The following is a 144,179-nucleotide window of genomic DNA, read 5'->3' on the forward strand; positions in this document are numbered from 1 at the left end:
TTAACTCAACCCTAAATAACTATTCCTGTTACTCAGGAACCCAAACTCTCATTCTACCAGATTTCAAAGCACACACACACTTATTATTTCTAGCCAATATAGTATTCTACATATTTTAGAGACTGTTATAAAATCTTTACTGAAGCCGTGTGTGTCAGTTTGAAAACATGCTTTTTATTTGCATCTTAAACTAAAAGACACGTTTTTATATCCATTTTGGTAGGTGAGAACTGTATTGCAACATTCCTGGGAATGCAAAAATGAAAAGATAGCTGCATTCTGGTCTTCATGTAAATCCAGAAAGTGTGAATAGATTCGGTTCACTTAAAATACAGCAGAAAATCCTCAAGCTATACTGCTGCCTAAGATGGCTAAGCACCGCGAGGGTGGAGTTTTGCTACACTGAGAGTGCCAGACAAATCTAGCTGGCTATGTTTGGAAGCAGGATCTTAGACTAGACCGAACTCTCATCAAATGCAGCGTTCCTCCTTATATTGAGAAGTGGGTGGAGATGGGTTACTAATATTAAACCCACAGTGTAGGTCAGACTGTGTTACACTGGTATGTCTTGGTTTTTTTGCTACATGGACACACATCGGGAAGCCACGCTCAGTTCCACAGATGGGATTGGGTTCGCTGCCACTGGAAGGAATTTCCTCTGGGCAGAGCTTTTCTCGGGACACTGGGGCCAGCAGAAGCAGGGGAAATCTTCACCCATTTCCCATCCTGCTGCACCCCTAGTTCCAGCCCCATGTGCTTTCTCCACCATTCTGCCACAGGAAAAGCTCTTCTGAATCAAGAACACCCTGCAGATGGAAGGATGCCTCCTGTCCGTGGGAGCAGCATTCTGGATCCAAGCTATTGTAGGTGCATGCAGGTGCTATTCTTATTTTATGCCTGTGCAATCTTTTTCTCCCAAAATTTGAGGTGTAACAGAGCAGTCCTTAGTACAAAAAGGTATTTAAAGCAGGCACCCGACTTCAGAGGGAACCGAAGCATTATAAGGTGCCCTTGCATACATATTCAGTCATTTCAGACTTACTTGCATGCCATGTGTTGGCAGAATGACAGGAAAATTCAAGAAGAGTGTCTGTAAAGCGCCCATAATCCTTCCCCCACCCTGTTTATTTGTTTCTTTTAAGCAGGCTTCCTAATGGCTGGGGATATGAATATTTCCTTTCCTTTCCTTTTCTTTTTCCCCCTTTTTGTTTTCCTTCTCGCCTATTACCACTGACACCAGCTGCTCTAAAACCGCTATAAAAATACTCCCAGTACAGATCTTGACCGTAGATCACTGCACCTAGACCCAGCTGCAGATGGATAGAGCAGCTGGTCCAAAGAGGTGCTGTTTCTGCTTCCGCGCGCGCGCGCGAAGACACACACACACGCACGCACGCACGCACGCACGCGAGCGCGCGCGCGCAACGCGGTCTGTGGTGCATGAAGCAACACAGTTGCTCCCCAGTCTCAGTTCTTGCTCGGGCGCAGATTTAGGAAGTCATAAGCCACTGCCAGAAGGGGGAGAAGAGAAAGACAAGTGCCGAGGCGGGGATGGGGAGGGGGGCGAGAGAAAAAGAGAGAGAGAATCAGCTCGTTGGTGCTGTTTCAACAAACACACCTGAATATTCCTTCGCTATGCAGAACTATTGTTTAGACTTCAAAGGTGCAACTAACGGTTCTGCAGAAGAATAAAGCTGACCGACAAGAGAGAGCCAATATTGGTAACTGCCAAGTCGTCCTATGAAACAGGAAAATGTATTATCCTCCAACTCTCTCTCACACACACACACGCACACAATTATCTTGGTTTGGTACCTCTTTCAAGGTCTTCCAGTTCAGAGTTTTATTTCCTTCAACTAATTTTCTCTACAGACAAGAGGGGGATGTTTGTCTTGTTCAGTTCGGGTTTTTTAAATGGGCTCCGATTTAAAAATCCAGACGCCCAACGCATGAGGTATTCAGGCGCCCAGATTCCCAGAAACTGCTCTGGAGACGCACTTGAGCGCTGGCAGCAGGAATTGGCCGGGCTTGGTGGTATCGGAGGCAGAAACCATCAAGCAGAGCAGAGTTGTGAGAAAAGACCCGGGGCTGCCCTTAGGCATCTTGGCACTTGAGGAAAAGTGGGTCCTTGGAGGTCCCAGGACCAGCAGCTTGTCTTCACACAGCTTTCCCAAACCCGGCATTAGCCAAACACCAAGAGCGCCTCCTTGATTTTTTACTGTTTTCTCCTTATGATAAGTTGGGACAGGTTGCAATACTTGTAAGAATTTATCTGTATTTTGCTTATATCTCATCCTTCCTCCAAAGAGTTTAGAGCAGCAGAAATGTTCTCCTGCAAGATTTTTTTTAACCCCCACAACAAGCTTGTGAAGTAGGTTAATGTGAGGGAGGGGAGAAACACCACAAGGTAAAATTTGCCTTCAATTTTCCAGAAAGGCACTATTTTGTAGTATTATGTCTAAGGACAACATCATAAAATCGTAAGTAAAGCCATGCTGGATCCGTCCAGTGGTCCATTCAGTCCAGAACTCCATTCACACAATGGTGGACCAGCTGGCCGCAGGATCCCTCAAGCAGAATGGGTGCAAGAGCAGGCAAGTGGTCTCTGGGAAAGGAAGAAGCACACAGCCAGCAGGCCTATAGTCATCCATAGCTTCCCACTCCATGAATTTGTCCAGTCCCCTCTAGAAGCCATCCAAACTGGTGGCCATCCTTGCCTGCTTCCTTTGGCAGTGAGTTCCATAGGTTAACTATGGACCGTGTGCACAGTTCTTTATCTGTTCTGCATCTCTCACCAATCAGCTTTATGGGGTTCTAGTATTATGGGAGAAGAAGGAAAATGCCTCCCTGTCTACTGTCCCCTCACCATGAATAAATGTAAACACCTGTCATGCTTCTCTTTATGTACTTTTTAAAATGTGTTTTAAAAAGGTTTTCTAGCATTGTTCAAAGTATGTTAGCTTGCAATCTTATGACAGAGTCGTTTCTCACATCCATTTCAGCCTGTGAACATTGGGTGTCTGATGTAAAGCACCTTTAAAGAGCTCATTCTTGTGGGGAAAAAACTGCCTATTCATTATAGTCAGATTTTTATTTTTTTTTTATTTGATTTGATTTATAAGCTGCCTGATTAGCCATAGGCTCTCTGGGCAGCCTACATATAATCAATCCCATAAAGCAACACAATAAAAACAACAAATTCAATAAAACCAGTAACAACAGCAAAGTCAATAAAGCCAACCAAAGAATAAAAATTAATGATGGTGATTTTTATTTTTTTATTTTTCGATTTATATCCTGCCTTTTTCCTACAAAGGGCTCAAGGCAGTTTACATCATTCTCCTCCTCCATCTTATCCCCACAACAACAACCCTGAGAGGTAGGTTGGGCTGAGAGTCTGTGACCCAGTTGGCTCCATGGCTGAGCGGGGACTAGAACCCAGATCCTCTGAGTCCTAGTCCCATGCTCTTAACTACTACACCACACTGGCTCTCTTATTAAATAAATAAAATAAATAAATAAGATAAATATATAAATTGAATAAATTGAGAGGTTAGATTTTTGTCTCTAATGTCTATGGAAGGAGGGATTGCATGGCTCAAGACACTTCATTCACTCCTGCCTTCAGATAAGAAAGCAGATATTTGATAGGGAAATGCATGCTGGAAAGATGGAGCAAGAATTCATATTTTACTTTTCTTTCTTTTCATTTTTACAAAGAAAAGAATTACATGTTTTACATGCAGCATGATCACACTGCTTAATTAGCCACCTTGAGAAGTGTTTGGCTTGGGAGTAGAAATTTGAAAAGTTAAAAATCAGTTTTGTTTTGTTTTTTTAATGAAAGATAGTGCATCATATCCAAAGGTGGCTTTTTTCTGGCAAACCTTTTACATATGCAGCATGGCACATACATTTATTGCTCATTTCCTCTACATCTCCCTCCCATAGTCCTCTGTATCATCTTCCATACTTCTAGCAAGAAAAAGGTGGAAGACATGAAGGAAAGGCATGGAAAGGTTGAAAGATGAGATTATCTGGTTCACCTGTAAATTGAGCAGGGCAATTGCCCAATAAAAGCCACACTTTGAAAGCACCATAAATTGACACAGATTGCCCAAAGAATCAACATACCTAGGTAAACGTCAAGGTAAAGGTTTCCCCTTGACATCCAGTCACGCCTGACTCCAGGGGGCGGTGCTCATCTCCGTTTCCTGGCCGAGGGAGCCAGCGCTTGTCTGCAGACAGTCTCCGTGGTCCTGTGGCCGGCATGACTAAACACCGAAGTGGTACCTTTTTATCTCCTTGCATCTGCAAGGTTGGCAGGAACTGGGAAGGAGCAACGGGAACTCACCCAGTTGTGCAGATTCAAACCTGCAACCTTTCGATCTACCAGCATAGCAGCACAGCGGTTTAAACCACTGCACCACCTGCAGTCCCATGCTGTTGCAACATACCTAGGGAGACCCTATATTCATATTTAGAGGCTCTTCTTTGGATGTTCCCACCAAAAAAGTGAGCCAGGTGAGTGAAGTCCGATTCAGGAGAAGGCCTCTTCAGTCACAACACCTCAATTGTGAAATTCCCTCCCCAGCGAGGTTCTCCCAATACCTACTCTGCAGTTTCTTTGGCACCAGGTAAAAACCTTCTTATTCTCCCAGACATTTCAGAGCTTCAGTTATTTTGCTTTTAAATATGCTATTGTATTTTTAGCTCTGTACACAGCCTCTGATAATGTGCAACCTTATAATGCATTTCCTTTTGTGTAAACTGTGAGTTGGATGTGCTTGCATTTAGTGAAGATATAAAGAGAAATCTGGTGGGGGGATAAGGAAGGATGTGTTTAAAAGAAGTAAGCCTTGGATTCTCGATCCAATTGGGAAACAAAGATAAGGAAATCTGAGATCTCCAAGCAGCGGGGGAAGGAAGTACACCACCCATTGCAGCATGCTGCTATGGTTTTCAGCATCCTGATTTCCAGACCAGGCCTTGGACATCGCACACCATCTAGGTTTCTTATAGGAGCACCCCTCCTTTCTAAAACTCATAAGTGACAAGAATGGCTCATTTCCCAGACAGTGACATGAGATGTGTGTGCTACCTGTGGAAAGGAAGGTTGGAGCCCTTTGGGTCAACTATATCCCTCAGTGAGCATTAGTAGTACAATAAACATTGTCCTGCATGGGTGGACGGGTGGGTAGGGGGAGCCAGAAAGAGGCAGGGAGAGAAAGAAGTGGCAGGGAAGGTGTTAGGTGATCTAATAGGTCTTCCCTATCTGTCAGCTCCCTGATCCAGTTAATGCCACTAGCAAGGATTGGCCAAGGGGAGAATAAGCTTGCAGCAAGCGGAGTTGAGGAAAATGACAAGGGTTAGCTTGTAGGGTTCCGCTGTAGGCATTTGAGATGTGCTACCAGCTTTGTAGGGGAAAGCTCCTAGCCTCTCCTAGTCCTTTCTTAACTATCTTGTTCTTCTTAAGCTATTTGCACTCCAGTTCCTGAAATAAGAAAAGCCTGACACTAATAATTAAATATTTGTTTGATAAAGAACCCTCCTGCACAAGTCCCCAGAAGGGATATAATTATAGCTCATTGTCTGTAGCCTCTCTTCTCTTCTCTTCTCTTCTCTTCTCTTCTCTTCTCTTCTCTTCTCTCAGTTCTTTCCATTTCCTACATACACTGGGATATTTCTTTATAGAAGAGCAAGAATGAAGTCCAATAGTTCAAGCTTTTGCTTTGTTTATCTACACGGTCCTTGAGCTTTAGGGAGAAGCTGCATATGACGTTGGAGTTTCCATAATTGGGGCTTTTTTATTTTTACAAAGGTGCACTTATTTGAGCTGTGGCTACAGTACTGGAGAAGGTTCTAATCTTTCACCCCCATTTCACAGCTGTGACCCAAATTTCTCCTGCTGTTAGCCAAAAGGAGGAAACCTATGACAAACCTTTACATTTCTCCTGTGAACCACTCAGAGAAAGAAGTACAGCTATTGGTTAGTATAGAAATTTTTAAAAAAATGGGGGGAATGGGGGTTGATTTGCATCAGGTGCAGGAAGCCCCCCACCTTGCTAAAAATCCCCTTCCCACAGCTGCATTGTGTCATTTCTTCTCCAGCCCTAAGGAGGGCTCTGAAACGCAGCCTTTGTCTTCATTCAGAATGGAGAAAGCCTCTGCCAAAGGCTCTGAAAGGTGGCCTGCAGCAGTGCTAAGACGGCCGCTGCAGTGTGCTTTGCCAAGGATGGAGGAGAGGTTTACCAAGGCCAGACAGCATGATAGCTCCATATATGCTCCGAGGCAGCATGCTGCTCCATGCCCGTAGCTGGGGAGGATGAGCAGGATGGCAGGAATGCGTCCAGTCTTGCTGATGGGCTTCCCATAGAAAACACAGTAGTCAGGCAGGGAACAGAATGCTGGACTAGATCGCCTGACCCAGCAAGACTCTTGTGTTTAAGCTTCATCTTCCTGTTGGCTCTAAAAGATGCCTTTTGGCACCATGCAGGAGCACCTGCTCAGGAAGGCAAACTATTAACTAACTGATGTCAAAGAAAGAAAGCTTTCCCATCGTTTTGGGGAAGCAGATGTTTTCAGCAGCTAATGAGAGGGAGGTTGACAATGTATGACCTGGCCCTTTTCCTACCTTTTACCCTTTTCATGTCCTTCTACCAAGTAGGCAATGATCTTTACCACCTGGTAACCATAGCTGCTCATTCTTGCGCTGCAACTTGGAAGACAAAGCAGCTGCCCTCAGCGAACAGCCTGCTGAGGACGGCAGCGTCAGAAAGTGGGACAGCTGAGAAAGGCAGTTCCCACAATGCAACGGTGCGGTTGTCACCTACAGGCATGTGAAAAGTTTTACAGCTAGGAAAGGGCTTGGAAATACAATGACATGGTGTTAGCAGTCTCAAAGAAGGTGACAAAGAAGAATTTATTTTCTCCATTGAGGAGAAAAAGAATGACATCAAAATGTGTACATTTATATTACAGCCCAAGCCTTGAACTTACTGTCTGTTCAAATAGGCAGCAGCTTCTTAACACTAGGTTGCATTCATGGTTAGTCCTACTTAGTGTAGGCTCCTTAAAATGAGTGGGACTTAAAAGAGACTAGTATTGGAAATAAACCAGTAAGAGTGACTTGAAAGTGGAACTGTCTGTTTCAGGGTGTGGTAGGCTGTTTCCAATATGGGAGCACACACAGCAGAAAATCTAGAAGGAATGAGACAATTTGGGCAGACTTGTATTTGCTATTAGATACCATCAAGTTGTCTCCAAGTTATGGTGACCCTATGAATGCAAGCTCTCCCAAATATGTGTGACATCCCTGCTTACTTGTAGCTGTTCTAAATTCAAGGCTGTGGCTTCCTTTATGGAATCAGTCCATCCCTTATTTGGTCTTCCTTTTCCTTTTCCGCCTTTGACTTTCCCTGGCATGATTGTCTTCTCCAATGAGTCTTGCTTTTTCATGATGTGTTCAAAATACGACAGCCTCAGTTCTGGCTTGATTTGATCCAGGAACCACTTGTTGGTTTTTCTGTCCATCCAGGGTATTTGCAAAGCTGCCCTCCAGCACCGTGTTTCTAATGCATCAATTTTCTGCCTGTCAGCTTTCTTCAGTGTCCAGCTTTCACACCCACACATTGTGATCAGGAATACAATACTGTGGATGATCTTGGCCTTGGTCTCTTGTGAAGCATTCATTTCCTTGTATTTTTGTGCCAAGATATGCTTCTTTAACATATAGTGCAACTCAGCCTTCCTTTCGGTTCTGTCGATTCTTTGTGAACAGGTTATATCCTCCAAGTTTTGAATTCCAGTCATGAGAGCCATCCCTGCAAGTTTCAGTTATACCCATCAGGTCATATTCATTCTCCTTTATTAAGAGTTCAAGTTCATGCTGTTTGTTTCCCATAGTCTGGGCATTAGTACACAGACATTGAAGACCACGTGCTTAGCTTTCTTCCTATATTTTTGGAATTCTATTATTGGAAACTATTAAAGCTGCTCTCTCTGTAGTGGTGTATAAGCCCTTGTCTGTTGTTATAGCCAGGTGTACTTTCTCCTTCCCTTAGGATTCAGTTTAAAGCCCTCCTGATAAACTTCTTCATGCTGTGACCACAATCTTTCCAGTCCTTGTAAGGTGCAACCCATCTCTTGCTAGCAGTCCATCTTCCAGGAAGTGTAGCCCATGGCCCCAGAATCCAGATCTCTCACACTGGCACCATCTTCATAGCCAAGCTTTCACCTGGAGCATCCCCCCTCCCATCTATTCCTCCTCCAAGAACTGGAATGATTGGAGAGAAAACTATCTGGGCCCCAATGCTCTTGACTTCCCTTCCTAAAGCTTCAAAGTCTGTTGTAGTTTCTTCAGAGTTCCACTTGGCAGTGTCATTTGTTCACACGTGTGTGAGAAGGAAGGGATACGTGCCAGTGGGCCTTATGTGCCTTGGCAATCTTTCAGTTATATCACTAATCTGTCCTCCAGGGAGAGAGCATACCTGATGAATCCATAGGTCTTCCTGCCATGAATGGGTTTCCATCACATGCAACAAGCAGTCTCTGACAACCGACACTCTTCTCTTACTGTTCCTGCAAGCCTTGGTATCATTGTCACAGCTTGGTTGTCCTTTAATCTCTTGCTCAGTGTTGCACGAGTGACTTGAAGTTCTTCCATGACAGGCTGCCTTCCAGTCTCGTCCTTGAGTAACTGAAAGCAGCTCAAAACAGCTCACCACTGCTTCCACTGGTGCAGAGTGTCTTCTAGGTCTTCTGAACCTGTCACCCTTTTCCAGGGAGTTTCCTCCTCATTCCCCTTCCCTCAGGATCCTCCTCTTATCCTCATCTTGCTGTTGCACTTCTAGCTTCTGTACTATGCTTAGCTGTTGCAGCTCCATCGCTCCGTCTAAAAACTCTTCATTTGCTTTTATTACCTTGAGAGAGGACACTCACTGCTCCAGGGCTCCTACCTTTTCTTCTAACAAGGCTACTAGCTTGCACTTGCGGCATGTGTGGGCCGTGCCGACTTGAGGCAAGAAAACATGGTACAAACATGGCAGGTCCCCACCACTGGGCAGTCCTCAGTCCATTCTTTCTGCTGCCTCTGGATTCTATCATGCTGGGATTGTTGTAACAAGCAGTGCTTCCTCCTGAGGGTTAACAACACACTCCCACCAGCAAATGGAAGTGTGTTGCAAAGAAGAAGATGGGTGGAGGGGGGAAATAAAGGGGGGAGAAAAAATTAGGGTCCTCTGCTGCCAAACTCCACAGCCAAAGTCCTGTTAGCTCTCTCTGTTCTCTCACTCTGCTCATGTGCTCCCTGGGAGCTTGGTCGCTTGTATCCCAGAGTCCCTAGACCAGCTGGAGCAGCTTCCTCTGATCTGCTCAGCTAGGAGTCCGTTGTCCTTACTGACAGTTGTCCTCCAGCATCTAAGGCAGATCTCCCCGATTTTGCATGTTCGGGGGATAGATAGAAGCCCATGCAGCTGTTCAACCTGCTCTCTGGATAGAACAGGAACATGCCTGCAAGCCCTGCTCCAAGTCTCCACACCCCCTCAGTCAACCTCTTTCCTGCACTGAGCATGGAGCTCTGAAGGGGCTCTTACTAGCAGCTGGGCCAACATGAGTAGCTGTCTCCATGCTAAAGTTGCCCTGTGGAGGTTTCTACTTGAATTCGCATAGACACAAGTGGAAGCCCCTTCCAGACCTCCTGCTACAGTGTGGGAGAGTTGAAGCCTGGGGTGAAGGGAAGAGACTGAGCACGGCAAAATGCCCTTCTCAAGGGGAGGCGGGCTGCCCATCCCTGTTCTCTGGTGGGTGCTCTCTCCTAGCAGCAGGCCCCTGTATGATTCCTTTCCTACCTTCATGGGTTCCTGCAATAAAATTCTCTCTCTCTCTTTGCTTGCTTCCTTCCTTCCTTCCTTCCTTCCTTCCTTCCTTCCTTCCTTCCTTCTTGGAGAACAATTCAACTGAAGGTGTCCTATGTAACTTCTAGCTGTTCCATAAATCCTGCCTCTCACGGCCCTCCGAGCCTCTTTCAGGGTTCTCCTGCATGAGATGCTTATTGTGCACTCCTCGCTCCTCACTCGCAGTTGTTCACAGTTGCTTCAGTCTGGGCAGTGTTGTATCCCTGTGCTACCATGTCTGAATTTGAAGAGCACTTTTGCAGGTGGGTGGAGTTTGGAGCAGGGGGCATGCAGCATTGTTTTTCCATCTAGAAAAAGAACACGAGAACCCACTTGTGTATGTGCCTTATTCCACTTCTCCACAGCACCATGTAGAAGTTATGTTGTGGAGAGAAAGGGAGGAAAGGAAAGGCTTTTGGGTTGCAGGTTGTCCTCAAGTCTGCAGTGAAACTGCAAATAGATTCTCCAGCTCACAGGCTCCTTGCGAAAAACTCTCCATCAGAAGTTCAAATTCCATTTCATCGAAGCTCTTGGGCTGCATTCCAGGGGTAGGCAGAGCAAAGGACCAAAGCGGTGAGGCCAAATTACTTTCTCTCATTCTCTCTCTCTCTCTCTCTCTCTCTCTCTCTCTCTCTCTCTCTCTCTCTATATATATATATATATATATATATATATGAATTAGCATGCTTTAGAAGCTTTTACTGCTTGATACGAAGCACTGGGAGAGCCATTTCATGCTTTTAAGATGAGGGAAAATGACATAAAAAGCTGAGAAAACACCAAATAACCAGTAGTGAAAAGGGGCATGTGGCCCTCGGGAAAGCCCTGGGGGCTGGACTGGGGCCACACTCCTGCCCTATCAAAAATTGAAACACACACACAAATTGAAATGGTTGGCTTCTTAGAGGAATTCCAGATAGTTGGGCTTGTTATTAAATTGGCACAGAGAGTCAAGTCACCATATGTAAACACCTCCCCCCACCCCGCACGCTCAAGAAAATGTATTCCTGTCTTGTGTTGCTTATTTACTGGCAAATAAGCCCAGACTACCTGCCAGGGGGACATGGCTCATCTATTGTACTTCACAGTCAGGAGTCGAGTCACAGCACTGAGTGTCAAAAACACTGAAAAGCTGAAAATGAGAAGCATAAAAGGTGATTTCACAAAAGTAGGCAGCCAGCTCACAGCAATCAGTGACTTCAGCATTTCCTTTAACCTGAGATGAAGCACTGAGTCTTCCATCATTACCACTTTTAATGTGGGCTCAAGGGCTGTCTACCTGTCCATCCATCCTTCCTTCCATCCTGCTGTCTGGAGGCACAAACTGCAGCAAGGACAACTTGCCCCACCACTGGATCACTTCTTACAGGAAAAGTTTTCGCCAGGCTGATCTTAAAGGTATAGCCAGTAAAATAAACTATCATCAACTTGCATACTTCAGAAATCCTTGCATCCTTTTCCCATAAGAAAAAAGCAGGGCCTCAAACACAAAACAGACAAAAGAGAGGCCAAGGTGCAAGTCTCACTTCATCGGCAAGAAGGCATTTCCCAAAGCAGAACACCTGACTTGAGTGTGGCCTCTGCTCCTTACAACCAGGAGGCTGGAATGCTTGGATGGAGAACCTTCCAAGCATTGGCTGGACTTTGAGCCAGTCGCAAACAATTTTGCCGTGTTTACATGGGCTTAGTTTAGTGTAAGCAAGGATCCTTGGGACCCCTATGTGCATTATGCACAAGTACCCATCCCAGCTATGCTCCATCACCCTGTGCTGAACAATAAATATTTCGGGCACATTAGAATATTAGTTCTGTACAAACTAGCCTAGATTCTCTTCCGGTCAATTTGAGCAGGGTGCATACAGAGAAGGAAACACATAGCCCTGTGAGGTTGGTGAGGCTGAGAGAGCCTGGCCCAAGGGGGGGCAGGGAGCTTCGTGGTTGTCTGGGGATCGGAAACCTGGATGCCCCCCATCTGACCGCTGCTTCCTATTTGTATGAATTTTCTTATAAAGAAATCCTTATTGCCCTGAATTTGGGGGGGCAGGGGGATGAAAGCATGGTTTATACAGTTTTCACATAAATAAGAGGACACTGAAAAAGACGAATAGAGGAAGAGTTTTGCTGGAACAGATCAAGGTGCATCTAGAGTAGCATTCTGTTCAGAGTCTGGCCAGCCCACTGCCCACAGGAGACCCACCAGCAGGTGCCCCCCTCCAGCCCATGTTCTGCAGCAGCTGGGGCACATAGGCATGCTGTCTCTAATACTGGAGGCGGTGTGCAGCCATCAGGACTAGCAACCTTATCCTCCATTCATTTGTCTAATCCCCTTCTAAAACCATCCCAGTTGGTGGCCATCACTACATTTTGTGGAAGCAAATTTCACAGTTTTACCATGGGCTGTTCCCTATTCCCCAGTCACTCGTTGCTGACTGCTTATCACAATTATTAAGGAATGCCATGTGACTTTGAAAATTGAAATTGTCAATTTCAATTGATATGCACAAAGCCCAAGATGCCTGGATTAAGGAAAGAAAAACCATGACTAAGGTGTTCTGCAGAACCCCTATTACTGTCTTGTAAGACATCCTGACTACAACAAAAGTGAGCATCTGTGTGTCTCAAAATGTGGGTGTGATGTTCACCATGAATACTTAAGGCACCTCAACACCATCCAGAAAGTCAGCATTTGGTAGCGATTATATATATGCATACCTAGGGATTCCCCTGAAGTACGTTGAAAATAGAAACCAACTTTATTGGTGGGGGGTGCTTTCAATTGACCCCAACGTTCATTGTCTGAGGGAACGTTGTTGACCAGTAGGAGACCTGTTTCCCTTCACACTTGCACCAAGCAGCCTTGAAAAATTACTGGCAGCAGCCAGGAAAATGAATGTGTACTTGTACAGAATTCAAGCTGAATTTTCCTGCAAGCAGTAATTTTCTTCCACTTACCACCCTGTATCTAATGCATCACCATTGTGCACTTGTTGGTTTCAGTTCTTAAAAGCAAAATCCTATATATATCTGAGGGAAAGAGGTAGGGAAAATGAAAAGGATGACAAGCTACATGGATCTCACTCGTAGTCATATATGCTTGCTTCAATATCCAGTGGAACACATGGAAGAAAGTGCAGCAACTCCATCTTCTGGCAAACACACACAATTGCACAAAGTGTGTAGGTTGCATCACTTAAATATCAATGTTTCTCTGTCAAGATCCAAATTACAGACAATGGGCTGGCCCAGTGATCCTTTATGGGGCAAGGGCCCTTAAACGCCAAAAGCTTCCTCCCCAGGAAGTTTTCCCCATTCGTTTCAATGGGCAGGAAGCTCAGAAAGAAAAACTAAGCAGAGAGGTTGTAGAATTTTGAGTTAAATTAAATACTTTGGCAGGTCTTGCTTATTTGCTTGTTTATATTTCTCTATCAGCCAACAGCAATTATTTAAAAACTGATCACTAGAGAAACCCACTGCAGGTGAAGGCAGAGGATGTGTTTTGTAGAGGGTCCACCACTTCCTGTTTATTCTGTTTTATATTCATGCTGGGCTCTCAGAAAGAAGGGGAAGCTTTTCCCCTCCCCGTTTTTCTCACCAGCTTTCTTTCATCGTGCTTGCTTGCCCCCCTCCCCTAAAATCAGATTTGTATTGTTTTCCTCTGAATCTGAGGTCGCAGAACAGTTTTGGAGGATCCTGGCCTGATCTACCCAGTCCCCCTTTTTCTTCCCTCTTACTGCCTCGAGAGTGGGACCTTGGAGAGGACCCTGAGAGCAGACCTCCCTTTCTGCAAGGAGATGGGGCTGCCACCAAGGGGAGACGTGGCTGGGTCTTCGCCCAGGGCCCACCGCTCAGAGCGCTCTGGGATTGCTCTCCCCCCGCCCCCAAACACACACCCTGCAACCTGCTTGTGCACTTGGTCCTGTTCTGGACAAGCAGAAGAAGCAGTTGATGCTGCTGCCTCTTGTGTTCCCCGTTGCTTGGACACGCGTGCCAAGCAGCGAGTGGTAGCAATTGGAGGAGGAGGAGGAGGGAGAGCAGCTGCAGCAGTGGCGGAGAGGGGGCAGAGGCACTAAGGAGCGGGCCCATTGAGAGGTTCTTGCTCCAGGGACCCCCAGAACCTGGAGCCAGCCTTGAAGGGGCGATCTGGAGTATCCTATGGGCCTCCCAGGGGCCATAGAATGGCTCCAGGCTGTTTGCAAGAAGAAAAATGTAGGATATAAATGTAGGATGAAGATGGTTTAAAAAAAAATCATCCATGCTGGCTATCATTCTGTGCTTTATTGGAGCTATCCAGGGTACACTATGCTGGTTACCTCTGTGGGAGATGGAGCTCAGAACCATGGTCAGCTCCTAAAAGTTCAAGATAAAAGCTGCAATGGATAGAGAGCCCCACTGACATAGGCACCACCAACCTCCCCTGCAGCATGATTTTCTGTTGCAGATATGATGCATTTCTTATTCCATGAAACAATGTGGTGATGCCATCATAATGCAGAATTTTCCACATACATGATATTTCTATATGTGTATTTAGTTAGATTGCTGGATTATGATCTGGGAGACCCAAGTTTTAGTCTCCAATTGTCCACAAAGCTCACTGGGTGACTTTGGGCTAGTCACATGATTCTTGGTCTAACCTACCTCACAGGATTGTTGTGAGAGTCAGGCTGAAAGGAGGAGGCTTCTGTAAGCCACCTTGAGTTCCTTAAAGAAAAACAAAAGCAAACAAACCCCCCCCCCCAGTAGAATATAAACATATAAATGAATAAATCCCATGCTTCCTGGCCAGGCATGATGAGCTTAGAAAGCTTAGAAAGATTCTTAGCCATTTTTATTCATTGTGACTTTATGGATGTCAATAATGCAGTATATTACTAGTCCGTTTTATTTGGAAGACCTGCAGTGATTAATTGTAGCCAACATGAGATGTAATTAGGGATGGGTGAGGAATTTGCTTGATTCAAATTTCAGTACAAATCTATCAAATTCACACCTCCTGAACTTATAAATGAATTAGCATGCAGCTAGATGTTCTAATCTACAGTTTGGGATGTAGTTCAGAAAAACAAAACAAAAATTTATTTTTTGCAAAAATGCATGTATCTGAAAATGTGTGCACATGAAAAATGTTTGGAAAATGTTAAGAGTTTGAAAGAAGCACATGAAAATGTGCACAAATTTTCATGCAGACTAAAAGTGCAGTCCAATGAGGAAAAGAGGCAGCATGAACAGAGCAATGGAAACGTGAGAATCTAAGTTAAATTGACTGTGACAGATCCACCCATCCCTGTGTGAGATTATTTTTTTTCAGGATGGTGGTAATGGATAAGTTCTATATGTCTAGTTAACTACGAGGTAATGAAATGAAATCCTCTTACTCCATTTGCATTGACTTACTTTTAAAAATTTGCATGTCTAATTTCCTTTAAGTATCACATCAAAGATTTTTTTGGGGAAAAATTGGCACAGCATTTAGGTTGCAATTTTATGCACACTTACCTTGAAGCATGACCCATCAAAAAAAGATTTCCCTCTGTTCCAGAGCATAGCTCGAGGTGTTTTTCTATATTACCATTAGCAGTATTACATCAGGAAAGGTTGTTTTAAAGTCCCTATTAATCCTACATGGATCAAATGAAGGATGCAGAACACACCTGACCCCAGTCCCTGACTTCTCCATGTAAGGCAAAGAAAGAGACCCTGTATCAGAGATTCCCAGCCTGGGGTATGCATTCCCCTGGGGCTATGGATCAGGACATTTAGGATCATGGGGGGCGGAATTGAATACTGGCAGGGAAAGCACAGACATCAACAGTGCAACAAGTCAACAGTTGCGAAATTAATTGAATATTATGATGAGTAGTGGAGCAAGATTCTTTGTTATTTAACCTTGAGAAAAGTCCCATTCACTCTCTTTGTTATGTTGGCGATCAGTGGGGAGTGCCTTAAGCAATAAGCTGCAAGCGCCCCTCTACAGTGAAGGGGCTTCTTTTCCTACACCTTTATAAAAAATAAATGCGGTAGTAAGATGAATGCAGTTCCAGATTGAAGACTGTATCTTACATCAGTGGAAGCTGATTTCAAAAAGCTATGTGCCTGAGAACAAGCTCAAGGATCACACTAAACATTTGTCATGGGTAAAATATTTGTTTCCAGTTTTTATAAATATTATTTAAAATATATTTAGGTTTCTCAATTATTGTTAAATTAAAGCAGCAAATATAACATATATTAATGTAATGTGGCTTTTAATGTATTTACTTGAATTCATTGTATCTTTTGAGTTTTGAATGTAAATATATATGCAGTGTCTGTTCACCTTATTATTCCTTTGCCTTTTATTCCCATTATTGGGCCATTCTTTACGGTTACAAGATATAAATTCGAACTAGCAGCAATTCTGTGAAATGTTTTGCTAATACGAAGGGTACAATTTGTAGAAACGGGCTGCCAGAGGGGACACAAGTGAAAAAGGTTGGGAGCCACTGCTCTGCACGGAACCCTGGAGATCTACTGCCGGTCGGTGCTGGCAATACGATGGAGCAGGTCCTGCTTCTGGGTTCCGACACAAGCGTCCTATTGCCACAAAAGCACAGGACCTGAGCATGCACAAAAAGTCTTCACATCCCTACCCTGAGAAGCAAGAAAGCGCCTAGAAGAGCATAAGAAGCATTTCTGAGCCTCCCTTGCAAGGTAAGCATGCCCCACTATGGTTCACACATCTGTACAGTTGTAGATTGTGCTTTAGATGATTTCATGACAAATTCCAGCGCACAGAGCCCCTGCACATTTTCTGTATCAAAACCACCTGGACAGATGTTCCTTCAACTGCTGCCATTACATCATGACAACCAAAATTGCATCCTGTAAATCTCTCTAATACCCATCACGAAGGTAAGGAATTATGTCTGAATGCACATCACACTGAAGTGCAAGATACAGAAGGGAGAAACTTTCCCTGTAGATTTGCAGTTGTGTGGCTCACAGCCACATTACTCCCATTAAGTCCAAGGGCAGGGGGTGGGGGTTAGAGAGTGATATCTGGGTTTCACAATGATTTCATTGATATGACTGGTTCTTTTAATAATTCCTGCTGAAAACAATTGCGCATGTGCTTTTGCATCCATGAGTGTTAGAATCGGCCTGATTACCTGGGAAAAGCATATGAATGAGGACAATCATTCTTCCCAGTATCAGGTTTGAGCAACAGATTATTCGTCTCCCTGTTTTATTCCCGCAGGAATGTGTCTGTAGATATACACACCACTTTTTGCAGGCCCTACAAGAAATGGCCGCCGGGTATTTGCTTGGCATCTATACAGGACTGCCACCATTTTACAGCTGCTTCATATTATGGCATGCGTCCCTAAATATATCTTTGAGTCTTGCCCAGCATGTTGTGTAATGCTCTGTAATAACCTCTGGTGACATGCATATAATAATCCCTTCTGCTGTATGGTTTTGGAGCTGTCCTGCAAGCAGCTACCAAGTAGATGGACATGAATCTCTCAGGAAGACACAAAATCTCCAGGGGAATATCCACAGGCGGATGCTAGCAGGACCCACACGAGAGAGTGTGGGACCAGTGAGACTTGGGTTAAAATTGCACACCTCACCCTGTGGTGCTGCATGAGGCACTATCTCCAGCTTAGCTTAGTTTGCAGGATACCTGGGGTGCAGGGTGGAGGAGCGATCCTGTGTATGCTACACTGTGCTCTGGGAAGGAAGGAAGGAAGGAAGGAAGGAAGGAAGGAAGGACGGACAGTGTGCAAATCTATTTAAGAAAATACTAAAAGTCAGGAGTTGCAAATCACCCTATTGTAGTCCCCATCTTACAGTACAGTACAGTCTGTACTGTACTGATTCAAATGCCAAAAGTAAATAGAAGACGTATCTGTAACCTTGTGTAATTACTAGCACAGTGAGCAAGTTCACATCAAATCATGGACTGCTCTGCTTGGGAATGTGAACTCCCTGTCCACCGCATGCCCTCCAGTTCCCTCAACTGGTTGTTCCCATTTCCATTTGGAGAGCAAACACAAGCACTAATTTGTGGCTTCAGCAATGGCTTGCTCAAACCACACGGTCAGGCAGGAATGGAGCATGTGAGCCTGAGGGTGGCTCTCATATCTCAGTATTGCATAATCCATCTTCTAAATCTACCACAAAATTTTTTGGAAAGAAACAGTCCTGCAACCCTGAGCATGTCCCAGACAGAATAAGGAATGTTCTAAGGGAGTTCTAAGACATTATACTTTCTAAAAACAAAGAGGATTGTACTCTGATGATACGTTTTGCCTCTTTTTCTTTTTCTGGTCTTGAAATCTGTTTCCGCATCATTCTATTTGTACCATTCAGTTTGATGTTCACTGACTATTCTTATCCATTTTGATGAGTCGTCGCTAACTAGGAAGAAAATCTTGCTGCTGGTTGTTGCTTTATTGCTTATACTGTGTTTATCCTCCTGTTGTATTTACTTTGCATTTCTATGCTGTTTTATGGTTTTAGTTATTATTATCTATTTTTATCTGTATTATTGCTTATGATTGTGCGGTGAGCTGCCCAAAAAGCCTTGTGGCTATGGGGCAGGATACAAATGCAATAAATAAATATTCCTAGGCAATGTTGCTTTCAGTAATCAAAGATGAGTTTCTTAGAGTAAAATATGTCAATCTGGCTAATTCACGCTGCAAGTTAATTCGCAGGTTGCTGGGTTTGCTTTCGGAAGACAAGTTGGAATATGGTTGGAACTTGGAATGGATGCAAATGTCCATCTACCTGAGGGAGACAGAGGCTGGGTTTATTTTAATCCTAATCCTCCAAGTCAAAAGACTCTCGGAGTACACTTCTGCTTTTAAGAAACCCAACGGACTGTGTATGTACTTGAGTACATCACTGAAGAGTTACGACGAGGACGGATGTATCAGGTGACACCCGCTCTTGCATCAGTGGCAACTTCTGCAGTGCCAGCTTCCACCATGGAGTCCCAGTGAATGAGGGGTGGATGCCAGTCTGACTGGAGGACATGATGAGCCAGCAGGAGAACCACAGGAGGCATGCTGCTTTGCTGCTGTTGAAGGGTCTCCTTTACAGGGATAGAGGTTGCAACCAGCATTGTGCGTGCTGAGGGATCTCAGTGCTCCTCTCCATGCTATCTTTGGGAGCGATTGCCACAGGATTCAGCCTGCACCGCAAGGTTAGCATCACAAGACCTGGGCCATATGGAGGAGGGCTCCATGCTGGAGCACCTTTCCACTCAAGTTTCCTCTTCTTGGAAACTGGGGACAAAGCTTCCATGTTGCCCAGGACTTCAAGCCTTACTTCTGTGGCCTATGATGCTGCTGCATGGTGATGGCTCAAACCCGGCACTGGAAGAGTGGAAAGGACAAGCAGACGCGGCTCGCATGGACAGACCACACCAAAAAGTGGGATAGGGAGATCATGTGAAGTGGTCTGTTCACATGGGCATTTCCAAAGCTAGTCTACTCTTCATACCATCAGTGCAAGGATGGAGAAGAGTATATGAGCTCATATTCCTCCCAGAACATATAACACATATACTGAGGGCCATGTTGAAGGAAACAACAGGATTTCAAATAGCTATTTATTTCAAAAACCTTGCCTGTTCCATCATACTGATCCTCTCTCCCTTCCTCGCCTCCATTTTCTGCTGAAAATGCAATTTATGTATTGTAAGCTGCCTATGAAGGCCTCGGCAGTTATGGGAATCCTATAAATATGTGAATAAAGAAATAAAGAAACAAAGAAAAAGAAGGCAAGACAAGGCAAAAAGTTGTGCAGGCATATGATTTTTATATGTATTTTTGTAAGTAATGTACCTTGGGGGTCATAAAAAATGAGTTTATGGGCTCTCCAGTCCAGAAAAATATCTTCTCTTTCTCACATGCTTTGTAGACAATGGAAGTTTAGTGGTAGCTCAAATGCTGATAAACATGCTGCATTCAACAGATATCTGCCTCCCGTGAGGATAGACCCGCCCATTGCTTTTCCACTGCATTATTTTAGTGAGGAAAGCCTTAGTAATAGCATTTGAACTAACAGGTGCTTGTCATTGACATGACACTGACAAAGAGGTTCAAATAATTAAATGTAACCTTCTTCCTGTAGATAATGAAGGGAGGAGCCGTGGGGAGGCATTCCTACAAAATTGCAGCCACTCCAAAAAAGCTCAACATAATAATAACAGCTATCAGATATTTGAGCAATGATGTACAAAGCTCACAGGAGGAATTCCAGCATGGTGTTTTCTCCATCCCAAGCAATGCGTTTCCATGGAAAATCCACTGGTCGAATCAAAAGAAGTAAACTTTCAGCAGCGTTCTAATCACTCCCTCCTTTATTCCTTAATATAATCTAATTCCCAAATGTCGTCTCAACAGGTTTTTAGTTGTGCAGCCTAATGGATGTGTTAGCCTTCGTGGATGTGGCATTTTCTTCTGAGGCATAATATCGCACTGCGTCATCTAAACGAGAGTCTTTGAACCATGGAACCATCATTCATCAGCACATGTCGCCGGAATTAGTGTGGAAGTCTTTTTTCGTGCGGCCTGATGAGATTACAGAACATGGTTTGGAAGTAAAGGGTGAAACTCTGAATCAGGCAAGAGATTCTGAGTGAAAGTTTAAGAGTTACAGATATGAGGAACTTTCACGCCGCTAGTTTAAAGAGGTGCAGTTATAGTTGACGCACCCCTGGTCTGGAATGAACATCATGGAGATTTACCAAATGTATGGTAGATGTCAGTATGACAGCCTGAATCTTCACAGCACTGTTTCATTAGAAGTGAAAACATTCCCCCGCATCCTGATTTGGTATCCAGTAGGAATGTTTGTGGCAGTGACGTGCACGTAGGTAACCTTAGACTGGGGACTTGCTGGCCTTCCTGAGGGAGTCCTGCTTACATAGCAATGGGCAGTGCTTCCCTTACTCCAATGTGGGGCCTTTGACATCTGCCCCAAAGTGCTGCCCAGACCATGCTGTGGGGAGTCAAGTCTCCCCTGGAGGTATCTTAGAGGACGTATTTGAAGCAGTGACTGTGATGGTTCCCTCTTGTGAAATGATAACCTGGCAAATGGCTTGACAAAAGACAAATCTTGATTTTAATTAGACAGTTGTAGAATTGCTAAACGTCGGTTCTAGGAACACATTCGCTGAGAGTGGGAGGGCAAAAAAAAAAAAAATCCTTGTACAATATACTTATTCACGAGCCTCTGACATCTGGGTGTATAGGTTCACATCGGGTCACAGATGGGCCGAATGAATGGAAAGCACTGAGGCTTCGTTTCTCCTCTCCTGTACCTTTAGGATAGTGCCAGTACTCAAAAGGGAATTGTCCCTCTAACTCACCCACATTTCCCACTCAAAGGCAGCCTTCCCCAACCTAGTGGCCTTCAGAAGCAGTTGGACTGCAACTCCCAGAATTCCCATCCAGCAGGGCCATTGACTGGGAATTCTGAGTGTTGTAGTCCTGACGTGTTTGGAAGGCACACTGTTGGGGAAGGCTGCAGGAATACCTTTAACTCATTAGCAATGTGCCTTGAGAGTTCATGGCCACAAGCTAAAATAACTTCAAATCATTTTTTGAAGTGTAAAAGCTGCCTCCCAAGTGCAGCTTTGAATTGTTCTTTGATTCCAAGAGTCACATTTGAAATTCAAAGCTTTATAGAAAAGTAGAGACAAAAATGCAGTTTCCAGTTCAATGGATAATGCCCATTTGTGTCCCAGACCTAATGAGATTCACACTGCACTGGTGTGCAAGAATGCTTGTGCAATCTAGCCAGCATTTGCTAGGGCAATGGGGGAAGTGGCAGTTGAGCAAACCCAATAGGATTCAGTAAAGCCAACTGCAGAAACATCTTAAAAACACCTCACAGGTTTCTTTATTCCAAATATTCAGAAATCCCATCAAGTTTCAAAGCCAAGACACAAATTCATTTATAAAAGAAACCTCTCCCAACGTTTTAAATGTTAACGTATTTAAATACAATTAAGATAACCGTCACAGGACAAATTATGCCATACCATTGAACTTTTAACAAGGTATCGACAAGGTGCTTGGATGGGTTTGTGCAACCACATCTCTGCTTGATCCTTGCCCCTCTTGACTAATCGAAGCCAATAGGGAGGGAACAGCTGGCTGGGCCAGGGAGGTGATCGATGCTTCTCCACAAGAAGGCGTGGTCCCTGGCCATCAGAAACAGTGGTGAGACCACTCCTGAGGAAGCCCTCCCTGGATTCAGAAGAACTCGACATCCCCTTCCTGGGCAACGTTCTTGAGCAGGCACTGGCCAACTTGGATGAGGTTGATGATCCGGATCCATTTCAGTTGGGTTCAGAAGTTCCACTCCTACTTGAATGGAGGGTTCCAGAAAGTGATGCTTGGGGGATATTGCTTTGGATCTTCCAGTATGGGGTTCCTCAGGGGTCAGCCTTGTCCCCCATATTATTTAACACCTACATGAAACCTCTGAGTGGGGATATCCGGAGTTGTGCAGTGTGTTGTCATCAACAAGCTGATGGCACACAGTTCTATCTCTCCTTTTCATCCTCAGCAGATGAGCCGGTGGATGTGCTGCATTGGTGCCAGGCTGCAACAACGGGCTGGGTGAGGGCTAACCCTGAAGTTTAATCAGGGCAAGAATGAGATACTATCAATAGGTGGCTCTTCTGAGTGGGTGAAAGGAATCCAACCTGTTCTAGATGAGGCTGCACTCCCCTTGAAGGAGCAGGTTTGCAGTTGGGGTGTCCCTTGAGGCCAAATGGCTTCAGTGGCTCAGAGTGCCTTCTGCCAGCTTTGGCTGGTGGCTCAGCTAAATCCCCATCTGGACAGAGATAGCCTGTTATCAGCAATCTATGCTCTGGTAATCTCTAAGGTAGACTACTGCAATGCATTCTATGTGGGGCTGCCCTTGAAAATTGTTCAGAAGCTGCAGCCTGTGCAAAATTAATAACAGATTAATAGCAGAGATCAGATGGTCTGATCATATGGCACCAACTCTGGCCCAATTCAAGGTGCTGTTTTTGACCAATGAAGCTCTGCACAGTTTGGGACCTGATGACACCCAGGCACTGTGTCCAAATTCTGGGGCCCTTCTCCAGTTGCCACCTCCAAGGCTTGTATGGTGGCAATAAGAAAGATCTTTTCAGTGGTGGTCCCCCAGTGATGGAACAAGCTCCCCACTGAGGCCTGCCTGGCTTTACTAACTTTCTGGTGCCAGGTAAAGAATGTCCTGTACTGCAGCCTGCTGCTTGTTCGACAGTGTTTAACAGGGTTTTCTTAATGTACTACTTTGTTTTTCTATTTCTAATTGGCTTTAAATATTGCATTGCTGACTTTTATATTGTTTAATATGCATTTAATGGTATATTTTATATTTTTGGAAGTATGCTGTTGTGAACCACCCAGAGAGCTTTGGCTATTGGACAGTATAGAAATTAATTCATTACTTGATTAATTAAAAGAGAAATTACAGGGCAGAGCAACCCCATGGCCCCTACATGGTGTCTGGACAGTCACAGGATTGCACAGATTCCCAGCTGCAAGGTCAGAAAATTGCTCCTCCATCTCTTCCTCCCTCTTCAAAGTGCCACGATTAAAGAGCAATATTGTCCATGTGGCTGTTTGGCAGAGCAGAAGGAGCTCAGAGGGGATTCTCACCTCTGCCCTCCTCCCTGGGCATAAGATGCTCCGGACTGTCCACTTTCCATAGGACTGCAACCTAAAACCATCACGTCGGTTTTTGTGACCGTGGAGAAGCTGCTGCTACAGCAGCTCTTTTTGCGCTCACTGTGGGATGGGAGGGGAGAGGAATCGAGGCACGGATCCCCAGCCCCGAGATCAGAGCGCTGTGAATCTCAATGACGGCTGACTAGACATGGCTCCATTTTCAAGTTTTGATAGTTTCATTGTCACAAGGGTTGTTTGTTTGTTTGTTTTTGGCTGCAGAGTGTCTTGTTTTGAGTGGTTCTATGCCATCTCGATGGCTTTCTGGCACATCAGGCAATAGATAAATATTCATGCTAAAGAATAAGTAGGACTCTGGGGGGAGTTTTTCCCCTCCTCTCCAGGGACTGAACTTGGGATCTTCTGCATGCGAAGCAGCTGCTCTGGCACATGCCTCTCATGCAACTGAACTCTTGCTGCTCGGTTCTGCAAAGTCCAGCCATTTCCAGGTGCTCATCTAACACCAAGCAATATGGGGGAGGAACAAGCGCTGACGACCCTTGTCCAGCCTGCCTCCCTCGGACATCTTGGACTGAAGCTCCCAACGTTCCCATGGAGCATCGTGCTGGGATATGGGAGTTGTAGTCCAACACATCCAGAGGGCACCAGTTTGGGGAGGCTGCTGTAAGCTTCCGCTCCTGGAAAAATGATTCCTTGTGGTCTTGCTGTGGCATGAAGGGGACCCGATCCCTGGTCCCTAGCCACGAAAAGTACAGGATCTGCCTATGGAAAGAAGTCAGCTAGAGAAATTATTTGAGCCTTAGGACGGGGAGATCACATCTGAATGCATTAGAAGGGGCTGCAGGGACCCACCGTTTCAATAAGTCCAAACGTCTAGGCAAGGAGGGGGGGTGAGAGGAGCGATGCAGGGGCTGAGAGAGAGAAGATAGATAATGTTCTCATGAACGACACTTTCCGTGTTTGTCGTGCAGCTGGATAGCACCTGCCTAACATTTGCACCGGATAGCTTTTATTCGTTTCATGGGATAGTCATCAAAACATGGTTGAGAGATGGAGAAAATTCCAAGTATGTGTCATCACTTTCCTGGCTGGTGCAGCTGTTTCCTAAGGCACACAATGATGTTGTGTCATTAAGGAAATACACTGTCACTGTGCCGGACAAATAACACATTTGGTTTTATTGAGCAACTCCACAATAATGAAGGGGAAATAATAGGCCTAAATATACTGTTGATTCAGTGGCAATGAGTTCTAAGTTCAGTGTTTCAAAAGAGAAGGGAAAAAGTAATAATCCCAGATCACTTTCCTACTGTTAGTATCTACTGTACAATCTGTTTGTTAAAGCTCTTCTCGAATATTTGCTGATATAGCTGATGGTTATTCCAAGATCTGCAGCTGACTCCTGCAAGAGAATTCCACAAAGGTGCCAGTGTTTCTCTTAATACATTCAGAGGATGTAGGGAAGAAGCCAGCTTGGTTGTTGGAAATTTAATAAATACATTTAGGCTGAGATCCTAAACTTCCCAGTTAGTGAGGAAATTGTAAGACTCCCTGGTGATTAGCACTGTGGTCTTACATGTGTGTACTCAGAAACACATCCCGTTGATTTCAGTGGGGCTTATTGCCAGGTAAATGAGCACAGGATTGCTGACTAAGGGCGCAATCTTATGCATATATAAACAGAAACAAATCTTATTATTCCCAAAATTTCCCAGCCTGCAAAGCTGGCTGGAGAACATCTGGAGTCATAGGACTTTTTCTGCCTAAACATAGATAGGATTGTGTCTCAAGGCTGCAATTCTGCTTACATATACTTGGGAGTAAGCCGCAATCTAAACAGTAGAACTTCTGAATAAACTTTCACAAGCCAAATATAGGAGAAAAAGCAATAATTGAAGGCTTTGCTAAGACAAGATTAGTATCCTATGTGAATCCTTGCATAGAAGCTGAAAAAAAATACGCAGAAAATGCACCTGAGGTAATATGCCATTATACTCCAATAAATATATATGAATTTTTAAAAATCAATTTACCACTAGCAGTTATATACAAAACCAGATTCATGTCATTCAACTGGGAAATACATAAAAGAGAACAGGAAAACAATTCTCTCATAAATCCAGAAACATAAAAACAGAACTTTATGCTAATATTTTAATGATGATCTCCTAGGCATATATTTCTGATTAAAACCATGATGTAAAGATTAGTACAACGAACTGAGAGAGCAACCAAAAGCAAGAAAAAGCCTAGGGCATTGTTAGCAAGATGACTATTTAAGTTTTTTTTTCTTTTTTGGAAATAAAAATCTAATTGGCCCATTCTGCATAAGCAAAGGTGCATAGAGTCCCTGACATCAGCTGTGTAAACACACACCAGCCATTTGCTCCAATGGAATCAAATACTAAGGGGAGCCCCCTTTTTTAGGGAATTTCCCTGGCAAATTACTATCTTTCCTATTCCTTTGGAGGAGTGTTGGGACTTTCCTTTAGAAAAAAATCATCAAGTTGTATCCAACCCCCACAAGGGCTGCGATTGATCAAAAACAGGGACTGCAGGATGCCTTGTCCTTCAGGATAACTGAGGAAGACACAGCGTCCTACCAGAACCATTTTGGCCTCCATTTTTAATTCATTGGCTGGGCTTCATTCTTTGCCAGTCCATGAGAAACTGAGGCATGACGAGGGATTCTGGTACTCCTCATCGATCCTTGACAGTCTCCTCCTTTGTCAGCCCCGTGTCCCACCCTAAGTGTCTAAAAATCCAGAGGATTAGTGCAGTCTCGGTTCCTTTCTTGCATCATCACAGTGGAATAAAGAATACCCTGCAGACAGCAAAGGGAAGACTGTCTGAAATGTTATTAAATCCCCTGTGCGTTGGAGGCAAAGGCCAGGGTGAGCAGGTGGGCAGAGCAAGGGGAGAGGCAGGTAAGTTGCAGGACTTGATTGCCCTCCCTCAGCTTGTTTGCAGCTTCTCCATCACTGTGTGCCTTTGAAGATATCCAAGCAGGTCATCTCAGGTTATCATAGGACAGTCAAAAGTGCTTCAAGGAATTATTTCTAGAGGCTGCAATTGGTACCGTGCTATCCCCATCCTCGGAGAACATCCCTGGAAGTCTGTTCAAACATTTGCAGGTGCCATGTGGCTAATCAGGACCCCCACCCCCTCAGAACACTTTTATTTGAAGATTTATATTTATCTACTTCCAAACACACAGCTTTCCATTCTATAGAAGAGGCATATTTGCCATGTGAATATCCTGCTTTATTCCACTGTGATGATGCACTTGTCTGTCCTAAAACTAATCCCTGCAAAAAGGGGCACCATAACTTCTGCGGGAAATGGAACATATAAAGGAGAGAGTGTACTTGTCAAAGATCATAATGGACCTTTGTGGCAAATCTGGGAAGCAAAGCCAGATGTCCATAGTCTTGGATTTCCTGTACATCAACAAACACATTGAGGTTTAAAAATAAGGCGATGGAGAATGGAAGAATGCCATCTCTGGTTCCTTCGGGGGACAACAATGTAGGCTTTAATATACTGCCTGATGCTTATGGACAGAAGAGCTGTCCCTGATGTAAGCCTACCTATCTACATGGCATCATTATGTTAGAGTATAGGAAGGAGTGGACAGGGAATGACACTAAATATTAAATCATTTAGATTTATTTCAGGTTACAGAAGAATTTGGTACTTTACAATCATAAGAGTGTCATCATTCCCGATTAAGCATGTGTGAACATGCATGCACGTGTGTGTGTGTGCATATCTGTGTGATAGAGAGCAGAGGGAGGGAGGTAAAAATTGGTTGCTAGTGCCTGGTATGCGAGTCGCACTCTCATCCTCTGCCCTGTGTCCTTGTCCAAGGAAAATAGAAGGACAAACATCCTAGAAAACACCGAAAATGGGGATCGTCGGCATCATCTTCATGGTGACTGTGAGCCCAGGATGGTCGAAGGATATGGATATGGGCTTTCCAATCTGATTTTACCAACAGGCAATGTCACAAAAGGTCTTAGCACTGGATATATTACAGCTTATGGCTCTAATGTTCATATTTGATCCAATTTTCTTTTTTTATCTATTGTTCCAAACTATGCTTTTACCTAGACAAAAGAAACAAAAGCAATTCACTACAAATGATTTACTGTTTCTAATGCTACACTAATGTTAATTTCATCATTTTTAAAAGGTATACAAGGCTTTTTGTAAATATGCTGCTTTTATACATCAGTATGAATATGCTGCTATATTTGTGCATTTATATATGGTCTGGTTGGGTTGCTGTTAATGTTGTGATAACTCCTTGGAATAAAATGCTAAAGATGGGATTTTAAAAAATAGCTTCAACAATATATATAAAAAAAATCAGTTTCAAACTGTCTGAGTTTGTTTCTCCAACAGATGTGTTAGATGCCTTTTGTTCCCTCTCTGTTAATTTTGCTATTCACAATCAAAACTGAAGAGTGCCATAAAAATTAAAACGCAGCTGACGCTCTCGCCTTTGGAGTGAAATTGGCAGGGTCCTGTCCTGCTCGTTCCTTTGTAAGGAAAACTTTAGGTCCAGGTGGTTCATAAAGCCAGCAGAGCAGTGAGCGTGATCGGAGTGGATAAGATTTGCATAAGTATTGTTGCCCCTGGCTACTGGTCCTCAAGAGTGTTCATTGTTCTCTTGTATAATTATCTAGCTCACAGACAGCTCCAAGGAACCAGAAGAGAATAGAACACACACCTGGAAAACTGTGGCTTGCCAATATACCCATATGGATGCCATTTTCACTTTGATCTTGTCCTGAGCATAAGCAGGAAACACCATTTACATTCAGATGAGAGTTTCTGAAAGCATCACAGGATGTCGTGATTTTAAGAGACTCTCCCCACCCACATCTTTCTTGAAATGACAGAACAAATGAAGATTGACTCCTTCCCCCAGACAGGTGAAGTGTTTGATGTGCTGACGTTTCCAGCCCTCCGAGAGAACTGGGGTGCCATATATCTGATTCCTCGGAAGACAGCAAGGTTTTGTGTATGAACTCTTTCACTCTGGTGTGAGCAAGTCTGAATTACCTCTGTTGTATGATACAGTGTCTCTTACAACGTGGTATCATAAGGCACAACTTAATTTTATTTTATCTTGATCCTTTCCATGGCATTCTTCAGTTAAAAATTCCCAGGTTGATATACAGTGGAATGATCTCAAAAGATAATATATAAAAACAGAACAAGTTTTTCTTTAAAAAATAGAAAGCTGTAACATGCACCATGTTACTCCTGTATGTTATCTTGGCTTTTTTCCTAGCCTTTCAGCAATTGTCTTTGCTTCCTGTGAAATATAACTATGGAAGTTATATCATGGTTGTTAATGCAGGATTGCTTCTACAAAGGAAGAATTCTTCCTGAGTGCTGAACCTGAATATAGATTATTTATTCATCCATGTATTTACTCTATTTCTCATGCACAAGTCTTTTCCTCAAATAGTGTGCACACAACCAATGGTTTCAATCCAGATTTAGTCATACTTAGAGGACACCCACCGATATCAATTCAGCTTAGTTTCAGATAATTTATTGATGGTCCAACTCTAAGTATGATGAAGTCAGGATCCTTCTCAATAATATCAATAAAACAATAAAAACAGCAGTAATAATGCATGCAAAACCAATTACATCTAAGCCAATTAGATCAAACATTTCAGCACTGTTTTTCAAATACTACAAAGCACAAGTATTTGTCCTCAATTCCTCACCATCTTGCTACTGAAGACAAAGAATGTCTGAGCCAATTTTCCCCAGCTTCTAACAGCAGTTTCCTACATAGCATTTCTGTTACTCATACCATAAAATACTGTGAAGCAAAGAATTGGATAAAACAGCCAATGCAAGCCCTTCAGCATGAGAAAATCCCTGTATATGGGTGCCATTCATAGACCTTGTGCAGCTTCTAAAGCAGGCCTGGAAGATCCATATGTAAAGCTCACATCTGACATGACAACATCCTCTTCAGTAATTTTTTAACTACTTTCATACCTGCAACTATGTTTAATATGTTGACTACCAAAGGAAACCAAACCAATTACCATCACAGAAACAGAAAACAGCACATCATCTCCAAAAATGTCTCAGAATTGAGAGCAGTATTTTTCAAATTCAGAAGTTAGGAGTGAGCTCATGACACCTCATTCTTTAGGGTTACTAATGAGAGTTAAAAAGGAACAGCAAGGAGTTCCAAACAGATCTGTCCAAACTGGGAGAATGAGCATTAAAATGGGAAATGGGGCCCAATACAAGTGCAAGTGCATCAAAGTTCCAATGCTTAATACAACTGTTAAGTTTAAAATTAGCCCCAACCCCAAAATGGTGTACAGTGAAGGGGTCTGAACCTGCAGTAAGGGTGTGCTGGAATACTTCATGAACATGGTGGCTGATCCAGTGCACAGGGCTATGCAATTGTTTAATTCGTTGGGGATCGTTAGGAAAGGCAGAGAAAATAAGACTACCCATTGGTATAAGCCCCTTATACAAATCTATGCTGTGACCACCATTTATATTTCTTGTTCACAATGGAAAATATGCAGAAAAAAGCTAATGAAATTATCAAGAGGCCAGAGCAATTCCTGGTGAGGAAAAATTACAGTGTTTGCTGCTTTTTATCATAATGAAAGAAGTGAATTGAGGCTTGAGGTGTTTGCTGTGTATAAAGTTATACAAAAGTATGATGAAAGTAGATAAGGAGAACAATTCTCTCCTAATAGTAGAGTCTGATGTCATTAAATGAAGCTGAATAGTGGGAGGTTTTAGGATAGCTAAAAGGAAATAAATTTTTCACACAGAGGGTAGTTAAATTGTGGAATTTGCCAGTTCATGTAATAGCCACCAACTTGGACAGGATAAAGGGGGATTAGAGGAATCCACCGGCTACTGGTCACGGGAGCTGTCTATCATCTCCATCCACAGAGGCAGGATGCATCTGCCTTCCGTCCATTGGGGATCCCCCTCGCTTGGACTTCCCACTGGGGCAGCTGATGGGCCACAGTGCAAACTGAACGCTGGATTAGATAGTGTCGGGATCGGGGCCCAAGTGGCCCTGCACGTGCCCGCAGGACATGGAATACCTTTGCAGGCACTTGCAGGGAGCAGCTGAGGGGCAACTAGGCAGTGCAGGAGGAGGCCCTGCAGTCCAGCCTCAAAGGCCCCTCTGCACTGCTGCCCTCCAACAGCAACCCAGAGGATCTCTGACTCCGGTGCGCTCTGGCTCCCTGCATCTCCTCTCCCGGTCCCTGCCCTGGCTCCCTGGCTCCAGGCCATTCCTGCTCCCACCCTTGTTTCCAGCCCACCTGCCTTCCCAGCTGCCGACATCCTTCCTCTTCAACCCAGCCTGCTCCCTGCCTGTCCTCCTGCTGCTTGGCCTCTGGACTGCTTTCTTGGATGGTGATCCAAGCATTTGAAGCACCGTGTGTTACTGGGCTATAGGCCTGTCTGAACCTTATCATCTCCCTGGTTTTGACCCTGGACTGCTGAACAAGCACGCCTCTTGCTTCTGGGCCCCTGAACCTGCTGCAGGACCCCACCTTGCCCCTGCACAGGGTCCCGGTGTTCCCGTCTGGATAGCCTGCCTCCCACAGCCCAGACCTTACAGGGAGGCTCAGCACACAGGCATCAGTGGAGACTCCGCATTGCACGTGTGCAGCATTATTCATCACAGAAGACAAAGCCAGGCCCTGGCCTCCACCAGAGGAATTCCACACTTCTATCTGAGCCCTGCGGAGCATGAATCAAGCCCAGTTAATTTTTTTATTTACATTCCTTTCCCTTGGGTTGTTATACCCCGTGTAGCTTTCACTCTGAAGTCTGTCAGTGTAGCAGTTTACATTTCAGACAAAAGCAAAATCAGAAATACAAGAATAAGCTGAGGATTTTGCCAGAAATACCTTGGAGAGCAAGTGCTTGCCAGAAACATGTTAATGCTGACGGCATGATCATCCACTCCCTGTATGCTAATAAACCACCAGCTCAGTCTGTGGAAATGTTCAGGAAGAGATACGTGCCAGTGATAATTCTTACCCAGAGACATCCGAGAGTTAGTTATTATCAGACTCAACTTGGAATACAAGGCCATCATCAAAGCACTCAGCCTGGTGCTTAAACTCAAAGCATCATTGCACATTTAATGTGATTAATTGTTCTAAAAAGGATAAAGATCAGCCAAAGCTGTAAGAACAAAGGACTGATAGAACACTTATCAATATTCCAAGTTACACACATGACAGCTTCTTTTTAGAGTGCTTCCAGGTTGCAAGATGGGCATTCGCCCACAGATAGGACGCACTGGGCCAAGAGCGTACTCATTGCAACTGGTATTGATGCATGCTCTGGAGAGCTTGTGCACGTGGTCCATCTGGAGCTCCGCCGTCATTCTTGAGCCCAGGTGGAGAAAAATACTGCATGGATGCCTGAAGCAGATGAACAATGAAGAAGCTGAAGTATTAAAGAGGGGCAAGGTGAAACCAGGGTCCAGCAGAGCGTGAGCCACTGGGGTCCCACCAAGACACACACGCACGCACACACGCACTGTGATAAAAAGGCAATTCTAGAAACATCCCTGTTCTTAGCCAGATGTATTGTATCTGTGATGTTTATCATTTCAACTCTAGGTCCACTTGGTGACTGAGCCTTGTTTGAACTGTTCAACACACCCAGTGGATTCTTCTTTTCTATTTTTTTCTCTGCGGTGGCGCCCAATCTATGGAATGTGCTCCCCAGAGAGGTCCGCCTGGCGCCGTCGTTATTTGCTTTTCGGCGCCAGGTGAAGACCTTTTTATTTAAACGTCATTTTAATTGTTAACAATATTTACTTATTTATCTGACCAGGGCGACTTCTTTTCTTTTCTTTTATAACTTTTCTGTTATAACTTCTTTTATATCGTTTATATTTTTTATTTATTTTATATTATTAATTTTAATTTTATATTGTTATTTTTATATTGTATTTTATTGTGTTGTAAGCCGCCCCGAGGCTTCGGCAAGGGGCGGCATAGAAATGTTCTAATAATAATAATATTTTGGGAGAATAACAAAGGCCATTTTTTCACGTAGGCTCTGCATACATATCCCCGCTGCTCCTCTCAGAGAGCAAGTGGTGGTGCCCCTTGGGTTGAGGGACATCCCAGCACTTGGTTTCAGAGAAGCAAATGGTAGGGGCAGGTGGGGGTCGCAGTGGCAGGGGAAACTGAGGCAGAGAAGGAAGTCTCTACCCCACATCAAGTATCTGTCTTCATTTTCATTGTGAAAAACAAGTCACTGTTTCTGCCAATTTGAGGCAACTGCATAAGATGGAGCTGTGCTTACGGGCATGGATTATTCAGGAAAGCTAGACAGGAACGTGAGTGGTCCAGATGAACCAATAACCATTCCACAGATTTCCTTCTTCCCTCTATGTCTGGCCTCAGTGGCTTGAAGCTCTTGGCCCAACTACCTCCTGCGCCCTGGGAATTCTAAATATGCATGGTTTCTACCCTTTCCCTACCTCTTTATGGCAGCCACCTAGAAGCACCCGTATCACTTCATCTGCATCACCCTTCCTATTCTTGAAGATGGCGTTGGCAGCAACACATTCACCTTTTTCCAGTCATGTGCACTGCCTTTTTGAGGACCGTGCCATGCACGGCATCGGAAAGTTGTGATCAGACAACTTTGTGTTCTTCCATATCCTTTTCCCCCACAAAATAGAAAAGCTGCTACAGATCCAAGTGCACATTTTTCCTGATCAGTGCTGCCCCTGCATCGCTGCTAAAAAAAAAAGCTTCACTTGGTGCAGGAGAAGGTAGGCATATAATAAAGATAATCTTCTTCAGAATTTGGGTTGCACATAGGGGACTTCCACATGAGCAGGGGATGTCTGTTCCCTGCAAAGTTTGGGCAGCTTTGCATCAGAAAACAGAGAGGCTTGCATGGTTACTGAGTGCCTGGGTACGAGCTGGCTAGAGGATTGAACAGATGTCACTCTTGTATCTAAGAAAATGCTGGATTGGAGAGACTATATCAGAAAGAGAGAGAGAGAATTAGTGAAGCTCTCATATGCCTGGAAATAGCAGTGTGCAAGCAGACCCTGGGACAGCCCCCAGACAGGGCCAGAAGTATGTCCTTGTCACTGGCCGGAGGGCTTGGTCTGCCTGGCCTGGCCTCCTCCTCCCCGTGCATCACAGGCAGCCCTGCTGGCAGCAGCCCTGCTTGAGCCGGCCAGCAGAGCGGCAGGCATCCCAGGCGGGCATGCCGGGCTCTGCTGAGCCCACAAAGCGTGGGGCGGCTGTTTCATCCCAGCATTTGCTCGAGAAGGCACCAAGCACGTGTCAGGTGGAACGGCAAAGCACTGCACGTCACGTGGCACCCCCTGCAGTATCGGTGTCTATCCGTGCAGTGAGGCCTATGGGCATCTTGTTTGTTTGTTTGTTTGTTTATCTATCTGAAAGATTGGTGTGGCCCCCAGTTGTGCCACAGCACCTCTGGGCGGTTCACAGCGCAGAGTGGGAGGAGTACAGAGGTGAAAGTTGCTTGCATAGCTCTCCTGCTGCTCCCACACAGCCAGATGACCAGTTCTGGCTATCCAACTGTGCTGCATCAGGGCGGCAGGAAGGAGCGGAGGGGCTGCCAGGATCCTTCGCCTCTCAGCCCTGCTGGCCTCCTCCCTCCCCACCCCTGCACCTGTCCTCCAAGGTCACTCTTACGACCTTGAAGAAGCAGGTGGATTAGTTCTTTCCCCGCCGGCTGTGAGGTGAGGATGGGGCATCCACTCCGTTTGCCAGCCTAAGAGCTGGGAATCTGAACCAACTCATGGTCCTCTGAGTTCTGCCTGGATGCTCTCTACCAAACTCACAAAAATACAAGAATTTCAAGACATACATATGATGTGTGTGTGTGTGGAGGGTGGGGCAGAGTACAGGGATCCCTGAACTACATAGTGAACAAATAAGTGAAGAAATGCATGCTAAGACTACTCATGAGTAGGGACCTTGCAAATGTGCAAACGCAGGACACGAGGCAAGAAAGGTGACTGCGCAGTAACCATTCATGTTTGAACAGCCCCTTGTCAAAGGACTCTAAAAGGCTGGTGAGAAAATACTTAGCTAGCATATTAGAGCATACTAATGTGTTAACTTTATAGGCATGTTGACTCTTTTTTCAGCAGGGTTTATTCTTCTTATATATGCTTATTCATTTTATCTTTAATAATGCTTTCCACCAATTTAACCAGACACATGTTAAGCTTTCCAGCCCCTAATGTCCTGGATCCTTCCTGGATTCCTTAAAAAATGGAGTTAATATTGGTGTTATGTCCTCATTGATCTTAAGGCTCTAAAACACAGTTTTGTTTGAAGATGAGCAATTTCATATTTGAGTTCATTAAAATTTCTAGGACAGATATGATCAGGGCTTGATGATTTGTAAGTTTGCAGTTTGTAAAAAAAATAAAATAAAAATTGGAAGGTCATCTGTTGTAGTAGCAAAAGATTTGCCACAGTTCTTCTGACCTTTTTCATGAAAACATCAGTTCAAACCAGCTGAGGCTTTCACTGTGACAATCTGAACAGCAATGCACGAACAAATAAAAATATGCTAGGCTAAAAGTACATATTACAAAACTGTCTGTTGGAAGGCATACACTTTAAAAAAAATCTTATCAGGGATAGTTGCTTTTAGTTACACCTGATGGTCAAATATGTTAACTTAGAAGTGTCAACAAAATCAGTTTTTCCGAATTAGATTTGGCTGTGCAGGTGTCACTTTTACATTCCCATCTCCAAAATAGATTCCATGTGAATATTTATTCCAGCTTGCCGTTCCAACAAGCATTTCCTTATCTCTTCCAGCTTAAGAAGAAAATCCTTGTGATGCTTGAACTCTGGGTGTGACAATTCCACCCCTCTCCGCTGTGTTTTGCCCTGCAGACCTTTTCATAAAGTGAAGCAATAACAGAAAAGCATACCAAAATCTTGCATGGTCTAAGCATGTTTTGTTGTCTACTGTTTTGTTGGCAAAGATCTAGGGTGAAATCCTATGCAAGTTTAGACCGAAAAAGTCTTAGAGCTGATTGGAGAATGTTGAGAGTTGTATGATTATTTTTTCTATCTCAGCAGGCAGAGGGGTGCACCCTTAGTGAGCATTGATTGTGTTTGTTACACTAAAATTATATTTAGTTAATCAGCATTGGAGTGGATGTTAAATGTATTGACATGTGATGCATACTAAATATTTGAGTAAGGAAGCTGTTCGGCATGCTTGATGTGTGCAAAGACTGCACCCTGCTGGTTTTTAACAAAATAAGTGAAAATACAGGATAATTAAAAACTCCCTTGCTTATAAAAGATATAGATGGTGACAGTTGCATAATTAAAGTAGCATTCAGCTGAACCCTCAATCATTCAGCTTTCAGAATGAAAAATGTGCTTCCAACATTTTGTGAAACTTAGAAGAAAATCTTTGCCAGGAAATTTCTCCATGATGCAACCTCCGCCTCAACAGAGTCTGCAGGCTGGCCATGTCCCTCTGGATGATGTGTGCCACCGTTGTCCTCCATATAAGGAAAGATGGGTGGTTATGTGTATTACTTTACAGAAGATAATTTTCTCTTTGAAGGCGTGAACTATGTGAAGAATTGGCTTGTCCAAGTCCAGTTTAAAGATAAAGAACCATCAGAAAGAAGAGATGGGACTTGAGTAACCTGTCACAACATCTGGACAGCAGAATGGAGCAAAGCACACAAGTCACCTGGTCACAGTCTCCCATCTATTGCTGAAATTTTTTATTTATGCTATAGTGATTATTACAAATACTGCATATCTACCTACCTACCTACCTACATCATATGTAAATGTTATTCAAATCTATGTCTTTTTAAAAATTTATTTGGTGATGCAGAAGTGGCTACCCTAAAGGATCAACACTGACGTAGCCGGCATCTCCTTCCATGTGGAGGAACTCTACATGCAAGCATCAGTCCATGGAAGAAGACTTTTCTCATGGCTTCCAAATACATGGGCAGCAAGAAGGGTTTCCATCGTGGCTCAGGGGCACGCGAGAGGGGAGGGGGAGGCTTGTGTGGCTTTAAGTGTGTTTGTCTGTGTGGCGGTGGGGAGTGCCATGGGAACCATCTCATGGCCTAGTGTGACTAGGCATAATATTCCACATAAGGACCAAGTGGTACCTGCACTCATAACTGTTGTCTCTTTTTGAGGTGATATTATTTTTTACCAATATCCGAAAGAGAGTTTAAAGTATCAAAAATATATTTTCATTTTACATAATCATGAGAATTCTTAACAAATGGTTGCAGCTAGCACGAGCCACATTTCCTCCCTCCAGCAATCAGCAGCCTCAGGTTCTTTCCTTGCAAAATGCTCTTTATTGCTTCCAACCATAAATCATCCAGACAGATCTCTGAGCATACACAAAGCAGTTTGTCAAACCCAACCTAGCAGTTACTTCCCAAAACTCTCCTTACAAGTTCACTGTGGAGCAAGCAAGCCTCTGTTCCAGGTGCTTCTCACCCAGTCGGGGTTTTTGTCTCTGCGGATGCCTGGCCATGGGCCGGCTCTGAGGGGATCCCCTAGTCTCAGCAGCCCCTCTTGCCAGCTGTATCTCCACGCTGTTCCCAGGGTCTGTCTGGACCTCCTCCTCTCCTCTTCAGCCAATCTCGCCCACCTCCACCTCCTCCCTTTGCCTCTCAGGACCTTGAACAACTAACACTCTGCTGCCAAATCCCATCAAAATATTCAGTTTCTTCTTCTGAATCCGAATCAGCAAAAGTGGCATGATTAGTTTCCTGTGGGAATGCCTGCCTGAGCCAGCTCTCACGCTCTCAACAACAGCCAGTAAAGTTAATTTAGCTTGCATATAGTTTTGCTACACCAAGTCCACACCAATTGTAGGTTGTGACTGAAGTCTACAAGGGACTCCACAAGTCTGTCATTTTTGCTGCCTCCCTGGGGTTGCTAAACTGGGCAAATCTCGAGGTGCTGGCAGTGAGAGATTGTGGCTGGTGGTACGACAAACCCCTAATGTGGTAGCCCAAATGCTGGGCCATGGAAATCCTAGCAGGACTACCCGGGACTCCTGCTTCTGCTATTACAGCTAATGCAACAAGATTAAAAATTAGGGTCATGGTAAGGCTGGATCGCATCTGAGACCATCTAGTCCAAACCTTCGTACGATGTTAAGATGTGACTGAAATTCGCACGCCATCTGGCATTAGCTTGCTTCTTTTTGATTATGGCAACCACAACCAGAGAACAAAGGCTGAAATACATGTCCCAGCAAAGGGGGTGTTGACAACTGATGGGGCCTGGCTCCATGGAAGAATATAGCTGGAGTGCAAGCAAAAACTCTCCTCATCCAGCAGGAGGGGTGTGGGGGTAAGAATCCTAGAATGGAAGAGCCGGGAGACCACCAGGCCCAACCCCCTGCTCAGTGCAAGTTAAAGCATCACTCTCAGTTGGCTGTCCAGTACTATAATCCACAGACACGTCACCCAATTTAATTTGGGAGGAAATTGTCTCCCGATACCAAATGCACCAGTTCTTCCGACAATGAGAAGGAAGGAAAACTCCTCCAGTGAACCCTCTTTATACCTGTGCACCTACCTTCCTAAGTTCTGCAACAAAACGAAGTGGAGTGAAATCCGGAACAGAATGCCGCAGTATATCTTTACTCCCAACAGGAGCATTTCCGGCCCAGGCACCAGCAAGCTGTCTGTGCCTCCTCCTCCTCCCTCCTCTGAGATGAGCTGTTAAGGTGGGTGTGGGCAGCCAGGGGACTGCATGCCAGCAGTGGGCAATACCACTGGCCCAGGGCAGCAGGGACACCCCCACTATTGGCATGTGGTTGGGGCCCAGCATGTTTGCTTACATGCCTGCACACATTCTATTCAGCTCATTACACAAATACACACACCCACTCACATATATTCACTCACTGTATGCACACACTTAGCCTGCAGAGAAAGGCCACTAGCTGGCCATGCAAGGAGGGATTGCTTTCTTCTGCCCTGGCCAGATCACTGCCTTTCCATGCCTTTCAGGTTCTCCCTACTCAGCATTAACAAAGGCAGTGCTCAACAAGGACTTTCCCTTTCTGTGTGCTTAGGAAGGCAGGGAAACAGGGGAAAAGCCAGGCAAAGAGGGAGGAACTCACATGTCTGCTTAGCTTTTGATAAGACAGGATGGCAAAACAGATGGAGAACTCCTGTTGGCCACATCTGGCCTGTAGGCCGGATGTTCCCCACACCCATGTTGGGGATCAAGTAAGCCAGTTCCCCTTCCTTGGGCTTCAGATTTTCTTCTCCAAGTGGCAGCCAAAACCCAGCAATTCTTGGTGTCCGCTGAACGTACTTGATCCGCATTGACTTTTTGTCCCCTTTGGGAGTCAACATGCTGTTGTCTTCAACATGCTAATCTCTCTTTTCTCTCATTATGTCAATTTCTAGCGGCCTGGGAGCACAAAACTCTTCGTGGTCATGTCGAAAGATGAACATCCATACATTGTGTCATTCAGCCTTTCATTGTGTCAAAAGCACAGCTGGGTTGCTTCGGATGTTTCATTCTCATCTGGCGTTTTCTAGGTTGTGCCTGTCTTTTGCTGCCGCCAGTAGTTACAGTATATCAGGATCTGCCTTTCATAACATCCACTGAATGCCTCAGCCACATGTCTGATTCTCAGGGATACTGATGGTGTGATCGCTGCGTAGGCCACGTTGGATGTGCCATTCTTGTGCAGACGTGCCATAGAATGGTTGCACCCTCGTTACTCCACACCCAACGAGCTAGACTGGGCCAAAGATCTCATTGGAATGAGCTCAGCCCTGCTGATTGAGCTCGGACTTTGCTCCGAGGGACAGGTTTGACTTTAGAACCATCACCTACTGATGACCTCTGGATGAATTATGGGAACATAGGCTGAAGGTTGTTAACATCATATGAACTGCCCTTAGCGTGCTATTACTCTTTCATCAGTATGGATAACTTTTAAATGGGGGAAAGAGGGGTGAAATGTAGGAATCCACCTCTTTGTAGGTTCTTCCATTGCTTGGTTTCATCCTGAAGTGGTGATGGTGCAGGGGGCAGAATCTTGCTGCATTCCTTGCTGGAAGCTGGGCTGAAGGATTAAATGTTCCAGGTAACAGACGGAAGTCTATGGAACTAAAATTAGTTATGTTTGTCACTTGCTGTTGGCCAGTATGCAAAGTCTGCATGTGCTTTTTCTTCCAATAGGAAGGGAATTATGGGCTAGAACACTCCCTGCTTATCCTGGCAGGTAGTGAGGGACAACTTTGTGTTGGCTTCTCCCCATCACAGAAAGTTCTGCAAACTGGCCCTTAGGAACAGCTAGCATGCTAACAGAAGCAAAAAAGAAAAGCCAAACAGGAGACAGATTCATTTAAAATATCTATTGAAATTACAAATAAACCTCTTCAATATGCTTCAAAGTACAAAACAACATTCAAAGGCATTCAACAGCTCTTTTGTACATCACAGTGTTAGTGGCACAAAATGTAGTTACATTTCAAATACAGAAACAAAATTTGTTGTTATTTTTAGACTAGCCAAATACATAATTTATACATACACATGACTCTTCCGTGCTTCTCTATGCAAGGGTAAGAATACTCCCATAATAAAATGAGTGAGAAAGGTTCAGTTATATGGCGCACACCTGTACCTAGTATTCCTGGCCTCTTTTGATGAATTACATACATAACAAAGCAAGGACCACCATGGGGCTTTAAATGCAAATGGCAGGCTTTTACTTTATGGGAGCGTATTAGCAAGCAAGCATAATTGTAGGAAAACATCAGCTATCTCTGTTGTTGTCCATCTTCAGTAAAAGTAAAGACCCAGCCTGGGAGAGACTTCTTCATAAAACTAAGCCATGTCATGTTCTTACACACACTGACCAAGACCTCCTATCAAGATTGGTCAGTCTGTAGTTTTAAGAGGTATTAATAGATACTCAATAAGTAGAGAGACACTTTCATTCCATGGCTTGGCTTTATCCTGTATACCTTCACTTTCTTCTCTGCTTAACATAGAAAATGTCTTTTTTTTCCTTTTTGAATTGGTACCAGTATAATTTGCAGAAATTTTCCATTCACATCTACACACACACACTTTACAACTTACCAATGGACAGAAGCTTATTGGCATATTGATTAAAGCAACCCCCCCAAAGGATCTTGGCATGATAACAAGGCTTGAAAACCATAACTATTAGCATGCGTGCATACTCATACCCATAGGCAACTGGACAAGAAAAACATGGGAACTAGAAACCGCAACAAACCATGCAATGGACAATATGTGAACAGATTCTGGAAATGAACATGTGTGAGGGGCTTATTTCTAGAGCCTTTGTGATGCTCTAGAAATAAGATCATAACATTCAGAACTTGAATCCACACTAAAATTCAGCAGGAAAGAATTTGGTACGTATCTTTAAAATAATTTGGTTTTTTCCCCCTCTGCCAAACCTTTAAAATCACATACAAGTTTATTTTTGTTTTTTGGTTCAATTTCAACATGTCTTGCTTTGCTTCCATGACCTGAAATATTGTGATTGTTGTGCACTGAAAGGGTTCGAGAAAAGAACTGAAACGCTGCCCTAGCTGCTTTCCATAGAAACTTGACAGATCACTCACCGCATGCTTGCAAAGTGGGTTTTCTTTACAGGTGGGTCAAACTAAGACGCAGTCAAAAGGACTTGCTCAGCCCCACATGGACACAGCTCAATTAAAAAATACACTAACGGTGCAACCCGATACAGGTTTAGACAGAGAAAATGTCCAGAAATGCAAGTTATTTAACTTTCCATTAAAAAGGGATTTAAGACAATGCACCTAAGTAACAGTAGGGAAATGTAGTAGAAGTGATATTAGGTGATACTCAGTTTTCATTCAAAAGCACTCAGAATTATATTAAAATGAAAATTCTGTATTCCTATAGAGGGGCTTTGAATTTAACATTTAAATATGTCTCTATTACATTGCTCCCTGATAGAGTAACCATCAGTTAATTTCTAGCACATGGCAACTATCTAACTCAAGGAAAGACCCACACTTAAAATGCAGGGTAATATGTCTGATAGGAGTGATGTGTAGCTGATTGCAAGCTGTGAAACTTTTTCTTGATTACAAGTGTTATTTAAGGAATCAGAAGTGCTGTGACAGGAAGAGTACCGCTTCCAAAGGCAGGATCATCACAGCAATATGAGGGTTATACTAGGTGCATTTCTTTGGGCAAGATTTAACTCGAGAGAGTTGTAGTAATTAGATTGGCAGAATGTCCCTGGAGGTTGTGTGCACATACGCACTCGCCCATAAACTGGTAAGAGTACATGCCGCATTAAAATATGTAGTGTTGTTATTATTTGCTTGATAGTAGAAATGGTGGTGGCAGTGGAGATCAAAATCAGAACTTCTGTGCATGAGGAGGTTTAAGTCTTTCTTCCTCCAGTGCAAACCAGACAATGATCACCTTTGTCCCCATAAACCAGGATTAGAAAAAATGGCACTGGAAAGAAAGGAACAGAAATGAGTGCGCTGCTACCAGATCTCACTGATGCTTGTTGACTCAGTTAATCTAAGGGCTGAGAAGGAGGGAATCCAGCAAAGTGAATCTGCTACCATTGTTGGTTATAATAGAAGGGGTGGAAACATGGCATAGGATTAAATACATAATATACATTCTATGGCAGGCTACTGAACCCAACGATTAGGAGGAGACATACCCTGATATCATGTGTGGCTTCTAACACTAGGGAACAACACAATGTCTGAGGTGCATTGTGGCAATAGCTTAATATGTATTTTATTGGATATTAAGATAAAACCAGAAGTACAAAAATGGATAAAGTTAAGTTCTCTTTCCCCCTGCAGTACAGACCATGGTCAAGTGGATTAATTTTCTGGCTTCTGGGGATGCCAGAGATCAGGTATGCTTTAGAGGCATGCAAATTCCCCCAATTCAAAGTACTATATATTTCATCCTGAAATGGCTATTTATCTGGACTTGAACCTTTACAACATGCATCTTAATTGCCCCCCCACCCCACTTTTCTCTTGTTCTTCAGATTTCACATGGTTATACATTTTTAGATGCTATCTCTTCCTAGTTTGGAAATCTACATTGTTTATAGCTTTCACTCCAAGTATCAGAAACTAATGATGTTGAGTATCAATAGTGCATTGATGTCTACGTTATACTCCCTTGGGAGAATTACAGCACTTCAATTTACACGAGAGCCAGGGCAATAATAAAGCATACAAACATAGAAGATGGACAGAATGTAGCTTTAAAACTAGTTCTGTTACCACAGTTATCATACAGTATCAAATAATGTTTTTAAGGTGGACTAAACATGCGTAACTCTTAACAGGCTGTACATATTACCACTGCAGATCTATTAATTGGAACAACACAACCATACAGCAGAACCCTTTTGAATTAATTTTTTTGCATACTTTATAGGATGGAGTAATTTGGGGGCATTATTCTCCCAGTATGGATACAGCTCAGTACACTGGGTTCAATATGGACAAGGTTCCATGAACCCCTTCCCTCTTCCCAGCAGTTCTTTGGTGTATGATAGCCATTGCAAAAGAGAGGAGACCCTTTGCACCCCATACACTCCTCCAATTCCCTCTGTGAGTCCCTGAGGACGGAGTACTGGGGGAAAACAGCATATAGCAAAGATCTTCTAATTTGTATCATGGCCAGTGTGTACACCAAGGGATAGTTAGAGAGGATGATGAAAGAAAACAAGTTCCTCTGGGTAAGATGTCTACTCCGTATTATTCGCAGAGCAGTATCTACAAGTATGTGGGAAATGATCAGCACCGTGGCTTCTTTATATTAGTACCTGGTGGCAGAACTGATGAGTCATGTGCCTTGAACCTTTACAACATTCAGAAAAGCATCTATTTGCACATTTGGTTTAAACAGAATTTTCTCTAAATGTACATACAAAGATACTTGGTTAGAGGTAGCCCTATTTATGTAGCAGATAGCTAATGAACAAGTAAAACAAAATCTAGCCTGAAAAAAAAAAAACTAATTTCAAAGAGTAATGAATACCAACTTTTTAAAAAGAGCCTTGGTTTGGTAGCAGGTTTTGTCATATAGCTCAACCTCATTTCAAAAAAGCTTGCAAGTTTAAAAACAAATACACAGCCACACAAAGAACTCACACAGTTCCCCAACAGGTTAGTAGGCAGAAATGATATCTATTGTCTTTGAAAAGTCAGAAGGCATCAGATGGCCTACTTGTACTCTACTAGACCGCTACTATTTCATGTGTGAGATTGGTGCAAGGACACTGAGATGCTTCCCTATCCAGTTGTATAGGATGCTGTTGTTCCGCCAGCGGAAGGGAAAATGTGGGTGGAATGGATTTCCCCTTCCCCACTGCACTCCTACATGTGTCCCCACAATCTGCTCCAGAGAGTTGGGCAACTTTCCAGGAGCTCTGGGGGGCACACAAGAAGCTGCAAGGGGGAGGAGGGGTTGGAAAAGTCCTCCTGTGCAAGTAGGAGTCCTGCTGCATGAGCTTAGCTGTCGCTGCTGCATCCAGCCCATGGCAAATATTGACTAGTTTTTGATTCGTTTTAATAAACGGGTCTCTAGAGTCACATTTAAATGGACCGATTTCAAGTGGTGTTTCTTAAAAACAGAATCAGCGGTAAGACACCTCCTTTTTGATGCAAACAGATATGTGGAGACTCCTGTTTTGATGGTGCGATATCTCAGTTCCGAGTCTGTGGGTGAACAAGGAATAACTTGTGTTATGCTCCACTCCATCTTTGATGTTCAACCTGCTTCATGCCAGACCGTGAACACACCAGAATGCCTTGTTCTCCGTAATCCAGTCTGTGGGCAGGAAACTGTGGCAGCTGCAATTTCTCGAGTCGTGGCACCTCAGTCTTGCTTGAAGCTGGGGTCAGGGCAAGTAAGGCTGTAGCAATCTTAAGTGCAAAAAGGGGAAGAAACGTCCTGCAACGCTGAGCAGTCCACCTTTGCTTGGTCTAGGTCGGTAGTGGGTCATCGTCTCCTTTATTACACTTGCACTTGCAGCAAAGAACAAAAGGGGTGGCAAGGAGAAGAAAAGGAGATGCCACTAACAGTAACAGGCCAAATCCCGCAAAGATCCCAACAACCTGGATAAGAAGAAGGAAAAAGAAAGGAAAGGGCGAGTGTGTGAGCGGTTTTCCAATTACCCTTCAAGGAGAACTGGGAAAAAATAAAAGTGCGTGTAGCTCCAGGAACTTTTTAGTTCATTGCTTACAAATTTCCCTTTGAGCCATTCATTCAGAAATTTCAAAAAGGGCTATTTTCAAAGCTGTCGGTAAAGCAATTCTGTTGTTGTCACTATCTGTCTTTATGCCACTCATTACTTCATGAAGAGACCAGAACGCCGCTTGGGGGTCAGGCCCCCAGTGGGCTGCGTACAGCAAACAAACATTGCTTCAGAAAGCCAGCTCAGGCATCGTGTGCAAGAGAGCGCAAGAGGACAAGCGACAGCCATAAAGGCTCTGCTGTGTTTCCTTACCCCGGGAAATACTTTGGCGACTGGATCGATGCTCCACCTCTGTCTGTCTCCTCTTCCCAGACAGCCAAAGATGCTATACCCCAATGCTTCTTTTTAAGGATCCCTGACCTGAGAGGAATTTTTGTGGGCGGGGAATTCTTTTCACACTGGTACCCCAGTCCTAAGGGGCTGTTGTGGAACAGTAATGTCCTTGTGATGCGTCAAGAAGGCCAGGCGACTGTGTTGCTGACCACAGTGAATCACTGGATGGTTTCTGCTGCCCTACATGCTGAGCTTCAATGCAGAGCTCCTCCGGCAGTTCATAGAATCTTGGCCCAGAAGTTGTCTGCCTACAAGTCCCCCTTGACATTGGGAATGGGCTGATTTCCTTCCATTACTGGGTTGAGATGGGGTGACCTTTAATGGCACTGTCTGTGCAGGAAGTTCTATCCTAGAGATGCCAGGCCACACCACACTATTCTGATTCCACTTATATCTGTGGAAATAAGTGATGCCACATTGTACAGAACCAGACTGTTTGTTTCATCTTTACCCTGCATTCATCTGTAACATTTATTTATCACTCTTAGGAGAAGTACTGCTAGAGGTAGTTTCCTGTGTTAGTCTTACCTAGAACAGATGCACTGGAATAAATGAGATGTTAAGTTAAACTAGCATTTGATTCAGCCCCTGGTCTGGTCAACACATCTAGTGTGGATATTACTGTGATACTGCTGTTCCAAACAATAATTGATCATTTATTTGCTACAAATATAGGAACAGCCCTTCTGACTCAAGCTGGGTGGGATGGGGGCTCCCCTCCATACATGGTGCTGTGCATGGCACTTGGTTTAGAAACTCAAGTGACATTCTTAATTATCTGGATTTCAATTCAAGATGGCCTTTGGCTAAGTAACAGAGTTGCGCAATGTGCAATAAGAGATGAGGTCAGAGGGAGAAGGGTAATAGCAGCATGATTATGTGGAAATGAGCTTATGTGGCCCCTGATGTTTAATATGCAACACGAGGAGTACCAGGCTGAGCTAAGGCAGGGGATTTGCCAAGCTATTATTGGCTATGAATTTTTATAACCATTAAGATTTTGGTTTAATGGAAGGTTAACATCTTCAAGCCGCTGAGGCTGTTAGGAGCTGCACAGACAGATGATGCTGAAGCGCTGATGCAATGGGCTGCCTAAGGCGCAGCAGGGCAGATGGAGGCGGCTTCGTAAAGTGCCATTCATCAATCTCAGCATAATATGATTGCAAAGTTAAAGTGGGTTTTCACTTTCTTTGTTCAGTAAAGAAGGTAGAATCCAATGTTTACTTTATAATCACCACATACTGCTACTTTTTGTTGTTGGTTACTAACCTCTTTACTTGTTCTTAATGATCACCTGTTCTGTCAGCAGGTGGCACTGCAGAACAAGATTCATTCTGAAGGGGACAGTGTACGTTACCCGATTATGTAATCACACACTTGATGGCCTTTATTCTAAGTTTTTCAAAGCCCACAATTTCTTGGCTACTCTAATTTTTTATTATGGTGTTTGGTGTCTGCTTCACTGCGTTGCCCTGCAAAATATGCCTACTTCCCTCTTTATGATTTCTTATCGTGCATCATCTGGGAAGTGTAATTTTAGCATGGCATATAAAGCAATACCTTGACTTTACCATAATTAAAGCTCTCTGCTAACCTCTGAAAGGAAGAGGGCCAGCAGTTCATGTGACATGGCCAGATGACCATTATTTAATGCAGGATGAGCCATGGCACATGCTGGGTATGTGCAGCTGCCACCTTGAATGCGCACAGAGGTGACAGGGCATTCTGCAGTGTTGTGTGAACCTGGCCACTATGGGCTATTTGAGGGTTCAACTATCTTCCCACAAGCCTATGCAAGGACTGCTTAACCTCTGAATAACCCACAAGGGGTGGGTTTGCACAACCCAGTGCAACCCACAATTAGTGACTACATATTGAACAACTCGGCTCATTATAATTATACATGTATCATAGATCAGGTATCATAAGCTATACTTACAAGCAAGTCAGGCATAGCATCATATTTTATTCCATGTCTTTTTACTTTTTCTCCTGATTCATTTTGATCTGCATGAAGATCATAACCAGAAAGACAGCAAAGACACCAAGAAGCAAATTGGCACCTACCTGTGTTCTGTGCCAAATAACTGATGCCCTAGAATGACCTAGCTTGTTTCGGCATGGCCCTTTGTCGTAATGTATAAGGAGAAAGTCGTCCTGTAAAGTATCAATAAGGGAAAGAGGAGAAATATCTTTTTAGTGATGATGGAAGCTAACCTTTTCCAAACAATACCAGTGTTTCAAAAGGATGCATGCAACTTCATAAACATGTACAGCCCAACCCTTTATATGTTTACACAGAAGTAAGCTTAACTCCTATGAAAGGGTGCAGCAGACTGAAATCCTAAGGTTCTGCCACAACTGAGAGGGATGGGGCATTTTCATTTGCTTTAAAAACATGGGATACCACAAAGAATGCCCGTTGCCCATTGTTTCCCATTTGCTTCTACCTGCAGAGTATAACAATGTCATGGGACACAGCTGCTACCATTTGCAAAGGGCAGTGATGTCACTCAATTGTCTCCTTCGCTGCAGTGGGCAGACTGTAGCCAATGGGCAGTGGCAGGTGTGTGAGTCATGGATTACTCACTTGCCATGAAGTCAGTTAACAGTAATTCTCTTTGCAGAAAGGGATTTAGTATTTAGGTACTGAAAATACCATATGTAGTTAAAGGGGTAGGCTAAAATGGCCCAAAAGGCAGGGGGCAACCCAACTTTGTGGCAACTACAAGCAAGAGGCTACTACATGGGTGACTCCCTCTGTGTTAACCTGCCAGCTCAGCAGGCCTTGGGGTATGCCTGCTGCCCTGGAAATGGCAGCTGAACATGTGCTGCCTCACCGAGGTGGCCCAATGCTCGTTGTGCTCCTGTGAGCGGCAGTGCACCGCCAAAGGGAAGATGAAGAAGCCCCCTGCCGGGCTGGTGCCCTTGCTGCCCGTGCCGTTCCCAACATAACTAGTCATCTTCTTGCAAGAATTCGCTTGGGCAGAATCCATGTAAGGACTCTTCTGCCCCAGTATATAATCAGCAAATCACACCAGGCTCTTTAGACCACCCTTGACATATTTAATTCTTCAGAATTGTGATTCGTTTTTAAAGGGCAATGATGCCACATACATACATATATAAATTCTACATGTAAACTTTTGCAACTTTCCTGCAATGGTATGAAGTACCAATATTGCAATGAACTATTAGCATGTGTACAACAGTCTGCTTTATATCTATGTAAGCATCTACCAACTGTTAACTTTTGAGTATCCATTGTTAAGATTGTTTTTAACATCCTTTAAATATATTATTATTATTATTATTATTATTATTATTATTATTATTATTATTACATTTCTATGCCGCCCCTTGCCGAAGCCTCGGGGCGGCTTACAACACAATAAGATACATTGAAATACAATAGAGCATAATAAATTACCAATAAATACAGAAATACAAAAAATACACTGAGATACAATAATATAAAATTAAAATTAACAGTATAAAATAAGTAAATAAAGAATATAGGAGGAGGAAAGAGAAGGAAGAGGAAGTTGCCCTGGCCAGATCATATATTTTAACAATTAAAATGATGTTTAAATAAAAAGGTCTTTACCTGGCGCCGAAAAACCAGTAACGACGGTGCCAGGCGGACCTCTTTGGGGAGTGAATTCCATAGGTTGGGTGCCACCGCAGAGAAAGCCCTCCTCCGAGTACTTACTCTCCTAATTTCTTTCATGGAGGGTTCCAGGAGAAGGGACTCTCCCGCAGATCTCAAAGGGCGGTCGGGCATATACGGACGTAAGCGCTCATTCAGGTAGCCAGGACCCAAGCCGTTTAGGGCTTTATAGGTCATAACCAACACCTTGAATTGGGCCCGGGCTTCAATGGGAAGCCAGTGAAGCTGACGGAGGACTGGAGTCATGTGAGCATAACGCCCCATCCCCGTCAGCAACCTGGCAGCTCTATTTTGCACCAATTGAAGTGTTCGGACCGTCTTCAGGGGAAGCCCCACATAAAGCGCGTTACAGAAGTCTAGGCGGGAAGTCACCAGCGCGTGTGTCAGCGTCGCCAGGCAGTCGTACTCCAGGTAGGGGCGCAGCTGATTAAATGACCTCGTTTAAATTAGTGGGTCATTTGCTATTTGTGACATGGATAACCTCAGTGAATGATACTTTCTCAGCCTTAAAATGAACTATGTAAAGTATACTTACATCAAGTGATTCCAAACAATACCAGCAAAAGGCATGTTTACAGTTTTTACACATCATCTGGGCACAGCCTTCATCTCGTTCAATATAAACTTTGCATTTTGGGCAGCGCTTGATGGGAGCATCATCTTCTTCCATTTTATAAACAGAGCTGGAAGAGACATGTCAGTAGAAGTAAGGGAGAAATATTTCTTGCTTTTTACAGGCTGCATTTTTTCAGCTTTCTGCTGCTGAGGTCGTTTCTGTAGCTAGATGAATTTGTGACACTACCAAACACAAAGACAGATTTTCATTTTCCACAAAAACAACACACCGTTTAATGAAATGGCTGCCACTAAACTAAAAAGTTTGTCAGTTTGCCTACCAATCTTAGATCAGTATTGCATATATCCAGATGGGGGAAATGTAAACACAATCATGGAATCCTTCCAAAGCCAGTTGTCCTGGTGGTCTGCTCTTTCCGGTAATGCCCAGTCATGTTAGTTTTTTGTAGGCATATATGAAGAGTCTGTACTGGGTTGCCTTTCCAAGTGATCACTGAACCTTTTGGAAACTGTCACACAGGTGTGGAACAGAGCTGAAGTACTGAGTCTCTTCCTGCACCATGACCCTCCACAATTACCAATGACCCATGCGCCTAAAGGTAATCACACTGACAAGAAAACATTTCAGTTCTCTCTCAGGCTTGAGAAACATCAAGTGCAGGGCTGGGCAGATGTCAGACTTGTGGAATGCATTTGACTTTTTTTTTTTTTACTGGAAGACTTTGGTTTAAAAACCAGCCCACATGAAACCTACATGTGAATATACACAAATTTACATAAAAGTTGCCAGACAACAGTGATCCTAACATAACACTTTAAAAATGGCCTGCAGAACGGAATAACGACCTGGTCAAAAGCCATGAATTGAGTTTTGCAGATGATGATCCACAAGGTTGAAAAATAAGTAATTAGAACAAAGCCTGTCTTGGCAGATTTTTTTCCTTTGCAGTTTCCTTTGCTCCTATCATAGTCCTGAGAGCCAGAAGCCCCCTGTTGATCTATTGCAAGCTGCAGAGATCCTGATCTACCTTCTGTCCATCCACTCCTAATGGATAAAGCTGCTTTCAAAAGTAAGGCAATCTGTCTGCACAGGGTTGACTTCTTCTGCTCCTCTGTGATGACAGGAAGGGAAATGGCTTTAAATAACATTTGACTAGTAAGACAGCCAAGGCAATTACAGCAAAAATCAGTCTTTTTTTGTGCTGAGGGAAGCAGTTGCGAGTGACACATTCAGAACTGTGCCAGCATCATTTCTTGATTAACAGCGCTTTACCTTGTCTCCCCGGGAAGGAAGCTGACTGGCATATTTTCCTGACAGCCTTGTCCTGGATGCCAATTGGATTTGCATGCTGAACAAAACTCTATGTCGCAAGCTTTGCACTGTACCAGCTGGGGATTCTGAGGTCCCGATTCCTGCAGCTGGCAAACGGCTTGGCAGGAGGAGGATGGGCACCAAGTTCGACAAGGATCCAGAAGTACTTCTGCATGGGAAACAAGACACAGTTGGGAAGGGCCGCGGCTCACCGCTTACTCTGTGCATGAAACAGGTCCTAGTCTCAATCCCCGGCATCTGCACTCCTGTCTGAAACCCTGAAGAGGAGCTTCGAGCCAGTGCAGTGTGTGAAACCCGCCAGCACGGCATTTATTTATTTAAAATATTTATACCCTGCCCCATACGCAAAAGCGTATGAGTGAGCAGAGCCCTCCTGCTCAAGTTCCCCAGCTACTGGTCTATACAACCATACTGCCTTTGATACTGGAAGCAACATAGAGCCATCAGGACCAGTAGCCATCAATAACCTTCTTCTCCATCAACTTTTTCAGTGCCCTTTCAGAGTCACCCTGATTAGTGCCAGTGATTCCATAGTTTAGCTCTGTATTACGTGAAGAGGTACTTCCTTTTTATTGTCCTGAATCTACCACCGATCAGCTTCATGCAATAATTCTGGTAATATGGGAGAGGAAGAAAAAAATGTGTCTATTTTCTCTACACCACGCAAAATTCTGAGTACATTCCCTTACTAACCTGTTTTATAAGCTAAACACTGCCAGATGTCTGGACCTTTCTGCACAGGGCAGTCGCTACAGCCCCTCGATCATTTCAGATTTCCTTTTCAGAATTTTTGCAGCTGTACAATATCCTTTTTAGGGGCAGTGACCTCTACACCAGATTCCAAATGTAGTCACATAATAGATATGTATAATGGGAGCATGATTTTGGCATTTTATTTTTAATCCCTTTCCTAATTATACCTAGCCACCTGGAGTCCCAGTCACTGGGAACAGGCAGGATGTAAATAAATAAGATGAACAGGAGGAGGAGGAGGGAGAGGAAGAGGAGAAGAAGGAATTTGCCTTTTTACAGTAGTCATACATTAGGCTGGCATTTTCACTGAATTGTTCAGCACAATCCCAAATCCTGTTTCTTGATCACTCACTGCTAACTCATATCCCTTCAGCACATATGTGAAGTCGAGACATTTTGCCCCAACTTTACATTTGCTTCCACTGAACCACATTCACCATTTTGATGCCCATTCTTCCAATTTTGGAAAGTAAGCTTTTGAGCTCTTCACAATTCTTAAATATATTGGCATCATCCACCAAATATTTAACACAGTAGAACTTCTTTTTGCAGAAATATGTATAGGACTGTTCTACAAGAATGTGCATCATATGCATGTACCACATACGTTATCTTATTGTATCTCATCTAATGCCACACTTCTGAATGTTCATAATACAACACAGAAAGCGGTAGGAAAGGAGCATTTTAATTCTTACATGCATTGCCATTTGTAGAATTCTTTCATCTGCACAAATGTGAACAATTAATGACACAACTAACATATCCTGTGGCCTGTGAAGCAGGAAGGATTTATATCAAAGGAACCTAATTTATTTAGGCTCTGCATTGCTAAATGTCATGCTTCAGTTAGCAGGTGTTGTTAGTTTTTGGGCCACTGAAATGTCTTCTTTACAAAATTAGGGAAGTATTTTGAGTGTGTACATTCCCATCCAGATAATCCTAATGTAGTCATACCTGATAGTAAATCCAATGGCTTGTACCCATATATTGGGCTGCTTTTTTAATTTTCATTCCTTTCTACTAAATGGCCAAACAGGTCCATGATCAATTTTGTGGCCTTGCGGAACTTCTAACTAACTTTAACATTCTAGAATATAAAACACCATTTTGATTCACAATAAATATATATTTCGGAAAATGGGTCAATTTAAAGGGTCATTCCTAGAGAACTACTCTTTTGTTTCAGATTTGTCCTTTTCAGAAGTGTCCTCCATGTGTAAACAAATGAATGCAGAAATGTGAGGAGGCTTCCACTTCTGGTCCTGCTCCCACAACTTCAGTGTTTTGAGCAGGGAATTCTGAACACAGAAGTCTCTCTGAAGGCTCTTCTGCACAACTGAAACATTCTGAAAAGAACTAGTTCTGCTAAAACCCAACACAGTGTTTGGTGCGGTGGAACCAGAGATGTTGAAGTGTGCTTAGCTTTGTGCTTGACTGTGGCCCTTGTTTGCAAGAGGAGTTTATTTATTATTTATTTGGAACATTTATATGCTGCCCCATTTGCAAAAAGCCTCGGGGCGGCTTCCAAAACAAATAAACAATTATACAATTACCTTAAAAATCTGGAAACATCTCAGCACAATATAAAATCAATAAATACAATTAACAATTAAAATAATCTTTAAATAAAAAGGTATTGGCCTGGCGTCGAAAAAAAAATAACGACAGCACCAGGCGGACCTCTCTGGGGAGCGCATTCCATAAGTGTTTAAGTAACATATGGAGGAAATAATGTCTTCTCTTCCTCTTCCTATAATGGGATTTTGTGATCATTCTGTATTTTTAAATCCAAAAGTTTCTGAAAAAGTAGTGCAACAGAACTCTGCACAGACATGGGACACAAGACAGAAAGACAGCTCTTCTTCAAACATGTTCGCCTGTTCATGCAGGGTATGAATAGTGTGTGATCCCACAGATTATCTTGTCCATTAAATAGAAATAAAACTGAAGACAGGGAATAAAATTATTCCCACAGAGTTTGGGGCCAGCTATGGGTTTTGGAGTTATGATTGCTTCCACATACTGTACCTCTTTCAAACTGTAGTTTCTTATACTTCTGCATAATTTCTGATGCAACCATACACTCAATCTGTTGTAAAAAAAGAGACAAAACATGAGCAAATCAGTAAGAGGCAATGGGTTGGGTACAGCAGTCACAGGATCTCAACACCAAAAAGTGTCTGTAGTAAAAACTGGGCAAGGCTTGTATGTAAGAAGAATTTGTTTTGGGTAACGTACTTCATTCTCTTGTAGATGACCTCGCTTTGGACAGGAAGCATCAGGGCAGCTAATTGCTGTTTCTAAACCTTCCTTGATCAAAAGTTCCACATACTGCTTCAGGCACTGTAAGAAAGTCAAGCATAAAGGCTGAAAATATCACACATAGACTAACATACACATAAAGTTATTAACAAACTTTTCAGATGCTATTACACCCATCTGACAGAGTCAATCCTGAGGAGGTTCATGTACAAAAGCAATGGAATTTCTGATTTTTACTATATTAATTTATATTACATTTATATCCTTCCCTTTTCATCTTGTATGGAACCCAAGGTGACTTCAGTGATAGTCCTCTTCTCCATGTCATCCTTGCAACAATATGCCTATGGAGTAGGTTGGGCAGAGAGTTTGCGACTGGCCCAACGTCACCCAGGGAGCTTCATGACTGAGTGGGAACCCAGATCTCCCAGGTCCCCACTTCAATAGTCTTTCTTTATTAGATTTATATTCCACCTTTATTTTTGAAAGAATTCAAGTGGCTTACATAATTCTCCTCCTCCTGCTCTCACTCTTCTCACTGCAGCAACGACCCTGTGAGGCTGGCTGCACTGAGAGTCTGTGACTTGCACGAAGTCACCCAGTCGGCTCCATGGCTGAGCGGGGACGCGAACCCAGATTGCCTGCGTCCCAGATCCACGCGGTTAAACAGTACATGACACTGGCTTTGCACCATTTCTGCATACTTTCATACTACACCATCATGACTCCTTAACCTATTTTCATGCTGCAAGTGCCTTATCCAATATCACATGGATCTCAAAAAGAGACCACCTGTGTGAGTGTGGTCTACTCAAAAATGGCTCAAAGTCTGAACTGCCCATCGTCCATTTCAGACATCAGGGCTGAACCACAGTCTGGATGTCAAGATTTCTGCTGGGGACTTGTACATACTCCCTTTGCACATGCCAGTTTCCATCTGTGCTTGGCAGTTCAGTCTGCAGTGAACTGCGGTCTGTAAGTCAGGCAATCTCATGATGCTTTTCCTGAATCAGGCACCACGGTGAACTATGGATGCTTCCTGACAGGGCTTTTATTGCACCATCACCGTGCCTTGTTCCTGGCATTGTACAGCGAATCCAATGACCATATTTTTAACTTGCAACCTGCTCCAGTTTTCCCACCACTATCTTTTTCTTACTGCAGAAAATCTGTTAATGAGAAGAAGGCAGCTCCACAATGCCTTCTAACAAACAGCACTGGACACGCTAAAGCAGGAAGCAGCCTAATTTTCACTATGAATAGAAAGTGCAGGAAGGAATCAGAATACAATGAGGTTGCATGAAAGTATAAGCCTATAGTATATTTCTGATGGCTAAACTAGGGTTTGGCAGGAATGACTGTATCAGGCCCAGGAGTATTGAGCTACTAAATAGAGTAAAGAATGGCACATGGGCCCCCAAAAGCTACAAGTGGTGTAACTTCATCTCTTGCCATGGATGCTGTGTGTGATGCGTGTGTAAGGATGCACTCTTCCCCTTCTCAGGGGCAGACCACCAGGTATGTCGTATCACAAAAATGGTTTGCCATGTTGCATCGCAGCGGCTGATGTTCATTAAACCCATCCCACCTTGGGACCATTTGTGCTATTTTTGCCTTCTTCACTTTTATTCCAAGCACCTAGTAGGCTGGGCCTATTAACAGCAGGTAGAAGAACAAAACACCGCAGTAGCTGTCTTTCATAAGACTTTCCCCCCGCTTTTTCTGATGTGAACTGCAGACTCCCATTGCCCTTGCCGAGATGCTCTTAGCAACTGTTAAGCTGTTCCCAACTGCGTGGAAACAATACCAGAGCATTTCCACCCACAGTGCTTTGCAATGGAACACAAATCAACCTGAAAAGGCATGGCAGCGGTATACCCAAGTTGCCTTCATCAGCTGATAATCCCAGTTTCCTTCATATATATTTCTAAACTGAGAACTCAGGCAGGCTGGATAGTCATGGTTATATAAAAGAAAGGAGAGGGGTCAAATAAATACATCTGCTCTCTGACTATGTATAAATATGGCTAAATATACACAGCCATTCATGCATATATGCATGCGTGGCGACCATGGTGCTCGGGCTAGTAGCCTCCTTTAAAAGGAAGGACGGATGGACGAAATGAGCCTGTTGAATGCACCAAAACTGCCATTAATCAACCACCACTCTCTTAGGGTTGGTATCTGCATAGTTTCATACGTTATCTATTTTATTCTAACGCTCCTCCAAGCAGCTCACACTGCTGTACATGGTACTACCTTCCTTGCCATGTTATCCCCTGTTAAGCAGAGAGAGAGAGAGTTGGTTGCCAAAGTCACCAGCTGAGCTTCAGGGATTTGAACCTGGTCTCCTCAGTGACAACACATGGGGAGGGAACTCTGTCCTTTGAATCCAGGTCCTATCAATTTGCCTTCCTTCAAAAGGCCCTCCAGGGCTTCTTTGCTCTTACTTTGCACCAGCTTTCCCCCTCTCCTTTTGCTCCTTTTCAAACGCTCCTTGCAGCAACCACAGCAGGTTTCATGCCCACAATTGGCCCAGGCCTTCCTTTCCCATTCTTCCTTGAAGAAGAATTCAGTGCAAGTAAAAGCTTGTCACCCCGTATGCCCCAACACAGTTGGCCCAATAAAGGGGATTACTAAAAACCAAAGGAGAAATACACATAAACACTGCACAGATCATAGATACTTTTAGATATGGCCTTTCATTATTTGCTCCATTCGTTATTGTTAAACTTTGTGTTAAAGAATCCTGCCCAAAGTTTATACATATTTTCTCCTTAACTTTGGGTATTAGTAATTTTTATTAAGGATTGTTTTTGCCTCCTTGTTGGCTAACTATAAAGGTCATAACCTGGACTGCTTTGGAGACTTTCAGCACCACGGAGCAAAGCTGAGGTAATGTTAAGGTTAGATACTCGACAAGGCCTAAACCCCCAAAGGAACTAATGCTGAACACCCCCGGACCCTGATCTTTGCTAGATGCTCAATTATTCCGACCTTTGATGTTTGAATCCTTTGATTCAGAACCTGAAGGATTCCCACAGGATCATGATCAAAACATAAGCCTATCCTAAGAGACCTGGCTCAAGGTGTTTCCACTTGGTGAAATGGAGCCAGGTGCAACAAGAACCTGAGCCTTTCTGGGTATGGCATTTTGCCTCCAGAGAATGCTTCCTCCCTGGCCATCCCACAGGAAACAACCTTTTATGCCTGCCTTCTAGCATGATTTGCTGCTGATGATTTTTATTCTATCTTACTTTGGTTTAAGTATTATTTTTATTGAAAACTGCCTTGTAAAACACAGTGATTAAGAGGAAGACTGCAATTTAAATTAACTTTTAATAAACTGCATATTATTAAAAATGAATAATACAAATGTGACTTCTGAGGACTCACACAGAATACCTGAAGAGTTGAATTTATTATTTCTATGGCAACAAAAGTTCTGCTGTTTGGCAAGGATTTCTTAAATCATCCACTCTGGCAATGTGGTGCCTACAGGCTAGACTGTACTCTTGGATACCTTTCCTGGCAAGCTATCAGGGTGCTCCATGCCACCTACATTACTTTTTATTCAATTTTTAATAACAAAATTTATTGCTGGCAGCTTGGATAACTGTGTAGGCTTCTAGCTGCTTCTGCCTTCTGTCCCATGAATTTTAAGGTTCACATGTAAGACCAAGATTTTCACAAGATGTGAAAGGCCGATGCAGGCAAATGGTTCCAGAGAGTCAGTGTGGCATAGTGGTTAAGAATGTGCATCTGGGACTCAGGCAACCTGGGTTCAAGCCATGGACCAACTGGGTGACTCTGGGCCAGTCACAGACTTTCAGCCCAACCTACCTCACAGGGTTGTTATCATGGGGATAAGACTGAGAACAGGGGAAGAATGATGTAAGCTTAAGAAAAAAGGTGGGATATTGTCGTGAAAGGGTTGTATAAACATTCATCTCTCCACAGAGCAATAAAACTAAAGTCCTTTAATGTTAATTGTCCACAAGATTTACGATACTATAGATAAGTTCCCTAATAGCGGTCCCTGCAGAGCAGATATCAGTCCTATAATGGCTTCTCTTTCTGAGCCCACGTGGGATCATTCTCCCAAGTCACGCCTTTCCTCTCTCTTACACTGGCTGCTTTGTATTTGTTCAAATCTGCGTAAAATACGTCTGTTTTCAGCTTTTGAGAAATCTATGACACCTATCGTGTCTTCTGTTTCTGGCTCGGGGAGATCAGCGTCAGGAGGGGAGGAGGCAGTTTGCTCTGCCTCTTTCTCATGACTCTCTGTCTCTGATAAAGGTCCAGGCGTTTGCTCAATGAGCTGGGGCTCAGGGGAAGATGCAATAGCTGGTTCAGCTGCTCCTGCATTGGGTTGTGGGGGCGACGCTTGGGTGCAGGGTGCCAAGTGCAAGGTCTCCTCGTGAGTCACTGTTTCTGTTGGGGCTTCATGCACGACAAATATAAATCTAATGAATAAATTAAATAAAAATGTATAGCTCACCCACTTGGTGATGGTGCCCACTACACTTTCTCAAATGGTCAAACTGGCCCCCAAATGCTGCCTACCCCTGATCTAAAGGAGCACCATTTACTCTCATCACCTGGACTTCCCAATGCTGAAAGCCAACCAGAGAGTTGGAATGGCATCTATTGTGGTGCTCTGTAATTAGTCTCCCCCCACATTTGAAAATATTGAATATAAATTCAAATGAAACCATACGTTTTAACATTTCTAGACTTCACAGACTATTTAAGAAATGGGTGCATTTTACCATTACGAAAAATGAATTAAAGGCCAAAAGACTTCGTCGCACCCTGATTAGGAATTTTGTCATGGATAGCTGGAATTTTATTTCCCTTGACATCTTCAAGCAAAAGGAGTAGAGGATACCCCCTGAGATATTAATATGGCCACAGGTATCATTCATACAACCATTTCCTCAGAGCTACCTCCACCATCACAAGGCATTTAAGTCACCAGTTAGCTGTCCAGTAGGAAATTAGGAAAGCCATTTTACAAAACAATAACGATTGCACTATCATAAAAAGCCGGAGAGTGCCATGCATGTATATCAACATGTAATATTAAAAGGCATGCATCAAAGCTAGCAATAAATGGTAAAGCAAATTTATTGTCCATTAGAAAGACCCTTCTTTGCACTTGAGTTTTCATAATGACAATCATAAATTGCTATTTTGTTCATCTTTAAAACATTCTGAAATGAAGCTTTTAGGCATCACTCATATGTTTAATCTTGAAAATAAAATATCTTAGAGACTCATCTTTGTTGGTGGTGGTTTTCCCCTTAGTCCACCCACCTTCTCCCTGCATTTATCCCAGGATTCCCTGTGACTTCACTTCTTACTCCTGATACACTTTGAGTGCCAAGTGTTTTTTATCACAGCAGATTCTGGAAAAAAAATCTCCCACCCCATGACCTGCAATTTCAGATCACTACCTTTTGTGAGAACTAAGAAGCAGACCAAATGTGTGTCCTTTAAGTTTTTTCCTGCCACTCCTAGAGCAGTTTTCCTCCTTCTCCACCCTCCACTAAAGCAGAGTTTTCTGAGCAATGAGAGTAAAAGTGTCTCTGCAACCCAGACATGATTCCCTTTTCAAACATTTTGTTGCCCTTCCCTCTTAAAAAGAAGTTTCTTTCACAGCTCCTTGCAGCCAGAGACAAGTGACATCCCTCTAGTAAGAGCCATGTCTATTCACAAGTGGGAAAATGAAAGCCCAGCACCAGAGGAGTAGGAGATCGACAGCACTGAGGAGGGATGGAGGTAGGCGGAACAGGGGAGATTCTTAGGAAGGGTTATGTTTGTTGCCACTTTTGCCAGACTTCTCCATAGCTCTTTCAAACAAATGGTGCTAAAATCACCTGCCAGGTTTTGACATCCCAACTAGCCACCCTGAAAAAACCAGCAACAAGCCATGGTTCTTTGGGATGGCTTGTGCATGGTTAACAAACCATGCTGACGCCACCCCACTAGGCTTGGAAAACACTGAAGACCATTGTGAAACAAGCAGGGCTCACAACACTGCAAGTTGTGCAAACCTGTCCATGGCTTCGTTCACATACAATTAGAAGCTAGCAAGGAGGAACTTCCTTGTGGGGGTTTCTGAGGCAGTAATGACCACAGTTTTGAATATTCAGGGTTGTGGGTGCATGGTGCCCTAGTTTCTTGTTATGTGCAAACTGTCAAGGGTGTGTTGTTGGTGCAGTTCAGAATCCACCACTATCCCTCAAACAGCACATGGGTTCTGGATGGCTTGTCAATCACCCCAAGAACCCATCTTTGCTAGGTTTGCACACAAGAGAGCCGATGTGATGTGGTGGTTAGAGTGTAAGACTGGAGATCTGAGAGATCCAAGTTCTAGTCCCCATTCAGCCATGAAGCTCACTGGATGACTCTGAATTCTTGGCCAATCACTCATTCTTAGCCCAACTTGCCTTCCAGGGTTGTTGTTAACAAGGAAAAAATGGAGTGCAGGAGGAGTTATTCCTTGCAATGTAACAGCAGCAGCAAGAAGACACTATGGGGCACTCTCAAAGTGCCCCAAACATCTGAAATGGAGCCAAAGCAGGATGAGAAACCCCATGGAGCACTCTCTCTCTCTCTCTTGCTCTCTCTCTCTCGTGGAGGTTGACTGTAGGCTGAGGATCTTTGCCCTTCCATATTCAAAGTGTTTCGCTTGAAGATGGGGAAGGGTCAGGTGAATGTGGGTGCCATTATTTGGAGAACAGTGTAATGGCAGAGACAGGTACTCCTGTCTTCTAGAGGTGTGCTAGTAGCTTCCCTTCCTGCATTCTGCAAGGGCTGTTCTGAGATGGGGAAGAATGCTGCGACAGGGGCAGAGTAAGCCCAGGTAAATCAGTCAAGGAGTGGAAGGCCTCTTTGAGTACTTGCAAAGCTGATCTACTGAATGATAAGTTTCAAGAATTAAAAAAGGTTCAGAATCAGACTCACTAGTTCTGTGTAGCTTTTTCTATAAGCAGGCCTGCACCCCCCTCCCCCCAATACCAGTCCAACATTTTATGCATTTCTTCCACACCAGAAGAGAACAGCTTGGCAATTTTGGAAAGCTCTAATATTGTCCCTGCACCCACAGCAGACAAAGGTAGTCTTCAAAATGGTCCGTTTCAGCAGTCTCATTGCTTACTAATCCTACTTGGCTGACTAGAAGTAATTTCCTGCAAAATGTTGCTGCATTCTTAATCAGGGCCATGACTTACATGTGGCTTCAGAGGGAGCTATGAGAGATGCTTCCTTAAAATAGCACTAGAGTAGGCATATGTCTAAGAGCCGGTGTGGTGTAGTGGTTAAGACTACAGGGCTGCAATCCAGGAGATCCGGGTTCTTGTCCCCACTCAGCCATGGAGCTCACTGGAAGACTTTGGGCCAGCCAGAACTCTCAGTCCAGCCTACCTTACAGGGTTTTTACTGTGAGGATAAGACTGAGAGGAGATGAATTATGTGGGCACCCTGAGCTCCTTGAAAGGAAAAAAAGGCAGGATAGAAATTCAACAAACAAGCAAGCAAGCAAGCAGCAGGCCCTCTCACAAAGCACCAAGGGGGAAGGGTCGTGGCTGCACATTAAAATGTTGCACATAGCTAGAACAAGAGCACATGCATGCAGCTTGGCTGGCTCTTCCTATACAACAAACACACACAATGGAAGGAAATAGCTTGTTCTACATAGGCCGAAATTTGAATGAGTAAAAAATCTGAGTAAGGATAATTAATGAGGCTGTGGAAGGGGGAAGTTCTCACAGAGAACTCTGGCAAGATCTGCAGATACTATTATTTATTCAATTTATATCCTACCCCCCACACCCAAAAAATAGCACTCAAGAAAGCAGCAATGAAATATAGTTTAACAGCAAAAATTGAATTCAAAAGTAACATAAACCAAACTAAAACACAATTGAAAGCACAGCAATGCAAGAAATAAAAAGCACCCAACCAATGAAAACCTCATTCAACAACAGACCATTTTGCATGTTGAAGGCCTTGAATAAAAATAACTTTGTGAGGGGCGTAGGGGTAGGCCATAGAGAAGGCCCTATATTGTGCTTCCCCAGGTATTCTTGTCTCCTGCATGGCTGCAGGACTATGTATCCATGTGTCATATAAATAGTAATATAAATATTCCTAATTTGGAAGACTAGATTTTGAGCTAAAGCCAGTTATTTCTAGTTTCGCTTGAGAGAAAGGCTTGTTGGATTCTAGAATCTGTGGGCTGCATCCTAAGAATTGTGAGGAGAGCTGTTTATGGAATGTGCCTTTCCACCTCCTCCTTCCTGCTTCGGTCTCCCGTGCTCCCTGCAAAGCTCCTCCCGAGTGTTTGGGCCCCTTTGGAACACCATTTCTTTCCAGAGTTCGGGGCTACACGGCACGGCTGCCAGCACCCAAGGCTTATTGCCTCTGTCATCAAAACTTGCCTTTAGTTAGAACACATTGTACAAAAAGAGATTATTATAGGGCAGCCTTCCCTGGCTTGGTCAAGCTTTTCAGAGGTCTGGCTACAACTCCCAAAGGCTTCCAGCCAGCCTCTTCCAGGGAGAGAGCGGGATAAGTGGCAGGAGCATTCCTGGGAGTTGCAGCCCAACACATCTGGAGGGCATCAGCTGAGAAGGATGACCTAAGATGTCCAGGAACATTTGGCCTGGCATAACCTTTAGGTGACGGCATAAATGTTTGCAAAACTGAAATATGGGATCTGGGCCAATCCTCTCATTGTGAATGCGGTAGGACGCTTTAAGGCATGTACAACATTAAACAAAAATTCTCTTGGGCTTGATTTTACTTTAATTTTTTCCTCTATACTATTCATAAGCAGATTTATTGCTGTTCCCGTTGTCTAGAACTAGGAGGCCATACCGGTCTTCTCTGTATTCATGAGAACAACAAAGAAGAAAACATGCCCCTTCTCTATAATGCTAACATTTGGAATCAACTTCAAACTACATTGGAGGAGGTGAAGAATATACCGATTTAGTGAATAAAAACCACATTAGCACCAGATGGTTGGAAAAGCTGCCTGGTTGCCTAGGCAACACAGGGATGCTTTCTTGTCTTCCCAAGCAGCACTGCAGAATTCACCGAAGACAAGAAAGTGTCCCCATATTACCTTGGCAAATGGCACAGATCATCATGGCTGCACACAGCTGCAGAACAACAAAGCTGAAGGTAAAATGGTTTTGTTTTGTTTTTGCTGGGGAAAAATTCTCCCCAAAATTCACTCCTCAATTTTCTGGTTGCCATGACTTAGGTTCATAAATAACATAACATAAATAAAGGCATGGCTTCTTGGCTTGAAGCCAGTTACTTTCTACTGCCTCGAACAAGTTTTCCCTGTGTGAATTCTTGCTGGAGCAACTGCTGTTTTTTAATTGGATGGATGCAGCTTGACTCCCACACGTTTCCCGCCCTTGTTGCTTTCATTATGCTTATGAACTTAACCAGATGGCTTTTTTCCTCATGTCATGTTGCTTACTCCGAGCAGCGGTTTAGGAGATTGTTCTGTTCTTCTCTTCAAGTGTTGCTGTTGTAGCATGAAGACCTCCCTACTCCATGTTAGTTCTGTCTCCCTCTTTCTTCCAGATTTTTTTTTTTTTACAAAGAAAGGCACATTGCTCAATGAAGCCTCTGCCAAAAATAAAGGATGCTGTTCATAATAACTTCATCTGAATACCCCTTAGATGCCTGCTCATTTACAATTTTGGAACATACTCATATTACTATTAGCACCTGTGTAGACGTCTTAGCCTTATTTAAAGAGCGCAAGGTGGGATATAAGGAGATATCCCATGTTAGCATCCCTGGGAAGCCAAAAATTAGCAACTGGTACAGGTCACACAAGAAGCTGATCTCTGGACAGGCAAATGGACTTGTGTGTGTGTGTGCATGCACGTGTGCGCATGTTGTTTTTGCTGTTGTTTGTTATATTTTTATCCCATCCTTTCTCTGAGAAGCTCAGGGTAGAAAATGCATTTTTTCTTCACTTTATTTTCGTAAAAACCCAAGAAACATTAGGCTAAGGGACAGACTGAATCAAAGGTCATATACTGAGTTTTATGGATAAGTTGGGAGGGGATACACTCAGATTTCCCCACACCTATTAACCACTAGACAACTTTCTTTCTCTAAAACCCAAATACTTTAGAATAAATATTTTACTGTGTTGCTTTTTAGGTTCTCGTTTGAGGCAGTGGCACCATAGAATCTCTCACATACATACATATATATCAATTGATTTCTACTCAAGAGTTGAATCCAATAAGTTATGGTGGCTTGTTTAAGCCATGCCTTATACTGGGCACCACCTACTTAATTATTAATCTGGTTGTGGCTTCTTGTGTTGTTTGAACGCAGATGACATGCCTCATTAGTGGGAGAAACAACCCTTAAATAGCCCAGGGTCTATTCTGTCTAAGTTTGTTCTCTCTCGAATACGCAATCCTGCATATACGCAATTCAGACACCATAAGAAGGTGTGCCCTAGGTTGGCTGTTAGGCAAATGGTGCCCAACAGCATGCAGAGTGACTTAAATAAGCCACTTTAACTAAAGTAGTGTCTGGAGATGGCACAAGGGATATAGGAGTTGTAAGAAACTTGTAGTAGCCCCAGGACTACACCAGAGCTCTGCAACACGCATTATGCATTCATAACACCTATCACATGAAACACCACATGCAATCCAGCCCGTACATCAAAACACAATTCCTGTTGGCTTTCTCAGGAATTCATGCAGGTGGGCTGCATCATGGTACAAACACTCTTTGAAATGTACTAACCAGAGTACAGAAGATGCACTGGCATTGTGTTATTGTTGTCATCTGCTCCACTGGATACTCTCCAAGACAGAGCTTACATGACACAAGAGGATCAAGCACCAAGTCCCAAGTAGGTCTGTATCTTGCTGTAGTCATTGCAGAATAATCTGAAAGGAGAAAAGAAGTGTGTCAGTAAAAACATCTTAGCAGAAACCTTGTGAATTTAAATAAAATTCAATTAAAATGATGGCTCAATTCCAAGTTACACACAGCTCCTAGAGGGAACCCAATTTTCTTAACTTTGGGAAGTGTATGTGGTGAAATAGAGAATTTACACTGACAATTCACATGTTCCACTTTCATAATCAGCAAAAAGGAAACCTTATTTATTTAGTTAGGAAAACTAAATTATTAGACAGAACTGTGTGCACAAGATGACTTTGTATCTGCATGTAATTCATATCCACTGGCCAAACAGCATAGGCCAGCCTCATTGGCACGTGCCACTCTGCTATGCAGTGGAGCCTTTTTGCGCCTTGAAGTTCTTTTACTTCTACTTGAAGTTCTATTAGACCGGGGAGCAGAAACTAGAGCTTAAGAGAAGCATGCAGGAGTGCTGGCTTGACTCTTATCCTATAGTGGAGCCCACTTGTATTGTGAGGAGTGTCAGGAATACCCAGTACTTGGTCAATCCATGGCTTTCTTTTTCTAAGGCTTAAATGCAGAGACTCCACATGTACCTTAATACTAACTATAGCAAACAACATGCATTCACACCTAACAACCAATGATGCACCTGAACCGTAATTGTTATAACTGGCTTCCTATTTCATATTTTAATTCAACAAGTTGGCTTTTCTTATAGTACAAAAGGAAAAGTTTTACTATCAGTTGAAGACAGAAATCCTTCACAGGTCACAAAGTCCTTCACAGGTCACTTTATAGTTTGGCTTTCTGCTTGCCAAAGAAAGAAGAGAAATCTTTCAACTCTTGGCCACAAAACAGCATCAAGTAAGGATTGTTTTATATTATAAGTGGCATGGACTGGCTGGCAAGAACTGAGAGAAAGAATGAAAAGATCAAACAATCCTATTTGCAGAGAGTGTTCTGGATCATTTCTTCTGAGAATCCAAAAGCATGAACTTTGTTCCAAGGAAAAAAGGAAATAAAAAGTCACTGAACAGGATATTAGCTCCAAATCACAAGTCATAATAGAGATGCAGCAGCCCAGGAACAAACTGTTTTCTGTGTGCGACGTTCTAAGGCTGTATAAGAGGCTGAGCCAGGGAGAGAGAGAGTGTGCGTGTGAGCAAGCGAGAAGACTGGAAAAGGATAATTTTATGCAAATATCAAAACACGGAGTCGCTTGATTTGAAGGTTTCCCACACCTTCACTGCTAGTTGAACAGACATTTTATCCAAATGCATAAAAGAAATAAGAACGATGATCATTATAGATACTTTCTGAGATGGCCCTCTCTTGCTGGGAAAGTCTCAGAATACCATTTACTTGGTCAATAAAATTGCATTGTCCTAACAATGGTGAAAAGGTCAAAATCATCAAACCCTCCTTTGCTTCCCCTCCTTGTTTGTCATGAAGCATCAATGCAAAATGACATCTGCACAGGTTCCATGCCAGCCACGCTAGTAGTGCTGCGTCCAGATATTGTCTCAGTGCAAGAGGAAGGGCAGAGCTTGTTCTTCTGGCACCAGTGTGGGGACTTACTGCGTGAGCCTGTGAACCATTTAGATCAGAGACCAGCATATTAACTGTAGGATTAAGTGATACGTATCCTGCCCTTGGCAAAAGTGCTCCTGTTTGGGGAACCAATCAGGCTGGAATAAGAAATAAACAATGTATAGCTGATAGCAGGGTGGGGCTTCTTGTTTGTTGGTATAAAGGACAATTTTCACTTTTTTCTCAGTCTCCTGAAACCTCTCTCATACTAAAAGAAATGGGTGCCAAAAAAGCTTGAGTAGACCATCTCCCTTTCTCCCGTGCTCCATCCTCCTCTTCTCCCAAACCGACATCCAAACATTCAGTTTTAAACATTTAAAAAGGTTCTACAAGTGCCGGGAGAAGCACAATTCCTTGTCCACCATGTTGAGGGCAGGGGGTGGTGCCAGTTGAGTGACACCTAACTTACCGTTGTCAGGCAATGTTTGTCCCAACATCCTAATCTGGTGAAAGTAGGTAGCTTGTGTGATTAACAAGCCAGCCAGAAAGCCTAGAGCAGGCTATGGTTAGAATAAATTATTAATCACTCTTTAAAGTGGGTCAATGTCTGGGCAAGAGTGACTAACAACAGCCATGCAATACAACCCAACTTCACTATTAATATTGCTTGTTAGGAAGCGAGCCTGAAGGTGGTTCAAGTTTCCAGTCAAAAATCCCCACACACCAATGGAGGTTCCTCCATAGGGACAAACAGAATTTGCCTTCCCCGAAAAATTAAGGTGGAAAAGGCATTTAAAGATGTAATTGCATTGAATTACTCAGTGCAATATTTCTGTGGTACCCAGGCTAAGTCAGTGACTCATTGATCCTGGTTTTCATCTCACTGTCCAGGCCCACAGTTTCACTCTCATATCTGAGTCTCTAGTTTCAAGTTGGCTTTTCACTCAGGTCTCTCTGATCCTGCCGGAGCAAGGGAGAGAGGCCTGAGGGCCAGAGACTCACGTGGTGAGGCTCCCTAGCTCCAGTCTTCTCAGAACAGCAAGGGATAAAGTACTAGTTTCACTATTCCCAGGAAATTAGCAAGACTTTCTGCTGAGCCTGCCGACAGTTGTAGGACAACTGTCAGCCAATAGCATGAATCCCTCAGTCTTGAGTAGGGCCAGCCCATCAAATGCCTCCAAGAGCCACTGCTCCACTTGGTTGACTTTTCTCCATCAGGACAGGGCCACAGAGAAGCAATATTCAGAAGAAAGAGAGCATTGCTAAAGAGCAAATTCCTTCCTCAGTTTCCAAAAGGTTTGCTTCTTCTAACAGACCCACTTTGGCTAAAAAAGACTGCCCTGGCTTAGTTTGCTTTTATTTTTAATTTTTTACCACCTTGTCCACTCCCTTCCCTCAAGGAATAATGCCCAAATTTGGATCCCTTTAAAGAATGAGCATAGTTAAAAGTTCAATTTTTTGTATTTCTGCTAGGGTCGCCTCCTCTTCAGAAGTGGCATGGTCTCCAGGAATCAATGTTCCTCATTAGGAGAACATTGAAAGCAATCCTGCAGATTGTAGCAGTTTTGTATTGCATAAAGTATTTGCAGCAAGAGAAATAAATATACATTTTCAGGAAGATCTGCAACTAAGTATAAACCAATGGCTTATGCCTGAACTTTTAAATGGCATCCCCCACATTCACCAAGTTTGAAGGAATAAACTTTGCCTTTCAGCTCAACATTCATTTCTGAGCACCACAAAACACAGTTTATCTATGCATTAGAAAACCACTCACTGGACAGCGGGTACATTAGAAATATGCCTCATCTATTACTATTCAAGTCACTGCTCTGGTTTTTGTCACTTAATGTTCTGAGGGTGGCTTATTGTGCTACTTTCCTTTTCAGCTACACAGAAGTGGAGGAACAGAGCCTTCTCCATTTGCCAAGTGTGCATGCCTATTAAAAGGAGAAAGTGGCCATTTCTGCACATGTGCACACTCACAACTAAACTGCAGCCAGTGCATTTTCGACTTGGATATCTCAAGTACAAAATGCAACACAATGAGCACAGAAAGGAAAGGAAGTCTGTTGTCTGTGCATGAGAAAAAAAGCCCAAGCTTTCAATTGGTGCAAAGCAGAAAACAAAGAGGCCTGTTTACTTGTCAGTAGCCAAGTGGGAGTAGAACACTTAATATTTTGAAATCCAGGGTTGTGTTATTTCCTGTTTAGAAGTGCTACAGGCTAGACGGTTTTGCATTGCCCTGGAATCATTCAAGGCCTGAATTTCTGTGTGGGTGGTGCTGGTGGGGAGGCGCCATTCCAGCAATTATTGTTAGAGATGACCCACAGGAAGCAAAAGAGAGGTATCAGCAGAAAGAAGTTTTAAAGGCCAAGCATCCAGGAAAGAAGGCATCAGAATATGATTTGTATTGTCGGTTTGTTTCATTTAAGAACCTATCATTCTGTATGTTCTTTGTCCCGCAAGAATTCTTCTTCCTCTTCCTCACTGCTGAAGTCTCATCCTTTACCTCTGTCTTCTCTATCTGCGCTCTTCGTATCATGGGACGATGTACTGCAACATCATTAGGACGCTTTGCAGGCAGATACAGTGGCTGCCATGGCTTAGGTACAAATATCTCACAGAACATCTGGGCAGCCTAGGATCAGGCTGCTGAAAACTAAATATGACATAGGACCCTGTTCAGAAGCTGTTCTCCCTCAAAAGAGAGGTTCAATATGGGCATGGAGCTCTGCAGGGAAGAAGCAGCAGTGGGCGTTTCAAGGAAAACAGGATGGCAGAGAGTTGTGATTCCCTGGCACTCTTCCCTTTCCCCACTGCTAATCTGCTCCCGGGTCCACTCGGCTGCTTTGCACGCACGAAGAAGTCTGGGGACTACCTACCATGCTATGTGGTTGTGCAGAAATGCTCTGCTTGGCCTTGACTGCCAAAGCAGAGCTGAGATCCCTCAGAAGGTCCATGAGTGGTGAATAGCTATTGCAGAGACACGATCAATCATTCAACAACATTAGTCCTCAAACACTTGCTGCTTCCTCATAAGTGAATGATAGAAGCCTGTGTACGTATTTATGTGAGAGGCTGGATAAGGAAATATCATTAAATAGATTCTGGTATGTTTGTGTATGGAATTATGACTAAGTATTAATATGAACTGCAGCATTAAAGCTCCATGTGGAAGAATTGTAAATAGGAAAGCAGGAAGTATAATATGAATACAACCCACAATTCCAATAGTCATGCATTAGTCCCAGAATTTTTGCCTGGAACACAAAAGTTGCAATTCTATACCTAAATAGAAGCAAGTCCAACTCAACAAAGTGTGACTTCCTGTCAAGTAAACAAGTATAAGACTAGTCCATAAACTCGCAAAGCCAAATGCATATGCATGATTCCAGTAGCGATAGCGCTATGGTGAAGCAACAGTTAAAGAGGAAAGCAACCTTGAGCTATAGCCAGTAAGCTCAATGATGGCTGTGCTGCTTTGTAAATAAGCATTCACGATCGCAATTCATAAAGTCTACTCAGAATAGCTATAAAATTTGATGGAGCCTATTATAGTAACAGAATGGCAGTCATAGAAAAAAATATCCCCCGCTGCAACAATAGCATCCTTTTGTCTAGAAGAAAAAAGGCCCAAACACAGGCAAAACCCCTATAGTGTCACCACTGAGAAAAATAAACAAACTGTTTGGACCATGTCAGGCTCACCACCAGTTGACGGCAATTTCTTGAAAAAGTGGCACAAGCCATATTAGTGAAATATCAGAGAGAGGCTGACTTGTTATTCATTGCAATACGTATGCTGTTCTTCTATTTACTTTTATTATAGCAGGAACTGCTTTTAATGGTGTATTTAAATGTGATAGTTAATACATATAAGCAACCAGCTTAGAGACCCCTTGAACAAAATGCCACAGCTGGAACATGGGTATTGTTAACATGACTGTTTCAAACAGAAGCTCAAAATTAACTTCTGAGTTTATTCCTTCCATTTTTAGACTGCTTCTCTCAGGCATGTTCCAAAGTGGCTTAGCAATGCTAGGGAGCTAAGTAAACTAAGAAAGGGAATGCCAAATTTAGAAATCAACTTTCTGTTTCACTTGCAGCTCAACAAATTAAGGCTGCAGTCTACATCTACCTACCTGGGAGTAACCCTCACGAAATTCCTTATCAGCTAAGGGAGCTGAGTCCCAGGTACACCCCAGCTGTACCTAGACTGAGAGATATACTGCTTTCCGGTGTCAGAAGGCAACATGGCTGCTAATTACACAGCAGTCTTCCTGAACCAGTCATGTGTGGGGGCATTAGTGCATTAACAGGTGACACATGGATCAATGTACAAAAGCAGGATATGAGGATCTGTCCCTGGACTGAATCTTCAATATTAACCATTTGCCTCATGATGTAGTCCCAAATTTGAACAGGGCCTGCTGCACCTGCAAACTGCACTGCCGAAAAAGAATCCATTGATCCTTTTTGGGCAATGTAACACACAGGTGCAAAATTCCCAGTCTGGGCTGAGAATGCAGCTGCAGGAAAAGGATTAAAGACCCCCTCCCAACCTGATGATGGGTTCCCACTCCATTTTAGATTCCTTTTCTGGAAACTGTTTGGAAAAATCTACATTCATGGTCAGAACTCCACAGGAAAAGCAACATACAGTTTGGCTTTGAGACCTACTGATTTCCCTGCAGTCATCATTCAAGTAATCTTGCTTAGGGTTGCAGATTAATTTCCAGTTTATGTCTCAGTTATAAGATGAGCTAAGAAGTGCCTTTTTTCAAGTAACTGCAGGGATTCCGCAATGAGTACAAAGTGAGGATAAGCAACTTCCCTCCAGCATGGTCTCTGAGAGGAGAGGATTAAAACTAATGATTGCCAGTGCTAGAGATGAGAGGCATTCTACAAATACATGCCTGGAAGTGATGAAATCAGAAGTGGCGAAAATAGAAATAGAATAGAAAGCAGACAAGAGGCCCAGAAATCCTATCCACCATCTTGCTGCACATCATGGAATCCTGCATGGCTTCCATTCAATAGGCATATACATCCCAGGGGCCTGTGTACCCTCTGGCATCTGCGACTGGATGCACCAAAGAGTAGACAACACATGCCATATTGTGCTGACCATGCTCAGTGAAGGACCATGCTCACTGAAAGAGTACGAGTTGTCCTGCCAAGTAGCTATTTTGGGAGGAATTTTCCTTTTGGGCAATTTAACCTTTGCTAGCCTACCTATGTCAATGTTAATAATATTCAGGTCTCGGTGAAGGACTAACAGTGACTTCCTAAGTAAATCCTAGGATTCATTTACAAAGCATCTGCTTGTGTGTTTCAGAACTTCACATTCCAAGCAGCATCGTGGTTTTGGTAGAACATCAAACAAAATCCTCCTCCAACCATGTCCTGACATGACATCCAACATGTCCCCACTGCAGCAGAGGTTGTTATCCATGGATAATATCAGAGAAAATAATTGCTTTATTACTATTACTTCATTAGGGTTCCATCACCTGAAGAGAGGTAACCAAATAGACACAAACCTTGGTTACTTGCAGCACGATCCAAGGCAGGTATACTTAGAAGTTAACGCCATTAATTTCAGTTGGACTTACTGCTGAGCAAATGTGTATGGGATGGGAAACTTAAGAATGTGGGGATTCCCTCCCTCTGAAAGTGCTGAGTACCTACAGCTTCTAGGAATTCCAAATCTAAGTTAAAAAACATTACAAATCTCTGATGCTCATTTCTCTTCTGGGCCTTTGTTGCTGCTATCTTAAATTCAGAATTTGTTTTCATGGTAAAGGGCTTATTTGAACCAGTCATAGAGACTTGTTTAATCTGAGGTTAAGCCAAAAAAATCAGCATAACCATTAGAACTAGAAAGGAAAAACTAGAACAAGCATCTTTCCCCACCCATCACAAGCACCCGCCTCTTCACATCTCTGAAACCATGTCGCTAGTTCGTAGGGTAAAATATACAGGAAAAAATGTTACCTGAGCAGCAGGACTATGGGGCCTTTCCTCACAGACACCTCTGTGATTGATAAGCATGGTTTTTAGACTGCTCGCATTGCCTTTTGCCTCGGCTGCTATGCATCAAGCAGGTTATACCAACGCATGCACACGGCTCAAGTATTTGGAAGACCAGTGACACCCAAAAGACCTATCCATGCTGACATCTAGATGTGGTACTAGCAAGGTGCATCCTTGGCACATAGTATTGGCATAATTATGCATCGCCAAACTTTGTCTTGCCGCCGCTCCCATGCAGAGGTGCAGCTAAGCCGTCAGTCTGCCCTGACCAACTCCCACAAGCACACATGCCATGTGCAAAAAGCGTCCTGTGAACTGAACTTGGAACTGACAGGCCCAGGAGGTGTAGCAGAAGTTGGAGAAGTACTTTCATAAAGTGAGGCCATGGGCACTGACCAGAAGCCCAATTTTGTGACTCTGACAATTCGGAGTACAGTCTTGCAGCCTTACCAAAGTTCACCAAGCTCTTGGCAAATCTAACATGCACTCATTCATCCATGGAAATGGCTGGGGTTTTCTTTATACTTTACCTCAGTAAGTCATGTGTACTTTCACAGCAAGCAGTGACCAGTGCTGCCGGCATGCTGGAGCAATGGGAAGCTGTCCCTTACTCAGGCAACCAGGTACAAGTTGGAATGCTCCTTTCAGAAATGGAACAGGTCAGCAAGCTCACAGAAAAGGATGCAAGTGACCAGCCCCATTTGGGCTCCCTTCTGAGGTTGTTTAGCAAGCAGAAGGTTCCTCTTGTGCTCGTGGTGGTTCCAACTGCTGCAACATCATCAGCAAAAGTACGTGAGCAGCACTATATATTGCCCAATAGCTACATTCTTGCAGCAGTGTGACCCTTTCGCCAGTGTGAATAAAACCAATAAAACCATTCATCCATATTTCTGGGTCTACCACATCTCTGAATTAGCCCTTGTTGTGAAATACTCTCTCTCCAAGTTTTTACTGGGATAAGTTTAAGATGTTTGCCTTTTTCCAATATGCAGTATGATAGGATTTTCCAAGATGCAGTCTTTCCTTCAATCACCAGGTTATTATTTCAATTTAAAAGCAAATAAAATCAACATTCTCCAACTAAATAATCACTGGAAAGAGAATTATTATTATGCAACTGTGGTTAAAACAAAACAAAAAGGGATTATTTTAAAACTACCAAGAGGTTTGTTGGATATTTTAGATGGTAGCAATCTTTCATCATCCAGTTTGTGCTGTCCAAGATCAAACCGGTCCAAAACCCACAGGGCCTGGCCCTCTATTCAAGGTTCTGGGAAGATCATATATGAAGATCCATCCACAGTAGGCCAGCTGAGTCATGTGGTAAAGCAAAATCAGCTCTTGGGACATGCACTCCTATTTAAAGCATTTCTACCATGCCAACAGTGAATCTTTTTCTGGGGCACACTCTTTCATTATGGCTTTTCCTATTTACTTTAACGACCACTGTTTCCTTAAGGATAGTTGTACAGCCCAGAATTACCATCTCAAACATAAAAATAGGACCAGGGTTTCAAGAGGGCACTAAGTTAGATTTTCTTTTTTTTTAATTGTACAACCTACATTATGACTAAATGCTTAAGTTAGCATTTCCCAAATTCTTTCAAACATTTCCAGTAACAAATTAAATCTGAACACTTAAACTTACTCCCAGGGTTTAATCTTTATTTCACGTGCTACTAGGAATGTTTGTCTGGAGGATTTGTATTTGAATCTCCTGTTGGATAGTTTCAAATCAACAAAGGAACATTTGTAATAACCAAATTTTGGTCCTTAGGTATTGCAAAAATATCTGAGAACTCATAGCTTTTGGGAGGAATAGCATGAAATCGAACTAGAAAACGTGTTAAGGTGTACATTTACTCCCATTTCATGAATCTTTAATCTGTTATGCTGTCTGGGATGGCTGATATCTGTTCTGAATCTTTTAAAAAAAGAAAGAAAGTGGTCCTGCAGAGACAATAAAGGATTCTTATTAGTTTAGGGAAAAATAAGCATATCCCTATCAAAGATTTACCCAATTTTCTTCCTGTTCTTCCTGTACAAGGAATGTTAAAAATGGGTATTCAATGCTATTTGTTCACAGTGATGCAGTTGGCAAATCATATCAACCCACAGCCTGTTTCAATAGTGGGTTGTTGTGAACAAAGAGGAAGTGGGTATGCATTCTAGTACTCACTTCCTGGTTGCTGCTGCTGCAGCTGGACAGAGCCATAGGGGGCTGTTTGGGAAGGGACAGCTCGGAATCGGAACCTACTAGCAGATATCTGGAAAGAATATATTCTTAGGTGAAGACTGGCATTTCTTCTGGAGCAAAGACAACAAAAGAAGGCACTGTTAGACGGTGGCCCAGACCTCCTTACAGGGACAATTTCAGAAGGTGGTGCTGAGCTGTTCCTGCTTGAAGCTGTGGCTGCTGGCCTGGCCCGTTCCTCAGCAATGCATCTTACTCACCATGCTCTTTAATCTGTACATGAAACTGCTGGGAGAGACTGTCCAAAATTTCAGGGTTTGGTGCTCCTATGATGCTAACGATACCCAGTTCTTTCTCTCCACTGAAATCCAAGGAAGCTGTTCTAGTTCTAAAGTGGTGCCTAATGTTAGTAATGAACTAGATGAAGACAAAAAAACTGAAACTTGGAATTAAAGGGATAGAATTAAAAGTGCTGGTTCAAACATACAAAGCCCACGTGGCTACACACACGGCTGTGAGAAACAGCATTTTTTCTTCTACAAGCCTCCTGGAGAGACCCTGATGTTGATCCCACCAGTCTGAGAGGTGCATCCAGTGGCAATGCAAAAGAGGGCCACCCTGGAGCCCACTCCCTGGCCACTGGACACCCTGCTGAGACATCTTCGGTCTCTGCTCTCCATCACCTGCTTTATTCAACTGATCCTTTGCTGTGCAAGAGGTTCCGTACAGCTGTTTTACGCCATTATTGCTGTGTGTTAATGTATTTGCCTATCATTATTTTATCCATCATTATTAGTGATTGTACTAATAAAAGCACTCAAACTGCTTTGAGTGCCATTTCTGGACATAAACCAAAGAAATGAATCAATATCTAAAGGGGAATCTTTCAGAAAGAGGCTCTTCACACACAGAGGAAGTGGAACTAAAGCAAGATACCAAGCAGCACCAGAGAGAGAGGAGAGGGCGAGAGAGAGAGAGAGCACCAGATCCTCTGAAAATGGTGCCGTCAGTCCTATCCCCAACCTGCCCAGCCCACAATCAGAGTCGTAGTTCCAAGAAAAGGCAGGGCTATGAACAGGGAACAAAGTTTTTATCTCCATTCTGAACTACAGAACAGACTCACTCCAAAAAAGTTGCTCCAGTTTTTATGACTGCCTAATTTAAATGCTGCAATGCAGTCTTTCTCCATGGCTATTCTTGCTCTCCAAGATCAAAGATGTTTTTCCTCTGGCCCATTTATAAGTGGGTTGTTGAAGTATGCTCACATACATTTATTAAAAGCGCTTTTACAACACTTTCCAATTATACTCCACAAGAAGCTTACAGAAAAAATAAATCTAGTTTGGTGCACTGCTTATAGCTTTGATTAAAACCATTATGTCTAAACTGGCAAACTATAGTTTGAGTGAACTCAAACAAACTAAGTTTGCAAACCACTATCGAATCTTGGAAAGACATGCACTGCAGTCTGCCAGTTTGGACATAATGACAAAAGGCTTTTGACAAAAGAGAATAAGCAAACAAAGGGATAATTTCGAATCCTGCAAACCATGATCTGTAGAATCAAAACTGTGGTATCTGAATCTAGCCACTGAAATTTAAATTAACTACATATTATTTGTTTTATTGCTATTGATGCAATTTAGATCTGATTTTAGTTGGATGGGGTCAGAATAAGCAAGAGTATATTCCTTGCACAATTGTTCTGCAGAACAAGGACATCTCCCTAATAAACCATTAAGAAATACTTGATAAAACAGGCAGTGAAATCATGGCTCCTGGCAATGCTTCTTTATGGCAGATAATAAATCCAAATATAAACTTTGCTTATTCAGAGCCCTTGCTTGCATCTGCAAAAGCATCCAACTTGGAAGGAACATGAATAAGGACAGGAAAAAGCTGATAGAAATAGGTCAGCAATGTGATCTATTATCCTTAATACATCTGGCAAGGCTTAGGATTTTCAGTCGTAGATTTTCAAAATCATGTGCACACATGTTCCAAGTTAGTGTTTGCCTGACACCCAGATCCAATGAACTACTTGTAATTAAGTCTCCATTATTTCAGTGGAATTTACTTCCAGGAGTAGCTGAGAATCAGATGGCTCAATTTACTTCCAACCTATGTGAATTTCACCTATCTCCAAACATGTTCTGTGCTGTAATGGCACACATCTCCTCCTAAAATAGACATTTGAGTAAGCATTTGTCTCTAAAATAAGCATTCTCCCTCTATAATAAAAACTTTGGGCTGGGAACTGCATTGTAAAATTCAAAGAACTGCAGAATGCAAAGAATACAAGCAATCTTCATGTTAGGAATGTCTGAGGTATGAAGACATCCTGTACTTATGAATGAACTGCCATAAAGCATATTAGTTTAAAAATTTGAAGGACAAATGGATCCTACCTTTCGAAGTTTTGCAGCCTACTGCGGAAATCACCATAGAGAGAAAGGAAGCAAAAGGGAGGCGAGAGAGGGCCTCCAAAGCATCACCATAGAGAGAATGAGGCTTCCAAAGCCTTCCTGCTCTGACCTTCCAGAGAGGGAAAAATCTCCGGCATTTCCTTGCTGTAAAGTGCAAAGAGGTGACACTGGAGATTTTTTTTTCTGGGGGGGGGGGGAAGTAAATTTATTTGTGGTTTTTCCACATTTGTGTGGGTCCTGTGCCACTAATTCTCACTAATGTGTATATGGAACTGTTTGAGTACTTTATATCCATTTTATAATGCAATTTGACTGACATACAAATTCAACTTAAAGACATTCACAGAAACATAACCCAGGGACTGCCCGTATCTGTGTTATTTCAATTCACATATTACTTAGAGAAGCCTGAGTTAGTTTGGTTAGCTTTTAAAAGGCAAAACAAAGTTCTCCAGGATCTATAATTCAGGTACTTACACCCATGAGACTTTCACTTCCAAAGAAACAAAACCAAAATAGCAACTTTTCTGAAAACATTTTCAGAACATTTCTGAAAATTCAAAACATTTCTGCTTCATATTTTCCAAACAGGAAATGACATTACTGTGCCTTGTCCGTATTGCACCCAGAGATCCCCTCACCCTACCCCTTTCTATCAGTGGGAGACCTGCTGTAGATATTTCTAAGCGAGTTCTTCATTCCAGACCACAGAAGACAATTAAAATGTACTTTACCCTTCACCACAGTCCTATGATGGAGCTCTTCCTTCCCCTCACAGGCAATTTAAAGAAAACAAAGTCACCATGTGACCTGTGTAGGCAAGATTATGCTTTAGCTTGTAGAATACCAACATTATAGTGATTCTTATTATGTTAAAAGAAACGGCTTCAGCCTCTGAAAGTGTAAATGCATAGTACTATCTGCTTGCCTAGAGGAAACAGAGCTTTGAACAAAAAGGCTATGCCATAGGAGGGGAAGTTCAGATATGGGGGATAAAACTGACCTTCCAGGGGAGTATCCAGCTGTCTGGGGTTCCCCAACTGGTCAGAATCCCTTCCGTGGCCCCAGTGCTTATCCGCAGCCACTGACTGGTTGGGGACTCTTCTGGCTTTCATGCATTTCTCCCATTCTCTAAGATTTGGGGGCTTCTCTAAATGAGGCATTTTTTTAACTGGACACTTTTACTGAAGCTTCTGGATTATCTATGGTCTTAAAACCGCCTTTACATGTGCTTGCCTCCGTGTTTTCCCAGGTGTTTTCTTTCTCTGCCTTTCTGTATGATTTACTGCACAACCACAAGGTGGTGCCACAATACAGTGGAAGTACACAAGTACAGACACTTATGCTAGTGTTTGAATACCGCTACAATTTGCTTCCTCCTGAAATGCTTGTAAGGAAAAGCATGGAAAAGCCCTGGAGGACAATAGTGTGTAAGGCGCTTGCAAGCTACTATGAAGGAGGAATCACAAGCCCCCAATAACTGCTTCCTGTAGAAGAGCCCTTGGTTATTGGCAGGAGGAGCTTTAAGCTACGATATGTTGCATTTTGCCCCTTTGCCTTCAATCATGCTACTATTGGAATTTGATCCCTGAGAGCTTCTTCAAAACTCAGTTTGACACATGGGCTGAAAAACTCCCTGCCGTTGTTACAACACAAGCTGCTGCTGAAATTTTCCTCTGCTGTAAAAAGTGTTTTGGCAAAGGCTTAGCAACTGGCTGCTACTTTAGAAACATGAGCCACAAGCCCTGGGGTGCCAGATTCGGTGCACACGTGGTTGTGAGGCTGTCTGAGGATGCCAACAAGCCAAGAGGCAAAAGGTGCCGCAAAAGAGAGTTATGGCTGTAAGGGGTGATCAAACTGGTGTACTGACAAGTATGGGGTTGGACTCAATCGCCATATAGGCCACGTCCAACTCTGTTATTCTATGACTCTACGATCTGAGCCAAGTGCATCCGAGATGAGATTGGCACAGTATGGCACATGACTGATTCACCACATACTGAACTCCTTAAATCAGCCCATGTTTCACCTACTGCATTCAATGCACTGTTAGCCATTTTGTGATAACACATTGGAGCTGCATTCGGGGGCTACTTTCCCTCATGCAATCCAGAATCAGGGACAATCAGGATTCCAAATTGTGTGAGGACCCTATAGGAGTAGGGCAGGCCATCTGTAGATAGCCACCTTCCACCTCACGGACACCTGCAATGGGGATGCGTTAACATGGGTATCCCCACACCTCCTCATTGTGTAGTGACCGATTTGGAATCCCAGAATGGGCCTTGTACATGCGAGTGAATTTGTATGCTTTCAGCTGGCTGTATCATCATGTGCTGAACTCAAGCTCTCCGCATATTTGTAGCCCACAAACTTGTTAGAAGGGCAAGGAATGCTGCTTATTTTTCTTTCTTTCTTATATTCGTATTTCAGTTCCTTCTGAGGAACGCAAGGCGGCTTGTATAACCCTCCTCCTCTCACTTGTATGCTCACAAGAAGAACCTTATGAGGTAGGCTAGGCTGAAAAGTCTGCGGCTGGCCCAAAGCCACCCACTGAGCTCCATGGCTACGAACTCGGGGCTCCCGTATTCCAGCCCAGCATTCTAACCACTATGCCATACTGGCTTGCTGCCACACTTCTCATGAACTGATCAAGGCTGGGCTGGGATCCATGACCAAGCTTAAGCTTGCCATTAAAAGTCACCTTATTTTGTTGCTCACTAGACCTAAAACATGACACAGTTAATACAAAGTACAGCTCTGGAATGAGGAAGGAGCTGAGTGGCATTCAATTTGGAAACCTGCTCAGGTGGTATCCCAAATGATGGACAGAAGCATTAGAAAAAGTGCTTGCTTGTAAAGAATGGAGTCAGAGAAGTGTGGCTCTAAACCAGTAACTCGAACATTAACAATGTACTACCATCATAGCAGTCTCATTTGATTATATAAGATTATATAATGTATAAAGCTACTTTCAGCTGTTATATGAAAAATTGGCATTTTGTTCCACTAATTCCTTCTATGGATAATGGTGGGTTTAGTGATACTTAAAACTGAGAGTGCATTTCTGTTGCATCACTAAAGTATTATTAAACAGAAAGACCACATCAAGGAATGCATTATACATGAGAAAAAATCCCAGCCAGAAAGATAAAGGCCAAGAAATGACTCATTGGAGAAAAAGCTTAAAAAGCAACTTACCCTAGGCTTGTTTAGCAATGTGCTCAAAATGTATCCTCATTTACACTAGAATTTGCTAACAAACATTTAGCAAGGTGCACATTTTATTTATCTTTTTTTGCTTTAAAAAAGCATTTGCATTATCTTCAGTGTAAGAGGAGAAGAAGGGAAACATAGCTTTTGATCTATGTATCCTAGGCACTGTAAATGTATTTCTGAGTACTGTAAAAATCGTGGTCTGGTGGGTACAAGACCTTTACAAAAGAAGAGGAAGAATTAAAAAAAAAAAACCTGAGCGTACAAGCCAAGTGTTGTCAAGACAGCTAATGCACGCTCCAGAGCAACAATCTCTCCATTGTCTGCACGGCCTAGCCTACAAAAAAGAAGCAAACACTTTAGCTATTTAGGTCAATATTCTAAGGATCGGAGGGGGTCAAACTTAAGAAAGACCATTCAACTAAAAACAGACCTGACCACACACCATCATGAAACTATGGTTACTGGGGGTTCATTCTTTATACCTCATCTTTATTAGACTGATAACTGAAGACCTAAATGAGGTGTTACAGGTTTTCTGAACAGAGCGCTGCTTTCGAATTTGAATAAAAGACAACTGTCATTTGGCACTGTACTTACCCTAGTTGGAATTAGGCCATTGCGTGCTGCTTCAGGAAAGACCCAAATATAACTTTACCTCTCAAACCCAGAGGACTGAATATCTCCCCTGGCCATGTTTAGAACCTTAATAACAAACGCTGCCACCCCATCCATTCCAAACCCCTCTGCTTGTATTCTCCTTTGGGATTTCTCTCGTATCTTTGGTGTCAGCAATTGCCCACGTTCTTCCTACTGCTCCAATGTTGTGGCTTGTCTACGCTGACTTTGTACTTACTCCTGCTCCTCCAAATATCCCAGCCCACAGGGCTTCCCATCCCACCAAACTGGTACCGGAGCCCAACTGGAGTACAAAGTGGGTCAAATGGGAGCAGACTACAGGCAGGCAAGCAACCAGATTACCCCTCTGCCCACCGAGACCTCCTTCTGCTACCACAGACCTGCCCCCTCCCGCCCCCACACGCATCTCATCCTCTTTATAGGTAATCAGAAAAGATCCAGGTTTAAACATTGTATTTTATGTTGCTGACAGCCTTCCAGGAGGGGAAGGGGGTGGCAGAGGGGGTGGCACCCCAGTATGTGTTTATTGTCCTTATTGTTCCTACTGTTAACTGCTGCAGAGTTCACACTGTCAATATAGGCTTTACAAATCTTTTCTTCCAGATTTATATTCTGCATGACAGATTTTGGTAAATGCAGGCCTTTACTGGGAACACAAACCAGTGGAAGGAAGTAGTTGTGGATCATGAAGGTTATCTTAACGTTCAACTTTTCTTCTTGCCCACCTCCAATGGGATTAACTGGGCTAGGCTAGGAAAGTCATCTTTAAAACAATCATTGCAGGAATCAACTTTCATGATGACAAACTTAGAGACACTCCAGTGTCAAGTGTCAAGAGAGAGAAATGTTACCGGAGTCACTGGCTGTGCCCTGCCATTCGGCATTTTTATTTTTGACTCCATGTCTTTTTAGGGGCTTTCTATTTATGTATATGTCAAGTCCTTGCATTGTAGATAAAGCCCACGGGTTTTCAACATGCATTAGATGCCAGCATTCCTGAGGATCTTGAGTGATTATCCTGAAGCCATTCCCTTTGCATTAATGTACCTCGCGTGGGTGATGAATTTCAGAAGAGACAATAGTATCTGCAAAATATACTGACCAGCAAAACAATAAATCTGTACTGATTCCCCTTTACCATTTTAGCATCCCAATTAACATGTAGGTGTGCGTGAAATGTTCTCAAATAAGGCATCTTTATTTCAAAACTCCGCTTGGCAGTTTCAACTATCTTTTCCATGCTTTCAAATTCATATTTGAAATACTTTATATTTCAGGGGAATATAAAGTATGTCTCATACTGACAGAAGATAGCACAGTTGCAAGGAATGAGGCAAAAGGTATAATCAGGAGTGGAGGTTAAAAGAATTACATTTTAAACAGAATGCCAAATATAGACTAAAGAAAGAATAAAAACAGCAAAGCTTGCAGCTTGGAAAGGACAAGAAAACCTCTGCTAGAGAACTACAGTAATAATGTAATGGGAAAGTTTTTGGAAGTCTCTGGTTCCTGAACAAATGTATTTAATGGACCAGCTCAGATACAACCACCCAAAATGGTGAATCAGTGGGAGCCAGACAAGGCAGCACTTCTGTTCCTTCTTAGCTAGATAAGGCAGGACTGTAAATTAATTCAATTAACACACATTAACTGGCTCCATTGCCTCATGTCTTGGGCCAGTCCCACAGAGGCAAGTAGCAGCAGGATGTTCCCTAGGACCAGGTCTGTGGTGGTAAGAAGGATGCTCGCTGTATCATCATCTTTATTCATGACTGGTACACTGCTCCCATATGTTCCGATTAAGGATGGGACTCTAAAAATTACTTTTAATACATACATACATACATACATACATACATACATACATACATGTCCCTTATTGCAGCTTGCGATTTCTTGCAATAGGCACAATAATCTAATTACAGCCTGGTCACAGAGGATGTTACTCCACAAATCCCAGAGCTCAGCAGGCCTACTTACTAGCAAGTATGCTTAGAATTGCAGCCTCAGGGTCAGGCTAAATGAGATGAGAAATCAGTAATGTCATTTCTGACCTTTCAAATGTTTGGAAAAGCAAAGCCTGTTAGAGAGGGAAACTTGGATTAGGACCCTGTGCGTGCGTGTGTGTTAGCATTCTCCTCACTGGCCATTTTCTCTACAAAAATTTTCTGCCACTGATTACAAGCTCCTCTACAGGGCTGAGGTTTTTTTTAACTTTTCTTTTCTAAAAGGAAATACAATCATGTATTTCACCTTGTCTAGTTTAACCCTCAGACTGTAAAGAGTTTCCTGAATAGCCATCTTGGGTCTAGTGAACTGCAGGTACCCTTTAATAGCAAACTCTCTCCCTACAATGACTTCACTGTTTTACATCAACTCTGATGAACATTTATGAGAAACTCAAAGCCTAGCTATTGTTTTGTGATGTTTAATTAGTCCAAATTCATTTGAATATGCAGCTGCCCCTGATGGTAATCCTTGCTCTTTTGGATTTTAGGGCAGAGCGACAAGCAATTCCCTCCACAAGCTTTAGATGTGGTTGGTCCCATGACCAACCACAGCAGTTTGGTCCCGTGAAAAGGCAATATGCATCCAAAAGGCCTGGCAGGCGCTCAGCAATAACAGGAGATTAAATGTGGTCGAAGCTTGTAAAATGTAACTAAATCTTTGTGCATAGCACAAATTCTTAGCAAAGAACTGTGCATGAAGAATGGTGTACTGTTTGAAAGAGCAACAGTCAGGGTTTCTGGAAAACAGAAATACAGACAAAATGCATGTATGTATGCATATGCCCGTGTGTGTGTGTGTGTGTGTGTGTGTGTGTGTGTGTGTGTGTAAAACCTTTGAGTAACAATACAAGCAGGGCAAATACATGATCAAAAGAAACAAGAAAAAGTGTTAAGCCTTATTCAAAACTGTAAACGGAAACTGTTTGATGATTTAATTGAAATGTGAACTGGCTGATGAAAATATTTAGCACCAGCTGACAAGTCTGCAAAAAGACTTTCAAGCAGTTTGATTTACAGGTCTTTGAGGAATTTTGTCTCGTTTTAAGATAAAACTTTAACATGATCAGCAGTTAAAATTTATTTCTCATCTCTGTGAAATCTGTCTTCCACACAAAGCTTGAAACAAGGGAGATGGTTAGATGGGGAAGTAACTATGTGATCAGGCTGACCTTGCCGGCAAGACTCTCAGCTGGGTGTACAAGGCTGCCTTCTCTCCACTACATATGGGAGGTGTTCCCTAAGTAACACCACATTATAAGAGAGGCATAGCTAGGCTAGAATCAGTTCAGTGCAGGTTCACGAGGATGGGAGCCAGACTGGGGGAGACGCCCTATGAGATGAGATTGAAGGAGCTGGGTCTTTTCAGCCTGGCGAATAGGACATTTGTGGGGTGGGGGATCTTACAGTGACATATAGTAATGTGAAGGGGTGTCACACGGTAGAGGGTCATGACCAGGGCCGTGTTAACAGCATTAAAGGCTCCGGGCAAAGCAGTGTACTGGGGCCCCTAAGACAACTACACCTACTGGTAATTTTGGAAGTTTTTCAATTCTCCAAGGGTTAACATACACAGATTAATATGGGGCCCACGGGCAAGTGCCCATCAGGCCCATGCGTTAAGACGGTCCTGGTCATGACCTGTTCTTCCCTACAGTGGAGGACAGGGTGCGATCCAATGGGGCAAAACTCAAGGAGGTATTTTATTTATTTATTAAAACATTTCTATGCTGCCCCCATTGCAACAAAGCCTCAGAGTGGCTCACAGCATAATTAAAACATATAAATAACAATTAATACAATTAAAGATTAAAAAGCCCAGTAGCATCTCAGCTTAAAAATTTAAAATCCTATAAACACATAATAAGTTAACAATTAAAGTAAGTTTTAAATAAAAAGGTCTTAGCCTGGCGCCGAAAAACAAATAACGATGGCGCCAGGTGGACCTCTCTGGGGAGCGCATTCCATAGGTGGGGCGCCACCACAGAGAAGGCCCTCCTCTGGGTACTCACCCTCCTAATATCATTCACAGAGGGCTCCCGGAGGAGGGCATCTGTTGCCGATCTCAAGGGGCGGGAGGACATATATGGACGCAAGCGTTCCTTTAGATAACCAGGTTTCAGGTATGTTTCAGGTTTGATGTTAGGAAGTACTTCCTGAGGGTTAGGACCCCTAGGAGATGCAATGGGCTTCTATGGGAGGTGGTGGAGGCCCCATCAGTTAGGGCATTCAAGGAATATTAGACAACCACATGTTGCATATTACATGAGTGGAGCTGGGGCTCAGACTAGATGGCCTGGAAGACCTCTTCTGACTTACCATGTTTCTGTATCTATTGTCTGTTTTGTTGCAGGTAGGGAAGACCTATACAAATGCACAGGATAGGTTGACCAAAAGACTGAAAATACCACCAACACTACTACATGTAGGATAAGACTGCACTATTATAAAGCTAGAGTGAAGGAATTGCTCATTCTTCCCCTTTCCTGAGAAAATCTGTGAAGCTAATTCTTTGACCCCGCTGCACCTCTAAGCTGGAAAAGCTACACCAGTTGAGATTTTGCTTGTCCTGCATTTCTCAAAGGCGCAGAGCACCTACTAGAAAAAAGATCCTAATGGTAGCCGCTAGCACATCTGGCCAGGAAAACAGAAGGGGCACCAATTCCCACCTGAAGTGTGTATTGGAGGAGGGGATAGAGCTTCTTATTCCTTTAACATCTGTATGACATGCATACCTTCAGGAAAGCAAGTTTTCCTAGACCAGGAAAGTTGCCATGGAAAAGTCAGGCAGCTATTAATTATGCCAGGAAAACAGCTGGCTAATCTAGAAAAGTAGTTCGGTGATGGGAAATCACTCCAATTCCTTAACTGTTTTGGCCCATAGGCAAACCACCAGCACAACAGCAGCAACAAACTTATCAGTGACATGGCGGTACATTTCAGAAGTGCTGAGCCCTGGCTGTGACAGTTCTCCCAGCCCCTTCTCCAAGGGGCATACTAAACTTCAGGCAATCACATCAATCCATTTCTGTGATTTGTATGTGCACACATTCTTCATACATGAAGGGAACCCACCTATAGCGTATTACCCAGTTTATCAGGAGCAGCAGGTAAGCATAGCAAAGGGCAGTGTTGTGGTTAGCAGGTTGGACTTCTGAGATTGCAAGAGAAAAGGAAATGACAACATAAGAGTACAACAACATAAGATTACTAACTTAAATTTTGCTCCACCATCAGGAAGAAATAGTCGATCAAAAAACCCAAACTAAACCAAAAACAACCACAACAACAACATCCCAGTTCTAGCCATTTTTACTTCAAATATTTTGTGAAGCTAATGGATCTTAAAAGCTCATTCAAGTCCACACCACCCTAAAATACCCATCACCAGAGAGATAGTTCACAAAAATATACCGTTGCTGGCAAAATCCATTGTCCTCCTGCCCCGCTGCATACATACAAGCTACCATGAAGCTATGCTCAGAGAGATTAGTGGCACCTGATGGAAGGAGATGTCACTGTCCCTCTAATTAAAAGCTTACAGCACTTCATCCTCAAGCCCTGGCTCCATTACAGCACTGGGACTGGACAAGCAGAAATGTGCAAAAATAACCACTAAAAAAGGCAAATATAGTTGCATGTGCAACCCAGACATTGAGCTGAAATTAGCAAATAAGGTGAAACAACAAAAAAGAGAAGAAAATGAACATGTGACATGGCCACATCCCACTGAGCAAGAGTTCTACTTTAAGGGGGAGGGTTGTTTGGTTATGTTTTGTGTTGACAATATCCACATTCTAGATCTCTGGAAAAAGCACTACAAACTTCCTTATTCTGCACCTCAATGGTAGAAACCTAGCCCAAGAAAAGGTAGCAATTATAAGACCATTACAAATCCGGATAAGTAAACAGCCTCAATATTTATAAACTGATCATAAATCATCCTTTCTGGTTATGAAACCAAATTTGTAGAGTTGCCAGATCCTACTTGTCTGGCTCATCAACTTTTCAATCAGTCTCTGTAAGTATGTCTTTAAAAACAATGTGATCTGCAGCTATTTGCACATGCTCGCATGTATCTCCATGCAGGGAAAAGCTGCACCAGCTAATTCTTGCATGCCACAGTGCAGCAGAGTACAGCTGCAGGGACAGATTAAAAATCTAACCTTCCCTTGTCCTATCCTTTAACCTTCCCTTCACTACTGCGGTGAGCAAGATCTGTTACCCCAGAGCAGTGAAAGGATGAGGCTGAATTAGAGACCCAATACACAGCGGAAGCTGAAGCAGCTGCATCCCCACCACCACCTGGTCTCTATGCAGGTGCACTCAGGAGTCCCACAGAATTCAATAAGGTATCCTGCCATGTAAGTACGGTAGCACTTTAAAGAGGTAAGTTCCCTGAACCCTGCTGCACTGGCTGATTTCCAGACAGTCCCCAGTCATTCCACAAGGTGCTCCAGTGTGTGACTGCTTCTCAGCTCTAGGAGTCTCTGGATGAGTGAGATAATCAAAAGCATTTCAGCCTGGCTTCAGCCATTGTTATAGGATAGAAACTGCTTTGGTCACCTTGGTAGATGATTTAGACCAGGAACTGGACAAGAAAGGGGAGCATATTGCTGTTGCTTCTGCTGAACTCCTTGGCAGCCTTTATGACTGCAGCATCCTTCTGAGAGTTCACATCTAGGAGAGGGTTTGAAGGCACTGTTTTACAGAGGCTCTCGTCCTTGGAGAAGCCATATCAGAAGGTGGTACTGGGCTTTCCTGTTTCAATAGCCACTGGCCCATCCTGTCCCTCAGGTCCATCTTGTCCCCGCCATGTAACATACATACATACATACATGAAAGCACTGAGAGAAGCTGTCTGGAGTTCTGGTATTTGGTACCACCAATATATTTTTGATAATCAACTTCATCTCTCCTTGCCATCTAAATCCAAAGACTGCTTTGAAGTCCTAAATCCGTGCCTGGTGCACTGATGAATCTTAATCCAGTCAAAACAGAAGTTACCCCACTTAGTTACAAGCTAGATCAGGGAATGACAATTCAAGCTGTGCAGCGTGAGATTACGTTCCTCTTGAAGATTCAGGTTTGCAGTTTGGGTGCTCTCCTTAATTCACTCCTGAAACTGCATTCTTTTTGTTGGTGGCCAGGACTGTCTGTACACAGCTGAAGTTAGTGGATCCACTGCACCAGTTCCTGGAGATGTCAGACTGGCCTTGATCCCACATGCCTTAATTACGTCCATCCAAGTGATTATAACATACTCTACATGAAGCTTCCTTTGAAAACGTTCCAAAATGTCTTCTAGTCCAGAATGTTGCAGCCTATGACTAATTGTTACAACAGATTCACTGATTATCAGACTGTTTCCAGTCACATTTCAAAGACCTAGAAAAGCCTTTACAACTTGAGAACAGGACACTTGAAAGGCTGCCTTCTCCCAGGCAAGTCTGCCTGACTTTTAAGATCTTCAGGAAAGATCTTTGCTCAGTCCCACTGGTAGTAGAGGCATGTCTGCCTCTGTTCCAAGGTAAATTCCCCCACAGTCAAAGGTGTTCTTATTCAGGCAGGTCTTTGCCATGTAGGTTGCTCTGCTTCTGGAAGTGGTTTTACTTAGTGGGATGAGTTTATATTGTCATGTTTTCAATTTGCTCGTATATTATGTTTTACCTATGACTTAGTTTTTAAACCATATTTGATTAATGTTAGCTGCCCTGAGGGAACTTTTAGACAGAAAATCAGATCTAAATTAAATAAACAAATAATAAGTATCAGTACAAGGGGAAAGCGTGCAAGAGATACACAGGGAGGGAAAGAGATGCAAATCTTGCCTGGACGAGAAGGTCTAAATACAACTATATTTTCTTGTCAATTAACAGTTTGTACTGCCTTTCAGGAAATATATTTAAAAAATCAATGAGAACCTTGATGTATATCAGTGATTTGAATTAACCTTTCTTCTTGCTGAGGCAAACTGTTTATTTAAATCACTTCCAGTCTGCATTGGAAAAGCGGGATAGAGCTGAACCCTTCTTCCAGACATCAGAAATGGGAGCTGGCCACTGAAGAAGCAAGGCTGAAGCAGAATGCATACTTTGGCCCTGAAATGACAGCCCTAATTTGGAAAGAAAGAGCTGATGACTCAAGCAAGTAAACCATATCCCAACATTTAAAAATGCAGGGTCTCATGCCAAGTCCTATCTGCAGAAAAGAAAAATCCTTCTGATTCTTTAATAAAGCGATCAGTTAAATACTGACCATGTGTGTGAAAATAGCCTAAATTGGGTGGATTCCCTGTCCACACTCCAAACAGCTGCATCAGCCATGTATGCAGGGCTAATGTAACCCATTCCAACTCAGCCCCTCCCCAATTTATTTGAGGGGCTGGGAGGGAAAGTGGTAACCTGCTGACTCAAGTTACCACTGAAGCATCAAATTTGAAGAGGCTTAGAAACTGGACAGTCTCCCAGGGTAACGAACAGCTAGGCTGCCAGATTGGATGCCAAGTCGAAATGATCGCCTTGCTGAACCACTGCCCTGAGCTTGCCCTGGCTGCTTCTGGGTTGTAAACTCTTGGGATGAGAAATAGTCTCTCACTTGGCTTTCATTTTGGTACTTAGCCCATTGAGGCTATGGGGGGATATTGCACCCCCACAACCAGTTAAACACCCTTCTCTACCCCCATTCCCAAATCTCAACTTTAAAAGTCTTTGTTCCTATTATGAAACAGAAGTCCATATGAAAATCCCTTCTCATGTCAGGCTTAGGAATAGACCACTGTCCTGTGCTGAGCAGAACCTCTGCCGGGCTAGGTAATGCATTAAAAAATGGAGAAGTTCAGGCAACAATCAAAGTGGAGGCGTAGCATGGTACAAAATGAAGAGACTCATTATGTAGTGCTTCCTAAGTTAAGCCAGCCCTTGCCTTCCGGAGCCAGAAAGAACTTTACTAGCCTTTGTAGCTTGATAGAGCTTAACTCCAGCATCAAGATGAATAGATGCCATCTAAATGGCAATGTTGGGTCTCTCCGGGGCTTTATCTAGGTCTCCCTGAGAATAACACATGGATTCAGACCCAGCAGATCCAAATTGACCAGTGAACTGTCCACCTAATGCCCATTTAGTGATCTACCACCAACAGGAATAGCTGGCTGCTGCAGAGGATTAGAGGTGTTCTGTTATTTTCTTTTTCTTTTCAGTTCAATATGCTGTTTCTTATATTGGCTATTAATTAACCAATATAATTGATTGTGGACATATGGGGAGGAGGGAGTTGAGTAAATTTTTGGACATATTTGCAAGCTTGCCGTATCTATAAATTTTACAAAATAGCTTAACTTTAAGGCTATAGAATTATAAAATGGAAGAAAGCCCTAACCAGACTTCTCAAATGTCACCCCTTGAAGGGAACATGTCAATTAGATTTCTACATTCAACAAATATTGAAACACATATTTGAGATAATAAACTTATTTTCTCATTATATCTATAAAAAGTAAACAGAGTCTAAACTACAGTATTCTTCAGCCAATAATGGTACCTTTAAGATACATATCACTGCATTTTATAATTGATGCAACATGTACCATAAACCAAAGGGAGGAATAGTAAGATTATGTTGTGATGTTGTAGCATGATTAATTTGAAAAAGAAAATAGACCTAGTGATTCAAACAATTATGCATCATTCCCTACTGCAGGGGAAGAAATAGGATGGTGGAGGAAGGGACAGCTGGAACAAAATGATGATAATTCCTGTATGAAGTGACACATGTGAAATTAAAGCTCATTATTTTCTTTAGTCGAGAATTCCAGGGAAGAAGAGAAGTGAGAGAATCAGTTAAGCACCGAAAATGCCTATATGAGCTCTTGGAAAAACACACCCCTGTATTATCTCAATACTGAATTAATTTAAATATTCAAGATTAATTACTGATTGCCTTCCTTTATTTGAAGTTATCTATGTTCCCTGCTTACACAGTAAGGAGAACAGAGTGGCAGATGCTAATATCAGTAAAACAATTTGAACGTGGTACAGCAAACAGCAAAACCCACAACTGCCAACTGCCAAAATGTCCAGGAGAGCAGAAAAGCTTGATTAAAAAGAGAAGTCTTAATGTGCTTCTTAAAGATGAGGAGCCATAGAGACGTCACAGGGAAGGGATTGTCAGAAATGGGGAGCTAACACAGAAAAGGCCTCCTTGTTTTATGAATGCTGGAAAGGACCATTAGAAGGTCCTCTATGGAAAATCTTGGTCGACAGGCAGGATTATATGGCGGAAGGCGGTCCTTCACATAACCAGGTCGTGTGCCATTTCAGAGGTCAAATAAGACCTTTGAATGATGCTCAGAAATACACAAGCAGCCAGTGCAATTGGTACAAAGGAGGCAGCATAGCCGCAGCATTCTGAATTGACCGATATTTGTATATGGTCTTCGCAAGCAGCCCCACACAGAACATGTTACAAAAATCCAGATGGGAGGCAACTAAGGCGTGGATTACTGTAGCCAGATCAGAAAGTTCCACAAAGAGGCACAATGGGACCATCTCGCTTAGTTGAGGCCAGAGCATATCATGTCTTCCGGAAGAAAGGCATAGCCATCAACACCAACCTGGACATATAAAATTTCTGGAAAGGTTGAAGTTACAGGAAAAAAATGGTTCCCCCCCCGCCCCCGCCCCCCGCAGAAAACAACAGAATTTTCTGGAAAAATGGAAAAAATAAGAGGATTCACATCCTTTACAGATTGAAAGTCATTTTGTTTCTTTAGGAACACAAAATGTATTATGTATAACTTGCTCTGGCATAAAATTAGCATGTTTGCCGTATTCAGACAATAATTGTAAACTGAATCTGCTTTTGTAATTTCTATTTTATTTTTGTTTGTTCTAAATGATAAGATGCATCTTTTATTTCCCAGTTTGAGGCACCTGGAAAAAACATTCAAAACAGAGGAAACAATCAATATTACTAAAACAAAGAAAACTATGTCTCTTCTCCTCTACAATGTCAAGTAAGCATAAAATACTCATTCCCATTAAACGACTGAGGGAAAAAAGGAGGGGTTGATGAGACTCAATGAATATATATGAACTTAACTGGCCTCATTTTCTGAATGATTGCTATCAATTTCAGTTTCTACTTCTGCTCTTCATTTTTGTCATCAGCAATATTATCATAGACTTCTACAAACTGAAGGTCTGCCCAGATTGAAGTTTCTCTGACTTTTCACACATACATTTATTTCATCATTTGATGCAAATAAACATGGACCAGTTTCTTGCTCATGGTGCTGTAGATGGAGGAATCTGAAGTTTGCAGGAAGCAAGGAGTCAGAGGCTGTGTTGTGCAAAAGACTGTACTGCAAGAGGAATATGCTTGGCAGAATCCCAGACTACATTCCTGGACCAAATCCTGAAGATCTTCTGTATTCTGCAACATTGGAAAGTACCTTGCCAATATCAACTCTTTGCTTTGTACTTCTAGTTGAAATTCAGCAGCAGTGCTATCACCACTTAGATATCTTTGACTCTTGGTTCTAACGGATTTACAGCAGCATGAACCTGAGGATGACAAAATATTTCCCGTATCCTAATAACATCTTTCACTTAACTTTCTTCTTGTAAGTTATCTGTACTTGTAACACACTTAGATTGTCAAAAACAGTTGTCCATATCTTGGCCATTGAATAAGGAATCTCTGACAAAAGTGCACTGTCTGGTTCAGATCCAATAATTGCCAAAGACATTGGCTTTGGAACCTTCAGCGAGTTCTTGGGCTGAACCCAGAAGACGTCCTCATCAGGTACAGTCTTGCCTACACTTCTGGATACTTTACGATCCTCAACTTTTACTGTTTCTGGAAGAGCTTCTGTTTTGTTGTTCTGTTATGAAGTAAACTTTCAAAGGAGATCACCACTCCACCTCAGAGGAACTACAGGGCTTCACTGTCACAATTTCATTCTTTACATTTTTCTTCTTCCTGAAGATTGCACCTACAGTATGAGTAGTTTTTACATGTTCTGCACCTTCTTCTGGAGGACGTCGTTTCATTATGCCATTAACAAGCGAATTTTAGTTCACGCCATGAACATCCTATCACAGTAACAGGGGTATATTTATCTATTATACCCTCCCATGCTGCTTTCCTATTACTTCCATCGTCAGACAGCAAAACGATTTCTTTACAGCTCCCAATTTTCTGTAAATATCACTTGCCTTTATAACAGATATACTTCTCCGTAAAACTGTTCCCTCCAGTATCAATGCTTTGGAAACAACTGGTTGAGATATTATTGCAGTTTACTTTTCCTTCTCCCGTCACATTTGTTCATCCATCTGTAAGTAATGCGAGACAGGGAGCTTTGTTGATTTTTCCTTGCACAGATTCCGTTACATGTCCATATTCTGACCCTAAGATAGGCTTGCTCAAATAATCTATGCAGGTAAACAATGTTATAGCCCCAGTAATGTAAAAGCTTATTGCTAATATGCATTTTATTTGATAGTGGGGTGCCAGAAGAATATATTCTCTTGCAAGTGTGTGGTGAATTGTTTCCTGATCTTCAGGTGTCATCTTGTCTACAAATGAAGCTACCAAGTATATTTTGGATGCAGTCCAAAATGTTTGTTTATGCTGCGGCTGATGCTGTTGCTGATGGGGAACTTCTTCATGATGATACTTGTGCTACTGAAGAAGCAAAAAGAGGATGTCTGTAATAAGAACACTGGGAAAAGCCATTTGCACTTTCATCAGTGTGGCCCTTCTTGATTAAATCACTGATGGGTCTTTTTAATGTCTGCAGAACATTTCCTCCATTATATAAGGATATGTTTTGCCACTTTAGCAGCATTTGGAAATGCCCATTTAATTTGAAAATATTTGCAAATCACATTTTTCCTCCTCAGGAGAACTTGCAGTGTGCATATGTCTCCATAGGGTAGATCTTGATCTCACCATTTTGCTGGGAGGAGGAAAAGAAAAAAAATTAGTGGCTAGTAAATACTAAGCTATGGTGGAGGGGGTAGTTATGAGCATCATCAAATTAGTAGGGATTAAATTATGATTAACGTAAAAGGTATGAAAAGAATCTAACACGTTAAAATACGGTTCAATTTTCTGAATTATGGTACATTTAAACTCTTACCTTTTGAATATGTGTACTTCCAGTCCCTTTTCGTTGCTCTGTGCTTTCCCCAAGTTCTCTAAGGACTAGTCAAGAGGAAAGAAACAGATCCACTGACTACACCAACAAGCAGAAGTTCACAAGCAGAGAAACTGAAAGCTCAGTCCTTCTCCTTGGACAATGGTAGTGTCCCCTAGAGGTATAAATGAATGTTGTTCTGGCATTTGAGAGCCAAAATCTCAGCTTTACAGCCCAGGCTTTGTCTGTCTTCACTGTATGAAAACTCTAATGTTGGATACTGTACATAGGCTTACAAGAACACATTACAAAGTTTTTAAAAAAAGTATTTTTGGGGAGCCAAAACACCTTGTCTGAAATAGTTTATTCATCATTCAAAAAGAAAATATTCCATAATCCATTTTCTCCATTTTTGAGGGAAAAAAAACTTTAGGAAAAAATGAAAGAGAAAACCCTTCCCCGCCAGCTCCATCTTTCACATTTCTGCAGTAACCCACTTAAACACTCAGGTTTCATCAAATCACCTGCCTGAACCATCTCTCTGTTCCAGAGATGGTTTAAGTTTTCAAAAAACTCATCCTTCATACTGTGAGTAGAATCCCCAGAAAATAATTTTGCCCTAACAGAGCCTTGGTTCAGACCATCTTAATGGGTTTTCTACCCTTGCACAGGGCCTAAATCTCACCAGGTAATAAACTGGCAATAAGAAAGGCACCAATGAAAGTTCCTTCACCTTTAGGTTTCTATCATTCATTAATACTGAATTAGAGATACATTAAGTTGAGGGTCAACAACCCCTGGCAGAAACTTGATTTATCCGATCCTTGCGTATGTTTTGAGTCTATCGTTGTAGATTTTTTTGTGTGAAAGCTCACTGCATAGTGATCTTTACCCATTTGGTTAGTATTTTATTTGTACCCTTTTGTGGCAAAAGCTGGCTGTTATACATGAGGACAAATTAATTTATTTATGGTGCAAATGTTGGCTCTCAACCACATTCAAATAAAACATTCATTTTTCAAACATAACTTTTTCAAAAATAACTTTGTTGTTATTTTATGAACAGCAATACAGTAAGGCAGAAGTGGCTTAACCTTAATGGTCCAAAAATACACGCAGACATTTTTGAACAACCCAAAACATTCTGAAATGGGATGTGACTCTAAAATTCGGGAATTCCAAATTCTGTTGGCCAAGAAGAAGTGTTATGACTCAGCATGTGTTGTCTGTGAGCCAAACCCCACACTCTCACAGGAGCTGTGTTTCCCTTGTAAATAGCAAGTGTGCTCACACAATTCCAGGCAAGACTGTGACAGAAGTAAAAGCTCAAAGCCTCTTCTCCATCATCCTCCAGTTCCACCGCATCCCACTTGCCATTTAACTTTACACACCTTGCATGCCTGGCCAAGCCATGTGAATAATGTCACACACAGTCTGGCCCTAACTGTTAGCAGCACAATCACCATGAGGCTCAGAATACCTGTAGAATATACTAGCATGCCTATAAAAGTTGGCAGGTAGGTATTTACTGAGCCAGATCACCTTTAAAACCTAGCACAATATAAAACTGGCAGCACTCGTTCTTGTATTGGCCGTTTTGCTGCACAGGTACACATCTTTGGTCTACATCCACTGAAGTTTGCTAGCAACTAGCTGTGCCATTTCGGGGTAAATGTTCCAAGCCACATTAAAACAGGATCCCATTTATTTCTTCCTGATGATGACGATAACCAGAAAATGAGCGCTGCAGAACAGAACAGGACTGCACAGAAACAAGACTGCACAAGCAAAATGCTGCTTTCTCATACTAGGTATAGGTAAGGCATTATGTGATCTGGGGCTGGTAACACAAAAGGAAATGGTGTTGCAAGAAAGTAAACAAACAAAACATGGAAGAAATTCCCATAGCATTTCTCAGGCAACCACAATGGCAAATCAGAGCTACAAAGCACAATGGAATGGCACGTCCAGAGTAAGCAAGCACCTGAATTCACTAGTTAGCTATTCCCCTCCATTCTTTCTTGTTGCCCTGGCTAATTTTATCTCCTTAGTGTCCTTCCTAAAAATAATAAGGCAGAAGATACAAGGTGAGCTACAAAGCTGACCTAAAATGCAAATGTCATGAGCAGCAGATGTTGCCACTGCTCACGTCTATATATGCCCCAGATGTAGGCATGTCCCTGAGCACCTGGAAAGGAAGTCATGCTGCTGGCCTCATCCTCCACTTCTTCTCTGTGTTCAGGGCAAGGGCATTTCCAGGGGAGGTTTTTTATCCTGCCATTGGCCTGCCACTTTCACAGAATTTTACTGGGGACAGGGGCAAACTAAGCTGAGTTCCTCACCATGTGTAGAAACTCTTACGCTGAGCTCACCAAGGTAGGGGAATGATTTCAGTGAGTTCACTGGGCATGATTGCATTCACCCCACATGAATTAAGGATACATGTGATGGGTAAGATACATATGTGAATAGGGCTGAATTCTGCATTCAAGAATTCAAGCAGGATGGGATTAAACAGTCACTCACATTGTCTTCAGGTGTTATGAAGATGCAGGGAAACCAGGAGGCACCAATGGATCTTACTTCCTTTTTATCACCTTGTGTTGAAACATCTGAAATGGAACTGGGACTCTCCTTACTGAATAAAATCACACAAATAGGGTGAGAAAGGTGAAAGTTTCGCTGCAGATGTGATGTCAAAGTTTTGGAACAGGAAGTATTGAGTTCCCTTTGCACCCTCTACTCCCAGAATGTAAACATGTGTTTGTTTCCTTAACTTCTCTCCTCTCACTGAATCACTGTAGTGAGTAACTTCAGAAGATGGTCACTTGTTCACGCAATTCTGCATTCTCAGCTTGAGGAAAATCCATTTTCAGCAGCTGCAAGAAGAGTGCAAGCTGAACTTTATTTTTTGGTGCATATATTAAGACTTATGAATGAATAATGAAAGTGTTGCTCAGAATACACATCTTGGATTCAGGTACAGATCTCCACCAGTTGTGGAGCACATTCATCCTTTTTATGTAGCGTCACATAAGCAACCTAATTCTTTCTCGAACACTAACTCTCAGGTGGTGGGTTAGGAGTCACCAATGTGTACTGAGGCTGAGTCACAGGCAGCTCTTGGTCAGACATCCGAAGCCAAGAGCTTTGGTACCTGCAGAACTACGGAATGGTTAGGCTAGGAGTTAATGCCAAAGGCACAAGTCACAACCAAGGAACAAACCAAAATATGGCAGAGTCAGAAAGGCTTATGAAGCAGTCCCCATTCAACACAGTTGCCACTTATTATACCTCTTCCTGTCTAGGAGTACCTAACAGCCAGCTTGGGAAGGCAGGGCCAGTCCAGAACCTGAGAACATTTAAGAAACTCCAAGCCGCAGTTTGGATATCTTCACCTCAGTGACCAAAGATTCTTGGATCTAATCCTGATGACTTCTGACACTGTGGTAGCTGAGCAGGATCAAGCACAAGGGGCTAAGTAGGTGAATTCTTGATCCAGACACAGGACAAGAAGCCACTTCTCCCAATTAAAAAAAAAAAAAATCCTTGGGTGGGTCTCCATCATTATAAGAATTTTTAAAAACCTAGCAGCACCAATCTATTAGAAAAAAATACTAAGTCGTCAAGACAGAATACTTTCTAAAAGTATGAGTAAGGATAGCTAGCTGGCTTGGTATGCCTCTCCGATTTGGTTCACACATGCATGTTCATCACTTGATGACTACAACATCCAATAATGGCTTACGTGTGAGAATGGGCCATTACCACAGATAAGGAAGTTCTGTCACAACTAATATGTTTCTTTTCCATTACATGCAGCTGTCAACCAACAAATGCTGCGGGGGGGGGGGGGGGGAACCAAGGGATCTTTATAAAACACTTGTGGAGCCGGCCTCAGATAAGTTTTCCAGTTCAGGTTCAGGGAGCTTCAGTACATTCTACATGGGATGAGGTCATGAAGCTATCTAGGAACCATTACAGAGGTGGAAATCAAAAGCACACACTCTCTCTCTATTTTTTTTTTTTTTTTTAGCATAGTTTTCTGCTGGTAGCTCATACCTCCTACATTCCAAAAGCTGCCCTAGCTGGAGGCTGGTTTCCAAATATGATCCAGCCAGGCTGGAATGTCCATTTCCCCAAAGCCTGGACCTGAAAAGACACAGTGTTCGGCTGTACTTTGCTGTAAGTCAGATGGATGCTGCTAATAAAATCTACTCCTTCTTTCAAATCCTTCTGGGGAGCGGAACAAGGATGATACCATGGACAGATCTTGACTGAAACATCAGCTAGTGGCTTTTGATGAAGCAGCTGAGCCATTCATGGCTACAATTGTTGTAAAGGTCCCCAGAACTTACTGCACCATTATACCGAAACAGCGAGACGGTCCCCAGGTTTATTCTTTTCTATAAAAGGCTGGGAAATGTATTATATGGTAAACTCTGCCAGCAGTTGCAATTTTCTAACCAGTTATTTTAAAACAATCCAAGAATAGTTGCACTTGGTGGTGCTGGGACACTGCAAAGCTCTAGAGTTTATAAGATCCTCCTCATTAGATCATAAATGGCAAAAAAAAAAAAAAAAGAAAAGTAAATTGCCACGACACATGAGCAATTTACTTCACCACACTACTTAGGATACACTGCGAGACATTAGTCAATTGCCTTACTGAACCTAACTATTGCTGGAAAAGCTGGCCTTTGCATTTACTCCTAAGTCCAGAAGCATGAACAATCCAAACCATGGTAGCTGGCTGCTTTATATCATGCAGGACAGTGATTAACTAATAAAATAACCCGAGATGAGAAGACAATCAGTTGCCAAAACAAAGCAAAGAACTCAATTAGGCTGAAACAACTTTCTCCCCTCCTGAACTCAAAGGCAGGGGCAGCTCTGCATAGCCTAATGGTATGTGTAGAAGTCTGCACAGATAGCCTGTTAACACACAGCGTAAAGCTCCCTGAAACAAGCCACACTTCAGTGTCGTGTGAAAAATAGAATTCCGGGCACAGTAACCAGCTGGCACCATCACCACAGCATGTCAGTGGTGCCATGTCACGGGGCTGCTTCCTCAATTGCCCACTTGCATGAGGTTTCTCATGTTGCGGTTTCTCATGCATGGCTGAGCACATGGCAAGCTGAACCCAAGTGAGGAATTCGGGAAATGGCAGCTAGTATGTGTTGTGGCTTAATCCAACCATGATTTAAGCTGTGGTGATTGTGTGAACCAGGCCAACACTCAAGGTTGAGCATGGGTAGTTGTTAAACTGTCAGCTGTTTTGCTGCGTTAACTATGAAGAGAACCCATGATGAGTCTTTGTTGTTGAGAAATCGTGTTAGTCAACAGCATAGCAAACCACAGATGATCATGGGACTATCTGGAAGTTCAACACCCAAGTGAGCCATGTGAAGGCCAGTGCTGGGGTGAGTCCAGAGCCCCCAGCTGCCTCTGGGCCCATCACCCCAGCCTGCCGTAAGCTGGGGCTGAACACCAGCAGCAGGGAGCTTTCTCAAACCACCCAGGCTCCCAAGCTCAACCCTGTTTCAGAGAGCCAACAGAGTTTAGACTGTTGAACTACTTGAACTATTTTAAATCAATGAATACAGGCATTCTTGACCGTGTTGCATTTGATGGCACCCCTGTCACTCCTTCCCACTCTGATAATCATTACACAGATCATATTCACAGGAAGGAACCCGGGTCAGTTGAAAGTTTGCATGCAACAATTTGAATGTGACTGAACTTGATAATAGTTATTGGGACTCCACTCTTTTATTTCTGACACTGTCATTTTCACTATTAGTCAGCTTATGTAAAGCAAGAGCAAGCTCAGAAATCAAGTTCCAGGGCTGCTAGCACAGTAATGAAAAGCAAACTTGCAGGTGCCGCTCTCCCCTCCCCGTTCCTCCCCTCCCCTTCTCTCCTCTCCTCTCTTCTTTCCTTCCCGTCTCCTCCCTTTCCCCCAGATCTCTCTCTTTCCATTCTCCTTGTGCCACATGATGCACATCCTTGGTCAGTTTCTGTGCATTTGCTGCTCACAGTTTCAGCAAGTCTCAATTCAAAGCATACGCCAAGAATAACATATCAGCCCAGCTACAGAAAGTGGAGGAGAGTCAGCATTTCGATTAGGTGGTTAGGGATTCTTGAGAGACAAGGCAAGGAGGCAGGATTTAACACAGTTACTCCCACACTTTTTCATGCAGAATTCTGCTGCTTCTTCCTAGGCTAATTTTAGATGCACATAATCTTCAGCCATCTTAGCAGACACAAATTTCATGAGCAGGCTAGAAGCTGGGCCATCCCACAGCAACACAGGGAGGCTTATCATTCACAAGATCACAAACGCTAAGGCCAATGAAGGAAATGGGAGAGGGAGGGGTCCATCCCAAGCCTTGCCCCCTTTCCCATTGCACTCAAACATGCAGCATTTTGCAAAACACACGAGGAACGTATTGCAAAGGAAGAGGCAAAAGAGGCCACCCCCACTGGCATCACCACTGATCAACGAAGGATGCAACCCTATGCAAGCTAGACTGGGAACAGTCCCTCGACCCCCGGCATGCCACAACCGCCATTAGGAAGTGTTGGACACTGGGGAGGTGTTGGACCTTTTTCTGCCTAAATGTGCAGAAGACTGCGCCCTTCATGTCATGCTCTCAGCCTGCCTTCTTCATAGTTTTATGGGAGGAAGGTCCAGTCATTGACATCTTCCACTTGTAACCTTTGCATATTTTCCTACTGCTTCTTCCTTCTTTTCTTTTACTGCAGACAATCCATTAAGAAGGAACATGTGGAACAGCTGTGCAGTGCCTTTGAACTCCAAGTGCCAGGAGTTTTCCATCTAGAAGTTCTCTTACACCTGAGAACATGTTCACAAATTATTAACCTGATACTGCATCACGCAGAGCATACCCTTGTATTCCCCATTCATGAACCCTGACAAATTCCGCCATCCGATTCCCTATCATCACACTTTTCCCACCCGCTGGCCCTGCGCAACTATTATATCACCACTACAGGACTACAAGAAGAAATGCCAGCACAGACAAAGGACGCAGGCAGCGAACGCCCACTGCAATTCCATCAATCACCCCAGTGCTGTTCCGGCTGGAGCAATCCTGGGGATCTATGCCCATCTTGACCCCACCCCCACGTGATCCTGTAACAAGAGATGGGCACACAGGATCAATCACCAAGGCAAGGTGCAGGAAAGCTGCTGGCTTTCACATGTGAATAGTCTCCAGCCCAAGGCACACACTCCACTTCATCCAGCTGAAATGATGGCAGGTAGTCCTGCTTGCCTCTGCCCTCTGGAGAGGCAATTCATTTCAACATGGCTGCAGGTATAAGAATTAAAGAGTTCAAAGGAGACAACCTTTTGGGGGCCTTTCCTAGTCCACTGCCCTCCAGGTATGTTTGGCTGAAACACACATCATTCTGGCCAGCATGCTCCTTGGCTGGCCTTCTAGCTGGGGATGATGGAGGTTGTGGCCCTCACACATTGAGGGCAGCCAGACTGGGGAACACTGCCTGATCATGCTGTTGCCACATGAGTGACAAAATACTATCTGTCCGAATAAATCAGAGAACACACAAAGGGAAATTCCCTGTCTTTAAAAGCCCAGCTATTTGTCCCCCACCCTAAATCCCCCAAAGCCTCTTAAACACTCTCCCAGTGCTTTCCCCTCTGTTCTGCTAGCCCTTTCCAAACCTCAAGAGACCTTCAAGTACAGACAAGGATTGTCACATCCTGCCCTTTCCTCCTCTGAAGAAAATCTGTCAGTGGGAGGCTTAAACTAGCGAACTGCTCTCACTGCCTCTTCCTCAGCTACCTGCCAAGCCTGTCCAGCTACGGAAATCACAGAGGCTGTGATCGCTGGCTGCACTCCTGCCTCACGCCACCTTCCTATAGATCTCTGGTCAATTCCTTCTCATTATGAGTGTGGGACAGCCACTGAGGCAGAAAGTAGCAACGCAAACTCAGTTCCCTAAAGGAACACAACGCCAAATGCGGCTATGCCACGGGATTGCAGGAAGAAGTTCAAAACTGTTCCAAATCATGGGTGTGGGCGTGTGTGCATTCACATGGATACCTAAACACATATGTACCTCCTAGGTAGTTATGCAATGAAGCACTTCCACGCCCACCTATGCCTGTCCCTCATTAACAGCAGGGCAAGCAATGAGTGCAGCATCCTGGGCATCTCAGTTGTCGGGGCTGTAATGCCTGGGAGGAATTCCCATGAATTCAGTGGGGCTTATTTCTGAGTGGAGATGTAAAGGGTAGTGGTGTTGCTAGCTAAATCACCATATAGAAGATGGTCTTATCTCAGAGGCTTCAAAGGGAAAGCAAAGCTGTACACCAATTAAGACTGCCTTATTATGAACAACTTCAGCTAGAGTTTTCCCAAGGTGAGCAAGCGCAGAACCATTATAGAAAAAAGGAATGTAGGAGGTCATCCAATCACTTCCCACTTTAATGTGCCTTGAGTCTCTCCAATGCCACACCATCAAGGGACAGTGTGACATTTATTGCTCGGTTAGGCATAATTAGGAGAGCATTAAAAGTCCATTAAACCCAATTCGGGTTCCAGAGGGGGCAGGCAGGCAGACACACACAGGAATCCCTCATTTACATCCCCAGCCAACCCATGCGGTGAGCGCCTAAATCTGTGGCCTAAATCTACCCCCAGCAAAATCCCACATCCTTCTCGGTGCGGTTACTTCGTGCTACTTTGCCTCTCTTATGATCCGACGTCCGATGTCCGACGTGCAACGCACCTCCCAAGCAGCCACACTGGCCATGGAAGCGATGAAAAGACGCACACAAAAGGTTCCGCGCAATAGATGCCACATATGCAGTGAACGCCTAAGAAGAGTCCGTGTGCCTGTGCCCGTGTGTGTGTGTGTGTGTGTGAGGGAAAGGGAGGGAGACAGCATACGCGTGTGCGCGGAATGCGCCCCGTCTCCTCGGCTCTGCCCGAGCTGCCTCGCGTGCCGCTGAGCGAGAGATTAGGGCGGCCTAGCGAGAGCGACGAATGAGCCCAAGGAGGATGCCGCCCTGAAGCAGACACAAAGAAGCTGTGGGACGACGCCTTACCCGCCTGCTGCTGATGCTCTTGGGAAGAGGAAAGGCTCCTGGCGCTGCCGCTTCTTCCCAGCGGGCGCCTCCCGCGCTCTGCAGCTCCCGCCGTTTGCATGGACCGGGCACTGCCGCTCGCGGCTCAGTTCGTCGGGCAGCCTTTCCAGGGTGTTGGCGCCTTGCGCATTGTGGCGACTCCGCCGCTGCGTGCCTGCCCGCCTTTCCCAGCGAAGGCGAGTCTCGCCAGCGCGCCTGGTCGCTTCCTTGCCGCCGCTGCTTTTTCTTTTCTTCCCTCCTCTCCCCTCCCCTTAGGAAGGAAGAAGGTGGGGTGGACGGGGGGTGGGGGAGAGGAGGAGGAGGAGGGAAAGGGAACAGCTAATCTGAGCACAAGGACGCCATTAAGCTTCAGTGGTTTTGCAGCCGTAGCGGCTTTCCTTTGAAGCGACCGCTAAATTCAGAGCGCGGCGCACGCCCGGCGCGCCCCCTGCCGGCCCTGCAGCGCCAGCGGCAAGGGACCGAGCCCCCAAGTTCAACCCAAGCCGCTTGGGTTTCCTGGCACTTCTCTGGAGAGTCCGTGCAGCTCCGTTGCGGAGAGATTGCAAGGCCAGCCGAGAGCCGTTCGGCGGCTCGAGTCAGAAGAGCAAGCAGTGCCCGGTAGGCGCGCACCCGCCAGGGCGAGACACGTAAGTGACCACGGCTGTCCGCCCAATTAGCCAGGCAGAAAACGCCAGAGGCAACTCTTCGCTTTCTTTGTCGATGAAAAGCTCAGTAATAATAAGGAATCGTTAATACGCATAGCCACTTGCTGCCCTTTTGTGACATCCCAGAGCAGCCGCCTCTTGCTGCCAAATGGTGGGGCTGGCGCTAGCAGGTACAGCATGGTGGCAAGGAAGAGTATGGCCGTTCAAGAACCAGTGTGAAAAACAGGGGGGCGTTTTCACGTGTCTCCCTCGTGGATGCACACCTTAAGGCGAGGGCAGTTGAGAGTGCCAGAGAAGCCGAGAGCAGTGCCCGCAGCAGGCCAGACTTTCTCACAAGGCTGGTCACCTAGTAGGGTCGCCCAAGGCAGGATGGTCAAAGCCGAGACCCCAGCCAAAGATGCACCCACGCTCTTGCATCACCAGAAGAGAATGGGTATCTCCACTGAGGATAAAGGAGGGGCAGCTACTGAGCAGCAGCAGCAGCTGAAGGCAACACTGGCAGAGGATCTTTCATACTGAATGGCAGTGATGTTCAAGCATTCATTTCTAGGGTCACCGTAAGTCAGAGATGACCTGACGGCACACGGCAACAATTTTCACATGTGCCTGAAGTGGCACTACACTTGCCATTTGTGTGGTAGCGTAGAAGATCGGAAGACTGAAAGCAGGAAACAGTCTTTGTTGTTATACGCAGTCAGGCCTTCCTCAGCTAATGGCAACCCTATGAATTAAAGCCCTCCGAAATGATAGCCCTGCTCAGCAATTGTGAACTGGAGGCTGTGCCTTCCTTTACGGGGTCAACTCATCTCGTATTTAGCCTTCCACTCTTGACTTTCCCTAGCATGACTGGCTTCTCCAGTGAACTGTGCTTTATCATGAGGTGCCTGAAGTACAAAAGCCTCAGTTTTGTCATTTTTGCTTCCAAAGAATTTTCTGGCTTGATTTGATAAGCTTCTTTTAAACCAATCTAAATGTCATACTTTTTCATAGGTGCAGGTAGGATGAATGTTATTCCAACTACAGGAGGAAAACAAAAATAAAAAAAAACACTTTTGATGTCATGTATGGGTTATAAGCACTGGCAGCTGATGAGTTTCAGAAGTGGTGGAATTGGATTTTTAAGCAAAAAGCTGCCAAAGTCAGTTAATCCGATGAATCCAACATCACAGTCTCACATTCAGGACCACTTTAGTGCTCCAGAAATCAAGGTTTGGACTCCAGTCCCAATCCATGCTGTTACTTGCTTAAACAGCAGCTCTTCTGAATTTTCATGTTTTTAACTATCGTGCCATGCATGGGGGAGTAAAAATACCGAGGGCTGATTTTTACAGTTTGCATGGGGTACTTCCAGATGAGGCTTTTGAGCATTTGCTGCAACTCATTCACAGAATATTACAGAGGATTCAGATGTCAACGTCTTGCCACTATGAACTTCCCGTGTTTTCCTACTACTTCTTCCATGTACTTTCTTCCCACACAAAAAAAATTGGTGAAGGAAGAAAAGATGGAAGACCTGCACAATGGCTTCGGACTGTTTGTGTTACACGCTGTCCAGAAGCTCCATAGGACTGACTATCTTGCTTGGAGCACTTTGTTGCTGTCTCTCATTTCCAGCAAGCACAACACTGAAAAAGACATGAAGACTTGTACAATAACCATTGTCTGGAAAGACCTTATGAAAAGGAACACATGAGTTGTGGCTTTAGTCCACCAAAGGTTGGGAAATGAATAAATGAAGCCTCTTTCAGCTTTACACACCTGTTGTACTTTTGGCAGCTAAATAGCAGCTATTCTGGATGAATGGCAAGTTGTGGTGGTAAGGCTGGAGTCGCCCTGGTGGTGATGGTTGAGCAGCAGCACCAGAATGCGTCTTCCACCGAATGCCCAGGGATGAAACACTCCGTAATGAAAGACGTGTGGTTTGGGTGTGGGCTTACAGGATTTATTTCGGCAACATTCCATGTGAAGACAGGGCACATTTTACTACACTGCTGTGGAATCAAGCTCCATAATTGCTTCTGTGGTATTTTACATATTTTGAAAGAGGAGGGGGAACCTAGTGTATATAAAGGAAATGCAAGGATGGGAGAATTCTGGACATTCTTTGGTCCTACAGGAGTTGTATATGATTATGGTTATAGCCATAAAAATAGAGATTAAGAGAAATGCATTTGAAGGTTTTCACATTTATTTTTTCCCCAGTGTTGTATAATATTATATCTTTATATAGACACTGTGGCTTTGGTCTAAATTTATGTCTGGAAGACATACAAGGGTCATCATAACCAATTTAAAATCCATCTTCCAAATATTACCATGTTGCTGGTAAAAAAGACAAAATAAACTTACTACCAAAGGAAAAAATTGTAGCTAACGGTTTTATTTAGCAGGGTTGTTTCAATTAGTTGTCATTTGGAAGATGAAACTTTGAAAACATTCCATTTACCCTCTAAAACAAATAGCACTTAAGTGCAGAATTATTTTGGCAAAACCATACTTCAATCTATCTACCAAGAAGGGCATGGAACACAGACAGGGTGGACTCTCTGATGGGTGGGAGAAGTGTTTCTTGGCTTGCAGGTTCCCCCCTGTAAATGATATTTCCCTCTTGCTCCAATGGGTGAAACCTCCATTAAAAGTAGTTTGCAGGTGACATCTGCAAGCTATAAAGACAAGATGGTAACCCCTATAGCCTCCATTTCCTCCCTGGGTGAAGTCACTGGCATTTATTCTTACAGGATCCCTTCTTTAGGCTTTACCCAGACAAATGAAGGAGGAGAAATAAAACTGAGATGAAATGAGTGTGAGGCTCATTAGCCTACAGGCTTGCCTATAAATGGACCAAGCATAACCACAAAGCTGCACCAGGTGTCTGTAACAAACAGTTCATTTATATCTACCTGAAATCTGGGGTGTCTAAATGCAAACCTTATCAAAGAAAGAGCAGAATATTTTAATAGCACTTCTTAATTATTTATTTTTATTATATATATATCCTTACAAATATATGCTTGAATTAAAAACAAATGGACCTACAGTTACATAAGTGTCCATATATAAATCTGGATTTAAATATGTGTGCGTGTGTGTAAACAATTATTAGATTGTTCAGCTAGTCACTTACAATCTTTCAGTAAGATGTACCCGCAAGTAAGAGGCCAGGGGCATACATCTTTCTATATAGTACACAGGCGTGGACAACACATGGCCTGTCAGCCACATGCAGCCACCTCTGCTGTTTTAGTTACATGCCCTCTCCTCCATGCCAGCTTTTCTGTCCCCACAGCACCACCAATAAAGAGGCGGTTTTGCAAGGTAGTGTGCAAATCCCTTATTTTCGTGTACAATCTCTTGTGTTTGTGTTGCTACCACAAATTACCACAGGTGATTTAGTGGCTATCAGTGGGGGGCAGAATGTGACTGATGAGGGGGCCCGGACTTCAAAAGCTGCCTACTCTTGACTACACAAGTAAAAGAATAAATATTACAACACTCCAAATATATTAACACAGTGTCTTGACGTAACAAACCTGCAGGTTTTAAAGCATGTCAGAATTCCCATGTGCTCTAAGTGATACAAATACAAAATCAGTTGAAAGATCAGGTGGCTGATATATTCAATTTATGTAGAATCCCTGTGTAAAAAATAGTGTGTGGCATTTATTTGTTCTGTAAGCTTTTCCACAGGAAGTACAGTTCCAAAGCTGTATCAGCAAGGGCTGGGGTGTTAGCCTGTTCCAGCTTTGCTGCTTTTCAACCCTTCATCCACTGGCCCAGTATGTTCACTGAAGACAGCCTTTTTATTCTTGATGATTTAGTAATGCTCAATTGGTAGCCACGTCTATTGTCCCACCATTATCTTCCATTTGCTTAACAATATTTATCCTGAATCATTGGATAAATCCTTATTAAAAAGTACCTGGGTACTCACATCTTCATCAGTTATCTCTTTCCCTCTTTATGTGTTTAAGTCTCACTGGTATTAGGTACCGCCAGTTCAAAATGCATTTCTACAGGACTAAGTCACGAGGAAAAAGACTTTGCTGCTGCAAATTCACTTGGTTCTTTAGCAGCTGGGCAGCCACTTTGTGAACAGAATCCCAGACAGGAAACATCCTTTGTCTGATCTAGTACAGTTCTTATGAGGTATTTCCCTCCAGCAAACCAACTGGAGGCTTGAATTCAGTTTTGTATAGGTGGCTGGTGCAATATATTATTTAAATATATAGGAATTCCCAAATGTGTGCTTACTCTTTTGCCTGTAATAAGCAACCTTCATTGGAATATTGCCACACACCTTTAACAGCTAAGACGCAGAGCAAACTCTCTCTAAAAAAAACCTGGGTGTGTTTTTCGCTAACGAATGGAACCAGATGGGTACTGTTTATCTTTTCAGTGCACAACACATGGAGAGAGTAAGTAGGGCTGGTCACCATTCCAGTGCCATATCTGCTTTGCTCCAGACATATCGTCCTCCTCTTCTGAAAAACATCTTTTCATCAAAGCCACTGAATTTTATTGCTTCTTCTACACCAACATCCAGAATAGATCGGGAAGGCTCTTTCCGGCCACCTGTACAGTTTAGAAACCTCATCTGGAAACACAAGAAAGAGGAAAATGTAGGCTGTACCAGCCCAAACTAGCCTTCCCCACCCTAAACTAAATAATCTACAATGAGGGATGTACAGATTGTGTTAAATCAGTTCCATCTGTGTTGCAAAGGCTGTCAGGTGTTTTTCGTTCATGCATTGATAAAAACAGACTTTCTGTGTGAGATTTGTTTGTTTGCAATTGAATATTTGCATGAACATACATGGGCTAAATTAAACAAATGTTGCCCAATAGTAAAAAATTGATCTGCCAATCCTCAGAACAAATGCAGCTTGGAAAAAGTGAGTCCACCACAGGTCAGATTCACAGAAATCCAAACTTGTTTTAATCAGCAATGGACTGCTCTGATATCCCTACCTACAACTGAATCATTCTGAAGTTGGTGTTGATAAGGACGCCCTGGTGTCTACTTCTGGCCCAACAAACTCTTCTGGGTGCATATGCAAGTAATGCTGCTGAAGTGAAGGATTCAGAATAATACCATTTAAAGCAATGCATGTTTTTTTTCTGTAAAGAGTATTTTCTTACACAACAGCAAAATTACCTCTCAGACACTCTTGGTTCATTCGAATATTTATGGGGAACAAAATGCATAACAGAAATGCATATGATGGCCAATGTAGATCTAACTGCCACAGCATGTACACAGTAATGCAAACAAAAATATACCTGAGTGAAAAGTGTGACACAACCTTAAAAGCCCTTTTGGGATGCATTTGTGGTCCAAATCTTTGTTCTGCGGGTCCAGTGTACAAGGTAGAAAAATTACACATTTGTCTATTTCTGTGGCCTTGTTTGTTGACAGCAGTTTTGCTGACAGCACGAATCTTGACCACTGCACAAATAAGGAGATGATACAGAGGCAAGACTTCTACCCATATTGCAGAATGGTACAGCCAAGATAATCACTGGTCACCACAATCTGCTTTTTGCCTGCCCAAGGTTCTATCTGGGACCTGGACCAAACCCTGGACTGTAAGGACCAAGGAACCCACATAGGCATCCGTGAAGCATCCCCATCTTTCATCGACTGATTATGATATGAATAGCAGGGCGCTTCCCATTGTTCACAGGCTATGCACTTTGGTGGATTCCTCTGGTTTTTTTCCCATTGGACTAGCTGAAATGCTTGAATTCCGACTCATTAGTAAAAGAAAGGGCTGTTCCTCAGTGGAAAAGCACCTGTTTTGCATGCAGAAGGCCCCAGTTTCAATCACCAGCATCTTCAGGTAAGCATGGGAAGGAATCCTGCCTGAAAACCTGGAGAGCCGCTACTCATTAATGTCAATGCTACAGGGCTGACCAGAGCAAAGGTTTTACTCTGTATAAGGTGACCTGTTATTCTTCCCCTCTTACATTTGGATTGCAATTTTAATCTGGGAATAAGTTCCAGAGGACTGATTTCTGAATAGACATGCATACTACTCGTACCACAAGGAAGTGTTGATTTAGGAAAGCTTGCAACTGAATCCTAATGTTTTAATAACAATATTTCATGCTGAATTAGAAATAAGCCCTACTGAAATCAGCAGCAAGGATAAGGGTGCTATCTTCTCAAGGCAAAGGCTGAAATAAAGCCTTTGCTAAATATAGTATGGAATATATTTAAGTTGAAATTGTGTGGTAAATAAAACAATTAAAGAAAAACACTTACGTATTCATCCAGAATTAAGTATGAATCTCTCATCTATTAAAAGGGGAAAGAGAGAAATTGGTTATATATATTTGAAAATGTCTAGATGGCATCAGGTTGTTTGCCTTTGATTCACAGGAGATTAACAGGTTTTTCCAAAATAAAAAGCTAAGATTTTTCAGGATATTGAATTCTAGACCTTATACAAGTTTTGGTTGTTGCAAAATGCAATTGTACAATCTACACAGTTCATGGTATTTATCAACAAAAATAACATTACTGTGATTATCTCTCTAACTTTTAGAAAATTAAGTAATGCTTAAGAAATTAGCAATTCACTGAAGTTCGTCTCTAATGCAAAACTGTCTCAGATGTTGTAACATTTGGTGCAACACCATTTTAATGCCATGGATTTACATTTTGCGTTGGTGAACCTATCAGTCTGACCATACACATATCAGATGTTTATAAGCACACATGCAAGCTTGCAAGAATTCTAATAAATATACTGCCATCTATATAGAACTTTTCTATAGCCAGGGAAACCAAGAAACTAGGTACTTGCATTTTTCGCTTAGTAAGCACCCTTCAATACACAAAACTAATCAATTTACATTTGGATTTCTGGTTCTCAAATTAAATGTTTTACTTTCTGAATTCATGAATAGTCAGCATAGTAACTTTACTTTTTGATTAGATTCAGGCACTAAACAGGAGACATCTTTATGGTGATGTAGGAATCGCTCAAAATCTTCATCACTGATGACAAATCTTTCGGCTTCTCTCAAAGCATCAGCTCCTGTATTTTCTCCTTCAATGAGCAGGCACTGGAATACCTAGGAGACATAAAGTGTATGATTAAGAGAAAAGGTCTGCCAGTCACAAATACCATAACCAACAACGATAGGGCAGCGAAACCGACACCATTCACCCACTATAGGGTTTTCTGAAAAAAGCTAACTGCCCTCAAGGCATTTTTTAAATGGGTGCAATTAGCAAACTTCAGTAACCTATGATCTACTTGTGAAATGCAGCCCCATATTGTTCTCCTTTGCCATTTGCTCAAAACTAGTACTGTGTGAAACTGCCCTGTTTTTTTCCACCTTTCCCATCGGAAGGGGGAAATATCGACAATTCTAAAGGGGAAATGTTAGGCAGGAAGTTTCTTTACTTTGTAAGAGTAATAGGGACCAAAGGCATGAGCATACAAGAAGTCCCACTGAACTGGACGTCTCTGTCCCAAAAGCCCCATCCTGTTCCAAGTTTTTAGAACCTTTCTTCCCATTTCTTTTCTTTAGCATTCCCTTCTAAAGCAAGAACAGGCTTGTAAGGTATAAAGGTAAAGGGAAAAGAGCTTTCCCAAAGTGGTAAAAGTCCCATTCTTGTTTGCAGCGAGGGAAGCTCAGGAAACAAGATAGTCTGCAGCAGGGAGAGACCAGGACTTACTGATTGCCCGGGTGTTGTGAGCTAGGCGTCCCTTCCCAATCGAGACAAGCACTTCAACAATTATTAAAAGAGTCTTTATTCCATGCAGCAACAATGTATTCACGAGCTTCAAAACAAGCACTCCAGGTGGAAAGCTGACCCCTTCCTCTGACCCTATTCATCCAAAGCTCTGTTTATGAACTCTTTGGGGCCAGTCTCTTGAGGGGGTCTGCGCACTATGAAAACAGGCATGCCAACGCTCTTCCCATTGAGTTTCTAATTGGTCCAGCCAGCGAGTGCTTCGACAGGCCCTTGCGTCCATGTCTCCAGGTTTGTCAAGTTCTCCTCCTGAGAACCCCTCCCCAGCTGGCTTATTTTTATTTTTTTATTTAAAAAAATTGTATGCCATCCCTTACTGTCGTCTATGGGCTGCTTACAACATTATTTCAGACTATGATAAAATAAGATAAATTAACTATTCCACATTGAGCATCATATAAAATAAATTAAATTACTATGTGTTAAAATATTGGCCAAATAAGGCCTTGACCTGGTGCTGAAAAAAATATGATGGCACCAGGCGGACTTCTCTGGGGAGCGCATTCCATAGTTGGGGCGCCACCGCAGAGAAGGCCCTCCTCCGGGTACTCTGTCTCTTAACCTCTTTCAAAGAAGGTTCCCGGAAGAGGGCTTCTGCTACCGACCTCAGGGGGCAGGAGGACATGTAGGGAAAAAGGCGTTCCTTTAGGTATCCTGATCCCAAGCCATTCTTTCCCACAATCAGGAGAGGGAGGGGGCTCAGTGGTTGTCCTTGAAGTGCTTCGATCCGGAGATGGCTCAGGCTGGCTCACCGAGAGGGTTTGGGCCACTGGAGCCTCACTAGTCTCACCAACTCCGATGTCAGAGTGAGGACTCTGAGCCACAGCTGGTTCAGCTATCCACTCCCCCTTTTCTGAGTCTAAGCCACCATTCCCACCAAAGCGTTCCATCTTTCATGTGCGCATGGCACCAGAAAACCACTTGGTGTTCAGCAGGACTGAACTGAATTTCAGAGAAACTCTGTGGGGCGTGTTTCATGAGGTGGGGCAGAAGGCAAAACTGAAGCAGCCAAAGGCACAAATATTATTATTATTATTATTATTATTATTATTATTATTATTATAATAACATTTCTATGCCGCCCCTTGCCGAAACCTCGGGGCGGCTTACAACATGATAAAATACATTGAAATACAATAGTACATAATAAATTACCATTAAATATAAAAATACAAAAAAATACATTGATTTACAAATACAAAATTAAAATTATCAGTATAAAATAAAGAATATAGGAGGAGAAAAGAGAAGGAAGAAGAAGGTGGCCCGGCCAGATCATATGTTTTAACAATTGAAATGATGTTTAAATAAAAAGGTCTTTACCTGGCGCCGAAAAACCAGTAACGACGGTGCCAGGCGGACCTCTTTGGGGAGTGAATTCCATAGGTTGGGCGCCACCGCAGAGAAAGCCCTCCTCCGGGTACTTACTCTCCTAATTTCTTTCATGGAGGGTTCCCGGCGAAGGGACTCTCCCGCAGATCTCAAAGGGCGGTCGGGCATATACGGACGTAAGCACTCGTTCAGGTAGCCAGGACCCAAGCCGTTTAGGGCTTTGTAGGTCATAATCAATACCCTTATACCAGCTTAAAGCTCTTACTGACAGGCCCTAAGCCTTAGAAAGTATTTCAACCTTTCAGAATAGGGACAGGGGAATACACAAAATAGCCTGTCAAACAGTAGCCTGGAAAAGCGGGCATGTCCACCTGAAGAATTCCAGAAGACCAGGTTGCCCCCTCCCTGGGGTGGGGGGGTATGTTTTGCCTGTGATTCTGAATCCTTGGGCTACATCCTCCAGTTTCTGGGTGGGGATCCAGATCCTGGCAGTAGCTTCCCTAAGCCATGATAATGGATTTTTCAGAGGATGGGCTGCTAAACATGTGTCGCTTTCTTCATTCACAACCAGCTGTCTTTTCGAGGCCCTGGTCCAAACTGACCATCATTCCTTCTCAAAGATCCCTGCATTTCATTAATCCCAAGTTCATGGCTAACAGCTATCTAACTCTTGAAACCTCACCAGGCTACCTAATTGGGAATGCATCATTGCAATATGGATATCCTTAGGAAATACACGAGCACCCCTGGTTTAGATACCCAGATGGAAAGATGCCCATGGGGCTGTCTCACTAAACATCTGATAGCGTTTGCCAAGAGGAAGTGGTTCTTACCTTCCAGCGGACAGGATTTAGAGCTTTGATCTGCTCATTCATATCCTCTTCCATGTTAAATCTGTTGATCACTGAGTTTATTTTGAAAGCCACACCATACACTTGGCACCATTTCTTCAATTTTTGGAGATTTTCAACATGATTTTTCTTCCCTTGCCCGCGGCCAATTAAAACATTGACTTCTTCACAGAAACTATCACAAGACACAGCCAGAATGTCTAGGTATTGCCCTGAAACAGTAAATTAAAAAAAATTGCAAATGGTCCATAGCAGTAGTCAAGTCATCCAGGCCTATTCCATCCTAATATGGGTTCACTTTCACAGACTATTAGTTGTATGCTTCAATAAGAATGACAAGCCCTGCTATAATAAATATTTTACACTCTTATCCTTTTTATTAATTGTTTATCAGTATATTTATTACAAAAAATAAAAACTATTACGACATGCTCTTGTCACTATTAAATGAATCCACTGGGTTGTATCCAGTGCTAGTCCAACTTTGAGTAAACCTACTAAGATCATGGCATCCGGTCCTCTCACTTCCGGGCAAATAGATGGGGAAGAAACGGAGGTGGTGACAGATTGTATTTTCCTGGGCTCCAAGATCACCACAGATGGGGACAGCAGCCAAGATAGTAAAAGACACTTGCTCCTGGGGAGGAAAGCTATGGCAAATCTAGACAGCATACTAAAAAGCAGAGACATCACCCTGACAACAAAAGTGCGTATAGTCAAGGCTATGGTTTTCCCAGTTGCAATGTATGGCTGTGAAAGCTGGACCATAAGGAAGACTGAGCGCAAAACGATTGAGGCCTTTGAATTGTGGTGCTGGAGGAGACTCCTGTGAGTCCCTTGGACCGCAAGGCAATCAAACCAGTCAGTCCTAGAGGAGACCAACCCTGACTGCTCTTTAGAAGGCCAGATCCTGAAGATGAAACTCAAATACTTTGGCCACCTAATGAGAAGGAAGGACTCCCTGGAGCAGAGCCTAATGGTGGGAACAGTAGATGGCAAAAGAAGAAGGGGACGGCAGAGGATGAGGTGGCTGGACGGAGTCACTGAAGCAGTTGGTGTGAGCTTCAGTGGACTCCGGGAGATGGTGGAGGACAGGAAGGCCTGGAGGAATGTTGTCCATGGGGTCGCAATAGGTCAGACACATCTTCGCAACTAACAACAACTGGAATGAATGGGATTTAAGTCAAATAAATACCGGATACCACCCAGGATACTTTTAGCTAGCTGGACACATCCTTGACCTATCCTGGCAGGTGCTGCTGTATGACCAAAGATATATGAGCCTTATGCAATACTAATACTCAGATACAGGCGCCATTAGAAACACTACCACTACCGCACATCACATCCCCAATTTTTTTATCAAGCAAAAAGCAGTCAAGCAACCTTAAAACTCTGGGAGGAGGTGAATTAGTCATAAACTAGTAATAAAGTTTAATAATGGAAAATAATCAGTCGAATTCATATGGGCTAGTAAATGGTTTCATAGAAAACAAGGAATGAGAAGAAAATGAACTAGTGCAAGAGACATGTGGTTTTAACAAGGCATAAAGATCTACAACAGTGCAAAAACCAAACAGAATAATATAAGGACATCACAGATGAAGAATCAGATGAAGAAGCTAGTTATCAAAAATGTATTTGAAGGTAAGTAACAAAATCTTAAAATGAGAGTGGTGGAAACAGGTGACTCAAATATTACCAGATCTAATGAATACAATCTTTTTCAAAAGCCTTAAAGTGGCAGTGTCTCAGAATCTGCAAAGCAATCCAGCTCCCCCTGGTGGCCTGACAGAGAAGGCAGCCCAGTTTACCTTGCAAATACAGTACTTGCAGGATTAGCATCCAGTCTGCAGAAGCTTGCAAGATTAGGGCCAGTACAACCATGAATATCAGCTCCAAGCTATAAAAAGCTTCCCAGGTCTGCTCTGCTCTACTCTGCCATGTCTTTATTCATGTCCTGACTCTACCTTTGGCTCTGCCATGATGTGTATCAGCCTTGTTTGTCCCTGACTCACCCATCACCTTTGACTCTACTACACCTTGATAAGAGTGTGGATTGGGCAAACTGTGGTTCTCCTTCCACCTTCATCACCCTTGGCCTCAATATTGCAATCAAAAGTGCCTGCTGCTTACTTCCCAGAGCTGACACAAATAGAGCGCCCAACTAAAACGGGAATACAATAAGCTGACTGAAAATATTTAGGGTTGTGAAAACCAAATGAAAGAGTGTGAATGGGGAAAGTAGATAAGGTCAAAGACCTTTAGAAAATTAAGGGGGGGAAAGGGAAAGACGGAAGTGAAAATGTTGGGTGAAAACAAAGTTCTCTGAGCTTGACCAAGGGACCAATATCTAACTATAGTCAATCTTAAAACATTCATTTAAGGACTAAATTAATTCATAGTTCTAAAGCTTGTTTCTTTTTCTGTACCCTTTTTCCCTCATACCAGCAATACAGCTATCAAACCTAAGAACATAGTCTCATGTATGTTGAAACAAAAACAGTCCTACAATGTTATAGGACCTCTTCCTGTTTAAACAGACATAGAAGTGCACATTAAAAGGTCCTCATCCCACTCTAGATGCATGCAATTAGATGCACAAAAAAACTAATATTTGTGCATTTCGTCTGTACTGAAAGTTGAAGTTAGCCAAGTTAGATGGTCTAAAGAAGTAGCACAAACGAATGAGGTTTCCAGTTTGTATCTGCATCAGCTCCACACACAAAAGGTTCTTTCCATCCATAGCATCCCTACAGGATTGGAGCCATAGTTTTTGTACAGAGATTGAACAGGTAGTTGTACATGTTTAGTTAGGCTTTTTTTTTTTCCCACTCCAGCTCAGGGCAGCCCAAGGACATGCGAAGCTGGGTCATACAGCTTCATTCCTTTTGAACTTGAGTGCCTAGACTGGAATGTAATACTTGCTCCTTTAAAAACTAGGAGTTAAATCTTTAGTTTTTACAGTAAGGGATCCCATGTCATAACAAGCATTCTCATGGTTGTCTCCATTTCATTTTCTTGCTTCCTTCAATTGGTAACGTTTTGTCTGAAACTCTATTTTCAGTTTACTTTTATTTTAACCTCCAAGAGAAACGTGTAATTGCACATTCCCGTTACACATTCCTACACGTTACTGCTTTGCATGCCTGCATGAGGTGCAAAAAAAAAAAAAAAAAAAAAAAAACAGGTGAAAAAGTCACCTGAAGAAGAGAAACCATGGAATTTAATCTGTCATTTGAACCTAGAATTCTCTTATGTGGCAGATAGAATCAGGCAGTTAGAAGTCTGAATAACATATTTAAATTCACATCAAGTGGCTGATAAACAAAGAGGAAATCAGTCATCTTAGAAATGCATGGAGTGTGTTAGTGATGTAAGTGACCTATCTAGCTCCCAGCCATGAATGAAAAGAGCTGAAAAACAAGTGGGAAGTCTTGTGTCAAATGGAGTGCTTCTATTCAAGGCTTCAAACATCCAGAAATTGTCTTATAGTATTCTGAGCTCTCAGAAGAGGAAAAGGAAGTTAGAGGTTCTACTCTCCTGCCCATCCCAGTCCTCAGCATTTCTTTGGGACAAGTGAGATGACAACAAAAGTATACTCTGAATTGCTTCCGTTCAGGGTCCCAGTAAACCCATAATGTCCTCTTTCCAGTATGCTCCATTCCACTGGTTCCTCCATAGAGTTTTGTTTTCTTCCTACCCCCCAAAGGTCCACCAGCACAATAATTAAATTCTGTAATAATTGTTAGACGATTCCACTCTAATGACAGAAACTGAAGAGGAACTAAAGGGTCTCTTGAGGCGGGCAAAAGAGGAGAGCACAAAAGTTGGCTTGAAACGCAACATTAATTAAAGTAAGATCTTGCATCCGGTCCTATCACTTCTTGGCAAATAGATGGGGAAGAAATGGAGGAAGTGACAGATTTTATTTTCTTGGACTCCAAGATCACCGCAGATGGTGACTGTAGCCAAGAAATTAAAAGACGCTTGCTCCTGGGGAGGAAAGCTATGGCAAATCTAGACAACATATTAAAAAGCAGAGACATCACCCTGCCGACAAAAGTTTGTATAGTCAAATCTATGGTTTTCCCAGTTGCAACTTATGGCTGTGAAAGTTAGACCATAAGGAAGGCTGAACGCTGAAGAATTGAGGCCTTTGAATTGTGGTGCTGGCAGAGACTCCTGCAAGTCCCTTGGACAGCAAGGAGATCAAACTGGTCAGTCCTAGAGGAGATCAACCCTGACTGCTCTTTAGAAAGCCAGATCCTGAAGATGAAACTCAAATACTTTGGCCACCTAATGAGAAGGAAGGACTCCCTGGAGAAGAGCCTAATGCTGAGAACAATCAAGGGCAAAAGGAGAAGGGGAAGGCAGAGGCTAAATGGAGTCACTGGGGCAGTGGGGGGGGGGAGCTTGAGTGGACTCCGAGGGATGATGGAGGACAGGAGAGCTTGGAGGAATGTTGTCCATGGAGTCGTGATGGGTCAGGCATGACTTTGGGACTAAACAACAACAACAAAAATAATGGTTATACTAAAGCATCAAACTATTCTTTCTCTTACCGTAGCGTTTGAACCATCGTTCTTTAATCATACTGCCATTGCTCACAATGCTAACACTCGGCAGCTTCAGCTCCTGTTTGCAAAATTGGACCAGTTTTCCAACAAATTCTCCTCTTTCTTGCAGAAAGGGCTCTCCTCCTGAAAAGTTTATTTTTTCCATACCTAGAATATGCCACAGAAAGAAAATCTTTGCGTGAGAGAGATCCAGAGATAGCAAGATGCAAAGGACATAGGTAGCAGCACAACTGCTTCCTATACTGTTATTTCTAACCCACTAACATGTGAAGCTGCCTTATACCAAATTCCATCATTGGCAGCAACTCTTTAAGATTAGAAACAGAGCCCTTCCCCTGTCTGGGCGCGGTGGGGCCAGAGCCTGGGGCTTTTTCTCCATGCAATCTACCACTAAGCGACAGCGCTACCCGTTTCCTTCTTTCACACCCTACCATCTTCAGCAGATTCGTCTATTTTCCCTGAATCACATGGTGCGGTTTCCCCAGGCCAGCCTCCGGACCCATGGAAAATGCGGACCGAGGGGAAAGCGGGGCGACAGACAGTCTTGCCGGAGGGGGCGGGGCTGCACGCAGGGAGCGGCAACTTCTGCTATTCCAGATAATACTGCAGTCCAGCGTAAGTTCTTAGCTCAGCCGGCGCTTCGCAGAGGAGGGTTGCCCTACGACTCCCATCATCCTCAGCCCGCATGTTTCCCTTTTGGAGATTTTCCCGTGTGTTCTGAAATTGTTCTGTATGTGATGGTTTCAGCTATCCTTAATGGTCCCTGAATCAGTCGATGCGAGGCAGTCGGAAGACCCTTTCACTAAACGAAGAAACCAATTCCAGGCTTCCTCAGCCGCCGCCTTCCCTGCCAGCCCCCAGCGCGCCTAGTCTTCTCTCTGCCCCGCAAGGCAGGAAACTTCAGCGCGGGGGACCTCCGCTGACGCCGCCGCGCACACGCCAGGCCACGCCCAGAGCCCCAGCGAGGCAGCCGGCCGTGGGCCACTCACCCGCCTGCTGGAGCAAGCGGAGCCCCCTCTTGGCTTCCTCAAGGGGCAACACGAAGGAGCTCTTGGCGGTGTGGAAGCAGAACCCGCACTTGTAGTTGCACTGGCGAGTGAAGTGGTAGTTGACGCTGAGCGGCACGGCCGGCGGCGTGGCGGCGCTTTCCTTCGCGACTGCCCCCGAGGGCGCCCGCCAGAGCCAGGTGGACGCCAGGGCGCTCCAGAGGGCTGTCAGGGCTCGGCGCAGGAGGCGCAGGAGCTGGCCCGGAGGCGAGAGCATGGCTGTGGCCCCGTCTCTCACGCTCGCCCGAGTGCCGAGCTCGCTGTCCCGCTCGCGGGTTCTGCGGCAGCTTTTTAGCGAGTCGGTAAAGGAGGGCATGTGACCGCCGCTGTGGGACCGCAGGGGCTGCGGGAAAAGTGCGGTTTCGCTTTCCATTACCGCTCTGGGAAACTTGCATCGCTCGCCCCCGCCCCTGGACCCTGGCATCTATACATTGCGTGGGGCAGGAGGAGGGCTGGTGAGTGTGTAAAACAACTGTGAATTGTTACTCAGTGAAAGAAGGAAATTGAGATAAATTAGGAATAAGTTTTGATTCCTGTATTCACATGAGGGGCAACTTAACTTGAAAAGACAACAAGTAACACAGTGACTGAGAAACAAAGGTGCCATTAATCGAGCCATGAAGCCTGTCTGAAGGAATGTGGAGGGGAGACAAAGATAATTGGCTGGAAAGAAAGTATGCTACTTCCTATTTCATCCTCCCAGTAGTTTTATGAGATAGGCAGTTGTAAGGCAAGGTAAAGTCAGAGAGGAGTGAATTAGTGAACTTGTAGTTGTTGTTGATGTTAGTCGCGAAGTCATGTCCGACCCATCGCGACCCCATGGACAGCATTCCTCCAGGCCTTCCTGTCCTCCAGCATCGCCCTGAGTCCACTCAAGCTCACACCAACTGCTTCAGTGACTCCATCTAGCCCCCTCATTCTCTGCCGTCCCCTTCTTCTTTTGCCATCTATTGTTCCCAGCATTAGGCTCTTCTCCAGGGAGTCCTTCCTTCTCATTAGGTGGCCAAAGTATTTGAGTTTCATCTTCAGTATCAGGCCTTCTAAAGAGCAGTCAGGGTGGATCTCCTCTAAGATTGACTGGTTTGATCTTGCAAACCAAGGCACTTGCAGGAATCTTCTCCAGTACCTCAATTCAAGGCCTCAATTCTTTGGTGCTCAGCCTTCCTTATGGTCCAGCTTTCACAGCCATACATTGCAACTGGGTAAACCATAGCCTTGACTATACGCACTTTTGTTGGCAGGGTGATGTCTCTCCTTTTTAGTATGCTGTCTAGATTTGCCATAGCTTTCCTCCCCAGGAGCAAGTGTCTTTTAATTTCTTGGCTACAGTCCCCATCTGCAGTGATCTTGGAGCCCAGGAAAATAAAATCTGTCACTACCTCAATTTCTTCCCCATCTATTTGTGAGGAAGTGAGAGGACTGGATGCCATGATCTTAGTTTTCTTAAAGTTGAGTTACAAGCCAACTTTTGCACTCTCCTGCTTCACCTGCATCAAGAGGCTCTTTAGTTCCTCTTCACTTGCTGCCATGAGAGTGGTATCATCTGCATATCTAAGGTTGTTATTTCTCCCAGCAATCTTAATTCCAACTGGTGATTCATCTAGCCCCGCTTTTCTCATGATGTGCTCTGCATATAAGTTAAATAGGCAGGGCGACAGTATACAGCCTTGCTGAACTCCTTTCTCTAATTTGAACCAATCACACAATTTTGAAGTTGTAGTTATAAGCATGCAGATTAATAGATTAATGAATATTAACTCACACACCCTGAATAGACTAAATGGACTAATTATAATGCACATGCAATGTATGTAGATGTATGTAATGGGATGAGACAGGAATTGCATGAAGCGGACAGAAAGGCTGTGAACCCACCAGTATCCAGCAAATGGGGAAAAGGGGGAGGCTTCTTGCTGACAGAGAAAGGAAATAAAAAGAAATGGTGAGCTATGCTTGGTGTGCCCGCTATTGCAATTGCAATAATAAATTCAGTGCTGCTTGAATTCATGTCACAGATTTATTTCTTTGAGGAACAAAGTAAAAGAGTGATTCTCACACAAGGAGCCTGTCGAAACGACTCTGGAAGAACTTTGACTGGGACCCGTCTAAAGTTCCTTGGCTGGAGCAGCTGTTTGACAGGCAGAAATCCAACAGGTGCAAGCCATTTCTAGGATAGTGACATGCTAATTGCAACAGTCCATTGGTGAACTTTAAATGGAGAAAGAACAGGGCTATCTCATCAGTGTTTGCTGCATCTCAAATCCTTCTTTAACTTTATTTACTTCTGCATAGCAGCTTTTATGATTCTCTCTTTCCCTCAGGCAGGAAGCCCTCAGCCTTCTCCTTTATTGTAAGGACTTACAGAAGGGGCTGTTGGGGTGCCATGACCCTGACCTGTGCATGAAATTTTAGGGCCCAGACTGCAGCATCTTCTGTTTGTAACCCTCTTGTGTTTTCCCACCGCTTCTTCTGGATTTTCTCTTTCTTTATACCAGAGTACTTCCAGACAGAGGGATCACATCAACTAGCCATTCCATCTTCTCTTCCCTGATAGGTTTTCTGTAGCATGAAGTTGGAAAAAGTTGTGGGAAATGCAGGAGAGGATGATGGTTTCCCCCACCTCATAAAATTTTGTGAATGGAGCAGAATGATGGTGATAAACCCTTAGTCTGGAAGCAACCACAGTTGGCAAAGCAGCAGCAAATGTAAAGTTTGGCCTGGAAGCAGAGAATTCATTAAAGAATAGCTAAGTTACTTCATGGATGCTTCCAGATGGAGGGCTTGTAGCACTGAGACACGTGTGCAGGCTATGAACCCCAATGCTTGTCCTAGCCTTTCCAGGACTACAGCACTATGCATTAGGCTGTGGCACTTGACCATGTAATAAGTCCACTGGGTACTGTACTGTACTCATTAGCATAAGCCCATGGAGCAGCAGTAGCATTTTTTAAAAAGTATTCTTACAAACAATAGGGGTTCCAGCATATAGCCCGCCACAAATGTCATTTGAGTGGTAGTACTGGCATCCCTCTGCCTAGAACAGGGGTCTCAAACTCAACTTACCTGGAAGTAGAGTCTGGGTGAGGCTGGGCTGCATCAAATATTCCACAAAAAAAGGATTTCAAGTCCTTTGGAATCAAGGATTCCAAAAAAAGTACAACTGATCCAATCTTCTCAATCTTTACTAATAATAATTCAGAACATGAACGGTTCTTCAGAACATAGGCTTCTCTTACTTCCTCCTACTCCTTGCTGCCAGAGACCTGACAGTGCTTCCTCTTACACAGCTGAGACACATTTGGCTTGAGGGAGGAAGCAACTGAGACCCTCAGTATGGCTTGAAGATGCTCATCAGTAAGTTCGGACCTGAACTTTGACTTATTAAAGTTCATGGTGGGGAAGAACTTTTCACACAGATAGGTGCTCCCAGAAAGGCACATGGTCCGCTTGAACATCCTGGAAAGCTCAGGGAAAGTAAGGGGCAATTCTCTCAAAAATTGTCCAAGCTTGTCTGCTTTTCCACTCACCTCCCTGAACTTGGCTTTGAGTTCAGAATTGCACTGCAGGTCAATTAGCTCCATTTGAAGCACGGGGGGGGGGGACATCTTCCACATCGAGGGAGAAGGGGTCAGCAAAAATTTGAAAAGTGGCTCTGTGTGTCTTGAAATCTGCAAACCTGTGATCAAATTCTTCCTGTAGCTTTACAATGGCACTATCACTAAACTTTGATATCAAGTGGGGGTCACAAAGTATCGTCCCACGGGCCGCAATTGGCCTGTGGGCCGCGAGTTTGAGACCCCTGGCCTAGAAGCACCTCATGTCAGGAGAGTTCCATTTGTCTCCTATAGAGGCTTCTTTACCAGGCTTTGGGGGGCAGGTGCTTATTGATGGGAATAAACCAAACCAATGGTAACAACCTGCTCCTGAGATACTGACATGTGCCCTCAAAGCCTTATGGGAAGTAGCAGACATGTTGCTGCTGCTGTTCACCCAAATCCAAATCACCAGATATGTGATGAACTGAAACCAACAGCAGGAATGGAAAAGACCAGCCTCCTCTTGGCATTTTTGCAGAAGCAAAATTTGAGTCGGGGATAAGGAGAAAGGGAACTCCAGGGCTAATAAGATACTGAAGGAGCATCAAGAGACATTGCAGCCGATGGAGAAGGAAGAACATATTCTAGTTGTTCTGAAGAAAAATGTGTCGAAGTGACATATATGAAGATGGTAACTGGTCGCAGGGGCTCCACATAGCCCCAGGGATTTCAATGGGGGGGGGTGTGCGCGCACGCGCTGCAAGAAATTAAGCCAGTAATCCCTGTGGGCTCTTCTGATTAGTGTGTCAGTTTCCTTTGTATCTTCAGCGTTTTGTTTTCCTTTTCAGCGTTTTGTTTTTCTTTGCTTTGGCAAACGTCCTTGGAGGGGACACACTCCACTTTCTGAGCCTTTGCCTTACAACACAAATTGCTTCCTTCATGACGGAACACTTTCGTTTCTTTGGTAAAATGAAACAGGGAAGCTAATCGCAACAGCGCCTGTTGTCCCAAGAGATAACTGGACAGCGTCCGCAAGCGCATGACTTAAACCTCGCCCAGCCGCGCGATCATTTTCGTTTCCCATGCTTCTCCCAGCGCTACAGGTTTCAATTCGCCACGGTTTTCTAGTGGTAAAATACGCCTCGCTGCTACTCAGATCCAGGCTTGCGATGGCGGCGCTTCCAATCCGGACCGGCTCGTCCGAGCGCTGCTTCGTGGTGGAATCTGCAAGCTCGGAGCTGGTGTATTTCACCTTGCGCAGCAACAGTGAGCGCCCACTAATCGACGGGGCGCGTCCCCAGTGCTTCGTGCCTCGCCCGGGGAGATGCTATTCCTTCTGCATACCAGCCGCGCCGAGTCCCCGAGATCGGATCCGGGCTGCCAGACTGCACAGAACCTTGCAGCAGAGACTCAGCCAGGAGCCTTTCGGGGCTCGGAGCAGAGTCCTGGCCCTCCTCTCCTACAGTGCGCAAGAGCCCGTGCTGGAAAGCGGCTTCCTCGTTCAAAGCAAGCAGCGCTCCCCGGAAACCGAGCGCTCCCTGGAGGAACTGCTGCGTCTCCTGCTGCCGGCGCCTGCCCTTCTGTCTGTGTACGAGGAGGCTGAAGACGGCGAGGTGTGGCGGGCGCTGTGGGGCCTGAAGGCGGCAGAGGGGAAGGAGCTGCTGGAAAGAAGGCGCGTTGTGGCCGCTGAAGGGCCTCAGCTCCATCCAGCCGCTTTTCACCTTTTCGGCACCGCTTTGTTCAGCTCGCTCGGAGCCGCTCGCGAGGTGCTGGAGGAGGTTAGTGTTCTCCTAGCGGCCAGCTCGCACAGCTGGGGCCTTCCTGGAGCAGGGCCTAGCCCCGATGCTGCTCATGGCTCAGCCCTGGTTTCTGAATGCACGCTGTACGAAATGAAGACGGGCATCATAGCCCTCTGGGAAGATGGGAGGCGTCTGCAGAGTTTCTAGGCTGCAGCATTCCAAAATCTACAGGCGAGCAATGCCCCTGTTAGACCCTAGCTAAAAGTCACACCTGGTGAGAAAGTTGCTAGTTCTCCAGAACTGCTTAGCAGGATCAGAGGTGGGGAAGAAGCTGGATGGTTGATGTAGCCGTGCATACTCCCCTTTGGTCACACTTATAAGATGAAGTGGTGGACGAAGGAGCAAACTGCACTGAGTTATCCTCAGTAGACCTCTGGTTGCATCTACCTTACAGAAGGGTTGAGCTTTTGGCACACCAGTGTAGAAATCAGCCACTGTTCACACCCCTTGGAGGACATGTGGGTTGACTATAGAATCAGACCAGAAGCTTGCCTTGCCCAGTGTCCTGTTTCCCAGTGTAGCCAACCACAGCGTGGAAGCCCACAAGCAGGACTTGATGCCCATGATATACCTTTCTACTTCAGTTCTCCAGCAGTTGTACTGTCTTAAATCATACATAACTTTTACTGGATTTTTATCCCACCCCCTTAGCCATAAGGCTCCCTGGACAGGTTACAAAATTAAACCAATAGCTTCATTCTCCATTACTTTTAAAGCCGTCTGCATTGGTAGCCATTGCAGCTTCTTATAGTTAGAAAATCCCATAGTTTCACTGTGCACTGAGTGGAGGGGGGGGGGACCTTCCTTGCCTGCAGTGAACGTCCACAGTTGTGCTTCATTGGATAACCCTGGATTCTAGTACGATGGCCCTTGGTGCCATCAGCGAGCACCACCTTACCTCATGAAACTAATTGCTCATGGAGGAGGTGTATGGATTTGAGGGCACACACAAGGAACAAGTGGTGGTGGTGAAGAACAAGAAGCACTGTAGCAAGAAGACCAGTCCTGGGCTTCTGCATCATTCCCTAACCCACAGTGCCACTGTATCAGGTAATACACATGTGCCTGGGTGCACTGGGAAAGGGCTGCATAGGACAGGTGGATTCTGATTCAGGCATCCCAAAGAACACTGGAAGACCAGCACTACGTGAGTCTTTCTCATCTCATATGACTTAGAGCTCCTTTCAGGCCCACCGCACTTTTGTGATGGATTCCTTTGCTTTAAGTAGTTTCCGGGCGGCCACGTAAAAGGGAAGGCAGGGCTCTTTTTCTAGTTTTGGAGAAGAGGGATTTCAGCAGGTAGAGCTCGCCTAGCAAGCAACGCTAACTGAATTTCCTCCAGTCAGTGCTATTTGAAGGTGCAAAGTGCTGTCTTCCTTCCCTTCTGGTCAGCCCAAATGTGCACCACTGACAGGCTGAAGTTAGTAAGGTACTGGCTTGCAGGCGAACAAAACCCAAACTCAACATTAGGTGCTTCTGCATTAATGTATACTGTCATTCCAGTGCACTTCTCTAATTCCTGAAGCCAAAGCAGTGCTTGATGTTGTGGATAAGTGTCCGAAGCATCCGAAGAAGGGAGATTTTCCTGTGATAGTTGTTGAGGGGTTGGATGCAACAGGTAAGGCTTTGAACCAAAGCAAGGTTATACATAAGAAAATACCAGCATACTAGTTCTATAGCAACACCATTCATCTCTATGTAAACAAGTGAAGTGCTCTTTCTTTTGCTTCTAAAACAGGCTGGCATCCTGCCAGCTTCCAAGAAAGTTGGAACTTTCCTGATGCCAAATATGTGCATGATTTATATGGGAGGTGTGGGTGGGGACCTATCTGAAGAGATCATGATGTGACAAATTACAGGCAGTTCCCAGGTTGTGAATAAGTTCTTTTCCTGAGTAAACAGAAATTCATCTTTAAGTTGAATTTGTATGTAAATTGGATCACATATAGTCAGCCCTCCACATTCACAGGGGCTAGGAGTGCAGGACTACTTGTGGAAGTAGAAAAACTGCGAATATCTCTAGTTCCTTGCCTGCCCAAACTCATCAGTCCTGCATCTTTGCAGCAAGGAAATATCAGAGAGTTCCATCTCTGGATGGGGCAGGAAGGCATGCTTTGGAGGCCCTCCCTCTCTGTCCTTTTGCTTCCCCTCTCTCTATGGTGATGCTTTGGCGGCCCCCCTCTCTCCTCATTTGCTTCCTCTCTCTCGATGGTGATGCTTTGGCGGCCTCCCTCTCTCCCCTTTCATCTTCTCTCTGTGGTGATGTTTTGGAGATCTTCCTCTTTCCCCTTTCACTTCCTCGCTGTTTATGGTGATGATGATTTTCTGCAGTGGACCTTTAACTCATTTTTTAAAATTAGCAGGCTTTATGGCAGTTCATTCATAAATACATGTTGCTCATAACTCAGAGCTTCATAGCCCATGAACTGCCTGTACTTACTCTTCTCGCAGGACAGTTGAGGAAGCACCTTGTCATTATTTCCTATTTCCACACTTCCTTGCTGTGAGGCAGCGCTACTGGGGAAGGTGTGTGTTGTGGGGAGATTTACTTCCATCCCGGGGTACCCGCTGCTTCCTTTTCTCAACCACATCCGTAGCCATCTAATGCCTCAGCAGTTGCGGGAGCCCTGTTGCTCTTGGCTTTCCAAAGCTAGTAACTGCTGTACACGTGTTGTCTTGATATCCTGTCCCCTAGTGATGCCGGAGTGTAAACCTCCACACGCACACACTGGACTTTTATCTATGGTATTTATCAGCTGACAAAATTTCCTCTGAACCCAGTCAACTCTTGCGATGTTTTCCTTCTCATGCCCAATGCAGGCAAAACAACAGTAACTCAGGCTTTGAAGGACTCACTGAATGCCACTCTTGTGCGGACTCCTCCACCTTGTGTCAGTCAGTGGAGAAAGATTTTTGATGATGAGCCCACCCTCATCCGGAGAGCATTTTATGCTCTGAGCAACTACCTTGTTGCTTCTGAAATAGCCAAAGAATCCATGAAGTCACCAGTGATTGTAGACAGGTGTGTGAAAATGAACGTCTTGTACATTATTGGGGATCAGGGAGGGGGATGCATTGAGGATCCTGATCAAGTCCCTTGGTAGTCATCCATGTTAGTTAAGGTGCGTGCTAGTTTCTTTGATTTCCAGGAAAGAGTAAAGACAGGAAGACACCATGAAATGGTTTGTAATTATATTATCCATCACCCGGGTGAGGTTACTTTTGTTCTGCTTACCCTTGTTAAGCTTTTAAGCCTTTTACAAAGCTCAGATGTGCACACATGGCCATTCACTGCTTTTTTCTTCATGAATATTACTCTGAATTAATTGGCCTGGATCCCGAGAGTGGGGTACCTAGTTCCTCATGCCCAAGGGGGCTTAACGTTTGCTGTTGTTGGTTTTTTCCAGTGTCAGCCTTCCCAGCTGCACCGAAAGAAGTTCTAAGGTGTTCAAAAGCAACCATGCAACCATTCCTTACTTATAATCTGATCATGGTTGAACGAGTCCTTGTGAACAGATAAGGCATTAAGCTGTAGCAGGTCAGGGGGACTAATGGTCATGCCATCAGGTGCCTGTAATTTAAGAGGCATGTCAGCAGAAGAGATGGCCAGCTCCCATGGACTACTGATTTATCTTTCTCCCTGCCCCATGCCACCCCCGCCTGCAGCTTCTTTGTCCTTCCCCCATTCTTGCTTTCCAGACTCATCCCAACACAAATAATCCACATGCATGCCCTAAAGACCCGCCCCCACACATACTTCCCAGGAGTGCTGTATTCTGTAATTAGGACCGTCGCAAGTGTGCCATCTTAAAGCCACCCACAAAACACCTAAGATTCATAGGCCACTCTCTCTTTAGGCTCAGTTCTCACTAGCGCTCGGGGCAAAAGCCAGCGCCCACACTGCTCTGGACCGCCTTGCTCTCATCTAGGAGAGCCCACATCCAGCAGCCCAGATCGGGACATTCACTCCACAGGGGAACGGGCACTCCGTGCTGATGGCACCATGCACTGATGTGGCCAGATCTAGCCTCCTTTGGTGTCCCATTGCATCTCCTGCCTTGCGTCTCCTCTTGGCCTTCCGCTCATGCCGAAGGCTTGCACCTTTTTCCAGCCCCCAGCGTCATTGGGCTTGGATGGGAATAAGAAGCAACAGCTTGGATCAGGAGCCTTGGCTGAAAGGCAGGCAAAAACACCCTCCCTGAGCGCCATGTGCCTCTGTTCTTCAGAGGAACAAAGGAAGAAAGAAAAAAGCAAAACACCGATTGGCATGTCAGAGCTGCTCGAATCCTGGCTATTTTTATGTAACTCTAAGGAAGTGTCATTGTTAACGGTGATTAAACTCATAGCTTATATTGGCTTCCTTAGAAGCTGGGGAATGCTAAATTATTTTCGAAAAGCCACATTTCTAGTCCTCATGATAGAATACACAAGTGGAAGCTTGCTGACAGTTTCTGTTAAATGCAGTGGAAGTCCTAATAATTTTTTTTCAGTAGGCAGAGCAGGGTGTGTGTGTGTGTGTGTGTGTATGTGTGTGTAGATATATACATCACAAAAACTTCTTTGGTCCCAGCCCTCATTGCTGTAGTTCCTTATGATTATTGTCCCATATACAGCTTTTCTCACCTACTTCTCTAAACAAGCAAAAGAAAGCTGCTGTTGGACATTTCTCTCCCTGACAAAAAACGAGGCCTTTGTACCAGGTAAAGCAGAGGTAGGCAACTTGGCACCCTCTAGAAGCTTTGGACTTAAGTGTCCATAATCTCTGAACATTGACTGAGTTGGCTGGGGCTGCTGGTAACTTATTTTATGAAGATGGAATGAGTAACCTCATGTTTATTGCCTTAAACTCCTTTGAGAAAGGAACTCTTGAAAACATTTGAAAATCAGCATAAGGGCTGTGTACTCATTTTGATAGACAACCTATTTCACATGCAGAAATAGAATTTGGGTGTTTTTGAAGTATGGAATTAGATGTCTTAGGCACGACTCTCACACTGCTCCCTGAACCCTGACAGGTATTGGCACAGCACAGCTGCATATGCAATCGCCACTGAAATGAGTGGGAAAGTGGAAAACCTCCCTCCACTTCATCACCAAGTGTACCACTGGCCCGAAGACCTTCTCAGACCGGATATTGTCTTGCTGCTCAGCATTAGTGCGGAGGAAAGGATCCGAAGACTGCAAGGACGAGGGCTGGAGAGAACGAGGGAGGAGGCCGAGCTCGAAACCAACAGCGTTTTCCGGCAAAAGTATGTGTTAAAATCATGACGTGGTCTAGTGTTGCGAGCTGAAGGGTCAGTGCAGCGAGAGGTGCAATGCTTCCAGCTCATAAGCCAGAAGCCCATGCAAGTATTGAAAGCCAGTGGTCCAGCCTAGATCAGAAAGCGTGGGGGCCACCGATGGCAGTGCTCCCTCACAGCAACAGCTGCTGCCCTACCAAGGGTCCAGGGCAGTGGAGGCCCCTACGGCAGCTGGCATGCCCAAAGCTTGAAGAACCTGTGCTCGAATGGATGCCAGCTGTAGCCTTGCAGTCATTTAAGCAGTTTCATGCCCTTGCATAGCTGAGGACCAGAGAAGCAAACCATCCTGGAACCTGAGATTGAGGCAAGGGTGATGTCCTCAAGTCAGGTGCATAGCACACTTACGAGGTCAGAAGTTCCTAAGCTCTCAGATTACTTCTGAGTTAGGACTGCACTGGAAGTTTTGCCTTTGATATCTTCTGCATATGCACTGTAATTTTTGTCATTGTACCTGCTCTTTTTTGATAGGGTTGAAGAATGTTACAGAAGGATGGAGAATCCTGCATGTCAACCAGTTGACGCCAGTCCTTCTAGGGAAGAGGTTCTCAAAACTGCACTGCATCTGATTAAAAAGCACTGCCATTTAGTATGATTAACTGGGAATCCACTAGTGCCAGTACTTATCAGCATGAAGGAGCAACTCCAAATCTTCCAAGCAAACCACTGTTAGACAGGAGGTTCAGGTGGTCCATTTTTTCAGAGTGAGAAGCATCGGGTAAAAAAGGCAGTATGCTGTTATTGCACCTACTGGTTCTTGAAATACAGAAGTGATTTATGTATTGTACCTCCATCATGCTCAGACACTGGGAAAATGTAAAAACCCCAGTCTGTTTTATAGCAAGCAGCAGCCCATGCATGGATATCTTTACACTTGAAATTTAACATCAATAACATCAATTATGTTAAATTGATACTGCTTCTGCCATGGAGTTGCCAAAAAGAATCACATGAATTACGGTTTAGTGAAGAGCACTAAGGATGTATAATGGAGAAATATCAGAATGATGAAGGGAAATCAAGGCTATTTATTTTGGAGAGAAACTTCACTATTTCTTCCTCCACTGCACCAGTTTTTCAGGAGTAAAATGGAGTGATTCTGCTTTTTCAGAGTGAGCACACTGTTTTCTGTCCTTCTGATTTTTCTTTGTGACTACCTAATGATAGGCCACAAACAAGTGAAATAAATGGCAGCTTGAGATGTAAACTTGTGTCAGAACAGAATGGTGTCTGTGAGTCTTTGTGGTGCACCATTAACTTCTACAACTTGTAATTTATACTGTGTACTGTACCGTTCCCATTTTAGCACACAGAAATATCAGCAGAAAGAGTTTCTGGTCACTGCTTTAGAAAGGAGCATCAGCAAACAGCAGAGCCCCTTGGACAAGAATTCAGCTTCAGCTTTGTGGAAGATTTTAGATCTCTTGCTTCTATTTTTATTCTATTTTATTAATTTGTTGCAAACCATCCTGAGATGTCTATGATGGGAAGGTATAGAAAAGTTTTAGATCGATCGATCCAAGATTTTAGTTTTGGTCCATTGCCAATAATAATTTTCTGATAGTGAAAACATTTCAGACAGTAAAACTTTGTATCAATTTGTAAAACTGCGTGGTTCAAAGAAGAACGTGGTTTTTATTTTTATTTTTTTACCAGACTTAATACATTTTTATCAGAAATTGTATACATGTTTAGTGGGTAGAACTGAGGTCTGTAGATTTCATTGAAACAAACCTTTATATTTTATGTTCTTCTGCTTCTTGTTTTTGTCTGCTGAATTTGTCACTGACTTTATTTAGCAAACTTGTATTTCAGTAGTTGGGAGTAACATGCCTTGCATAAGTTGCCATTTTCACTTATCTTGCAGTGTGTTAGCTTTTCTTCTGATTCATCTGTTTTGAACATACAAAGGTGAATCAAGATAAAATAAGTAAATCAGGCTGGCATACAGCCATTCATTTAGGATAGGTGTGTTGAATTCCCCAGTCGCCCACATACCTCTTGCCAGATCTTATGCTTTTTTCCCCAGCCACTGATGTAGAATTTTAATTTTCCTGATTTTTGTGCACTTTTTCCCTGTTCTAAAAGGTTGAAATGCTTCTGCACCTTAGTTACTGGCAGGAAGAGTGTTATGCTAAATCAGGCTTGTGTATTTTGCAATGTTGGCTCTTCCTTTTTTGTCTTTGGAACTACCTACCACTGGAATGTAGCCCCTGAGACCTACTTGGAAATGAAATTTAGCCCTTGGCGTGTGAACACTGCTGATTTAGGGCAAGTTAGATAAAACTTCCTGGAGAGGACTAGTGGTCCATGTGGTTTAAGCATCCTATTCATGGGAAACTGGTAAACGTGCCAGAGCTGCTGCTCCCCAGCAGCTAACTCCCAGTGGCATAGCCAGATCTGGAAAGAAGGAGGCCCACCATGACCAGACGCCACTAGGGTTGGTATATGCTCTGTGAGCTGATGTCATCCCCTTGAAAAAGGCATCTAGGCTTGTGGAAATCACCTATGTTCCATACATTCAATATGTGCTTTGTGAAGAAATGTGTTTACTTCTAGAAGTCACCCTCAACGTGTTTCTTTGGATAACTTGAAGTTCTAGTGTCATGAAATAGGGACAGAAGGACCTTATCTATCTACGCTTTCTACACCTGAAGATCAAGTGATAGATCTTTGAGTACTTTCTAATATTGTTGTTACGTTGAATTTATAACTCACCTTTTTCCTCTTGTGAGGAACCCACAAGCTTACATAGCTCCATTTTATCCTTGCAACAACCCTGTGAGGTAAATTAAGCTGAGTGGGAACTAAATGCTAGATCTCCTGGGTCCCCAGCCCAACATTCGCCACTGTGACATACTGGAATCCCAACTGTTGCAACTCATCCCAGCCCTGAGTGTGCTGTTGAGATGACGAATGTTGGGGTGGGGTTTAACAATGAACAGACTTCTGTATGAAAACGCTGAGCTTGGTTCAGTTCTGGCCCTGAAAATGAAATCATCAAACTGGGACTTACCTATGAATAGGCATGGTTAGGATTTAACTGTAAGTATCATCCTTTGCCATTCGTTTTGGGCTGTGGATCTTGGGTTCCTATGGGGGAAGAACAGATAGGAGAACTGGATAATTTTATAGGCTACTATTGGATCTTTCCTAAATTACTAACCCTTTTCTCCTAAATTAAACGGCCTGCAAGTGAAAGTTGGTCACTGTTGGTTGCATCTACAGTATCTGTGGGATGAATAATGTGTCATATCCTACCCTTGTGGTTAACAACAACAACAATTATGGTCTACTAAATTCTGTGTGAGGACAGAATATTCTCTCAGATACTTAAATTAAGATAAACAAAATACTCAAGATGTTCATGAGCAAGACTGCTTCTTGCTTAGGACAGCCTAGGGTTGCGCCTCTTCAATCTTTCTTCATGCGCTTTAGTATAATAGTCCCAACTGTATTTCTTTTTTAAAAACAACACCATACAAACATTTGTAAGTAACTATGACCAAAAAAATGAACATATATAAATAGAACTGCTATTTAAATGTATCACAGATAAACCTCCATAAAGTTTGTATATCAGGAAAGTTAATTACATGTCCTTTTTTTATGAACCTCTATAACACTGATGGCGAACCTCTTAGAGACCAGGTGCCCAAACTGCAACCCAAAACCCAATTATTTATTGCAAAGTGCCAACACTACAATAAAACCTGAAAACTTACATTTTAGTTTAGCAAAAAAACCTCACAGCAAGTCCAAACAAATATATACATATCCTTGGCAGCGCACTGAAAAGCCATGCGAAAGCTCAAATGAACCACAGTGAAGGAGTCATGGCTTGTGATGTCATCTCCGGGCGCTGCTACTCCTTTCTGAGCATGCGCATGGCGCCTATGTGCGCTGTTATCCGATGCTCGGCTGTTGGGACAATGCTGGGGTGACTTGGCTTGCAAGCTGACAGGGCTTTGCATGCCTGCTGTGGCACACGTGCCATAGGCTCGCCACCACTGGCCTAACCCTACCCAGGTGCATACCCCTAACCCTAACGTAGGGGTAGAGTTCCAGTGAAAAGAGGGTGATTTTGAAAAAGCCTTCTCTGAGTAGCTTTTCCTGCACAGCTCAACATTTCTGCACATTCTAAACATATTCCAGCCATCGAAGTCATGCCAGGACACCTCGTTTTTCTAACCCTAACCCTGCCCTGGGGCACATCCCTAACCCTAATATAGGGGTAAAATTCCATTGAAAATAGGACGATTTTGAAAAAAGCCTTCCTTGAGTAGCTTTTTCTGCACAGCTCATCACTTCTGCCCATTCTAAACACATTCCAACCATCAAAATCATGCCATGACACCTCGTTTTTCTAACGCTAATGCTACTCTGGTGCACAGCCCTAACCCTAATACAGGGCTTAAGTTCCATAGAAAAGAGGGCGATTTTGAAAAAGCCTTCCTTGAGTAGCTTTTTCTGCACATCTCAACATCTCTGCCCATTCTAAACACATTCCTACCATCAAAATCATACCAGGACACCTCATTTTTCTAAACCCAGTCATGGTGAACCTTTTAGAGACTAAATGCCCAAACTGCAACCCAAAACCCACTTATTTATCGCAAAGTGCCAACACTGCAATAAAACCTGAAAACTCAGCCAGTCCAAGCAAATATATATATGTCCTTGGCTGAGCACTGACCGGCCATGCGAAAGCTTGGATGAGTCGCAGCTTATGACATCATTACCTGGCACCACTACTCCTTTCCGAGCATGCACATGGCCCTTAGGTATGCTGTTATCTGATGCTCAACTGCTGGGGTAATGCTGGTGCAACTTGGCTCGTGTGCCAACAGAGAGGGCTCTGTGTTCCCGCTGTGGCACACGTGCCATAGGTACGCCACCACTGCTCTATAAAGTTCAGTTTTGGTGATTAACTATCCTCTTGAATCAACCATTTTGAAACAATTTGATAGACCTTGTGTTAAAGGAATCAAGTAGATTTTTCCCAGATGTGCAAGTTACCAGATTTTAAGATACATTTCCACAGAGAGGAATCTTCTTACTTCAATTTGCTCTTATTCAGTAAGTGGCCATACCCACAATGTTTGTTCAACTTACAGAGAATCATACCTTTTTATAAGATGCTTGATTTATTCTTATATTTTTCCAATTTTTCACCTGTTATTTTAAAATGTTCAGTCATTGCAAATCATTATGTCACGTACAAATATACACAATGTAAAAATATATCTCAGTTTACAAATGACTACACAGAAAAAGAAGATACCTATTTTCAGAAGGTTTAGAAATAAAGCACAGCAGGACTGAAGAAAAGAAGAGAAAACAATAATAAACCTGCCTAGAGAGTCATCTTGGCTAATGGTCAGGATAGAAATGTAACAAAAATATTAAAATAAATAAGAATGGTAGTCTAAAAAGATCACAGCATCTCATTTTTAGGGTATTTATTAAAGGTAACATTTAATATTTAAAGATTTACATGTGTGCCACCTAAACAGCATCACTTTCAGCAAACGCAATGAAAGGGAAACAAGTGGCTAGAAAGCTGCAAGAACAAGTCTGGTCACATAAGGATTTAATTTTGTCTGGAATAAACAAGGCCAGATTTTCTTAAACTAGGGTTTAAACCTCATGTTTCTCTAGTCAGCTGCCACTTGATAACTGCTGTGAGAAGGAACATGATTTGTTCTTTGCTGATTTTGAGAACCTTGTTTTTGCCCATTTCCACAATGCAGTTGGGCCTCAAGGTAAACTCTATGAATTGCAGTACGCATTGCATGTGTGTGCGCGCGTGCGTACACAAACATGCACTCACACCCCTGAAAAATAAGCAACCGGGCTATGGTCAAGCAGATGTCATTCCAGAGGCTTTGGCTAAGAGTGAGCCTGACCTATAGGCAGCCTTCCCAAATAAGACTTTTCACTGAAGTGCCTGCAATGAAGAAATTTAGTCTCTGAAGTTTTATCAACACTCTTTGCCTTTTTAATGGATCCTGAGGATATTTTGGTTGCTTTTCAAGGAATGAGCAGATAAAGCCACCAGAGGGCAGAAGAGAGCTAGGCATGGTCCGATCTCAACTGCAGGCAACAACAAATACCTTGTCAAGGCAATCATTTCCAGCTTTGGAGGGAAAGGGAGCAGAGATGAAGAATGCTGAAACAGCACAACTCGTTGCTCGGACTCCAGAGCTCCAGGCCATACGCCGCTCTACTGAGGAGCTGGCGATGCTGGGTAAGGCTGGATTTTGTGCACAAGGTGGGAGGCCTTCCCCTGACAAAATGCCTCAGCAGAGGCGGTGCTGGGGGATGCCCCACTTGGGCTGGAGCCCAAATGCCTGAGGGGCCTTCAGCCCGGGTGTCCATGGGCACTTGCTGAGATGAAGGTCCAGGGGCCTCCATGGTCTTTGCTGCATCTGAGCCCCCTACTTTGCTGGCTTTCTGCCCACATGTGCTTCACCTCCTGCAGTCCCCACCACTTCAGTCTTTCTGCTTGAAGGTTTTTCCCCCTTCCTAAAATCAAATGTGTTTCTCATTCCTTTTTACAAATGGGGTGTCTTTAGGAGATAAATGTGCAGAGCAACTGAAGCTTATGTAAGTTAGTGTATCATTCTGTCTTGTGTGGCTTGTCTTGCTTGGGTACCAAGCACCACCCTGTTCTTTCAGACAGCACTGCTTGCTAGCTTGGAATAATGGGACTTGCAGTGCAACACATCTGGGGAGCCCCAGGTTGGAAAAGGCTGCTTTAAGCTGTATGTGCACATCGGAAATGCTTGGACATACTTTGTGCTTAATTCTAAAATGAGATGTGACCAGGCCTGAAAACATTAACCCCTAATCCCACTTCATTGTATTCTTAGCTGTTCAAGAAAAGCATTTGGTCTATGCAAAAAGACCAAATTTTCTTTAGAAATCACATATTCCTGAACTGAGCTGTGGCCCTGAAAACAGCAGTGCCCTGCTCTAGTCAAAGCTCTGGCATCCTTCATGACTGGGGACATAGAAACGTAGTCTGGCAAAGTCCAAAGGCCTGTGGGACTCCGTCATCAGAAGAGACCATTAGCTGCAGTGGGCCATTTGCAAGGCTCATATTTAGCTCTAGAAGGAAGTTTTGGAAAAGGTATTTTGGTCCACCGTCCAGTCCAACCAAAGCCCAGAACTATGCACTGGGTGACAAAGGACTCCCTTTGTGTGCATTCGCCATTGTTTGGCTTCACTGGGCCACCAAAAGTGTACCTAATGGAAATGTCTTCCTCCTACCCCTTTTATTAAGCTTACATGTATGGACACAGGATGGATGGAGATAGATCAGGGCATGTGTCCCAAATATATTTGTAGGTGCTCCAGATTTCTGGACCTGGGCTGTGCCTGCACAGACAGAACATTATACTTAACAAGGTGGTTTCAGTTGCTCCATGGCTTGAGCCTGAAGAATCCCTGGACCAGCTGATTGTGCTGGCAGGCCTTTGCAGCAGGGGCCTCCTAGGCCTAAGGCAAGGAAGGGCTGCACCACAGGCCTCTTTTCTGAGAGTTGCAAACAGTCCCCACGCCAGTGAGTGGAGATGAGGCACTGTGCCTCACACCTCTGGGTGTGATTTCCTCCTGCAGTGGAGTGGGGCTCCTCTACCCATAACCCTCCACCAGATCCATGCATGGACAAGCCCTGCCTTACCTGGGGTTCTGCAGAGGGAGGAAGCAGACGGCACTGCATTGAACCTGCAAGGAGAAAAGAGGGAGGGGAGGTTTGCTGGATGAGCCGCGGTTGCTTTGCCTCATCCTGCCCTGCTACTGACACTGACACCATAAAATCCATGGGCTCCGGAATTCCATGAGGTGCATGAAGATACCGGTGTGTGTGTGTGTGTGTGTGTGAGGAGGGTCTTCTTCAAAGGGAATCACAGTCGTATACTATGAAAGTATTCACTGAAGGACAACCTGCCCGTTTTGCAGTTAACAATGATGGGAATGTGGGTCTAAGTAGAGACAAGGCTTCATGCATATTTCATGTCTCAACCGATCGGTTTGGTCAAGGATGATGGGAGTTGTAGACCAACCACAACTGCCGGTTGCTGCTGTTGCAGGCTCTCTGTGGCTTCCTTGAGTGAGAGAATGGGAGGAGATGGCCGTCCCATGGCACATTCAGTCAGAATTAATCCATCCACTCAGGGGCAACCCTATGCAAGGTTAGACAGTCTTCAAGACTGGGGCATGCTGGGATTTGCTGATGTTTCCTTTGCCTAAACTTGCATAGAGTTGCGCCTTGAGTCTCTTGCCCCTGCCATAATACAAAAAAGGCTGAGATAGCCTATCTTGGTGAAAATGCACAGCTCACAACCAAGCAATAGGCCATGGGTTCCCCTCATGGGTTGCTCATTGTTAACAATCCATGGGTTGTTAGCACATCAGGGTTCAGACCACATGCTAAGGCACAGTGCAGCAACACCCCACAGTTCAATGACCACCCATGCTCAGCCCTTGAGGGTGGGCTATCGTGCTGCTGTGCATTTGGATGACTTACCATTTATATGGGAATCACGGCTGAATTTCACTGGGTGCCTTGCTCAGCTGGCTTGTATGTTTGCATGGGCATATTTCCCTTCCTACCTGCATTCCTGGTGAATGTCTCCCTGAGCTGACCTCTTCTGCCTCATAGCCATTCTCCCCCAGTGCGATTGCTATTCCCATTATCGCTTCTTCATTCAGCCTGGAAAAAATGAAGATTCCTGGAACTCTAAAGCTGTGTACCGATTGCATTGATCTGACACCACATTACAGAGAGCCCTTCTGCGTCTCTGATGTATTTTATTTTAATGGATTCGCTCATGCTGGTATAATTAAGGGTGTGTCAGACTTTCCATAATAGGATCTTATTTTTTTTGTCAATGGGCTATAAAATTTCACTCTTGGCTGCATCTTGGGATATATACCAGAGGACCTGCTGCTTTTAAAGCATTTCTGGATGCCTCAAAGCATTCTTTTAACCAAATTGGCTCATTAAGGAAAAGAAGGGGGGGATGTGCTCAATAATATCCTAACCCTGAAAGTTTCTTCTTTTTCCCCTCACTGGGTTAGGAATTCCCCACTACCCCACCCCTCTGCCTTCAATTTTGTTCTGAAAGGAGTCACCACAGCTTATTATGAAAAGGCGCTCTGACAGACAAAAAGCCTGTTTTGCCGTTGACAGCGATGGGAATGTGGGTTAAAGCAGAGGTGAAGTTTCATGTATATCTCATGTCTCAACTGATCACTCCCACCCTGAGCTCAAACAGGTTCCAGTTCAGAGGCTCAGCATTCAGAATCCATGTGTCAAGCTTGGGTGGGCAACTTGTGGCCCCCTAGATGATCTTGGACTTCAGATCACATCCGCCCCAGCCAGTGAGGCCCATGGACGAGAAAGGTGGGTGTTGTATCCCAACTCTTTTGGTTGTGCAAGTACAACTGTTGAGTTAGAATATTTGGTTAATTAATATGATAGTCCATTTTTACAGTACCGTTCCATAGTGCGGTTTTAATTGCTGTCTTCTCAGGGCCAAATTAGAAGTGACATGGGGATGCATGATTTCTTTTTGAAATGTTTTGAAGGGCATGGAAGTGGCACTCCAGCGGAGGGCGGGTTACCCTTTTCTCCCTTGTTCTTTCCCCAGTCAAAATCACACCTGTTTAGAAGTGGCTTGCCTGCCCTTTCTTCCCTCACGAAACACTACTTCCTGGTCATCAAATGAGGGAGCTAAAAACAAACAGATAATCATAATAACAGGCTTTCGACATCAAAAACAGTGGGGCACCTAATGGTGGATCTCCATCATCATCATCGTCATCATCATTTCTGGTCACTGTGTTCTTCAGACTAGGAACTTGCACATATAAGGCCTTCCCTTGAGTACCAGCTCGCCCAGGTTATCCATGTTTCAGGCTCATTGGTTTTGGTGGAGTGGAACGCAAGAACACCTCATCCAGGGTGCTGTTCACACCGAGCTGCCCACAGGATCCCACATGCGGGACATGAGTGCAAGACGGGCGTGAGTGCATCAGCCCCCTCCTGTCCAAGTTGCCCAGCAGCTGCTCTATATAAGCACATGGTCTCTGATCACTGGGAGACCGCATATAGCATTCTGCATGCATCCACCGTCCAAACTGGTGGCCATCTCTACATCGTGCAGAACTGAATTCCATAGTTTAATTATGTGCTGTGTGAAGAAGGATTTCCTTTTCTGCATCCTGAATTTCCCATCAATCAGCTTCACAGGATGACCCCGGGTTCTGGCATTATGGGAGGGGGAGCAAAATGTCTCCTGATTGACTTTCTCCACATGATGCATAATTCTGTACACCTTTGTCCCCTCTCCCCTTACTTGTCTTTTCTAAGCTAAACAATCCCAGTTGTTTTAACCTAAGCTAAACAGTCCTAGCTGTTCAGAAATAGTAGTAGTAGTAGTAGTAGTAGTAGTAGTAGTAGTAGTAATAATAATAATAATAATAATAATAATAATAATAATAATGGTGCTGGTGCTGGACTTTTCTTTAACTCTCTGAAATCAGCAGAATTTAAAAATCCTTGGATGGATATATCACCCTTCATATATTATTTTTATTTCCATTATAAATCATGTTAGATCATATCATAGGACTTTAGGGATAGGCCACGGGTGTCCTTTGGTGTTCACTGGGGTGTCCTCCCCACAAGCTGCCAAAATTAGTGGAGGTAAAAGCATCACTGGTTTCCAGCTGGAAATTTACTCCCACTGTGGGAGCATACAATGGCCAGATCTTGCTGGAAGGGCTGCCACTCATTTGCAAAAGCAAGACAGCACTTTTGAGAGTACAGCATGGATCATCCTATGATGTGGCTGGGGGGCAAAAATGGCCCCTAGGCTCCCAAGTTGCCTACCCATCTTGCTCGTCTGAAGAAGAATGAGCGGAAATCGCTCCACCAAATCACACACCTGCCATTCTGTTCAGCCATCCGGATGACCCCTTTCATGCCAGTCACTCAGTTGCAGCCTCCATTCAACGGGAACAGTCAAGACAAGTTTGTCGCACAAAACTGACATGGAGATGGTGGTCTGGTCCTGCAACACAGAGCTGGAAAGAAGGTACATCAGGAACTGGTAAGGCGATTTGCACCAGATCAGCAAGGCTATCCATTTCCTCATAGTTTGATCACAGCATTGCATGGAAGAAATGTGGCCAGGATGGCCTGTGCTCCACCTGCACCACAGGCATTTGTTGCCCCTGAGCAGTTCTTTGCACAGTCCCGCTGAACAGCCGTCAATTTTGCATTGCAGTCCATGGTCCGCAGCAGCCCAGCTTTGTGTATCCCAGCCATCCTGGTGGGGTGCAGGCAATGGCTCTGTCCTGAGCCCCCATTTTACATCCACTCCAACTGCTGTGTTGTGCCTCATTCCAGTCAGAGGTCCTTGGGATGCTACCAAGCCATTAAGGCAGCCCCACAAGCTGGATGCCTGCCCAGCCCTGCTCTGGCCACAGAGAGCCAACCTTCCCTGGGGCATCCTGGCATCCACAGGCAGCTGAGCAGCCACATCCGGCCTGGGGATGCAGGGACAGGAATGCTGCGAGTCCTATCTCTCTGAAGACTGTAGCTCTCCATTTGGCTACATGTACGCCAGCACTGGATGATGGACGTGCTCATACAATTTCACCATACTGGCTCTGAGGAAGTACGAGCAAACTCCAGAAGCCATTAAAAGCTGAAGGGGAAGGTCTGCAGCCTGTAAGAAGGACTAAAAGTGATTGTAGGGAAAAATGGGGTGGGGGTTGGGAAAGATGACTCATAGGCTGCGTGTAGCCTTAGGCCTCCTTGTGCAGCCCTCCTGGCCCAATGTGATCATCTGTTTTAGCCCCACTGGGTGCTGAAAGGGTCATATGCAGCCTGAGGAGTAGCTAAATTTGACCATTTTAACACTTTGTTGAGGTTAGCCACTGAATTAGAGCAATGCTTTCCTCTGGCCGCCCCCGGTCTCCCATGGAGTGTGTGGGTCTTTGCAGAGGGAAGGTCAAAATGGCAAAAATTACCTCAGGGCCCCTCCACATTGCCTAGCCGTCCTCTAGAAGCTGCACGTGAAAGATTACAAAGACCATGTACCCCAAAGGTGGGGTCCCAGTGTGGCCTTCCCCAGTTCCCAAAATGAACATGTCCCCTTGAGCCTTATCACCTCTCCTTTGGTGATTTCCTGGCTTTTGTTCAGTCCCCCCCCCCCCCCGGGTTGATGTGCCTTTACGAAAGCTTAATTACTGGCAGGAAAATCTTTAAGCTAAAATATGCTGCCTTTACAAAAAATGGTCCCACTCCTTTCACCTTTGGCCCTTCCCATCCCAAGATATGCCTCCTGAAAGCTATTCAGAAATGGGATTTGGCCCTCGGGTTCAAACAGAGTCAATGCAACTGACTGGGCCTGTCAGAAGCAGGCTATGTAGTAACTGGCAGCCACATGGGGACTGGGGAAATGGGCATCTGCTGGCTTTTATTGTCTCTGAGGCCAAGCTTGCCTGACTACTTGCTTGCCAAATTAGTGGGTATGTGTATAAGGGGATAAAAATGTCGGGCATACCATATGGCAGGAGGATGCTAATAACGTTCTCCTGACTGCAGGAGGCCTGTGGAAAACATTTGACTGTTTCCCCAGTTCTCTGTTTCCACCCAGAGAAGCAGCAGTTGATTCAAATCAGAAAATAGTGGAGATTCGTGAACCCTGTATTTTTCCTAAAGGGCTGGTATGTTTGTGAACTGCTCTTGGTGTAAATTAGGAGCTGCATTAATGAAGTGACAAATTAAATCTGAATTTAAAACTTACTTTAAATTAGAGAATAAGTCAGCCCCAGTGTTATTCAAACAGGAAACACATAATTTACAGCACATTTAATTTCAATCACTGCTTTTCAATGGTTCACAGAAAGTTCAGTTGTTGTATAGCAGAGCAGCATAAGACCTAATGTAGAAGAGGGTGTGAAAATGTAGCCAGTTATGTGCATACAGTGGTTTGGGGTGGTGTGTTATTCTTCAGCTGTCTTACTTTTGGCAGAGGCTGTATTTTTATTCTGTAGAGGAAATTTGTTCTCAAATAGTGTCTTTCATTCAAGGCAAGACTGACAAACGTTCTTTTGGGGGGATATTTCTTATTTTTAGCTTGCTGACCATTTGCCAGAGTCTACACGGGTGTGTTATCTAACATGCAATCAAATCCCATGCTGGGGAGTGGGAGGAGAATCTGCCAAAGCCTTTTTTAATTAAAACTGTCCTAAAGACTTAAATAAAATTATTTCTCCACATACCCATAACACTTTCATAGGTTTTGTGTGTACGTATCTTACGAGTGAGAAAAGAGCATACTTGCTGAGCAGTGGAGGAAATTGACTTCCAGTAGTTAGTTGTCCGGGCTTACTGGATGGTGGCCAGGTGTCCTCTGTGGCAAAGGACTGACCTCTCTTTGAAGGGGTGCCCTGCCCAGCCCCTTGAGAACAGTGAGCACCCAGATAGCAGACTTCACAGGTAGGTACACTGGCCATCTGCCCACAGTTTGTTGCCATGCGCCACCTTTCTGACTCTTAACAATTATTTCTGAATTTGCATGCACAAATACCATATGCTGCATGATAGACACTGTACACATGTATTAGCATATACAAATACTATGCATATCACTATCCTCTTTTATCCTCCTCTCTGGCAACACATTTCTCCCTGTTTTGGTACTCAGAGGAGGCCACCTAGCAGCTTCAAGGCCCTTGTTCTCTTTTCTTAGGGTGCTTTACTTTAAAACTGGACATTGACTTGACAGTCCTCTAAATAGTGGACACCTTCAAACAGAAGGCAGTCCTCTGACAGCCTTTTCAATAGGGCACTGTCCACTATGGAGAGTGTTGAATGGGCAGGGGCCTTTAAAACAGGGAAAAGCAGCTTGAGGCCCTACGACTATTTTGCCAACAATACCCATCATCCTTAGTCAGTGTGGCTAATGGAGAGAGATGATGGGACTTCTAGGGCAAAACATCCAGGGGATGAAATGTTGCTAATCTTGGCTTTAATTAAAATGACTGCTATAGCATGTGTTCATGATTTAAGAATATTCATCTGGGCTCTATAGAATTCTCCATGGTGGTTAATTATTTAAGTCACAATGTTTTTGTGACTTAAAGTCACACGATTTATTTATTCTACCACAGTCT

At 43.7% G+C, this 144,179-nt stretch overlaps 3 protein-coding genes across 5 annotated transcripts; 1 reads left to right on the top strand and 2 right to left on the bottom strand.

The window, feature by feature from the left end:
- Positions 1-40,019: 40,019 nt before the first annotated feature.
- Positions 40,020-103,496, bottom strand: RNF144A (ring finger protein 144A). Of its 2 annotated transcripts, none has more exons than XM_044418594.1 (8): positions 103,089-103,496; positions 64,669-64,814; positions 53,842-53,946; positions 53,632-53,692; positions 50,788-50,995; positions 49,474-49,621; positions 47,336-47,425; positions 40,020-44,795 (listed from the first exon to the last, which is right to left on the bottom strand). In XM_044418594.1, the coding sequence occupies exons 1-8, from the start codon at positions 103,186-103,188 to the stop codon at positions 44,664-44,666; spliced, it is 990 nt and encodes a 329-aa protein (XP_044274529.1). In that variant the 5' UTR covers positions 103,189-103,496; the 3' UTR covers positions 40,020-44,663. The 2 variants fall into 2 exon arrangements, with proteins under 2 accessions (XP_044274529.1, XP_044274537.1); XM_044418602.1 differs by lacking the exon at positions 103,089-103,496 and adding an exon at positions 102,713-103,033.
- A 2,639-nt stretch (positions 103,497-106,135) lies between these two features.
- Positions 106,136-119,621, bottom strand: RSAD2 (radical S-adenosyl methionine domain containing 2). Its single transcript, XM_044418610.1, has 6 exons — positions 119,292-119,621; positions 118,288-118,449; positions 113,705-113,934; positions 110,702-110,851; positions 110,037-110,069; positions 106,136-108,365 (listed from the first exon to the last, which is right to left on the bottom strand). Exons 1-6 carry the CDS (start codon positions 119,563-119,565, stop codon positions 108,201-108,203), a joined length of 1,014 nt encoding a protein of 337 aa, XP_044274545.1. The 5' UTR covers positions 119,566-119,621; the 3' UTR covers positions 106,136-108,200.
- Positions 119,622-123,752: 4,131 nt separating this feature from the next.
- CMPK2 (cytidine/uridine monophosphate kinase 2) lies at positions 123,753-131,187 on the top strand. Of its 2 annotated transcripts, XM_044418623.1 has the most exons (5): positions 123,868-124,662; positions 126,187-126,301; positions 127,504-127,705; positions 129,699-129,932; positions 130,452-131,187. In XM_044418623.1, the coding sequence occupies exons 1-5, from the start codon at positions 123,967-123,969 to the stop codon at positions 130,573-130,575; spliced, it is 1,371 nt and encodes a 456-aa protein (XP_044274558.1). In that variant the 5' UTR covers positions 123,868-123,966; the 3' UTR covers positions 130,576-131,187. The 2 variants fall into 2 exon arrangements, with proteins under 2 accessions (XP_044274566.1, XP_044274558.1); XM_044418631.1 differs by lacking the exon at positions 129,699-129,932 and having other exon boundaries at positions 123,753-124,662.
- Positions 131,188-144,179: the final 12,992 nt, after the last annotated feature.

Source organism: Varanus komodoensis, unplaced genomic scaffold (assembly GCF_004798865.1).
Source record: "Varanus komodoensis strain SLA01 unplaced genomic scaffold, ASM479886v1 scaffold10, whole genome shotgun sequence".
Classification (NCBI taxonomy): Eukaryota; Metazoa; Chordata; class Lepidosauria; order Squamata; family Varanidae; genus Varanus; species Varanus komodoensis.

Excerpts from the sequence above, each read along its gene's own strand:
- RNF144A (XM_044418594.1), bottom strand. The coding sequence starts at position 103,188 with ATGCAAACGGCGGGAGCTGCAGAGCGCGGGAGGCGCCCGCTGGGAAGA. Across the intron at positions 53,947-64,668 it reads AGTGCATCTTCTGTACTCTG|TGCCTGAAGCAGTATGTGGA; the intron begins GTTAGTACATTT and ends ACTTTCTTACAG. Across the intron at positions 47,426-49,473 it reads ATTGTTTGGAATCACTTGAT|GACGACTTTCTCCTTATACA; the intron begins GTAAGTATACTT and ends GATACTTTACAG.
- RSAD2 (XM_044418610.1), bottom strand. The coding sequence starts at position 119,565 with ATGCTCTCGCCTCCGGGCCAGCTCCTGCGCCTCCTGCGCCGAGCCCTG. Across the intron at positions 118,450-119,291 it reads CCGCTTGCTCCAGCAGGCGG|GTATGGAAAAAATAAACTTT; the intron begins GTGAGTGGCCCA and ends GGCATATTCTAG. Across the intron at positions 113,935-118,287 it reads ACGATGGTTCAAACGCTACG|GGCAATACCTAGACATTCTG; the intron begins GTAAGAGAAAGA and ends TTACTGTTTCAG.
- CMPK2 (XM_044418623.1), top strand. The coding sequence starts at position 123,967 with ATGCTTCTCCCAGCGCTACAGGTTTCAATTCGCCACGGTTTTCTAGTG. Across the intron at positions 127,706-129,698 it reads TCACCAGTGATTGTAGACAG|GTATTGGCACAGCACAGCTG; the intron begins GTGTGTGAAAAT and ends GAACCCTGACAG. Across the intron at positions 129,933-130,451 it reads AACAGCGTTTTCCGGCAAAA|GGTTGAAGAATGTTACAGAA; the intron begins GTATGTGTTAAA and ends CTTTTTTGATAG.